Source organism: Ceratotherium simum, chromosome 9 (assembly GCF_057802395.1).
Source record: "Ceratotherium simum simum isolate JZ-2026a chromosome 9, ASM5780239v1, whole genome shotgun sequence".
In the NCBI taxonomy this organism is placed as follows: domain Eukaryota; kingdom Metazoa; phylum Chordata; class Mammalia; order Perissodactyla; family Rhinocerotidae; genus Ceratotherium; species Ceratotherium simum.
Genome location: NC_141908.1, coordinates 45,475,332 through 45,619,510, shown reverse-complemented (window position 1 = coordinate 45,619,510; position 144,179 = coordinate 45,475,332). Strand labels below are relative to the sequence as shown.

The window sequence follows — 144,179 nt, the reverse complement described above, 5'->3', positions numbered from 1 at the left end:
AGTTATACCCTGGCTCAAAGAGGACAGAAAATTCTCTCTCCCATAAGAGTCTAGAGTATGAAGGTGGGCTCTGCTTCATAAGGTCATTAGGGACCGATTCTATTGTTCTGTTCCCTCCTACAGCATTGTCCTCATCTTCATGTTTCAGGTTGGTTCACATTTATGTTCACATCCTGTCCCACGGGAAGAAGAGATGAAGTGGAGATCAAGCAATTTCCTTCTAAGCAAATAATGCAGAAATTGTACAGATATCCTCAGCTACAATCCGTTGGTGAGAACTCAATTGCATCACCATGCCTAATTTCAAGAGAAGACCTTGGGCGGCCATGTTCCCAGGCTAAACTCTACTACTATTGAAAAAGGTGAGAACATATTTTGGGGGAAAACTAGCAGTCTATCACATTGAATTAAAAACATTAAACAAGTTATTTCTTTACTGAAGGGATCTCAACATTCTTAAAGCACTAATACGTATTATGATTCTTTAACAGAGATTTTTATAAGAAGCATTTGCCATAATTCTGGACTACAGAACACTTTTTTCCTTGGAATATCTCTGGAGCTAGTATTCTATAGAACATACCATCAGAAACATTGTCCTATCAAGATCTTCTAGTTATACCATCTACCTCACTTGCTTCTGAAAGGATAAAAGGATCTCTGGAGGAGACCACTACCCCAATCCCCCAGCCTCACTTATAAAGTTTTATTGGAATAACCTAATGATGTGGAGCCTAATATAGCAGTTTCTACGGGTAGACTCCAAGAGGCAAACAACACAAACCAAAACAACTGTGGAAAACTTACCTCACTGCTCCCAAATTTGTGTATGTGCTTGGAAATAAGCATAAAAGGTTTTCTTCAATTGAACTTTTTGAAGGAGAAAAATGCTTTCCCACACATTTAAAAATTACCCACAGACTACAGTCTGTATTTTTAACACTTGTTAGTTTGGAGTCACCCAGTCTTATAAGTTTAGAACAGAGTACCAGCACAGAAGGTTTAAAATATAAGAGTGGGAGTTTTGCTGTTGGGACAAATTTAGTGGCAATTGTGGTTACAGCAGCAAAGCTCAGGTTTTCTGCCATGTGCCAATAATTCCAGGTCTCTCTCCTGGTTCTCCAGCTAGCGCTCTGATTGCTCTTTTGCCTTCCTTCTGCTATCATTTCGGTCTGATCAGACACAGTGTTCTAATTGTAAACGGTATCACATTTAATTTGTTAATAATGATAATGGGTTACTAGGTGCAAACGATCACTTTTTATATAATTTAAAGTGTATCTCAGATTATCCCTATAATAGCGTTAGTCCCACTCACTTTCATCCAGAGAGGCTCTCTTAAAATGGGAAGAAAGTTAGATTTATAGTTAGCACGTTGGTAATAGCACTTCAGCTTGGGTAGAACCATGGGATTGGATCTCAAGTGTGAACAGTATATATTTTGAAGCAGAAAAATATTGCATGCCTCTGTTCCAATCATTAGCAATTGTGCTTTCTGAACAATTTTTACTCAGCCCAGAACTAATCATAGCTTCCCCTGCTAGAAAACGTTTAATGGCTCACTACTGCCCAGGGATGAAGTTCCAGCCCCTTAGGATGGCAAGCAAGATGCTTTGTGATGTGATTTCTGCCTGCCTTACCTTTGCAGGTTTACCTCCATCCCCTCTCTGCCATGTACCATTAGCTTCTATAGCACTGATATTCCCAATCACAACATATATTTTTATGTCTCTGTTCCCTCCTTCATATTGTTATCTCCACTGAGAACCTTCTTTGTTTTCCATCATCTGCCTCGTAATCTAGTAATCTTGTAAACTTCAGGACCTGTGCCTACCTCTCCAATCATCTAAAGCAGATTCATCACTCCCTTCCCCCTTATCTTGGATATAGTATTATAGCTCTCTCTATCACCCAAATTCACAAGGTTGTTATGAGGTTCAATCAAGTGAAGTTATTTCTGAAAAAATAAACTGCTAGAAAATTATTTGGAAGTTATCAGTAGGCAGAGCTGGATAACAATCCCAAGAGACTCTTTGAGAGTCTTTGTTTTTCTCCCTTGGCATTGATGTAAGATGCCATAACACTGTAATACATTTATTTAATTTTGTCATTGTGGCCCCTCCTTCTTTTAGTCTGTCTCTGGGAACACAAAGAGCAGACTGCTAATCAGAAGAGACCCAGCTGGAATGAAACTGACAGTGTGGGTGCTGAACAAAGTGTTATTAACACTGTGGGCAGAAGCAAAGGATCAGAGAAATGCTTTCTTCCTAGAAATAGCTCCTGGGCTCTCCTCCACCTCCTTTGCACCTCTAGGTGTTAATCATGTGGACTTAAAAAGATGGGACAAAAAATGCAAAGCTGTTCTGTCTCTTTAAATAAAGGCAATCCCAAGTGTTTCTGCATATTTAGACCATTGTGTAGATCCATTTAATTGGATAAACATTTATTAGCAGGCCCTGTGTTAGGTGCTAGGGATTCAAAGATGAACAAAGCAAAAACCTCTGCTTTAAGTAGCTCACCTTCTAATAGAGGAGAAGGAAAATGAAACCAAGATTAGCACAGAGTAGGATACATTTCATAATACAGGCAAGTATAGCACATGATGGAGTTAACATATCTTCCGAGGTCGGAAGCAAGGAGGAGATCAAGAGAGGTTTCTCAGGGGCTGGCCCCATGGCATGGTGGTTGGGTTTAGCACACTCTGCTTCAGTGGCCTGGGTTCACAGGTTCGGATCCTGGGAGTGGACCTACACCACTCATCAGCCATGCTGTGGCGGCAACCCACATACAAAATAGAGGAAGATTGGCACAGATGTTAGCTCAGAGTGAATCTTCCTCAGCAAAAAAAAAAAAAAAAAAAGAAAGAAAGAAAGAAAGAAAAATAAAGAGAGTTTCTCAGGTGAAAAAATTATAAAAGTATATTTACCGGTGTACTTATACAACTTTCTACCAAAACTTATTTTGTTTTTTTGCCCACCCCTTCAGAGCATATGTTCTATGAAAATTTCACTCGGTCAAATATCTTCCAAATTTGGAAAAATGTTATAATCTTCATTTTGAATTAGCAGTTAAAGCACTTCCCTCTCTTGCCTTCCATGCAGTATAAATTTTAAATAAACTTGATGTTTATTTAAAAACGTAATCTGCTGTTATATTTAAACTATAACTCTGCATTTTTTTTCTTACCAAGGAATTTTTTCTGGTCAAATATTTTCAATTTTATGGCACTCAATGTCATAATCAATTATTGACAAGTTTAATTTCATTTTAAGCTGATATCAATTTTAAGTCACTTCCTATACTCTATTACTTTCATTTCTGAATTTATGAAACCATTAACACTTTTTAGTTCTTTGAACAGATTGGAGACCCATTTATGAACACGGAAGATCATATTAAGCCCCACTAACACATTCAGTAAGGCCGTTCCAGACAGAGGTCACAAGGTGAAAGCCAGAACTAAGCCAGCATCAGACCTTGAGCAAAAGGTGATTTTATGAACAACTCTGACTAGATTCTTATTCTTCTTATATATTTCAAGGAATCTTGAAGCATCCTTCTTTAGAAGTGATTCAATAAAAACAAATTATCTCCACTGAAATCTCACAGCAAATGCAACAGATAGAAATTTGGAAGTAAATCTGGTGCTTATAAAAATTTTTAGACGAAAGTGATTAGATAAAACGAAAGTGGGAACTAAACCCTCCTTGAAAAATCCTCAAAAAGGTGTAAGATGACCCTTGTATTGTTGCTCTCATTTGCGTAGTTGTCTTGTGGGCATGCATACGAGCTTGTCTGATGACAAATTTCATGATTAATTTCAATATTAGAACCCTGCTTTTGTTTGAGTCTGGTCATCAGTGAAACAGGCAAAAGCTCTTCTACAGCTGTGCACTGGCCCAGCTTCAAGTAGTAAGAAACAGGAGAAAACATAGTAAGGCACTGCTTTTAAAGAAGAAAGCAATGAGGCTAAAAACAGAATGAAAGCCAACAATCACAGTGTGTCTCCTAGGGGGAAGAGCTAAGTGAACGCTGCTCGTTCACAACACGTACAAGTAAATAGTTTTCATTCATGCTTTAATTAATTAGATTAATGTAAGCACTAGTTGGATGGAATAAATGTTTGTCTTTTCCATTCTTGTGTGTTATGATTTGCTTATTGGTATCTCAGCTCCATTTCAGATAGCTTAGAGGAAGAATTCTGCTTATTCAAGCATGGTGGCAGAGCTGGTTCCAACAAGAAATATCTCTGCATCTCAGAGTATGGCTCAAAGGTATCTGCAGAGAAAATACTATTTCTATTAAATCAGGCAAGAACATTTGTCCCAAAGAGATGAATCAAAAAAGCAATCTTTCATAAGGTCCAGACTAAGTGTTTTAAGAGACTATTTTCTTATGCCGTGCTCTTCCTTATGGCCGAACACCTCCATCATCTCTCTTACATCTTTTCTTTTCATCTTTTCTTCTCCATCATCCTCCTAAGGGTCAGCTAGAGAGTCGCCTCTTTCTGAACCTGCCCTGACTACCCCAGCCCACATTGCCTCTTTTCTCTAAACAAGGCATTTTTTTTGCATTGATTCTGACACGTAATAATAGAACAAGGATATGATTAATATTTTGATGTGTGCCTAGACTAGGAAAGAATGTGGGTTTTGGTGCAAGACAATCCTCCAGTGAAATCTCAGTTCAAATATTTACTTAACCTTTCTAGTACCATTTAACTCCTCTGTGACACTCATCTGTAACTATCTTGTAGAGTTGTGAGTATTAAGTAAAAAAAATGTAGTGTGCCTAGAACAGAGGAGATATTCCATAAATGTTATCATGGTATCTATACAAATGATATCATAGACTATGATGAAGAAGGTTTATTCATGTTAATTATATTTTTGGCTAAGAAAGAAATACATTTTTAGTTAATCAGGATTCAAAATCTATTTATTTCTATGAGTCTTCCAGCAAGACTATATCCTAAATATTCCCAAATAGGCCCTTCTGAAATATTAACAGGTTCATTTATTTATCTCTTATCTAAAAGACTATCTAGGGTGCCGGCCCCATGGCTTAGTGGTTAGGTGCGTGCGCTCCAATGCTGGCAGCCCGGGTTCGGATCCCGGGCACGCACCGATGCACCGCTTCTCCGGCCATGCTGAGGCTGCGTCCCGCATACAGCATCTAGAAGGATGTGCAACTATGACATACAACTATCTACTGGGGCTTTGGGGGAAAAATAAAATAAATAAAAATTAAAAAAAGTAAATAAATAAAAGACTATCTAATGCTTGAACCCAAGAACAAAATACAGGAAAATCCATGTTTGCCATCCCTCACTCTTCTTTGCTCCATACAGTTTCATTTTCATGTCTCAGCCTCTTTCTTTCCCTTTAATAGGATCATTTTCCTCATTTCAGGTACTCAGTCCTCTCCTCTTTATTTCAGGTACTCAGTCCTCTCCTCATTATTGACTTGCTTCCTGAAGAACAAATCAAAAAGATGGTTTCCTACATTCAAGTCTTTGATCCATTTTGAATTTATTTTTGTGTATGGTGTAAGATCTATACAGAAACTGAAATATAATAATGCATACCTGAAATTTACACAATGTTATAAGCCAATAGGACCTCAATAAAATAATTTTTTTAAAAAGGGGGGTTTCTAAGAATTCAGTCTCATAGTTTGTGAAGAACTGAAGAATTGCTCTTCACATCATTTTCCTTTTTAATATTTAAATCTTTACGGAATAAAGTTGTCTGTTTCATGAATAAGGAATTTAGACACCAGACAAAAAAAATAGTGATATGTATGGATGAGACTACACATACACATACAAACACACACACACTATACACATACACTACATAATATATAGAGTGTATATATAATATATATATATAATATACATATGTATATTTCTGAATCCTAATGAGAATAAGGTCCTAACTAAGGCAGAGGTAACAGAATGGAAAGAAGAATGGATAAGAGAGATATTAAAAAATTTTTAATGTATAGAATTTAAAAGTAAGTTAAGATAAGAATGCCAAGAAAATTCATTAGCCATTTCAACAAATGGCGCTGGGTCTATTGGATAGCCACATACAAAAGAACGAAGTTGGACCCCTTCCTGAAACCATTCAGAAAAATTAAGTCAAAATGGCTCATAAACCTAAATTTAAGAACTAAAATTATAAAACTCTTAGTAGAAAACATGGAAGTGAATTTCTATCACCTGAGGTTAGGCAATGATTTTTTATATATGACACAGAAATCACACATGACAAGAGAAAAATAAATTAGACTTCACTAAAATTAAAATCTTTTGTCCTTTAGAGAACACCACCAAAAAAATGAAAAGACAACCCACAAAATGAGAGAAAATATTTGAAAATCATACATCTGATAAGGAATTTCTATCCAGAATACATAAAGAACTTTTAGAACTCAATAATTAAAAAACAAATAACCCAATTTAAAAATGGGCAAAGGATTTAAATAGACATTTCTCCAAAGAAAATATACAAATGGACAATAAGTACAAGAAAAGATGCTCAACATCGTTAATCATTAGGGAAATGTAAATAGAAACCACAATGAGATACCACTTCATACCCACTAGATGGTTACAACAATAACAATCAGATAAAAAAGACAAGTGTTGGTGAGGATTATGGAGAAATTGGAACCTTCTACATGCTGATGGGAATGTAAAATAGTACAGCATTTTGGAAAACACTTTGGCTGTTCCTCAAAAAGTTAAGCATAGAGTTACCATATAATGCAGCAATTCCACTCTTAGATATATACCAAAGAGAATAAAAATAAAATACGTTCACAAAAAATCTTGTACACTAATGCTCATAGCAGAATTATTCCTAATAGCCAAAAAGTGGAAACAATACAAATGTCCATCAATTGATGAATGGCCAAATAAAATGTGGTATATCTCTACAACGGAATATTATTTGACAATTAAAATGAATGAAATACTTGGGCCAGCCCAGTGGCATAGTGGTTAAGTTTGTATGCTCTGCTTTGGCTGCCTGGGGTTGGCAGGTTAGGATCCTGGGCATGGACCTACACGCCGCTCATCAAGCCATGCTGTGGAGGCATCCCACATACAAAATAGAGGAAGACTGGCATGGATATTAGCTCAGGGACAATCTTCCTCACCAAAAACAAAAACAAACAAACAAAAAAGAATGAATTACTGATACATGCTGCATGATGGATGAATTTTGAAATCATTATGCTAAGTGAAAGAAGCCAGTCACAAAAGATCACATAACATATCACTCCATTATATAAAACATCCAGGATAGGTAAATTGATAGAGACAGAAAGTAGGTTAGTGGTTACCTAGGGCTGGGAATGCAGGGGTGGAGAGTTGGAGGAAATGAAAAGTGACTGTTAATGAATATGAGGTTTCTTGTTGGGGTGATAAAAATGTTCTAAAATTGATTGTGGTGATAGTTGCACAATTCTGAGAATATACTAAAAACCATTGCATTGTACACTTTAAATGAGTGAACTGTATGACATGCAAATTATTTCTCAATAAAGCTGTTTAAAAATCAAATTAAATGCATTTGAGGTAGGAATATACACGAGGGATAAGTTCAGCCTGACCCTCAGTTTCCAGCTTGGATGAAACCAAGGACTACGGAGGTAGGAGTAGAGTCATTGAGGAAAGACATCACCAAAGACAACAGCGACAGAATTAAATGGAGTGAGAAGTCAAGGGTGCAAAATAACACCGAAATATCAAGTAATGTAAGAATACAAATATGTCCTTGCATTTGGTAATTTTAGGACATTAGTAACCCCAGGGAAACTGGTTTCTGAGGAATAGCTGCTGTGGAGTCAAACCGCAGTAGTCAAGGCTAAAACAAGGAATTTATAACCTCTTTTACTGTCTCTGGTACTAGACTAAGAGAACACATGGGCCAAGCACAAGGTCTAGATGACATTTAATCTTCTTTCCTTCTTCCCCAAACTTCTTATCTTTGTTCCCCTTCCTCTGCTGCATTGTACCCAGGTGTAAAGAATTTAGAGGCCTTTCTTCCTATATCCTTTCCCAATTTGCACTCCTCATACTAACTTAGAACTGGATCATAAATCCTGGCTCTGAGAATTCTCAAGTGCATGTCACCCAAGTGTGGCATTGAGGATGTGTAGAAACTCTTGAATAGAGAGGACTACAGCAGAGAGTAAGAAAATCATTGAAGCTTCGTTAACTCCAAGCCATAGAAGATGGGGTGGGCAGAGAGGGAGAGGAGAATGTAGAGATTACAATGAGTCTATTAAATGAAAAACTAGACTTCTAAATATCTCAATATGCTGAAAAAATGAGTAAAAGCTTATAAAAACAAAAGAAAACAGAATGGTTAGTAGAGTTAAATATAAAGCTCTGGACTTGGATATAAAAATCTAACTTTAGGGTAAGGTGATCAGGTTTAATAAAATTGTATCTGAAAAAGGGAAATTCAGAGTTCTGGCTACTTAGAATAAATCTCAAACTAAAACATTGCAGAGATTATTCTCTTTGGCTCTCTATACATTCCTTTGGTATTTATGCAAAACGAATTTAGCTTAGCTAATGAAATGGAAAAGTCCTAGAGAATATTTCAGAAGAAATGATAAATGGGAAAAGCCCTTCAAAATTGCAAGTTCTCTTTACAAGTAATTTTTTATAGTTTTTAATCTGAGGTATAGCAAGACAGAGAAAGACATTGCCTAACAGGGAAAGCGTCTGTGAGAGAGCTTTAGCTAAAAATTTATCTGAATTTGGGCCAGGAAGGGCAGCTGTCCACTTATTTGGGTGTTCAACTTCCACAAACATGTTCCCTACAAGACAGCATCTTTCAAGGAACCATCTTCAAAAAATGCAATTTCAGTGGCCTTTAGATGTCACCACAAGACGCTCTCCTTTTGCTTCACCATCCTCTTCTGGGATTGACCAGCAGGAAAAATCTGTAGTGGATACTTGCAGTCAACTTGCAACTCTGCACCCAACCCCTCATCTCTCACGCCTGCACCCCAATTTTTCTCTAGAGTCTTTCCTGCGCAAACTCTTAGTGCTTGTAGTCCATGTGAGGCTGGCGCTGCCTTCGGCTTCTGGTACAGGTATGTAGCTTAGAATTGATCAAGACCCTATCTTCCTCCAGCCACCAAGCCTGGTTCAAGATCAGACGTGAGTATCAATTAGAGCCAATGGATTGAAATAACAAAGCTTTGGAACTGTTCAAAGAGTGGAACACTTCCTTTTCAACTGCACTAGAGTTGTGAAGACATAAACACGGAGTTCTGGAGGACAACTTAGCATACGAGAGGAGAGCCTATCCATGAATAAGGCCAATAATGAGGAAAGAAAAGGAGACAGCTGGAAGAGAGACGGAATCCAGACGATTTCATTTGATTCTCTGGGTGCAGGCTTGCCTGCAGCCATACTACCCTCTAGACTTTGCAATTCTATAACCCAATAAACTCTCTTTTTGCTTAAGCCAATTACAGGTGGGTCTTCTGTCACTTGAAGCCAAATAACCCTGACTGATTTTTACATCACTGCTTCTAAAATGCCTGCTTCTTGGCAGGCAAAAGAAAACTAGGCAGTCTCTTTCATAGCCAGCTAAGGCCGCTGCATAAGAGTAAATCATAAATTGAGGCTGGTGTAGCAAATATCTTTTCTTTCCAAATGATGTTGATTATTAATGTGATTGATCTAATGCTGTAAAATGCAGAAATGGAATGGCACTATAGTAAAGAAACCTTTTTATTTGCAAGTGCTCAGGGAAAACATTATCAGATATGTGATAGCTCTCAGAAAGCGGTTTTAGTTCTAGCACTTGAAATTCTTGTACTCAATTACAAATTTGGTTTATTAAATGGCAGTCTCGTTTTATTTGCTCTTACCAAGCATTGGGCTTTGCTTTTGCTAATGCTTAGGACACACCCTGTGAATTAAGCCCTTAGGAAAATGCCTTCAATGCTTCCTGCAATCGACATCCATATTTAAAAAGGCATGAAGATTGTCCAATACACATAATGTGTTACCTAAATTCAATGCCTTCCACTTGTGAAAAAGACATGGCAGACAACCTTGCTTTGTCACCTCACTTATTTCCCCTAAATTTATGACCTATAAAATGGAGTCCTTCAATGCTTTCTTCTTCAGCAGCTGGCTTGCTATTGTGCACTGTCACATAAAATTATAGGACCAAAGTTTCCAGAAGTTATTTAAATATTCCTCTCTAGTTATAAGTGTGCTTTTGTGTGTGTGTATTTGGCGATTGTCTACAACTTTAGTTGTAGTTTTAGTTATGTCAGACTCTAGATTCTGGGGGTGGTACTTTAGGAGATGAAAACTCAGGTTTATGATTATATGACTGTTTCTTACTCACCATGTTGTCTATCTTTTGTTTAAGGCTCTTTGCTATTCAATTACTAACAATAAGCAACTAATTTAGGAAGTAAAAACTACCTCCTTAATTTTTGTTTGTTGTTAAAGTTCCTACTAAAAGTTTGGGAATTTGTAAAACAAATTTCCAATTAGTGAAGAAAAACTGTTCACGCTACTCAATCTTCAAGAAAACAAACCGAACTGCACTATTGACAGGTATCATCATTTATATTACGCTGCCTGTCAGTGATGATATAAACAATGCTAGTCCAATTAATCTACAAGAACACTCTTCAAACAGAGAAACACGACAAGGACAAAATCGCTGAAGTGCTTGATCAATTTTGGTGGTAGAAAATTTGATAGATTAGAGGGATGTTGGAAAGTAAATAAATCAATGGGGCGTTATACAGAAGCAACAGCACACTACAAAGCATATGGAGAGATGAAATGAGTGTGGATTACACGGACTAGGTGAATCAGGATGTTTAAATTGGAAATTGCAACCAAAGAACCAAGAATTAATAAATGCAATGCTATATTTCAAAGAAAGTTCCAGACATCCATATCTGAATGAAGTTTCATGACTCTCACAACCCTGCATCCACCTCAAGGAAACAAAATTTGGTCTGTGGAAATTTTCAAAAAAAACTTTTTAAACTTCTATTGATTAGTCCCCAAAACACCCTCCACCAAGAGAGAAGGGTGGAGGTAGTCCCATTCTCACCTCAAGCATAGTGACAAGCGTTTCAGTGGGATCAATCATGGAGCTTGATACAAGTCCCCAGCATTTAAGCAAGCATAGGGCACAAGCAAATCTAAAATGCTGCTTTGCAAATGCTGCTTTTGCAAAACAAAAGAGAGGTGGTTTCTGCCCTGGGATTGGAGTCCATCTCCAGAAACTCTTAGGCAAAAAAATGCAAGAGTATCCACAAGGTAGAGAGAGTCAGTCTGGAGCCAGTTTTAAACCTTTTCAATTGTCCATCTGAAAAAGTAGTGAGACATGGACAGATAATCTGCATGAAGTGGGTCATCAGAAAGCCAGGAGCTGAGGGAGGAGCATTTTCCAGGGGGGAAGAAATGCATTGCCCTTGTGAAGGGAAGGGTAGTCAAATATCCTCGAATATTCCCTCCAAAGAATCAGTTTTGAAAGAATCATGTCTAGACATTTGTCAGTTCCTGAGATGTTGAGATGACACAGCCATTTTACAACCTTACCAGCCATGTAAGAACGTTCCTTCTTACACTTTGCATCTCCTCCTGTCTTTAATCCATGTCAAGAGTGGCATGCTGGAGGAGGAGAGGTGGAATCTTAAGAAGGGGAAAGAGAGGACTTCATTTCTATTTCCATCGGAGGGAGAGAAAATTTTAAGTTTAAACCAAGTTCAAATTTTTATTTTCTAAATGGGTCTAGATATAGTTAGTGAATCGAGAATATGTTTGTGACAAAATGAGAACATAAGACTTTGTATTATTTAAGAGTGACCAGAAAAACCACAGGACGTGTCCAAGATTTGGACCATGAGCAGCAGAAGAAATTCTTCCACTTTATACCTTTTTAAAAAATAGTGGAAATAAAAATAGAGTGGCCTTTGATATCATACTCTGTGAGCCCTGTCTGTTCAATGTATTATTTGGCTGGGAATATTCTGTAAACAAATTGATGGTCCAATATTTAAATTGTCACTATCTGTATAAAGCTACTTATTCCTCCGACTCCTGAATGGGAGTTGTTGCATTTAATTTGTTCAGGCATTTTAGTAGCCACCTAGCTACCAACAGAATGATTATCTTATTTCAAAGGCTTCCAAACAATAAAAAATAAGTATGGCTAACTTTTAGATGACTAACAAATAAGCAAAAAAATGCCATTGGAAAAGTCTAGAGGAATCCAGAGGAATATGAAAAATCCAAATCTTAATTTTCTTAAGAGGCTGAATTATCACATTAGACATTAATTTTTCTAATGTTTTCTATGTGTACATAAGAGGTAGAAACAATACAGTGGAAAGAAATCTTTATACAAAGTTGAGTAAAAATATGTGATTCAGAAATAAAGTTTGTGAAGAAATGCAGTTGTAGTTTACAATTTAAAACCCACATTGCCATTTAATTTATCTTGCAAACAATCCTGTGAGAAAGATAAGACCAGAAAAATTACTACATTTACAGATGAGAACACTGAGGCTGAGAAAGTTCAAATGATTTGCCTAATATCACACGGATTTTTAGTAGCTAAGCTAGAACTGGAACCTAGGGTTCTTTCCATATTCTGAAACAGAGATGTTGATTTCAAATACAAATTGGAAATTTCCTTTAATAACTTACTAAAACAGAAAGTTTTGAGAGAGTAGCTTAGGAACTTTGAGCAAATTAACATTATTTTTTTTTAAATCTGAGAAAACAATGTTTAACACTTAAAAACACTTGGGCCTACGATTATCTCAAAATAGAAAGTTCAATTAAAAAAGAAACCCATGGGAGGCTGGCCAAGTGGCGTGGTAGTTAAGCTTGGCGCACTCGACTTTGGTGGCCTGGGGTTTGTGGGGTTCAGATCCTGGGTGCAGACCTACACCACTCATCAAGCCATGCTATGGCGGCTTCCCACATACAAAATAGAGGAAGACCGGCACAGGTGTTAGCTCAGAGCCACTCTTCCTCAAGCAAAAAGAGGAGGACTGGCAACAGGTGTTAGCTCAGGGCCGCTCTTCCTCACAAAAAAAAAAGAAAGAAACTCATGAGATTTTGGCAGTTGGTTTGCCCAGCAACCATTCTCACTGCTAGTAAGAGCTCCTGAATTTTCCACAGGTAACTACCTCTCACCTGCTCTCAGTCCACCTGATTTGGGTGAGCTGATTCTATCCTCTACTCTAAAGGTGGCATGTTTGGTGACCCAGGTTTGGCCTTTTGGAACAACACATCCTCCTGGCCTGATTAGTCATGGTTGGGCACTTGACCCAATCAGAGGTCATCAGAGCTGACCCTGGGATTTTTGCTGGTGCACTTGGTAATGAAATGTACTCATTCTCTCTCTTCTTGAATCTGGTTGGATATAAGCCAAGACCTGCAAGAGTACACCACGTGCAGACAGCCTATCTAAGAAGGAAGGCGGCATAGAAGAAAACTGAGTCAAAGACGGAGGGAAAGTTTCCAGATGCCATCATTTCAGGAGTTGGACTCAGATATTCCCAAAGCACCTCCAGCTCCTATAATTTTTAGTTTGTGAGCCTATTATTGCCCCTTTTGTCTTGAGTCCTTTGGAATAGGGATTCTGTCACTTACAATCCACAGAGCTCTAAAATGCACATGGTGTCAAGATGGCCACATGATTTCCTTTGAAATAGTTTTCTAGAAGCAGCCATTAATACACTTCACAGAGAACGTTCTGTATAAGGTGATTGACTTCAGGACATTTACACATTTTAAAACCTACTATCCCATTTTTGAAGCTGTTTCTATTTCACATAAAAAAAGGAATGATTTTTCTCTGAAGGGCAGTCCCAGTCAGGTGTCCCGCAGCACCTGTGCCCACCTCCATCTTCATATGTGCACAGTGTTGAAACTGCTGTGTTCTCAGTCCCCCTCCTTCGTCTGCCAGCTCTTTGAGGTCAGGGACTGGGTTTTAGTCTAACTCATGTCCCACCACCTAGCAGAATAAGTGGCATATCTTAAGCTTTCAATAAATACTTGTTGAGCCTTGATATTTTCAAAACATTAAAATTACTGTCAGGGGCCGGCCCCATGGCATAGCGGTTAAGTGCGCGCACTCCACTACTGGGGGCCTGGTTTCGGATCCCAGGCGCGCACCGACGCACCACTGGTCTGGCCATGCTGAGGCCGCGTCCCACATACAGCAACTAAGAAGGATGTGCAGCTATGACATACAGCTATCTACTGGGGCTTTGGGGAGAAAAAGGGAAAAAAAAAAAGGAAGAGGATCGGCAATAGATGTTAGCTCAGGGCCGGTCTTCCTCAGCAAAAAGAGGAGGATTGGCATGGATGTTAGCTCAGGGCTGATCTTCCTCACAATAATAATAATAATCATCATCATTCTGAAAAAAAAAATTACTGTCACAAATTACTCCTTGAATTTTGAAGGTGAGGCTCCCTGTCTCAATATACCCTCTAACAGTGATATTACATGATTTTTCACATATATGACACTGAGCATATCTCTGATGTATCGTAATAATCAAACAGCACAGGTGAATGACACGATTCTTACCTTAAAACTTCCACCCTTAAGAGATAATCAGGCTGTACACTTTTACTTATGTTTACAAACCTACCCAGATCAACTGACCTGCAGCCTTGCTTTAACATGGCTCTACTTCCTCCGTTGTATTCTTAAAACTGAGTGAGTAAATAAATAAATAAATAAGGGGCTAGAAGGAGTAAATTAGTATTATCTACCTGAAGGCTGGGAAACTGACACTCTTAAAACAGTGAGAATAAATCAACAACTAATATTTATCCAAGTGCTTACAATTGGCCAGCAATTGGCCAGAGCACCTGCCTTGGTGTTAACCAGCATTTAACTACTGTGTGAGCGGCTGCCAGGTCCTACTTACTGCCAGGAATTATTTTAGAATCTAAAGTCTGTGTTTGCATTACCAGCCCTTCCATTTGGCTCCCTCCCGAGCCTCCCATAGCCTGCGCTCGCCCACCCACTCAGTGAGGCTGCCTGGCGCAGGAGCAAAGCACTGCGCTAAGTCCATTTATGTCCCGCAGGACAGCCCACCCTCCTCCCACCTGCTCCACTGGAGGCTGAACGATTGGGTCCAGGTATGCAGTGACCCATAGAAACAGGGACCAAAGCCAAGGCCACCTGTCTTGCTGGGTAGCAGAAGGAAAGATTTTTCTAGAAGACTACACACTGCCAATTTGGGACAAATTAATGTCTCTAGCTGGAGGAACATTTCGCAAGGGAAGTAAAGGTACTATTATTTTGCAGATATTGATTTAAGAAAAAACAACTTGTGTTGCTAGAGATAACCTACTGTAAGAAAAATAAATATGCAGAAGATTTTAAAAGAGACTTAGTGTTAGTTCTCAAGCAGGAGGCAAAGAAGTATTTGGGTCTATCCATACAATTGAGTAGCTCTATGGTAAATTATAGTTTTCCTCCACAGAACCAACTTTGTACGCTTGAAGTTCCCTCTCTGTTTTTCTGTTCCCCAGGCTTAAACACCATAACACAATTAACATTTCCTTTCGGGATTTGTACTCTCTTGACAATTGTGCCATTGCTACCCTTTTATTTGGGTCGATTTTGAGAATCATTATCCATAAACTCTGTACCCCCCATTTTTTAAATTGTCTCCACATTTAGCAATTAAAAATTTCTGATATGAGCACTCTTGCTGTCTGTGGTTTCATATTTCTTACCATATTATTTTTACCCTATTATTTTTCAAGTTGCTTAATTAGGTCTCAGACTAGAAATGCGGCAGTATTACAAAATGCATTACCTCTTTTGTTATCAAAGAAATAATCATTTCTCACAGAGACATTTTATTGTAATTTATTTTATGGTTTTGTCCCATTTGTTTCCATAATTATTTAAAACATAAACTGTTGTGTACAGAAGACTATCTTAGAAAATTTAGAGATTACAAGAATAAGTAAAATACTTATGCTTTCATGAAACTTACAACCTACTAGGTGATCTCAGATATTTAACAATTATAATACATGTCTGCACATAATAAACACTAAAAGCAAGCAAATCAGCTCTTCCGCCAAATCGCTCACTCTAAGAATGAAAGCTCGGTGACCACTGACATTCCTATCCCAAATCCACCTGCTGTGTGATCTTGGTCAGGTTATTTGACCTCTGGAAGCCTCAATTTCTACATCTTTAAAATGAAGACAAAATCAACACCTACCAAAGATTGAACCCTTCACCTCTACCTTCATGCTCGGTCCTACGCAACACTCTGGAACTTTGATACGACGGGTGGAGGTATCCTAGTAATTAATGAAGTTGAAATTACTATCAATCTACTATTTTTCAGATACCTGTATATAGAGTGAAATTCATATGTGCAATATAAACTCTACTATTTTTCAAATTCATATACTTTTTTTTTTTTTTTTAAAGATTTTATTTATTTATTTTTCCCCCCAAAGCCCCAGTAGATAGCTGTGTGTCATAGCTGCACATCCTTCTAGTTGCTGTATGTGGGACGCGGCCTCAGCATGGCCGGAGAAGCAGCGCGTCGGTGCGCGCCCGGGATCCGAACCCGGGTCGCCAGCAGTGGAGCGCGCTCACTTAACCACTAAGCCACGGGGCCGGCCCTCAAATCCATATACTTTTATCTTTTTCCACTTCCATCAACTTACCCATACCATCATCTTTCTTCCAGGTTTACAGCAGTAACATGCCATGTTTCTCCCTGCCTCTCCTCTTGGCCTCCTTCTAGTAGATGGAGTCCCTTAATAATGCAGTCCCCTGCTTCTTTTCCGGCTTTTTATTCATTAGCATCTCCCAGTTCTCCCCACGCTCCCCGATCTTCATACTTTTCTCAACAACCCTCCTCTCTGCCCACAGCACATTGGAAACTTGCATTAATCTATTTATTTTTGTATACTGAAACAGAGTAGTTGTTTTCTAAAATATAAACACATAATAATTTCAATTGTGATTAATCTGATTTAAAAATAATTCTTTTAATTTCTTTTCTCCGGTAATAAAGTGAACTTACAAACTGTGAGGGATTTTTTTTTTTTTTTTTTTGGCTAAATACATCTTTAAAATTGATCGGCTAAATAAAAATACATCTTACATAAAACAAGCTTTTCAAAGGGTTACACTCTCTAGACTTAGAAGACATATGTCTAAGCGTGGTTTCCTATCTTATCGTGTCAGCATTAAATAACGCTAAACAAACAGTAAAAATTTAATGTGAGTTCAAGCAAATACTTCAAAAAATAAAAGAGAGCATATTAAATTAAAAAGGTAATTCTTCTCATATTGACCTAATCAGGCATAGATTTGGCCATAGTTACTTGCACACACCAAATTTTAGAAGACAGAATGAGAGCTTGTATAAGTGAATTGTCTAAGTGCTTGCTTATAATTAGCAATAGATGTCAAGGGCTCATGGAAAAAACAGTGTCTTTTTCCCTTTAGCTTAGCTGATCTGACAATCTGACAGTGTCACACTAGTGAAGTTTGTGTAGGAAAAAAAAGGTCTGTTGCTTAGTCACAAAGCCCTAGAGTGGAGAGTGTGTGTGCATATGGGTAAACAGATTATTCAGGGATCTTTCCTGAGAGAAGCGGGGAAGTGTATCTCCAGTACCTGACCTTATCTGCTTCACATCTGTCTTTTTCTAATGAAACCCCATGGTAAATAATGGGCATTTACAAGCATCTAAGAATATTTAATCATTTGAATACACGGCACATTCTCACTTCCAACAATGCATATAGTAGCATGAAAGGTAGTATTGAAAGGTTATAGTTAACTTGACACTTTGAACTTAGGTATAGGTTCCCACAAGATGTTACACTATTGGTGAGGTAGAGTAAATTTGCCTACCTTTTAAAAGTTGAGTAAAATCTTCTAACTCTGGTATTAGATGGCAAGGCTTTTCTCATTACCAGCTTTCTAAATGGAAGAGGTAAATAACACACCAATACATACACAATAACCCAATACTATCCTACATATAACAGATACTTATTGAATACCTAGTATGTGCCAAACATTGTGTTAAGTAACAAAAAAGGATATAAAAAAGTATAGTACGTGCTCTCAAGAAACTCATAGTCTTGTGTAAGAGAGTGTTGAAGAGGATGGTTGGAAACAAATAAGTCAACATTTACTGTGTAGTATGAAAAATACTACCATACAACATGATATAATACAATGCTACCGGTATATTCTGGGGAATGCAGAGGAGCGTATCTAAGTCGTTTATGGGAAGAGCAGGACAGGATATCAAGTTCATTATCCTGAGTCTTCAAGAATGTTGGCCAGGTATTGGAGGGAAATGGGGATGAGAAGGGCAATAATGGAAAGTAATTTCAAACCGAGGGAATAGTAATTAAAAAGGCATAGCGGCCCAAGACACCTTCAGAAAATTGTAATTACTTAGCTGTATAGTGACAATATGGAGGGTAATCTATATTGGAAACTACATGGAAATAGAGTATTTTTTACTGCTTTATTCTTTTATAATAAAGGTAAAAAAGTTTAATATTACCAAACTGAAGCACACCTAATAAGTAATATTTTGACAGTTATTATACCTGGAATATTTGACTCCTTGATACAAAATCACGTTGTCTACTGAGTAGACTTTAAACTGACAATTATCCTGTTTTTTTAGACCAATTTTTAGCACCATGTAATTTCTGCTTTTCTTACCAATTTTTCTCAGCTGAAAAATGTGAAAAATATCTACACTTCTCAACTTTTAGAAATGTTGTAAAGCAAAAAGACGTAATAGATGTGAAAGTATTTCATTATCTTTTATTAGAAGAAGACCACTTATTCCTTCTTATAAATTACAGTACCTTATATATTAAGCACTGGGCAAAAGTGAGTTAGTGTCAGTGTTTACCAGCAGGAGATTCTGATCTAAGATGGACTATAAAGGTGTAAAGGTACAGAGAACATAATGTAAATTAATTTATGTTTACTTAATAATAACTAATAAAAATAAATATAAGCACAGGAACAGGCAACTTGGCTATCAAAGTGACTAAAGGCAGAAGTGTAGAAGCTGAGTATCAGCATGAATGAGGCCTTCTGGAGGAGGACAGATTTCAGAACCTCTTCAAATAGCAGAAAGGATCTATTCTAGACTCAACTTAAAAAGGAAACAACTGAGGGATAAATAAGTATAAATGGTATGAAGGTACATATTTAATGTATTTTTAATATCTTAAATGCACTTGTTAGTTACACTAATAATACACACACACATAACTGTACAGGGTTCAAACAGAACACAAGCATACAGAGCAAATCCTGAAATTTCCACAATTTCATCCTTCATTCCCTTCCTCCCTTGAGAAGTGACAGCTGCCAAACCCTTGATGTGTCTTTTTTTTTTAATTTCAGTATAACCCACATACAAAAAAGTGTCCCAAACACAAATGTTTGGCTCGATGAATTGTGATGAAGCAAATTCCTGTGTTACCTCCACCTAAGTCAAGAAATAGGACACTCCAGCCCCCAGAATGGTCCCTATCTCAACTAATTCTTGCCAAAGATTACCTTGTCTCAAGAGGATCCACTATTCTTACTTCTAATATTGGAGTTCATTTTACCTGTTTTTAAATGTAATAATAAGAATCAAAATGTTTTATTTATATGTGTCTACCTTCTTTCTGCTCAGGCTTATATTTGTGAAATTCATTATGTTCCAGGCAGTAGCTGTGGTTCCTTCATTTTCATCTCTGTACAATATTATACATCAAAAATATACCATAATTCTTTTATCCTGTTGATGGATGTTCGGGTTCTTTCTTGTTTAAACTATTTTCAATAATGTCGCTATGGACATTCTTGTATACGTGCACACATTTCTGTAAAGTATATACCTAATAGGAAAACTCACTGGCTTACAGGGTATGCTTATGTTCAGCTTTAGTTGATAAAGCCAAATTGGTTTTCAAAGTGGTTCTACTAATTTCTGTAGCTCCAGATCCTCACCAACACTTAGTACTACCAGCCTTTTAAATTTTAGCCGTTCTGGTGGGTGTATAGTGGTTCCTCATTAGTCCAGCAGGACAACAGTGTTGCTCAAAATACTGTTTTGGAGATAATGGTCTAAAAAACAGGAAAGTGAGGCTTGGGTCTGGGAATTTTATCACAAAGTTTATGGATGCTATGTAAAAGCATTATTTAGCTATGATGCTTATGAAATTGAAATAGAGCCAACTAGAGTTATAGCTCTACCCACAAAGTCTCTCTCAAGATCTCAAGGAACCAGGGGCTGAAGGAATAAAGAGACTAACTTAGAAGTCCTAAGTAGGGGTTATTAGCTCTACTCTACTCTGAATTTCTATGATTTATGCAGGATATGTTTAAAAAGTATGGTCAGATATCACCAAGGTTCCAGAAGCCCTATATTTGTAGCCAATGACTATTTCACCTAAACCTCAGGATTCACTTCCTGAAGACCTGAAAATCACCCGTCATTCCATCTGTAGAAGGAAACCACAAAAGCCACAACAAAGCTAGAATCATAGCAAATGATATCACCCTCTGGTCACTTTTCCTTTTTCTTTTTTGTATTTACAATGATAAATCCTGCCCACATAAAACGAATTTCTTTAGCAACAAAAAGTAAAGATCTCTTTGCTGACATCTGCTTATTTTTCTTTTTGCTATGAGGTATGTTGCCACAATAATTATCATTTGTTTTTCTTGCTTTATTCAAACCAGTTATTAAAACCTGGCCTAGATTGGTTCAACATTCAAAAATCAATTAATGCAATCCATCACATCAACAGGCTAACAAAAAGGAATTAGTCATCCCATTTATGTTTGATACTTACATCAGATTTCCTTTGTGGACGTCCTTTGTTTCCATATTACAATGTAGACTGATTGCATTTTCAGCCTCCACAAAAATGCTATCCTGGGATAGGACGTTACTCCTCAACTAGGCAGATTCATAGATGAATCTGGATGTTTTCTGGATGTCAGGTCTTTGTCTTCCTGGTTTCCTCCCTCCCTCCTTTCCTTCCTTTCCCTGGAGTATATGCTCAAATGACTTTTTTTAAAAAAAAGATAAAGAGGAGCTAAAATCTTACAGTTTAGATTATCTGAAATACTTTTGTTTGTTTCTCATATAAGATTTATTTGATTTTCCAGCATGGCTGGGAACAAAACTATAAAACAATGCTCCCACATCGTTTGATGGCCTTTCTTCCTTGTTTCCTACTATCAGTTACTGTTAATAATAAGTCTCATGGTGATCTGACTCTTGTTTGTTCTCTTATCTTTGATGTTTTGAAATCTTATGATGCATCTCAATGCCTGTTCTTTTTCATCAAGGGAACGCTTGGTGAGCCTTTTCATTTCTGGAAATTTTTCTTATAATACGTCTACTTGGTATTTTACTTTGGGGATTGATGCTCTTTTTTTGTTTCCTATCACATTTTCATATCCTTTTGTCTTGTTCAACTTTCTAAAAGATGTCTTTAATTTTTTCTTCCGAACTCTCTACTGATTTTTCTCCTGCTTTTTCTATGATATATATAATTTATGAAAGCTCTTTATTATATTTTATTATTCCCCAAGGTATCCCATTCTCACTTCACAGATGTAACATAGTCTTATTTCTCTAGGACATTAATTATAGTATTTATACACTTACCTTAGCTCCATACATTGTCTTGATTTTTCAGATTTACATTTACAACTATTTTTGTGTTTGGACTGGGCCTTGGGAAACACTGTTCCAAACTGTAAGGAGGAGAAGGCAATGAGAAGGAGATAGCCAGGAAAATTTAAAAGAGAATTGCTAAATTAAGTTTGGATATTTGGAATAATAATTGTTACTCATTGATAGATCTAGTGGAGCAATTAAAAATATTAGCAATGAACATGTGAATCACATGAGACTAATATTTCCATAATAACATGTTAATTCTGTGTGTTAAATTTGGTAGAATTTATATTTTTAATTTACATTAATATTTATTATAATTATATATTTAATTTACATTAATATTTATTATAATTATATAATTCTGTTGAATTTGTTATAACTGTCTGTTGAATTTGTTATAGAACTGCATTGTTTCATTGTGAGCAGGAATAATTCTGCTGTGACTGCACAAATAAGTAAAAGTTCCTGGGAAATCGAAATGTTTCACGACAGAAAAAGTATTCACTAAAACATCAAATGTCATGAATTTTCACTAAACGTGTGAGTAGCAGTGGTCTGAATTATTTATTTATTTTTTCCCCCAAAGCCCCAGTAGCTAGTTGTACATGTCATAGTTGCACAGCCTTCTAGTTGCTGTATGTGGGACGCGGCCTCAGCACGGCCGGAGAAGTGGTGCGTCGCTGCGCACCCGGAATCCGAACCCGGGCTGCCAGCAGCGGAGCGCGCGCACTTAACCGCTAAGCCATGGGGCGGGCCCAGCAGTGGTCTGAATTAGTGGACGCTCATTTCCTTTATGCTCCTCTAGCACTTGGTACATATTCATATCATAGCAGTTATCTTACTCAATTATAATTGCTTGTTTGGTGAGATGATATATGAAGTACTAGCTGATGTGTTTTTACTTCCCCTCATATTTCATTGTTTCATCTGTAAAATGTGTATTATAACATCTTCTATGGGTGAGGATTAAATGAATATAAGCAAAGTGCTTAGAACAGTGTCTGGCACATAGTACTGAATGAATATTGGTTTTTGTTATTATTATTGAATTTCTTCACTATCACCTGAGGCTCTTCCTCCAGCTACTCTCCCCAAATTCTAGTTTGATACCAAGGCTATTATTTCCTAAGTGGAATTGCCATGGGAAACAGACAAAAGAATCATCAGATTCTTGTGTTTTAAATTTAAAATGTTTCGGTCTAAGTGTTACGAGTTGAAGTGTTCTGCCCCCCCCCCCACAAAAAAAGATATGTCAGAGTCCTAATCCCCAGTACCTTGGAATATGCCCTTATTTGGAAATAGAGTCTTCACAGAGGTAATCAAGTTAAAATGAAGTCGTTAAGGTGGATCCTAATCCAAAATGACTGGTGTCCTTATAAAAAGGGGAAATTTGGGCACAGAGACAGGCATGTAAGAGGGAAGATGATGTAAGGAGATAGAGGGAGAACACTATGGAAAGATAGAGACAGAGACTGGAGTTATACTGTCACAGCCAAGGAATGTCTGAGCTACCGGAAGCTGAAAGAGACAAGGAAGGATCCTTCCTCTACAGGACTCAGAAGGAGCATGGCCCTGCTGACACCTTGATTTAGGACTTCTAATCTCCAGAACTGTGAGACAATACATTTCTGTTGATCTGAGCCACCCAGTGTGGTACTTTGCTACAGCAGCCCTGGCAAACTAATACATTGGGTATATAACAGAAAGATCTGACATGAAAACTTGTAGATCCAGTTTACTACTAGCACAGAAGGAAGAGATACAAGCAAAACGCTTTCGGGGCTGGAAAGGCTTGTGAGGAAGCAAGGGAGCCCAACCCAACTGGAGTCTCTGATAAGGGCCCCCTAGACAGCTTGCCTGCCTACAACTAGCTAAAAAGGTAGAAAGATGAGAAGTTGGAATATTCTAATGTAGCTGAGATTGTGCCTCACTTGTCTGAAGCCTGCAAGCACCTTACATTCCATGGGATGGAAACAGTAGAACAGAGACAGCGGTGCGAGGTGCCTGGGACATGAGATTTATGCCAGACAATAACAGCCCAGATAACCCTGGAAAGCTGCTACTTGTTTTCCTTCCCTCCTCCCCCAAGGACAGGAACCAGAGTTACCTGAGAGGAAGAGCTGACAAAACCTGAGGTAACTAATAGTCATGAAGAGGGGATGCTGCTGTGCAAAACCAGACGGATGGTGCTTCTGGGGCCAGACAGGAATGTGAATACATTTGTAGATGTTCGTGTGGAGGAACAATGATGCCCAAGGATTTTACAGGATTCTACACCTCACTGGATGCTCACATAGTAAAGTAGGAGGCTGGAGTCCATACCCTGCTTTCTCCTTATGTGTATGCATTCCTGGAATTAGTCACCATGAGAAGTGGAGATGGAAGAGAAAAATTGTGCATCGGTTTAGTGCAAACCTGAAATTATTGGGAAAAATCTCAAGTGACTCAGTCTACCTGGAAATAACTAGATTTATTTTTCTGCCACTAGGCAAAATAGGAGCTGGAATGAAAAACTAAGTAAATAACTCCTTGAGCACAAGACTTGAAAATATGGTATCTGCTATATTTGTCTCTCTTCATTATACATAAGCTCCTTGATGACAGGCCCTGTGTGTTTTTTATCTTTGTCTTTTCAAAGCTAATATAGTAGTGCCTGCCATATATTAAGGTGTTCCATCAGTATGAATGTATTTAATTAATTAATGATAAAGTAATAAAACCATAGTTGTTTGCTCTAAAGTAAATCTGAAAAGTCAAATGAAATGAATAGCACTTTGATTAGTTGAGAAATCTCTTTTAATAAACTCTTAAAAGCCATTTTCACTTTGCTTATGTGTTGTGTGCTTCTATGTCCTTATAAACAATATGTTTCCTTAAGTATTTTAAAGACATAGATATAGTATGTAATCATTGATTTGAATTATCTCACATAAGATGAATTTCAACTGCTTCTTGTGTTATATACCCACACCAAAATAATCCACAGATCTAAATTAGCTAGGCCTCACTGAAATTTAGAACACTTTTCCACACTCACATATTATTTCTTGTAAATGTTTTACCAAAAAGCAACACAAAAAGACTATCAGTAAGTGTGTATTACACTGGTCTTTAAGGAGTCAGACTACTCACTTGGGAAAGAATTCATCCCATGAGAAGAAAAAGTTTTCGTAAGACCAGAGCAGGCCACAAGAGAGATTTGGCAAAACTTTATACATAGAGTGTAAGGTAATCCAAAAACAATTTTCAAGTAGAAATTTGTAGGTTTTTTAAATTGTAGTAGTTTACGGGTGAATCAACGCTGTAAATTTAGAAAAAAATATTAGTGAGATGCAAATAATTGAGTATGCAAAAGAGTCTCTCTGTAGATACTCATATGCAGTGGTTAGGTTACGTTCTATCTGATGATGAAGAATGGGGATTTTTCCTTTTGTTCAATTTTGTGTGTGTGCCAGTAGATGGCAGTACCACGTTGAGTGCTGTCAGCGTTTTTTTTTTTTTTTTTCCTCAAAGCTGTTTTCTGATATATGTTGGGTACCATAGAGTGAATCTCAGAACAGGAAGCGGAGGCATAAGCAGAGAGGATTCTGGAAAGGTCTCTTTGTTTTCTTGTCCACAGAGAAAGCAAAGGAAAAAACATTGTAATTAATTTGTAAACCTCTGTGGCCAAAAATCTGAACAACTGCAGAGCAAGGCACGTTACACTCTGACCATCTTTGATGTGGGGCTTTGTTATGCTGTGATCCATAAGGCTCTGTTTTATCAGGTAAGCTGGCAAAACATTTAATTATCTGCACCATAGAATCTAGCCACCAGATCATTTTTCTTATTTTAAAATCATCTTCGTGCTGTTATTTTTAACCTAATGTTGTTTTAATGGAAATTACAGAAACCAAAGGCATCATTTGATGTGTGAACTGCTTACTATTCCTTTATCTCTCAAAGGAAATAGAGCCTCTGTCTAGAAATGGTGACTTATGGTACAGACTAGGCATTACTGATCTCATGTTTTTGAAACATGCAGATGGTTATGATTCATTGTATTCAGAGAAAATATTTTTTATTACACAAAACTAACCCAATGGATTTCATGGCTCTGCATCATCTGTTTAAATGTTCAATGTGTCTAGTATTTTTAAAATATAAATGTATAGTGAAATTGGAACTATCATTCTTGTGCTTTGGTCTTTTATTTAATAGCTCTGGAGAGGCCATGAGTATAGGGAGTGATAACAATATAGAGGGTGTTTGGCTGTTTGAAACACATTATCATTTTTCTCTAAAATAATCTGTTTTCATAGAGGAAAGAAGATCACCATTACTAACCATTAAAAAGACCCTTAACCTTGTAATAATAAAATGATCCCTATATACTCCATAATGTATTATTTCTTTTATATTTTAATATGTTCATTTTAATATTAAATATTTACCTTTTAATTTATTGATTTATAGGCTATTAGATCTTTTTAATGAATTGTCTCATAAGCTTGATACATTTTTGTTTATATTTTTCTGTGTAGATTTAAAAACTGGTTATTATTATTATTAATTACCAGGGAGAGCCACTTGAGCCAAAATGCAATTATTTACTTTATCTATAATCTATATTTTCTGTAGTTTTCTTTAAAATATTTTATAGCATAACCACAAATGCTTCATTCAATTAGCAATCACATACTTAGAACAAGAAATAAGAAATTATTGACAGAAAATCTATAGGTATTAATTGAAAGAAGGGTTTTAAATACCATAAAGGTTTTTTTTTTTTAATACAACAGGTGGTGTAATGTAGCATATGAGGACAAAGATAAAAGCATAAGCGCTTGTAGGAATTTGCATGGAAAAATTTCACCACAATCATTCCAAGTCGTGTGTGCCCTACGTGGAATAAAGACCTCCGATTTCAACCTGGGTTTCCAGTCAATACAGGTCAAAAGGGCCTAAATATAGAACGTGAAGCCTCCGCTCTAAAAGCAATTGTAATTTCTAACGATAGGGTAGAAATACTGATTTCTCACTTAACATTTTACATTGAGTAGCAATAATACTCCCCCTAAAAACATTACAAAATAGTGGTTGCCTCAGAGAAAAGCCTTGGGTCTTGTATATTTCAGAAGCCTTCCTACCATAGAATATAAAGAAAACTGTTTCTTTGAAAAGCGTTCCCAGAAATGGATGTTAATTGACTTGAGTGTATTGTACACTCCGTGCTTCTCTACAGGTGACTGACTTTGAGTAACTTTGTTCTGTGCAAACACAAGGGCTTGATTGAACTGTTTTACATTTATGAATGGATGTTTGTATTTTGGCCCTGAATGTTAGCTACTTTTTGGGGGGTATAGTTGCAATAATCTCTTAGTTATTCGTCTATATATGTAGTCACAATGTGAAAAGCAAATGTACACAGCATTCTTCACAAAACGTGCTCTTTGAAAATTTTCAAAAATCAAACCTGTTTTGATTAAATGATACATCAGATAAGTTCGAGTATCTTATTCTTCAGAAGAATCTAATAGTGACTTTATTTGTAAGGTCAAGAATAATACTGTAATTTACTAGTGTAGTTGATAAAGAGGTTGAGCAGTGAGCTGGAACTCTGGGTTTCTGGTTCAAGTTCTGCTACTAATGAGCCTTGTCACATCAGAAAAGACACCAAGTGTCACTGAAGTGCATTTTCCTTGCCTGTAAAAGATGGGAATTAGAATCAAAGATGTATAAGGACACTTTCACTTTTAAAATTCTATGATTCTAATTTCTCTGGATTTTCTCCAATTGATTTCTCAGTTTAACTGTAATCTGATACATCTTTGACTCTTACTGAGTTGTATATTACCACTAATGATGCGCTAAACATGAGGTTAGAGAAACAGAGGAATAGGGATGTTTTAAAGGTCCTTGGTCAGTTCCTTCTGTGGTGTAATGACTAGGAAGCAATATGGAAAAGTGGTTAAGAGAAAGGGCTGGCTCCACTATTACTTGACCAAGTATTTAAACTTTCTGAGCCTTTATTACATCATCTATAAAATAGGAATGATAATGCTTATGTTGCAGGATTGTGTAAATAAAATAAGCTCTGTTCAGTGTTTACTATACATCCTGAAACATGATTAAGTGCCCCCCCTCCCCTCCTCGTCTGCCCTCGAACACCCACCAAAGGAACAGGTATTATTGTTATTATTGGTGATGACGATATAATATCTTTCACGACAACAGGAAAAATAGAAAAAACTGCTAGGGAATTCTGTAGTTGAAAAGTGAATAATTCTCATCTTGGAAAGACTGCACTTGCTGAAAAAACAATAAAAAATGTGTTCCCTATGATAATGTCAATTAGTGCTAACATTCTGGGCATTTCCTGGAGACTTTATAGAACTCTCATAAAACCTTCTAGAAGACCGTTCTTTTGCCCACTGATAAATTATCATTGACTTCACTTCAAAGGCTTTCTTCTTTTTAACAAAATGGGGGTAAGCGGCTTTTTTTCACTTGTGCCTTAAGAGGATGTACCTATTAGGCAAAAGGCTTCTGTGAAGATTCACAAAGAAAGTCTAGGTTTCACCAAGAACCACATTTAAATATCAAATAATTTCTACTATGATCATCAAATTACAGAGCCTAAATCCCAAAAATGACTGCATGCGTTGGCTATGTGATCAACTTACAAACTCTCTACTGCTTAAATCTTATTAATGGTACAATAAAAGGTGGAAAGGCCAATCGTGCCTGATGAAATTGTTGACATACTGCAAAATACCTGCTTCCCTCCAAAGATTTTCTCTACATGCAGTGTTGTGCTCTTGACAGCTGTGTGCTACTGGGATCTTCGGGAGCTAGAACTGGGATGTCCTTTTAGCACCCCAGGCCTTCTAATCCTTCCCTTCAACCACCCTGGGCCTCTTTAAACTGACTCAAGTAACTGCACTGTCAGTTTCATCTTCCTGACAGCCAAGATGACTTAATGGGCTCATGATTAGACAGATCTGAGAGTTTGGGAGGCTTAAAGATATGAGGGTAAGGTTTCTCGATTAGACAATGCTCTGCTTGGAATTTGTGGCTAGTCTATCTCCCTTGACTCTAGGTCACTCCCAGCTCTTGTGATTCCTTATTTTTAGGGTTGAAGTTAACTGAAAGCACCAGTAAGGATAAGCACATAAAGACAAATGTTTTATTTTTCACCAAAGAATGAACACGTGACTAGATAGTGCAATTTCTTTGCATGGGTGGCTGTGCAGATTCCTTTTTTCTCATTATCATTCATATATAGGAACATTGTGAACTCAATGAAAGTTGGGAACTAATGTTTCACTTGTCATCTAAAAATACATTATTCATTCCACCTTAATATTGATGATTGTTTTACCAGTTTTCCAAAACTATGAGGATTAATTACCTACTACCCTTGAAATATAATTAAAGATGTTAACAGTATACTTCCGTACTTTTAGGATCTATTTTTAAATACTGATCAATTTCAATTCTAAATTATCTTTGCTTCCATTTGAATTTTACCCCATGAACAATTTTAATGGCAATTCAGTATAGAACCTGATATCTGAACTTCTACTTCTTGAGGTAGATTGTTCTTTGAGGCAGTTATAAAATTTGGGAAGAGTTAACGCCAATTGTATTGTTGGTTTGGGTTGCAAGTTCATACATTTATCTTCAACTTGGAAGCTATTTTTTTAGTTCAGCTTTACCCGATGACATTTTTCTCTCTGGAGTGAAGTTAACACATTCTTTGGATATATGTTAATGAGATATAACCAGTGTAGATACCCATTTCAGAGCAGAATAGCGTTAATTTTAGCTTACTCCATAACACAGTAATAAATAAAATCTTGCTCTCTGCTAAGCAAAGACATGCTTTGTTCTATGAACTGCCTGACAGGCACCAGCTCTGGGTATTTGAAATTTGAATCTATATCCAGACATATAATTAGCCACAGTAGAAGAATTCTTTAAAATTTATATAAATACCTACTCAACTGGATACCATAAGTTTTAAATGTGCTAAGTATTTATTGATTGATATTTTTTTAATACTCCACCCCTTTTCTCCAGGATTTCAAGTGATGAAAGACCTTACAGAAAGAATTTTAAAGAAGTTTCTGTCCAAGATATGTGAACAGAGAACAACTACAAAGTAACTTATTAGCAAGTTTACAATATTAAATATATAAATTATGCACAAATACAGTGCATATAAATATATGCTAGGTGGTGGCATATAAGGGAATTCTCAGGGGTTATTTTAGTTCAGAGAAACCTTTTAAAAGTCTGGAGTTATTTCTGTAATAATTGAATTAGGTTTTCATCCTTTTGGAGACCGCAGATAGGGAGCCCTCCATGTGATTAAGCTCTGTGCCGGAGCAAAGTGAAAGAAATGATAGTCCTTAAATTATTAAACAGTGGTTTAATATTGTTTTATTCAATGGTGAGTTCAAAGATGGGAAGTCACTCTTTAAATAACTTTGGCCATTTTCTGCCAAGAAGCTCACTTTGGGAATTTTAATCTCCTAAATTCAGAATATACTTTATTCTTACTTAGGTTGGACAGAACATCTTGTCCTTTTCCTTTCCCAAGAGCTTGAACTGGAAAAATTCACTAACTCCCAGCTCGTATTGCTAAGTGACATTGCAATTCTGACCTAGAACCCGAAATATTCTTGCATAGGGCTTCATAGGACATGTTTCACGGGCTTAAACCTCTATTTGAGAACTGGTCACCTGTTTGTTAGTTTCTCTGTCTCTCTGGTGTTTTTGCTTGTGACATTTATTTTTCTCTTTATAAGTTATTTTGTTCTTCCTACACAAAGTATTCAGAGCATTTTCTTTTCATGGAACTTATATCATGGTTGGAAATGACCTTAAGAATAAATTCTCGAGGCAACAAACCCAAACTCCTACATGAGTAAAGCAGGTAAGAAAAATGAGTGAAGCCAGTCAGGTTGGGACTAAGGAACTCGGCAACTCAGGCACTTTCTAAAGAGGGGAGGCTCCTCCTTAGGGCTAAGAGATTGTTCAATCCAACGATTTCTCCAAAGAAGCTGAAAATCCAGATTTTTATTAGAAACCTCCCTCTTGTTAAATGTTGTCATCTATTTTAAATTATTTACAATACTGAATAGATCCAACAAAACATACTTACAGGCAGGATGTGGCCAAGAGATTTTTGGCCAGGTTTTTTTCCTCTTGCCATTCCAACCAGTGTTTTTACCAGTAAGGGAAAATAAACCTCGTGGAGAGGAAATGGCTTGACTGAGTTAGAGGCACAGCCACGCTGGCCCTCAGATTTCTTATCTACTACTCCTGGCTCAACCAACTGCCCACCATTTTTCCATCTCTTTCATTTTAAATCCTTGAATATTCTATGAATTACCTCCCACATTTCTGTTTTTCCTGCTGATATTTACATCACCAAACTTTAATTATCATCATAGATCCTTTTGTCCCCCTTTTTTGTTGCTGTTAATGCTTCTCTTGCTGTGGATATCGTGTTACTGATATGCTAGTTGGTGCAGTATGTAATATATCCACTTCCTGTTCTGAAACTATTAAACTTTGTCTTTGAAGCTTAAAATTTAGGGCAAGCATATGTCCTACAGTTGTGAAACGGTAAAAACATTGTTAATAGGATATTTGCATGTCCTTAAGTCCCATATGGTCTCAAAGTTCTAAAATATCTTATTATCTTTAATCATAGCCAATAATGATTACAGTTCAAGTCAATCCATTCTTAATATTAGTTTTCAACAATTGTATTAGGCTCTAGTATCAATCTTTATATATTCATATCAAAAATTAAAGTATATTATATTAGCATTGGAAGAAAAGATAAAGTATAATTCACAATCATGTTGCATTCTCTTTCACTGACATAAAATCTTGGTGGTATTAGACAAGAATACAAATCAAATACATGTGCCTGGAATGAGAACTTCTGGCCAGTAAATGGAAAATCAGAAAGAAAAAGCAAAATGAGAAATGAAAAAGAAATAGATTTTTAAAACCTCACTAGGAGAAAAAAAAAAACAGTTGAAGGGAAATAAACATGCAAACATTCAGAGAGAAAATAGAAAAAGGTTACCCATGGTGAGCTTATTCAGAGAGTGGCCCACAACTCTGGCTGCACATTGGAGTCATCCGGGGAGCTTAAAAAAGAGCAATGCTTGGCTCCACCTTAGACCAATTCAATTAGATTCTCTGGGGCTTACCTGGGTATCAGTGTCTGTTTAAATGCTCTGCAAGTATAGTTCAAATAGCAGCCAGGTTTGAGAACCAATTGACCAGAGGAAGACAGAGAAAAATGAGAGAAGCTAATGAAAGCTTAACCAGACAAGTGAAAGATAGCTGGGAAGTGACTTTCAAAATAATTTCAAAATGCTAATGAGCGGGCGTGCATTAAGTAAAGAGACTATGCAAATACTTACGAAAATAACAAAAACTACATTTGTGTCCATTTCTCCCTTGGTTGAACAAGCTGGTATTTATTCTATATGTTTAAGCAGTTTTATATTTCAAATTGTTACTTTGCTACTCGTACTTCTATTTGAAAGTTGACTCAGCTGCTGGTTATGGTATATTTTGCAAGCTAACAATACAAACAATTGCACACACTGGGAAATAAGCATCCATGAACTTCAATTTGTACAACCAGCGATTCGCCCTCTTTTTATTCTGTACCTTAGAAATTGCTCCTTTGAAAATTAAGTCTTAAATAATCAAATAGGAGTATCTATTGAAAGATACTCTTTGAATGTCCAGGTCATCCAGCTGGAAACAAAACACTGATTTCTAATTTTTAAACTGAAATTGTGGCAGATTTACAGGAAAGGCAGATCTGCAAACCAACAAATTTTTTAAAGTCAAAATGCATTAAAAAATGTATTTTCAGAAAGTAGTATGTCTGAGAAAAAAATGAATTAACCTAATAGCTAAGCGGAATTAATAATGAATTGTATTTTTTAAAAGGAATTCCATTATTAAGGTGAGTCAGCTTTTTCAAGTCTTGAAGGAGACATTTGCTGGGTTAACACTCCAGTTGCTTTTCTGTGTTAGTGTCCTGCAGTCCTTTCCACAGCTGGGCAGAAGACTGCCGTAGCCTTTAATAAAGCAATCCTCTGTGTCCTTCAGAGCACATTATATCCTAAAGTCTCTCCTCTAGAGAAACATCTTTTTTTTTTTTTTTTTTTTGGTGAGGAAGATCAGCCCTGAGCTAACATCCATGCCAATCCTCCTCTTTTTGCTGAGGAAGACTGACCTTGAGCTAACATCTGTGCCTGTCTTCCTCCACTTTATGTGGGACGTCGCCTCAGCGTGGCCCGACAAGCGGTGTGTCAGTGCGCGCCCGGGATCCGAACCGGGGCCGCCAGCAGCAGAGTGGAGCGGAGGCACTTAACCGCCACGCCACGGGGCCGCCCCCGAAGAAACATCTTTTAATATCATTACTTAACTATGCTTTCTTCACGACATTTACTATTCTGCCAACTTGGTCAGTAAAGTTATCACCATGTAGAAAAGACCTGGTAAATGTCAGGATGAGAATATCGACATTTTGAAGCAGGAGGCCGGTGCTTCCTCGATAAACAGAAGAAGTACAACATTATGTTTGAGGCTAGATTTATGATGGATGTCTGTGAAACAGCGCTTGGGTTCTCTAAGTGGGATTGGATCATTTACTCAAAAAAAAATTACATCCTACTTTTATACACTATGTACTTGGGTAGTCTACAATGAAAATATAAATAACAAAGCAGTAAAATATCAATAAAAGTGAAAGCCTGAATCAGAGAAGAAATGTTTTTTGAAGAAGGGTCACCTTAAATTACTCAGAGAGTAAAATAATTATTGTTGATACAACCATTCCCTCCACCAACATGGTGAGAACTGTGAGAACTAACTTGATTCTTTGGGGAAAAGCATTCCAACTTGTTATTCAAAAGCATTCAGTACATTTTGAAATGGGAAAGTGTAATATATAGGAGTAAATAAAAAGTGGCAGAGCATATCCAGATCATGATTCAGATCTATGCAAATTAACACAAAAGAGTTAAGATACAACACCAAAGCCACAATAGTGAGCTCTCTCTTATACATTTGTTAGACACGTTGTTGACTCTGTGTCTTAAAATTATCCTGAGTTACTGTAAGACACATTTCTTTTAAATATCCATTAAATGCACTACAGTGGTGCCATGTTTCAGACCGATTCACGAGACCAATTTAATCATAAAATAATATATATTTTTTTCAACAATCCATATCCCTCAGGAAAGCTAAATCTGGGGAATTTTATGTATGACAAAATATTTTCTACTTATTTTCTTAATTTTTTCCCAAATAAAAAATTTGAAAACTAATTTTTTTGTGTGTGTGTGAGGAAGATTAGGCTTGAGCTAACATCTGTTGCCCATCCTCCTCTTTTTGCTGAGGAAGACTGGCCCTGGGCTAACATCTGTGCCCATCTTCCTCCAGTTTATATGGGATGCCACCACAGCATGACTTGACAAGCGGTGCGTCCGTGCGCACCCGGGATCTGAACCCCGGGCTGCCGCGATGGAGCGTGCACTTAACCGCTACGCCACTGGGCCAGCCCCTGAAAACTAAATATTTAAGGCATAAAAAGGCACATTCAATGTGGGAACTCTTCATACTTTCCAATCAACTTTTTTTTAAACCTACAACTGCTCTAAAAAAATAAAGTCTATTAATTTTTTAAAAGAGGGGACACGAAGAATGAGTGAATTCAATGCCCACTTTTGCATAGGCAATTTAATCAGAACCCTGAATTATCCACGACCTTGAGGATACAGGTCAGGTGTATCCTCAGATCTGGAACACTGTAGGAACGTCAAAAATGCCAGTTCTGTCCTTCCTGGCATCTTCTCCTGTCAGCTCTTCATACGTTTCTCCTCATGCTTGCTGCCCTCTCTAGCCAGGGTCTTAATTGCTAGATCCGCCATCAGGGGAAGGGCGAAGAGAACAGGCTATGCCAGTCTTGGCTCTCATCAGCAGTTTGGTTGCTGCAATCCCTGTCTGACATAAAATTTTGCATTACGTGTAGCTTTTCTCTTACCTGTGGCATTCCAGCTCTCCTTTAGCCTCAAAAGAATTGAGGACTGAACAGCATCCCTCCTGCTTTCACATGCAGAGACCTTCCACTGTGTGTTCCTGCTGCGGTAAGTGGCATCGTTTACACCTAAATCAGGGCAGTGCACACACAGGCCCTTGCTCTATTTTGGTGCCAATGATGTGCTCAATGGCTGAAGGAAAAACACAGACTCTCTGGGTCCTGAATTCAGATCCTAGGAAAGATATTTTTACCTTTACTTCAAAAGGCCCCTTTTTAGAGGGATTTAACCAAGTGACTTTTCATATTTCACTGAAAACTAGACAAAGTTTTGCTTTTTTTTTTTCCAAACTGCTATTTGTATAGAATTTCTCAGATGAGAAGACTGGATATAACCACTTCATGAAGAAATCACATATACAGAAGTGAATATCTAGAGTTAGAAAGGATTCGAAGAATAGTTCTTTTCCGCAACCAACCTTCCAGCTATGCTCTATTCAAGGCATTCATAGCACTGATTCAACAAAACACACAGTTTAAATTTAGCAAGTACCTAGTTCAATGAAGTATTCTGAATATAAAGTCAGCCTCTAATAAGTATAGCACAACCTAGCTCAGATACATGATCAGCCCAGTATTCAATGATCCTTGTTCACAGAAGAAGGCTATCGCTGTCCCCTCAGATCATCCTCCTCCGAAGGGGTGAACGCTGGAGTATACGGTACAGTACAGAGCCCCAGAGTCTGTACACTGGAACCAGAGTTTTAGAGATGAGAGGCACTGCAAATGAACTAGCCAATTTCCTTTCTCCCCCTTTTTTACAGATGTGGACACTGAACACCTAAGATGCTAAGTGTTCAATCCCTCATAGCAAATGACGACACAGACAACTCTGGAATACAGGTTACCTGAATTGCAGGCTTCATTGCCCTCCTGTTTTCCTTCCTCTCTTCCTTATTGTTTCATTTAATCTTGTTTCTAACAAGATGAGGCAGGGCCTGCTTTCCCATTATGTTACACGGTCTTCTGCAGCACCACCTCAGGGTGCTCAGATTCCAAAGCATCCAGTTGCTTGTGGGGCATGCTAGTGGAGAAGGCCTGTCACGTGGCCCGGTTCTGGCTGGTGCAGAATCACGTGACAGCCGAACTTCACCGCCGCCTACATCAACCTGGGCTCCAGTGGAGTTTACCACGAGCACTGATCTGAAGGCAGTGATTACAGCCTCTCTGCTCCAGGCTAGATAAATCGCAATCCTCTGTATGTTAAACCTCAAAAGAGCACAGGTAACACGTGGTGAAGTAAGCACCGCCATCTTGAAGCAACGCAAGTTGCACCCCAAGATCCCAGTTGTCGAGTTCCCTCAGGCTGCCAAGTGAAAAAGGCAATCGACTCTCAACACTCGGTTGTGAAAACAGTGCGCTGTCATTGTGATTACAGTCGGTAAACAGTCTGTGGTTGCCTGGAAAGAAACTGCCGAAAGCACACGGCACCAGCAAGCAGGAGGAGAAACGGGGCTGAGGGCAACGCAGAGGGCTCTCCATTATGGCTGAGCAAAACGGACGTTATGGTAGCAACATGGATCAAGGACCGGTTATTGGTCTGAGAATGCTGTTTGCTCTCCATTTACTTCAAAATAGAAAGCTTCCTTTAATTCTGTTATATTCGGATTTAATTGTGGCTTCTGCTCCAGAAACACATGTGCGTGCACACACGCACGCACACAGAATCTTTGCTTATGGACAAAGTAGCTTTTTCACTGCAGTATTTCTTGATCCAAAATCCTATGATTTAAGGACAAAAACAACAATCTGACCAAGTAAAATAGAAAAATTGTAGATCCAGAGATAGCCCTTCTCCCTTTTAGAGCATCTCAGGATAGGGGATTGCTCCCTTTTTAAATTCATGCATTTGTTTATGGGTTTGATCACTTGGAGGAGGGTGAAGGAGTAGAAAAAAGGTACATACTAGACTAGCACTATCCAGTAGAAATATAATGAGACCCATATATGTACTTTGAAATTTTCTAGAAGCTAACATAATAAAAATGATAAAAGAAACAAGTGAAATTAAAGTTATTAAAGCTATATTTTATTTAAGCCAATATGTGCAGAATATTATCATTTCAAAATCTAGCAGGAGCCACATTTCAAGTGCTCACCTCCTACACGTGGCCACATTGGACAGGGCATTTGTAGAATTTGTTTTAGGTAATTGTATGCAACAGATATCTAATAATGTCCTGCTTACTGTGTTAGGTAGTCATTAAAATCCTTCTCGTCAGAAAAATTCAATAGTAAATGTAGAAGCAATAAGGCACATCCTTAATAACAACAGAAAACAGGATATTATGCTTATTTTTTGAATTTTAAAGACAATACGTGTGTGCTGTGGTTGTTCAGAGGAAGGCAAAAGCACTTCTGACTCAGAATTTGGGTATAATGAGCCTTGGCGTGTAGACAGGACTTGAACAAGCAATCACTGGTGGCGAATGATAATTCAGGCAGAGGGAATGTTTTGGAAAGCCAGAGGCCAGAGGCTGAGGACTTTCAGGGAATGGCAAATAGAGCAGTTTGACTAGAGAAAAGCATACATGTAGAAGAGTATGTAAGACGAAGCTGGAGCAGCAGATTGGTCAAATATTTTGAGAGAGAGAGACTTCGACTACCTTTTCTAAAGAAACAAGACCCTGGATTTGGTGGCACCATTTACTAGCCATGTGACCTTGGACAAGTTACTTATTCTCTCTGAACTTTACAGTTTCTTTATCTGCAAAATAAGGACCATAATCGCATTTATCTCACAGGATTATTGGGAAGATTAAATAAACTCATCAGTGCCTGGCACATAGCAAGTTCCTAGTCAATGTTCTCTAGTATCATTATTATTACTTCTCTAAGATATTTTGGAGTGGAGAATTCTTTGAGTAAAGCATTCAGTTCTCAATTTGCTTTGTTTAAAACAGTCTGGTAAACTTAGTGTATGTGTACAATTATCTTCGAGGTAAACAGATTTTAATGTATGTATTTTGATCCAGATAAAAAGGACTACAAAATTAGGAAATATGGTACCTATAGAAAATTTGGCTTTTGTTGTTCTTTTCTGTTTTAGCATCCTAATGGTTGTATGACACAAAACTAAGTTACTTTATTTACTTAACTAATCCCTTATTAATGGACATTTCAGCTTTTGCTAGACTTTGCGATTATAAAATATACTGCCGTAAATAGGATATCAGACTTTCTGAAGAGTACTTGTAGGTTGAATTTCTAAATAGTAAATCCAAATAAACATTATTAAATTTTTTTGAGAAACCAAAATTAAATAATTCATTTATTCAGAAAATGTCTGTTGAGCACCTCCCATGTGCCAAGCACTCAGAATTCATTGGTGGACAAAACAGACCAAAAAGGCAAAAAGTCCAGCAACTGTGAGTCTTATGTTCTACCCAGGAGAGAGAGAAAATGAATAATAAACATTATGAATAAGTAAATTATGTCATATGTAATAAGGTGATAAGTGCTTTGGAAACAATACAGTGGGGCAAGGAGCTGGAGGGAAAGCACCATAGGTCTCTTTGAGAAGGTAAACTTTTGGCCAAGACTTGAAGGAAATGAGGGAGTTAGGCATTCAGCTATCCAGAGGAAGAGCATTCCTGCGAGAGGGAACAGTATACGGATGCTTGGAAGATGCACAGGACAGCCAGAAGCCAATTGGCTAGAGAGGAGTGAGGGCGGAGGAGAGCAGGAGGGGATGAGGTCAGCTAGGTACCTGGAAGGCCATATCATAAGGCCTTACAGGCAATTGAATCGTAAGGAGTTTGGCTTTCTCTCTCTGTAGCTCCTGGATGCTTCCAAGCAGAGGAATGACATGATTTGATTTTTGTTTTCTCCAAATCACTGACTGCTGGGTGAAAACAGGCGATATGGGAGTCAGGCTGGAAGCAGGGAGATAGTTAGGAAGCTATTGCAGGCTTCTGTGAAATAGAGCCATAAATCATTTCAAGTTTCCAGGTTCAGAGGTTTTACACCACAGGACACTAAAGGAATGAACAAATGAGACTGAAGAAGCTATGATTGTCATCTCTGAGAAATCATAAGAATGAGAACAATATGACTGGCACATATGTTTCTAACTTCAAAAAACCATAAAATTCTGGATTCTATAAGCTAGTCATTGTCAAAGTGTGATTCCTGGGCCAGGAGTATCAGCATCATCTGTGCGTTTGTTAGGAGTGAAGAATTTGGGACCTCGCCCATATCTATATCGAGTTAGCAGCTCTGGGGTGGGCCTGGCAATCTGTGTTTTAACAAAAAGCCCTCCAGGTGGTTCTGATAATAAATTTTAAGGACCACTGCTATAAACTCGAATGGTGAAACCAGATGGCCTGAAAGACCCATTTTAATTTTAGGATACTGGGCTTTCAAGTTCAATTTTTAACTTTTATTTTTGTTATAAAATTAAGTATAGTCCTTAAGAAAAATGGTTTATTTATCAGAAGCATGGACTCATGCTTAAGAACAAATGAATCTTTTAAATCAAGTATTTAGAAGAATTTGACTTTTATTTTATCCCACCTCTTTATAAAAACGTGATGTATAGTATATTATTATTTTTTTTAATCCACGCACAATAGGAAGTTGAGGACAAGGAAAACGAAGAAAACGTAGATGATAAAACTCTTAAAGACTATGGATTAATGAAGTTACTCTTTGAGAATGTGCATTTAGTTCTGAGCCTCTTGGGCTCAACATTTTTAGAGTAAAGGCAGGAATGAATTTTATATATCTTAAAGAAAAAAATTCCAGATTTTAAGTTAACATGGACCACCATAAAGGCTTCTGATGGTCAAATTTGATCCAGCAGAATCTCCAGAGCACCCAGAGGAGTGGATATATGGTTTGCTTCCTAGACACTTCCAGTATTTCACGTCATAATATCTTGGTAATTTGGTCCTTTGAAGTTATCTCCTTGATAAGGGGCTCACGTCTTAAAACCAAATGAGCAGCTGGTAGGGTAAGACTATTACAGATGCTGAAGAGCCAACCAGCGTTCTCATCCAGATGGAAGGTTGCCCTTTCTCAGTGGGGAAATGCTGCCAGGGACCTGCTGGCAAAGTCTGTGTGTTCCTCTGAGCAGCGTTGGATCTGCTTCAGCCCTTGCACAAAAAGCTAACTGAGTCCCCAGAGTTTTACAGCCTAATGCATGACTGAAATGGTTTTGATCTGGAAAATTCTGAAGTGGGTACATCATAATGTCAGCATAAAGGAGGATAAAATGGATTGAAAGGGAAGAAAATAGAATAAATGGCCAAAAATAGTTAAAAGATAAACTAAAGAGGCAAAATGATAGTTAAAAACAATGGAGCTGGAGTAAGACAAAATTTAAAATACGCTGGGGACTAGAAGATCTTAAAGGCTAAATAAATTGTTAGGATAAACTAAAATAACACAACAGAGAATATAAACAATTGTCTCTAGAAAATTCAATTGTTGATATTAGTATTACAATTAATAACATTAATAATAAAATAGAAACGGGTTAAGAAAAATAAAATTAAAGCAACTTTGTCCAAGGTTCCTCAGCTGGTGACACCTACCCTTTTCAGGGTAAAGCCTCTTCATGCTCTTTGAGCTACCACTTCCTTATTCATGGCATGAAGAACTTCTCCTTAATTTCCAAAATGCTGAAATTCTATTAAGATAATTTCAAAGGCAGGCTATCCATTTTTGGGTGCTCTCCATGTCCAATACTTATATTAAATAATCTGAAAGTCAAGTTTCTGAACCATCTTATCTCATCACCTTCTAAATGAAATTCACTGGATTTAACTAATTTTAGTCATTAGTAGAAAAGACTTATTTGATTAAACCTTGTATGGATCTTTTGTGAAATTAAATTCAAGACATCTGTTAAGCATGTTACTTAGTGTCTCTCCTGCTATGTCCTAAGCAAAATTTCTTCCCTCAGTTTAGTTCTTGAAGAAAGTTTGTCTTTTTATACACAGCTTTTAGAAATTTTTTTTGTTTTTTTTTCCCTAAAATAAAACAAAATCCATGTGATTCAGTGTGCTTCCACTGTTTCTTACCTATTGGGAACATGAGAGCTAAATTCCAGCCTTGACTGTATAAAGCACCCATCTCATATTCCTGGTAAGGTCTACTCTTCTCTAGAGCAGCCTTCTCAAATTGTAATCCATGTGCCACCTGCACCAAATTCATTTAGGGAGCTTGTTTGAAACGCCTTGCCACAGGCCAACTTGTTCAGAATCTCCAGAGATTGAAGACAGAAATTGCACCTTTAACAAGGAGCCCAAGGGATTCTTACACTCGCTGAAGTTCAGAACTATTTTAAAGAATCCTCATTCTCTTCCTAACTCAAGTACTCCAATTTTATATTATGGTTAATCTGTAAGCCATGTCTGCTTTTAAAGATGAGGGAGATAGAGATCCTATTAAGACATAATGCAGCTTGAAGTACGAGGCCTAAATTGGAGCATGGGGCCATATACAGAACTCGTGTACTTGGGATTGGAAACACGTGTCTCCTGCTTGGAGCCCAGGTCATGGGATGTATTTTCTCTGATTTGTGAATCAGTGATTTTCACAAGAGTAGGGAGAAGAGAGAGACTTCAAGCAAATCAGAACCTTCTGGGCCGCCTTCTCAGACTCCACTCTCCTGCTCCTCCTTAACTTCTGAGTTCCTTTTTGATATTCAGCCATCTCTACCTTATCCTCTCCATGTACCTGAGAAAAGACCACAAATATTTTGGAAATATATCTAACTTGACATTTTGGTTATTTAAGATCATGTTCATTACATGTCAGGCTGGAGACCAAGGTATTTAAAATCCAGTTACTAGTGTGCTGTGAAGAGAGGGGAAGTAGCATTTATTAAGCCATAAAGTAGAGGGAACTAACATTTATTGAAGAGCTATAAATTTATTTAACAATTTTAATGCTTCAAACTCTGATGCATGGATCTGATGGATATTATTAGCATTATTGCCATTTTACAGAAAAACAATAACTATAATACTGTTACTACTATTATTGCTACTTCTAATACTATTAAAACCTCCAGCTTTTATGGAAAATCTACTTTATACTAGCTATTGTACGAATGACTTTACATGCATGTATATGTTTGTATAAATATATAGACACACATATATATATAAAATCTCATTTAATTCTAACACCAACCCTGTTTTGCTGGGTATTATAATCTCCATTAACAGATAAGAAACTAAAAACTGGATTGGTTAGGTAACACATTCAGTGTCACATAGCTAGCGAATGGCAAAGGCAGGTCTGTATTACTGCCAAGTGAAAAGTAAGAGAGGAGAGGCAGAGACCAGATCATAAAGGTACCTGCACACTTGGCCAAAGTAACTGTAAGTCACGGAGAGCCACTGACAAATTTTAATAAGGGGAGGATATGTGTTTTAGAAAGACCACTCTGATGACAGATTAGAGATTGGTGGCTTATGAGTGCGTTCTCATCTGGAGACAAAGATTTATTTTATTTTATTTTTTTTTGTTTTTTGGTTTATTGCAGTAACATTGGTTTATAACATTGTATAAATTTCAGGTGTACATCATTATACTTCTGTTTCTGCATGGATTACATCATGTTCTCGTGTTCACCACCCAAATACTAATTACAATCCATCACCACACACATGTGCCTAATTATCCCTTTCGCCCTCCTTCCTCCCCACTTCCCCTCTGGTAACCACCAGTCCAATCTCTGTCTCTATGTGTTGTTTGTTGTTGTTATTATCTACTACTTAATGAGTGAGATCATACAGTATTTGACCTTCACCCTCTGACTTATTTCACTTTGCATAATACCCTCAATGTCCATCCACGTTGTCACAAATGGCTGGATTTCATTGTTTCTTATGGCTGAGTAGTATTCCATTGTGTATATGTACCACATCTTCTTTATCCATTCATCCCTTGATGGGCACTTGGGTTGCTTCCAAGTCTTAGCTATTGTGAATAACGCTGCAATGAACACAGGGGTGTATGTTTCTATATGCATTGGTGTTTTCACGTTCTTTGGATAAATACCCAGCAGTGGAATAGCTGGATCATATGGTAGTTCTATCCTTAATTTTTTGAGGAATCTCCATACTGTTTTCCATAGTGGCTGCACCATTTTGCACTCCCAACAGCAGTGTATGAGAGTTCCCTTCTCTCCACATCCTCTCCAACACTTGTTGTTTCCTGTCTTGTTAATTATAGCCATTCTGACGGGTGTGAGGTGATATCTCATTCTAGTTTCAATTTGCATTTCCCTGATAGTTAATGATGTTGAACACCTTTTCACGTGCCTGTTGGCCATCTGTATATCTTCTTTGGAGAAATATCTGTTCAGGTCTTTTGCCCATTTTTTAATTGGGTTGGTAGTTTTTTTGTTGTTGAGATGTATGAGTTCTTTACATATTTTGGAGATTAACTCCTTATCAGATGTATGGTTTGCGAATATCTTTTCCCAATTGTTAGGTTGTCTTTTGTTTTGTTGATGGTTTCCTTTGCTGTGCAGAAGCTTTTTAGTTTGATGTAGTCCCATTTGTTTATTTTTTCTATTGTTTCTCTTGCCCAGTCAGACATGGTGCTTGAAAATATGTTGCTAAGACCAATGTCGAAGAGCATACTGCCTATGTTTTCTTCTAGAAGTTTCATGGTTTCAGGTCTTACATTCAAGTCTTTAATCCGTTTTGAGTTAATTTTTGTGTATGGTGTAAGTTAACGGTCTGCTTTCAGTTCTTTGCATGTGGCTGTCCAGTTTTCCCAACACCATTTGTTGAAGAGACTTTCCTTTCTCCATTGTATGTTCTTGGCACCTTTGTCCAAGATTAGCTACCCATAGATGTGTGGGTTTATTTCTGGGCTTTCGATTCTATTCCATTGATCTGTGTGTCTGTTTTTGTGCCAGTACCATGCTGTTTTGGTTACTATAGCTTTGTAGTATATTTTGAAATCAGGGAGTGAGATATCTCCAGCTTTGTTCTTTTTTTCTCAGGATTCCTTTAGCTATTCAGGGTCTTTTGTTGTTCCATATAAATTTTAGGATTCTTTGTTCTATTTCTGTGAAAAATGTTGTTGGAACTTTGATAGGGATTGCATTGAATCTATAGATTGCTTTAGGAAGTATGGACATCTTAACTATGTTAATTCTTCCAATCCAAGAGCATGGAATATCTTTGCATTTCTTTGTGTCTTCTTCAATTTCTTTCAGCAATGTTTTATAGTTTTCAGTGTACATATCTTTCACCTCTTTGGTTAAGCTTATTCCTAGGTATTTTATTCTTTTTGTTGCAATTGTAAATGGGATGGTATTCTTAATTTCTCTTTCTGCTACTTTGTTGTTAGTGTATAGAAATGAAACTGATTTTTGTATGTTGATTTTCTATCCTGCAACTTTACCGTATTCGTTTATTACTTCTAAAAGTTTTTTGGTGGATTCTTTAAGGTTTTCTATATGTAAAATCATGTCTTCTGCAAATAGTGACAGTTTCACTTCTTCCTTTCTGATTTGGATCCCTTTTATTTCTTCCTCTTGCTGGAGACAAAGATTTTAAGACTATATATAAAATAAGAAGATGATATTTAATATCTTTTTTTGGTCATAGTACATTGTAAAAGAAGATTTACTGGTGAGAATTCATGGCCAGTTTGGCTTATGAGCATTGTATAAGTGAATTGAAATAAACATTGTTTTAAATATCAATTTCTGATTTTAAACTTACATATGCTGTCATTTGAAATAATTTTTGGTTTAACTAGGCTAAGCCATTGCTAATGATTATAGCTGAAAGGCACATAACATCAGATTGTTATATTTAGGTTAATATTACGCCATGGTTTAGCATGCTGGTTTTTCACCTCTGCTTGTCTAAAATTTACTCTTAGAAGCCATTGAATATGTTTATTGGTCTTATCTTAGTCAGGCAACCAAATGAGGTTTTAGGTGGAGAGGCGAAGGAGCTGAAAAGGAACTAGAATAATGACCCACAACACCAATGCAGACCACATCCTCCAGTGCTCTACCTCTTTGGTTTTTCTGGTATTTGAAGAAAAGAAACGAAGGAAAAGTAAAGAAGGTAGAGAAGGGAAGGAAGTAGGAGGTGAAGAACAGGAGGATGCTCTGGAATTCCAGCATGGCTTCAGAAACAGTAATTGAATCATGGCTGCCAGAGAAGGAAGGAGAGCCCCATCCACACCCCAAGATCCCGGCAGTGCTTCCCGGCCTCATCCTTCGTTGAGCACACCAAGGATGCTGCTTACAAGGCTCAAACAATCTGCTTTGCATCCATCCTGCTTTCTTGATCTAGGGGTAAAAGTAAACAAAGCGCGAAAACCCAGACCCAGAGCCAGAGTACCCACTTCAATCCACATGTCAAAGATGCTGGACCAACTTCACCTGTGTTCCCTTTCTACACAGATCATGGAGCAAGAAAGCTGACGCCAAGCCACATTAGAGTTCATCAGGGATATCTGTCAAGGCTTTGTGGCAGAGTGGCTCACTGGAATAAAAACACAGAATCTCTTCTAGGAATAGTATAAGAACAAATGAGATAATTCCAAGAAGTGGCCTGGAGCTTTTCTGGAAAAAGGTACTGTGACTATCTAAGGTACATAAACTACTGGTGGGTATAGATTTGTGTTTGTGGAAAGTAAACTAAAATCTCTATTAGCTAACAAGGGCAGCTGTATCAGGTCAAAAAGAAGGCAGAAGAATGATCTCCTCCCTCTTTGCTAGTTCGTTCCTCCAAAGAGGCAAACACTTAGAGACGTGGCAGAGACTATCTCGGGGAGTGGAATGATGCCAAAGGCTATTGATGTAGGAAAAAGAGATTAACCTAGCATTTTATTTCTTTTTCTTTTAAGAGAGACATTCATCCTGTGTACTTAGTAAATTACCCAGGATTGTATTTACTTGAATTTTATTATATTTATTTGGTAATTGAATCCATAGCTCACCTGTTTGCATAGGGTAAAGGACATCCAAATATGTGGTTAGTATTTGGTTGTAAGGTGGCTTCTGGACTGGCCAAGTTTTTGAACTGACCAAAGAGTATTTATTGGTTTGGTGTATCAGCTGCAACTAACTAGAAAAGCTGTCTAAAATTGTCTTAGTCAAGAACGATGTTCATTGAACATAACAAGCAGTGCAGAGGTTGTTTGGGTCCAAGAGCTGAGCGACCCATCAAGAGCCCAGGGGTAGATCTGTCTCTGTGATCTGCCACCCTCAGTGTGTCAGCTTTGCCCTCAGAGTGGCATCCCTTCTGGTTGTAAGTTGACTGAAGTAGTGCCGTGCATCATACCCAATGCAATAAGGTCCAGAAGACAGAGAATTCTGTCTCCTCCTCAGTCTCTTTCTTAGGAGTGAAGAAACCTCTTACAGACACCCGCTTGGCAGACTTCCTCTCACCTTTTATTGGCCAGAATTGGACAACATGCCTATTTCTTAACCAGTGATTGGCAAGGAGGTTGGAGGAGGTGTCTGGAGTGGAATGGACATTGGGGAGTTGAACACACAATTTATTTCAGTTTGCAAACATACAGTAGAAAAATTCAAGATCTAATAAAGCCAATATTGCTGACTTGCCTATTACAACGTTGGCCTAATTGTTGTTATTAGTTAGCAATTGTCTGTCTGAGCTGATAGCTGCCTGATAAGGACAAAGTCACAGGGAACATCCTCTCCTAGAAGCTAATTATTATTTCCAAGAAAAAACTTATTCTGAAGCCAGAAGTGAGTTTGTGCTTTCATACTCAGCTATTATCTTCAGAGGCATGACACTGAGTCCAAAAGAGAAAGGCAGCAATAGGTTTTCTTATCAAACAGTTAGCAAATCAATAAATAATCTTTATGTGTGGACAATCATATGTTAGCTAATGGGGGGGGAACAATGGTAGAGAAAGTCTAGATTTTATTTGTATTTGGCTATGGCATAGTGATATCCTTGCTATAGAGTTACTTTCTCGATAGGTTTATTCAGACCAATAGTAATGCTGAATTCCTTAATACTACACTGAGAACGAGAGGTACATGATATAGAAGAAACTAGCCTAGGCTTTTAATTTACCTTTAAATAACTTCAAAGGGCTTAACACGTCCGTTAACATGTGAACATGTCTCTATAAGATGTGAGTTTATGTTTGTTATTAATTCATTCCTGTTTGTTTTATCTTCTACATTAAAACAAAGGTGAGTACATTATCGCTGTATTTCTTAGGTTGTACCACCCCAATCTTAACACAGGGCTTGAGTCATAGTAACCTTCCAATAAGGTAGCTGACTTATCCTAATTCCGTTTCAGAAAACAGGAACTAAAAATCTTGTCATTTTTCAGGGTTGGGGCCTAGGCTATTTCCCAAACTATCTGGGTTCAAATCCTGGCTCCTTCACTTATTACTTTTGTAACTTGGGCAAATTATCCAACCCACCTGCAGCTAGGTTTTTGGATCTGTAAGGTGAGAATAATGATAGTACCAACCTCATAAGATTATAATGGTGATTAAATGAGTTAATATGCATAAATTACATGACAGAATATCTGAGACACAGTAATCATTCAGCAGTTTTATCTATTTTTATTATTTAATCCTCAAAGACAGCTGGTTAAGTAGGCACACCAACCAGGTATTATTCAAAACTCTTTTGAAATATGGAAAATAGCATTTAATTCTGCCTTGGAGAGTGTCTAGAGGTTATCATAATAATGTGCTGACTGCTCTGTGTATGCCTTTGATAAAATATTATGCTCTTGGTCACATATGCTACCTGAGAATATAGTCAATACTGGACAATCATTAATCGAAAATGAAAATTCCTTTGGGAAAAATTAATCTCTTTCTTTAATAGGAGGGTATATAATTGGTCCATCTTGTCTTTTAAATTATATACTTCCTATAATAGTCTCTTTAGTTGATACAAGGAAACACAGCATCCTTTCCTCAGTAACGGACCCAGTCTTTTCCTGACAACTTGCTCTCTCATCATCAAGGACATAAAAATACATCGTGGATTTTTTTTTTTTTGATCTCTCAAGTTGTAGGACACAGAGCAACTTTCCATCCTTGAAGGTGGCAAATTTACAGCCTCTGATATATTTCTGTTTCCATAGGAACAGACCACAACTAATCGATTTTGTCTGTAACATAATCATAAAAATCCCTACAGAGAGAGAGAGAGAGATTATTGATACTAACAGGTTATAGGCCAATATAGTTTGCCAAACTGTCAGCTGTTCTGGAAAATTAGGTAAGATGAGAACTCATGAGCTATATGACTAACGGAAAAAAATATGTTTGTCTTTGCCTCAGAATGCCACAACATATCCCAAATGTTTACTATGCCATTTTTCTCAGATCCTGATTCATTAACAAATATTAGTTTTGTACTCATTGTATTTGTTGGCTTTGTAAAGTTTCAGAAGCTTATATTAGTATCATAGCATACAGATTTGTGAGCCTGAAAATTGAATTGAACTATACAAATCTATTTTTCTATAGTTACTTATATATAGCTTAGATCTTTTAAAATCAAATCACACAATAGTAAGCTTTAAGATAAAAATGTCAACTACAATAGAAAAAGTCAGCCAAGAATAGAATGTGTGGAAAATGTTTTGCCTCAGAACAACAATTTGTGTTTGTCAGTGGACATTTCAGGGAAGATTAATTAGTTTCTGTGTGCCTTTTCTTCATTTATTTTAAAGGCAGGGAATTAGGACCAATTGTCAAATCCAATGTATGCCTTTTAATTAGCATCTTGAAAATTCCTTTTTTGGTATCCATGTAACTGTTCTGACTTCATTGTTTAGTATCCTCCAGGTTTCCTCTCCTTAAAAATTGGTAGTCACAGGAGTCCTGCCTCTTCATGTTTCCAATTTTTTCCTAATCAATGTAATGCATATTCTTAGCTTCAGTTTCAACCAGTGACTCCTTAATCAATATTTTACCAGCCCAGACAGCTTGCTTGAGTCTCAGACCTATATTTTAATTACACACCCAGTTGTCTTGCAGGCATCTCAAACTAAATAAATCCCAAACAGAACTTACTATGGTGCCCTATAAACCTTCTCCACTTCTCTGCTGGGTTAATGACAACTCATGGCTTCAGCCAGAAATCTGGGAATGAGCTTAACTCCATAACTTTTCTTCACCCTTCATATCAAGTCATCACAAAATCGCATTGATTTTCTTTCTCCTAATTGTGTCTTAAATACAGTCGTCTGACAGTGGTTTGTTTTCTCACTACTTGTCTACTATCTTCCGGACATGGGCCTCGCACTCTAGCTGCATTTTCTCATTTAAATGTCACATTAACTCTATGAAGTATGTGCTATCATTGCTTTCATTATCTTCATTATGCAGATAGGGAACTTGAAGATTATAAGGATTAGAAAAAAATATCTAAGGTCACACTGCTTGAACGTAGGAAAGCTAGGGCTTGAATACAGTTTTGATGGCCAGTGCCCTTAAATAGCAGCACTCCAGTCAAACTCTCTCCCTTAGACCACTGGTGTCCATCTACTTCCTCCTAGGGCAGCTGTTCTCCAAGGGTGGTTTGCAGACAACTGGGAGTTCCTGAGTCTTTTGGGGTGGGCTGTGAGATATAAACTATTTTCCTAATAATACCAAGATGTCATTTGCCTTTTTTCACTGTTTTGGCATTTGCACTGATAGCGCAAAAATCATAGGAATAAACTGCTAATGCCTTAGCAGGAATCAGGGCAACGACATCAAACTGTAAGAGTAGTCCTTGTTTTCTTCACCACCACACACTTTCAGTAAGAAAAAATGCCAGTTCACATAAGAACATCTTTGATGAAGCTGTAAATATTATTGATTTTATTAAATCTTGACCCTAAAGAATACGTATTTTTAATACTCTATATGCTGGAATGGGGAGAATACATAAAGCATTTCTGCTGCATAATGAAGCACCATGGTTGTCTCAGGGAAAAGCACTTGTGTGATTGTGAGTCAAGAGATGAATAAGCCACTGATTTTTTTCATGGAACACCATTTTCACTTGAAGGAAGAACTGACAAACTATGGTTATTCAGACTCTGGTATCTGGCAGATATTTTCTCAAAAATGAACAAAGGAATAACCTGTCACTTCAAGAAAAGCAAACGACAGCATTTGTTGTTAGTGCTAAAACTGGAGCTTTCAAGTGGAAATTGGAAGTTTGGAAAACTTTTACCTGCCACTGGGAGCTTGACAGCCTTCCTATACATTCTGACTTTTCTCATGAGATCAATGGTGATATAAAAAAAATGTGATTTTTGAATGTTATATAATGAAATTTGTCAAAATTTGGAAAATCTGCATAACAATGTGCCAATATTTTCCAAATGATCCATGCATGATGGTACAAAATCCATCCAAAGGGCAAAATCAATCAAAAGTTCATTGATTTGGTTTTAGATTCTACATTGAAACTAATTTAAGAAACTACCATTTGTAGAGTTTTGGTGTGTATCAAAAAAGGATATTCACAATTGCCTGAAAAGGCAATTAAAATACTCCTTACTTTTCTGGCTACATATATGTGTTTTCTTCATGTACTTCAATCAAAACAACATATCTCAACAGACTGAACTCAGAAGCAGATATGAGAATCTAGCTGTATTTCGTTAAGCCAGAGATTTGCCCAAATGTAAAACAAATTCATTCTTCTCACTCTATTTTCGTTTGGGATAATATAGTTATTTTCATTAAAAATGTGTTTTATATATAAACATACAAGAATTTATTATTAAGTTAATAAATTTTTTACATTTTCAACTTTAATTTTTAATATGGTGAATATGGATAGATAAGTCCCCCCATAAAGAAAAGTTCATTGAAGGTTCATCAATAATTTTAAGAGTAAAAAGGGATCCTGAAACTAAAATGTTTGAAAACCATTGCTGTAGGATCACTCCCTACCTGTCTACCCTTCATATTGCCACCACCTTTCTAATCTTCGAATTGATCATGTCCTTCCCCATCCATGACTTACCTTAGTGTGCTGTATCAGACCTTTGATGATCTATATCCTGCTTAACTTTCCAGTCCTTTCTCTTACCACTTCCTTTTGGGCAGATTGGTCTCCATCCATAATGAATTCCTTATAGTTCCTCCCAAATCCATGCTCTGTCTTATTTCCAGGTCCATGCACATGCTGTGTCTCAGCCTAGCATGTCTCTACTGATATGTCTTCCTATTAATCCTCCCTCAACTACCACCACCACAACTAGTTGTTCAAATCCCAACTAGTCTACAAAACCTACCCCAATATCATTTCCTCAGGGAAACATCCCTGAACCATACTCCTCCCCACCTGCTCTGGGAAGAATAAATTTCTACCTTTTATGGACCTCAGACAATAACTAGCTGTATATAATTGTATTGTAATTATTTGTATAAACATCTGTCTCTCCCCCTGGACTGTCAGCTCCTTAATGACGGGGACCATGGGTGCCAAGTTCAAGCACAGTGTTGATATATAGTAGTCCCCCAATAAATAGTTCCTGAATAAATGATTCTAAGGTCTCTTTCAGGTTTGAAATTCTGTGATCCATCCCTATAATAGGATATTTTGAATTATAGTCTTTTTATTGATTAACAAAGGGATGCATTTGCTTTACTCACACACATTCACACACACACAGACACTTTGGTTTTTAATCAAAGAGATCATCTCCTCAGATCTTTTTCGCATCATTTTGTCCTCACCAGGACAGTTCTGAAGAAAATTTGGAATATTAAATTTGATGTATTTTAATAAATTATATTGCACATATATTCAATAATATATATTCCACACCAAGGCATCGGTAGGAATTAATTTTTAAAAGTCTGCTCTAATAGGAATATAAAATTATGTAAGAGCTCTGTATAATAAGCTCACAAAGAACAAAAACGAAGAGGAAAAAATTAAAATAGAACTGCTAAAGAACTATGAGAGGTTTCTAAACAGCCAAGCTGCAGTTGAAGCCAGGAGAAACTCTGCTCACTGTAATTGTTAATGTTTCAGCCTATCCAAATATTGGGCAAAGCCCAACTGGCCTTGCAGAGGAAAAGCTGCAAGTGTGGAACCGGCCTGTCTTCTCAGCATTTACACACAATGCTATGGGAATTTCAGAGACTCCTTTACTTCCTTTTGACCAAGACTCAAATTCTTTTTTTTTTTTTTTTAAAGATTTTATTTATTCATTTTTTTCCCCCCAAAGCCCCAGTAGACAGTTGTATGTCATAGGTTCACATCCTTCTAGTTGCTGTACGTGGGACCCGGCCTCACGTTGGACGGAGAAGTGGTGCCTTGGGGCATACCCGGGATCCGAACCCGGGCCGCCAGCATCAGAGCGCGCGCACTCAACCACTAAGCCACGGAGCCGGCCCAAGACTCAAATTCTTAATTCTAGCTCTTGATAAGTGAACAAGAAGGTAAAAAGATTACTTATTTTTAAATAAATTTTCATGATTTTGTGATGGTACCTTGTTCCATGCCATCTCAGAGAAATCAGAGTCATCTGTAAAGATTATTGAAAGATTTCCACATTAAATACATTTAATTTTATTTTAAAATAAAATACATTCGATTTCATTTTAAAACTTAGGAACCAGGAGACTATAATTAAATGAGTATAATTAGCTATTTCTTTATGGAAAAATGTTGCACATATATGATAAGGCACTTTGATGACACTGAGGTTAAGGAAGGTTAAATGACACGGGGAAACTGTCAGTGACATACTCAGTACTAACCCAGACCTCTGATTCCAATCACTGCATGTTTTTCATTCCATTATGAATAAAGAAACCAAAACCAGTTCAACTAAATGCTCAAATACAAAAGTAACCTTTCTTGTCCCCTAAGAAAGCAACCATGTTTCACAGAAATTTCTTAAGATATGTTTGCCGTGCTGTTGCATTTTCATTTAGCACTTGGGAGAAAACTTATCCATTCAGTTCATAACAGGTGATAAGAGACAGGTGGATTACACACCTCTGAGTATTTAAGGCTTGCAGTTAATGGCAAACTCTCTCCACACTCAAACGTATAAAAGCTGTGAATATTCCACACAGCCATGGCATTGACAATGTGGCCATCGAAATCGACATAAAATGGCTGAAGACGTTAACTCTACTTTGTGCCATCTGCCGTGAATTTAGAAGGCACAATATAAATAGTTAATTGATTTTTGAGTACAATAGAATAACTGCTCTCAGATCTTCTAATTCACATACTATATGATATGTTACATAAAAGAAGAGCCCTGTCCCACCACAAATCAGAAATTCTTTTTCAGAACTAACAGGGAAAATGGCACAATTTTTTGACAAGTCTGATGTTTTATAACTTATTCAGAATATACCTTCGTAATAGCAGGAAATATAATAACAATGCTATATTATAAATATGAATTCAATGAAAAGACACAGCTATTAAAATACTTTTTGTCGTTGGAACAGAACAGGGAACCAGTAACTCAGATATAAACTCAAAAAACATGTAGTAACCTCTATTATTATTCCTATGTTACTATGAGATCTAGAATTTCTCATTGTCTGTAAGCTCAGTATATCCATGCAATGAACTGCTAAGAATTAGAAGGCCATTTAGGGATAAACTACTATGGAGACTAGAATAAATGCGGGGGCAGAGGTGGAGTGGGTGGTTGGGGATAGGGAAAATGTCACAGATGATTTTGATGATTACTTTGATGCTATGGTTGTAGACGGGTCTACAAGATGACTGATGTACTCATTGTATTTTGTTATTATTATTTCCATTTTCTATCTTGCTTTTTAAAATGTGATTTTTGGCACAATGCAAAATAAAATAACTGTTAACTTATGTTTCAAAATTTATGTAGCTAATTTGCTGTATTTTTGACAGTTCTGTCACATTTCCAGCAGATAGAATTTTTTTCCCTTCCCCGGGAAATTGAGCAGGGCCACTCCATATGTCTGCCTTCTCTCTTTTCCTGCCCCAGCCAGGTGGTAGGCATGTGTGAGTGTGCCCTGTACTCTGCACTTCTCAGCCCATTCCTGAAGCTCCATGGTCAGTTGTGGTTCCAGCAAGTCAAGACCTTCTTATTTTTTTTAGACGTTTTCAGACAAACATCTGCTGTCTTTGAACCCACATCACCACATCATGTTACTGTTGGCACTGCATTTTTTTCTCTTTTACACATGCCTTTCCATTTCATGAACTGATTTTCGTTCCCTAGGAATCTTGTATTGACTCTGAGTAACTCCTTTTCCCAGATCTCTTACAACACATATTAAATGAAACTGCCAGAAACATAAAAAAAAGGACTTAACCTTGTCAGAGCCCTTCTACAACTTTAGCCCTCCACAACTCTATTCTTTTTTAGGATTGAGGCCCAATTGATTTTCTATTGTTCACAGTGTCCTCTTATTTCTTATTATCGCTGTCCACATTTGTGCTCAAATGTTGTAGACAGGCCATTTTTCTGTCTCCCATCTCTGTTGCTCTTTTGGTTGATCCAGAACTCTTGATTTTGATTTTTTTCTTGATTCAGTGTTTTCGGTGTCCGGAAACGAGTATTGATTTTTAGCATCAGACTAACCTTTGTTTGAATCCCAACTCTGGCCTTGACTAGCTGTTTGATCTGTGTAATCCCTGAACAGTTAACTTTAACCCCTCTGAACCTCTGCTTCCCATTGGTGAGAATGTGGTGGAAGTACTTATATAGGTTTGTGGTGAGAATCAACTGAGACAGTGTATTAAATATGCCTGACATACTGTTAGCTTATCTCCCTTTCCCTCCCTAGCTGCTTAATTCAATATTTGGTTCCAACTGTTCTGAGAGGTAAATAAAATTTGTAAAGGTTAATTAAAATAGTAGCAGTTTAGAAGACACTAAAGAGTCATAAGTACAGGCAATCAAATGTAAACAGTGGATCCCACTGATTCATGCAAGCTAATGATAGTTGGTAGCCTAAAAAAAAAAATCAAAATGGTAATGGCACTGCCTGTTTCCTTCCTTATTTAAAGGAGAGTGGCTTGAATTGTGAGGATGCTTGAAACCACAGCAGAGGAAATGGCTGGAGGAACTGGAAATAATTAGATTATGATAGGTGGTGCTAATATAGTGCTTACTAATTCCAGAAACTATTCTAGACACTTAATGTAAATTAATTCATTTGTTCCTTACAATAACCTGGGAGTCAGTTCTCCTTTTGTCCCTACCTCATACATGAAGACTGAAGCACCGAGGGGTTACATTTTGCAAAGTCATGGGGTTCATAAGTGGCAGAGCCAGGGTTTAGAACAGAGGGAGTCTAGCTCCATAGTCCATGCTTTTAACCACTACACCAAATGAAAGATTCAGGAAGAATATGAAAATTGTCTTGGAACAGTTGAAGGGCAGCAGACTGGAAAAGGAAGTAAATATATTCTGCACTGCCTCGGAAGGCTCCAAGGTGAAACGCTAAAAGCAAACAGAGTTTTGATTTCCCTGTCACTGCTGATGGTCAGACCTTGTCTGGAGAACCAGTGGTCGATGATGCTGATAACGAGAACAGTGGTTGAGTTAAGCAAAACTTCTTTTCCTATCCTGCTATTTTATGAGTCAGGGATATACCATTGCCTTGGCATCAGTATTTCTTTATTTGGAGAGTTAGTAAGATGTGATAAAATGAGAAGGGAGAAAAATAACGGGTCCTTAGGTAATTTTATTGACAAGCATTAGTAGCATTACTCTTTTAACCAAAAGTCTACTACAATATATTTTGGTTCCAAGGTCTCAAGAACAGACTTTTTGATAAACTTATAAAGTTGGTTTATTGAACGTTACATTGAATGATGATGTTTCCAAGTTAAAATTTGTAGTGCAGCACTAAAAGCACTACTTGTAATGTTCATACTTTAAAAAATTCCTAGGAGAAACATTAAATGACATCTTGGTTGATTTTCTTAATCCTTTTCATTCACTTGCTTTCTTAACTTTCATGCATTTTTTTTTTTATTGTAGGCAATTCTTATGCAAGAAGCTAAACGTAATTAAATGTGCAGGATGAAAAGATGGCACAGGCACTGCTGGTACCCCCGGGACCTGAAAGCTTCCGCCTTTTTACTAGAGAATCTCTTGCTGCTATCGAAAAACGTGCTGCAGAAGAGAAAGCCAAGAAGCCCAAGAGGGAACAAGACAATGATGACGAGAACAAACCAAAGCCAAATAGTGACTTGGAAGCTGGAAAGAACCTTCCATTTATTTATGGAGACATCCCTCCAGAGATGGTGTCAGAGCCCCTGGAGGACCTGGACCCCTACTATATCAGTAAGAAAGTGAGTGGTAGATTTTATACTTCCAAAAGTAAAGTTAACACTTCCAAAGTTCAGTCTTTAATTAAACACTTTAATACACTTTTCTCTGGCTCGTATACATACTGCATCATAATTTTTCTACGGTTAAAGATTCTACACTTTTCATTTCCACTTATTTTTAAGTGCAGTATAATAAGCAGAAACATTTATAAGAAATGAAGTCAAGATTTGTCTACAGTGAAGAGATATGAAGAGATGAACAGTTTCTACAATTTCACAGTAATTGAGATAGTGAAAATTAAAATTGACATCAACAAAGCAAAATATCTGCTATTGCTGACAATATTTAAGCACATGGTAGAGAACAGAATAATGTTTATGCAAAAGAAGAGTTAGGGGTAGATGTACTTCTTATATTTTAGTTCTTATTTGGCTTGAGGTTTCTTCACAATAGATTTGTATTTTAGAGGATAATAAATAATCTTTTACTTAGCATCCTCCTATAGGAAGATAATACATTGAGAAGCATGTTCACCCAGAGATACATTTTTGGAGTTTTTTGGTCCACTATCCTGGAATATAATTGGGAGCTTCTCTTAACCTTACTTAATTTGTGACGGGCTAGATTCTGGAACACCTACATACTGTTATAACATCACTCTGAGAAAAAAATGTCAAGAACAGAAGAAAAAACCCTCAAATTTTCTCCATCTCTATATGATTTAAATCAACAGTTAGGACTCTGCCATCCTAATGCTAGAATAACCATAAAATTCTGTCAGAATTAGAATGTTTTTGAAGTTAAACCAGCTGTGCATTTCCTATTTAAATAGGAAATATTTAAAAAATGGATGATAAATTTTATGCCTTCTAATTGGATATTTTGGCATCTTATAACCACAATTTATATTTCACATTCATGAGCATAAAAACAGGTTTATGTAGAAACTAAAGATAAATTAATATCACCATGAATTGATGGCTTATGAATTAAAGAAGATATTGGATGCCTTTATTAGTCTAAGCCAGCCCTTTTAAAAGGAATGGCTAAAGAAATTGCATTCTTTTAAGCAGCATACAATTTAACTTTATAAGCTCAATGATGGCTAAAGGGAATGACAATTATTCAGACGTGGAACTAGCCCTATTGCACTAAAGGAGTGCTTCTCGAACTTGCGTGTCCATAGACATCACCTGAGGATCTTGTTAAAATACAGATTCTGATTTCATAGAGCTGAGGTGGGGCCAGACATCCTGCATTTCTAACAAGCCCTCAAGCGAGACTCATGCTGCTAGTACACGGGCCACACTTTGAGTAGCAAGCTTTAAAATGCTTTATTTAAAGTCACAAAACAAATTTAAATAGTTAAACGGGTCCTTTCTTTTTTCTTTTTGCTTTTTAACTAGTTTCATGAAAGGTGGCATTTAATATATATTCATATATTCCCAAAAGTAATTTATTCTAGTACTTCACTATAGAATTGATAAAGAAAATTTTGATAATAATACTGTATTATCACACACGGTGATGACAGTGCGATATCCCTCCCAAAAATGGAAGAAAATTCTCTTTTGAAAAGTATTGATTCAAAGTATATATTTGCAAAGATATCTTCAAGAAATAGGAGTATGACTTACTCTGATATGATTAAAAGTATTTGCTACTTAGAGAAAGTGTCTTTAAGAAAGGGAATTGGTAAGATTAAGGGGGGAAAAATAATAATAGAGACAAACATCAGCATTTTCCAAGGAAGACAAATCTTTAGTAGTAGCCTTGAAAGCATTTTCCTCCCCAAATCAAGGCCACTTATTGTAGAGGTGCCACACTGGGCTACCTAACAGAGATGTCATTAACCATCAGGCATCATTTGATTAAGTCGGCTTGTTTGGACTCCACCTTCAGCCAAGAACCTTCTTATTATAATTTGTCTTCCTGTAGATCTGCTTAAAAGGAAAGAATGTGCCAGTTATGCCACTGCAATTATTTCAGTCCATGTGACAATAATCTATCTCATCGTAAATAAACAGATTGGCATTCTGATTTTATATGTCAGGCTTTCAAGCTTGGTTAATGTGAGTCTGCCGCCAGGACATAGAATTGTTCTCTGGGTGCTAACAGTCAGTGTTTATTGCCTCCCTGTCTGAGAACCAGACTTGGACCCTGAATTAGTCATGGTGGCTGTGACTCATCTTGGGAAGCCTCTAGACAGCTTCTTCACTGTTGGCTGCACTGCTTTCCTTTATGAGGTATCTATATAAAGAGGAAGACAGAAGTAATATTATAAAAAGGTAGTTTGTGATTCTTAGGATAGGAGCTAACAGAAGAAGCTGATGGGGGAAGTTCTGAAATTTTCAAGTATGGTATGAAGCTTATGTTAATTACATGAACTAATATAGGTGAAAGGCATTTAAAAACTGCAAAGCATTATATAACTGTCTGCTGCCACTAATCAGTGCTACATTTTACATACCTAGTTTAATCAGATAAGCAACATCACAACGTATTTTAATCGCATTTAAGTTCACCAGGTAATAACTTAGGAATAGTGACAGTGATAATAATAGCTAACATTTTTTGTGCTCAGACTTTGTCAGGCACTGTTTGAGTGCTTTAACCGGCATAACTCACTTAATATTCAAAACACCAGTGAGGCAGCTACTATGTTAGCTTCATTTTACAGATGAAGTGAAGCCCAGAGAGGTTTAGTAACTTGCCCAAGGTCACACTTCATAAGCCGTGGATTTAGGATTTGAACCCAGGCAGTCAGGCTCCAGAGCCAGAGCTCTTAACCACTAAGCAAAACTATACATGGTGTCTATTAACCTAATAAAAGATAATGTCAAAAACTGGTTGTATAATTTTTTGAACTCTCTGATTCATGTGGTCCTACTCAGAGATGTAAAGCTTGTTCCTGCCTCAAGTAGTAAAAATTTTAGTGAACTTATAAGGTGTGATTTGCCCAGGAAAAAGAAGCAAGCAGCATTCCAGAGTGGACATTACCAGTTTAGTATACTTCTGGCTATAGCATTCATCACCTTAGTAGCAACACAGTGCTGTTTTTTTAAGTCACATCATTACTTATCATTACTTGAAAACCAGATTTCAGAATTGACACTATTTATCCCTCCCCCAATCATCTGTCATTCTCTCAAGTAATTTTCAGTTTAGGTACATCTCTCAACAACATCAGAGCCCCAAATTTCAAATGTCTTTCTTGTAATTCTTCACTATACAGGACATTAGTATTCTATTCCTCATTTCTCAGAACTCAGGGTTTTCTTTGTGTCGGGTGTTGGTCTCCAGAATAAACTGGGATTGTGTTCATAAGCCTGCTCTGTTCCAGAACCTGTAAATTCAATGAAGTTGCCCTTGGCACGTCATCTTTAATCTCATTAGTACCACGAAAGCTAATCTTGCAGGAAGAGCAGAGAATTCCTTTTTTAAGCAGACAGTTCATTCCTGTTCGCTTTGTTTTCAGAGATCTTTCAAAATAAAATCCTCTCCTAAACAAGTGGCAATTGCTTTTTCAGGGAAATTGTTTCAAAAGAAAGCAGGAGTAAATGCACCTTAAATTACAGTGAACTTTTACACGTTACTGCTGTCATTGAATGCCTAAAGGGATATAGATTGTTTATAATAAATGATCTAATCCTGTGAATTCAAAACAATCCTTTAATGCATTTGTGCTTCAAGGGCAGTCTTCCCAATGTCCACTGTCCCTTGTGGATAATCCGACTGCTAGTAAAGAACAGTTTACTTGCCCTCTTCATAGAAATGTTCAAATTTGTAGAGTGCAGATCATGGAAAATGGTTGGTTAGGTAATGGTTGGCTCCATGGTTTTGAATACAAAAGGGCAATATACAGAGAAATTGTTTTCTCTGTCCTTTATACTCACAATATCATATATTTCTGTCTACCTATTCAAACAGAGCATGGTGTCAGTGAACATGCATGTATGGGATATAGCCCTTAGTTCAAGGGTAAAAACATATTATTAAGTAAATGAATATACAGAATAGATGTCATAAATGTAAATGGCATCTTAAAAGTAAACCCATATTTAATTAAAACAAGTTTTATTTGCAAACCACGCTATTAAATATTGTGAAAAAAATGGAGAAAAAGTAATGGCTTAATGGTTTGTAACAACTTGTAACCTAGTCCTCAGTGGAATGAACCCTATGTGTAAATTGCTACTTGACTATCATTACAAGCAACATGCCAACATGTGCAGATTAATATACTAAGACTTACTGGTAAAGGGAAACAATTAGGGAGTGATCAGAAGGCAGCGTGATTTATCTGGAAAGATGTAATGGAGGAGATGATTTTGATAGCAGAGGACATTCCCAGAAAGTAGGGGTTTTCAACCTTGGCTGCATATTAAAATCACCTGGGAGAATTTTTTAAACTAGCCATGTCTGTGCCCATCCTCCAGAAATTCTGATTCAACTGGTCTGGAGTGGGATCCAATTACTGGTAATTTTAAAATCATCCCAGGAGATTCTGAAATGCAGATGGGACTAAGAATCTCTGATATAATAGTGGGTCATTGGAGGTGGGACCTTATTGCAGGTCTGTTATGGACCTGAGATGAGAGAGAGTTTGGGTGAGATGACCTCTCAGGTGCCTCCTTCCTCTAGGATTCTATTACATTCATTTTCAGAGTCAGAGGGAGAGGTTGACAGGTTGTGAGTGGGATCGATAAGTAGACTGAATTGGCTGGAGCAGAGATGCTTTGATGGGAAAAAATAAAAGATGATCTTAGAGAGACGTGATAGGTAATCGCTGGGCAGCGTAGCTTAAATGCTAAGTTGATGATTATAGGTTTCAGGTCATAGGATTTTAGCTATGGAATGCCCTTTGAAATGATGTATTTCAGCCTCATTCTCAATGCAGCTGCCCCTTCTCAACATTACCAGCAGATCTATAGAATCAGCAAAACCAGGTTATTCAGCCTGTTTGAACGTTTTAAAGTAGGACAACTTCTATAAGGAAAATAGAGAGCCATCATAAACGTTGGAGTTAAAAGACTTGAGGTAATTAAAATATTTATAAAAGATTACTTTGATATCAATGTGTACAGAATAATCTGAAAAGTTACCAAAGCTGGAGACAGATGGTAAGCTTTATATGGAATTGGAGTCTGTAAAGTTAACTTACAACTGGGTAAAAATTATGTGTAGGACCATCAGTTTGTATCACAAAGTTGGAACCTTAGAGACAGATTAGATAAGAGTAAGTCATATCTTTATTTGTAGTTATATGTTAATTTAGGGGAGAAACATCTAACATGCTTATAGTTACAGTATACCAACAGGTTTAAACAAACAAGTGTGAAGAAACAAATCAGGTAAAAAGTTCTTCATGTGTGTAAGCTCTTCAAATAAGCCACATGTCTAACCTAATAATTTTTTTCTCATATTTTCTTTTTCAGACTTTTATAGTATTGAATAAAGGGAAGGCAATTTTCCGATTCAGTGCCACCTCTGCCTTGTATATTTTAACTCCACTAAACCCTGTTAGGAAAATTGCTATCAAGATTTTAGTACATTCATATCCTTTTCATTTGAATTGTCTAAATGCTGTTTCTAGTAGTTGATTTTATAGAAAATGTCATATATTTTTTAATATATATATAAAATTTCTTTGAGATTAATAGTAACGTTTATTGTTCTCATTGATTTTCTGCTATTTATAACAAGATTATTATAGAATGACTATTATGACTCTAGAAGTAAAAATGCAACTAGGATAGTCAATGTGTAAATGAAATACATTGTGTAGTAGGAACAACAGCAACTCTCCTTTACATTTTTTTTTTTTAAAGATTTTTATTTATTTATTTTTTCCCCCCAAAGCCCCAGCAGATAGTTGTATGTCACAGCTGCACATCCTTCTAGCTGCTGTATGTGGGACGCAGCCTCAGCATGGCCGGAGAAGTGGTGCATCGGTGCGCGCCCGGGATCCGAACCTGGGCCACTAGCAGGGGAGCGCGAGCACTTAACCGCCAAGCCACGGGGCCGGCCCTCCTTTACATTTTTATTAACCTCAGTTAGACCATATATAACCATTGCTAAAGAAACATAGTCTACTGTGGTTAGTAGTATTATTTATGTTACTAAATGTTCAAAGTTTTGTGCCTTAATTGGTTCTTTATCTTCAACACCTGGGTCCATCCTTCCATCCTTCCTTCAGTAAATATTTATTAAACTACTATGTGCCTACGTATCTGATTGATAATATATATTTAAAAATTGTTGAACTTAAAACTATTTACAATGATAGTCAAAAAGTGTATGTAAAAGGACAGAATAGGTGTGGATTTCAAGAAAATTCTCGAATAAGTAATGATTAAATAAAAAGGTGATCTTCTGAGGCAGTGTTCAAGAATGGACATTTTATACAGGCAGATTCAAAACAGGCTTATATAAAAACTAAAAGGAGGACAAAATACTGGTTAACCTAGAGACAGGGCAAATAGGACTGATAACCTTCCTTTTGAGGTGCATTTGAATTCTCTCATTCTATGGTTTGATGTTGGAAAGTATTTATATTTTAATATAAAATATTTACCTCAAAATAATCATGAGCTTCCTTACAGTGAAGTCTGGATTGAGATTCCAAGACAAATTATTACCGCGAATTCTCAAGAAGGTTTCAAAATTGTGTTTATCTGTTTAGGTATGGGGTGGACTGGTACAGGAAGATAACCAAATGGCCTGTTAAGTTCTCCCACAGGCTAAAGTGAAAATAGAAAGTTAGAAAACGACATTAACTATCAGCAAAAAATCATCTCTCCCTTTATTCCTATTCTGTAAACTCTAAGGGAATAAGTTACATCACTATAAGACTACTAGAGTACCTAATGACAGTAGGAATCTCAATCAATGTAATTGAATATATTGGGCTATACATTCTTAGGCTTTTTATATTGCATTCATTAACTTTTTGTCAGTCAGTGGAGATTTTAAATTTTATCTGACATACAACTTTTACACTTACATTGTGCTGTAAACTTACTAAAGAATGGTCATTTCCCCTTGTAGTGCAATTTCACACAACTGATTAAAATGCAAAATTCTCTTTTGCTTCAAATAGAGATCTCATTCCATTGAATTCAGTTTTGTGAGGATGTGATGTGAAACAAAAAATGAGTGGACCAAGGATATATGACAGGCTTTGAAGTTTCTTATTATTTTTGCCATTGTTTTAAAACAAATAAGTAAGATTAATTTCACAGGTAACTTGTGTTGATGATTTTTTTTTATATTGGATCTTTTGTAAATGGCCATGATAACGTACTAGCATTTATTCCTTAACTATAATCTACTTTATTCAGCATGCTTATCATGTGCACTATTTTGACCAACTGTGTATTTATGACCTTGAGTAACCCTCCAGACTGGACAAAGAATGTAGAGTAAGTAGAAATGATTTATTGGAATGAGAAATGCACATTCAAATTCTCTAGCAATCTCCTTATGGTTATGGTCTGACTTACGGTTTCCACTTTTTGAAGTCAGGCTAAACACTTCTAAGAAAAAGTTATTTCCATAATATGAAAGAACATAAGGGAAGTTCTTTGGGGGAGTTTTTCTTCCATGAGGTAAGTATTCTTTATAATAAATTCATGATAGTATCTGTTTAAGAAAGATTATAAATAGCATACACTAGCTGGTAAACTAAACCTATCATTTAGCCTAAAAGTTAAGACTCAACTATTGTTGTGCATTTTAGATAAAATAAAATGACCATTTTGAATAATTTGATGAATAAAATTATTTATTCTATTATGTTACTATAATTGTTATATTCTGATACAGTAGACTTAGATATTCAACTGAATACTATTATATTAGGCTTTTAGTTATATGTTAAATTATTATGTTTAGGAAAAATACATTTAGGTATTTAAGTTATTTAGATGTTTAGGTTATATTTAGAGACATAGTTTATTTAGACATAGCATCTGTGCTAAAACACTCTAGATGTGCTCTGTAAAAGAAATAAAATGTCTTCTTCAAAACTATTCTCAAAAAATCGAATGTTTCCCTAAGGGGAAAACATGATTAGGGCAGATCACTCAAAACTTATGAAACTTTGCAGTTAGGACACTAATAAAAATAATAACAATCCCAATAAAAAGATACTGGCCCAGTTAAATCCCTGTGGACATTTATACCTAAAATCACAGCCAGCATGTCTTTTGTAGTCTCAGACCCTGGGCCTCATCCTTTCTCCCTTGAGTTGGAGGCCCTGGGGGCATTTGTATGATGTTATCAAAAAAACCATTTGATTCAATATTTTAATCCAGAGAGAAAGTAGTTCTTGGGCATGCTAAACTAGCCCCTGCTGGCACTAAAGAAGGCACTTCTGTCAATTTTCTGCATTATTATTAAGGTCTTCTTTTATTGCTAAGGATGTTGAGGGAAAAGATGCCCCTGATTCTTTCAAAACATCAATATACTGGGGAAAATTGTGCATTAACTAACACAATTTCTGCATTATAACAACATTATTCCCTAATTTGTTAGTCAATATATGAGGTTATTTATGACAAAGAAATATGCTTTTTAGTGAAACAGAAGGTGTTTAGGTTATATAGACTATTTATGTATACTATAATACAATGATCAGGTATTTGATTGGTTTAGTGAAAGAAAAAATTTAGTATGTTACTTTTATTGTTATGTTTTTAAAAGTAATGTCCAATAAGAGATAAATTATTATGATAAATACTGCCACTTTTATTTCTGTTTTTACATATTTCTGTGAGGATTTACAGCATCATTCTAAGCCATAATTTGTCAGTGATTTAACACATTAGTTAAAGATTTTTTTGACAGTAGCTTGAAAATGCTCCCTAGAAATCATTTTAGTAGAGAATCTAGTTCTTATGTTGAGGCAAGCTATTTCGCAGGATTGTCAGTTACCATTTATGATTTAGGGGTTAACAAATGGATATACCTATTTAAAACTATTCTGTATGTGCTCTTCCCAGCAGAAATTACTGAAGCATTTAAACATGTGTAAATTTTGTTTATTTGTATAACATTATTAAAAGATAGGTATAGGAGACACTTGAATATTATTCCTTGAATATGCAGATCTCTTTTTAAAGTCATTTTTAGAGATGACTATATCCATTATGAAAATAGTCCCAGCCTTACAAAAGTTTTTGACTTATATCTTTCGGTTGGAAAACTTTGCAAAGGTCTCCTGATCGATTATCTCTAGCCACTTGATAGCAAGGTGCAGGAAAACAAGCAAAATATTAGTTACTACAGACAAAAAAAAAAAAAAAAACAAGAGTCCAATGAAAAGAGAAGATAACTCAGTTCTGACCTGAAAAGAGAAGTCATTGGTCATTGATAGCAGAAACAGTCCCTGTAGAAAGAGGTGGCATACACAGAATGGCCTGAGGACTGTATTATATAGTGAGGGTGGTATTATGTAAGGCAAGGCACTTCCACAGACATCGTAATTACAGGAAAAAACCTGTGACATGGACACAATCAACAGCATGATTAGGAGCCTAGTGGGGGCACAGGCAAGAAAGATCAAGGTTCCCTTGATTCCCACTTACCTGTTCAATCTCGTTTGCTAAAAGGCCCTTCTGACCACCCATTCTGTGCAGAGCTCTGTCTCAGATGTTTAGCTCTAAGACTCTCTTCCTTGGAAAGCTGTCAATACTCACCATATACTCCAAATGTCCCTACGAATTTTCCAAAAACAGGAATAGGAGTAGAGACTTTTATCTTACTCCTAGTAATTCTGTACATAACTTAGAATTGCTTAACAGTAGACCATAAGGCACTAACCACTAATATGATAAACAGAATATACATGTGAGCTGTCTCACGGCCTTTTACAAGGCCAGCTATCACTCCAAACAGAATGTCATGGTGATTACGTATAATACACAAAGATCCAAACTAAAACAGAAGTCAACATAAGCTTGGCATTGTAAAATGTATCTCTTCCTAACAAAGTCAGCTACTTCACAAGTAAAGATATCAATTATACATATTCCTCATAAAATCAATCAAATTGTTAAAAAAAAGGAGGGGCAATATTCTTAGCAAAACTAGAGGTGAAGATTTCTGTATACATTTTCCTCTTATTTCTTTGTTACTTCATATGAGAGAAATTTCTACAGAAAATCATGCAAAAATAACTCTCAACTTTTTTCATATATAAAATATTAATAGACTGGAAAATACAATGAATTTTAATAAGAGTAAATCAAATCTTTGTGGCTTGGGTGAAATAATCTGAGGAATAAACTTAAATTGTACTTTTTAAAAGAAGACAATGTTGAAAAACAATCTCTCTCAACTATTTTTGGGAGACACAGAAATAACATATTGTCAACACTCAAAGAAGAGAGGGCTAGAAATACACTATATCAAACAGCAAATGGAAAAGGCTTTCACCATTTTGGATGCTGAAATTTGAATTTGAGCGTGTTTAAATGATTTGGCCCCATTGCATAGAGATAGTAGTGATTCAAGATTAAATTCAGGAATTTTATTATCCCTGAATTTTGGTAATTATGTAAATACACACACACAAAATAATAATGAATTGAAAAATTTCTTGTGATTATATATATATATAATATATATAATATATATATATATGAGAGAGAAAGAGAGATGCAGAGAGGGAGAGAGAAGCAGTTTTATAGCTCTATGTCTGACTTTTAAGGACAAAAAAAGGGAGGTATATTTTCTAGATTAGATATGTAAAATATCCCTAAAACTTATTCTAACCATTAAGAAATTTCTGAATGAAATTCATTCATTTCTGAATGAAATATTTTATTATAAATAAATGAATCTAATAAATGTTGCCTCTAGAGACGTACTGTCCCCTGAGAGAAACACTAGCCACATGTGGCTACTGAAACTTGAAATTTGGCTAGTCTTAATTGTTGAAATGATATTTTAGATATATTGGTTTGAATAAAATATAATATGAAAATTAAGTTCACTCGTTCCTTATTAATTTTTTATTTGGCTACTAGAAATTTGAAAACTACATGTCACTTGCATTATATTTCTACCAGACAGTGTTGCTCTAGAGGGCAGCTTGATGATTATCCGTAAGACACATGAATCTATTATTCTAAAACTGAAATAGCTAAACAAGATCAGATTCTTGTTTAGAAGACATCACCTCTTCAGTATAACCCTTTACTCAGGCTTGTAAGATTAATAGTAGATTCTTCAGTAAGTGGAAATAAGGAATATGATTTTAGTGAATTGAAAAACTGCAAAAAGGTAGGATTTGCTATATGTTAAAAAATCCATTTTAATAGTTCAAACAAAATTGTTAATTTTTGTTTGGCTATTTTTCCTAGGTACACATTCACTGGAATCTATACCTTTGAGTCACTTATAAAAATCTTGGCGAGAGGGTTTTGCTTAGAAGATTTTACATTCCTCCGCGATCCATGGAACTGGCTGGATTTCAGTGTCATTGTGATGGCGTGAGTATTTTTTAAAACTTGTTAAGCTCAAAGAAATGAAAATAATTGCAGCATAAACCAGGTTGTTGTGACATATTTTAAATGTAGAGTTTGCTTATTAGCCAAATAAACTATACGCCTCATATATTTTGAGAATATATATTAGACACATATTGCAAGGTAAATATATCTGGTAAATGAGCAATAAATGGAATTACTATCATATCATATAGTCTTCCACCTCATCAAAATGAAGTTATTCATTGACTATAATTTAATACCACCAACTGTACTTTGATAGTTTTGCAAACAAACTTGTTCATATCAGTGAAAATTACATTGAAATAAAGCAACAAAACGTTATTCCTTAAAAGCAGCTTTCAGCATATGGCGCCCTGAGGTCTACGGCAATTCTATTTGTTAATCTCAAGGGGCTCTATATGCCAAATCCAGCATTAATTCTTATTTAGTATAAACTTTGCCAAAACTATCAGTAACTCTGATTTAATTCTACAGGTATGTAACAGAATTTGTAAGCCTAGGCAATGTTTCAGCTCTTCGAACTTTCAGAGTCTTGAGAGCTCTGAAAACTATTTCTGTAATTCCAGGTAAGAAGAAACTGGTCTAAGGTGACAGGCCCCTTATATTTCCAACTTTTCTTGTGTGTTATTGTGTTTGTGTGTGAACTCCCTATTACAGATATGTGACAGAGTTTGTGGACCTGGGCAATGTCTCAGCATTGAGAACATTCAGAGTTCTCCGAGCATTGAAAACAATTTCTGTCATTCCAGGTGAGAGCTAGGTTAAACACCGAGGCTGACTTTAAATATACTATAATGCTATTGAGGTTGAAATCACACTTATAACATTAGCCTTGTTGCTTATTATTCTTGTTTGTCACAATCAAGATACCAAATGATGTTTCAATGCAGTTCAGTTGCTAACATTTTAGAAATGAAGTGCTTATTGGTAAAGTCAGCCTTTGAGTTTAACAGAGACTTGCATGAGATGTCTATAAAAAATACTAGTTTCTCTCTCTCTCTTTTTTTTGCATTTAGGATATCAAGTTTTCTCTTACATTCTGAAAAAGCTTTGCTACCATGGCTTTACTAACTGATTTGGATTTTACCATTCACTGCAGATCTATTTTGAAATGGATCTCCTTTTATAAAGGAGAAAAGACTATTATTGAACAGCATGCACATGGCATGGGATTTTTATTATTTTAAAATTCTTTTCTCCTCTAAATCATTGCTACTTGGAGGCTAGTATAAAGAATGGGTTGGAGGGAAATAGCCTCATGGATCACAAAATCTGAAATGAAAAATAGCTGCAGGTCTGTCTTTACATGTTTGTGGCAGCATGTAAAGCCACGCAAAAAAAAAAAAAACCTTCTTGCCTGGATATTTACAATTTCATTTTGAACCTCCAGAAAGCACACTGTTCATAAATAAAATCTGCTCTTCATCCATTTCCCAAACCATCTGGCTGTCCATATAGCTTTGGTGTCTAAACAGCCAAGCAATTGTTGGTGGGGAAAGAGAATGTGTGTCACTATTAAGAAGACGCTGTGGCTTATAGCACTCTTCCTCAGCTGACCTATCGTTCTCTCTCCTCAGGGTTAAAGACCATTGTGGGGGCCCTGATCCAGTCTGTGAAGAAGCTTTCTGACGTCATGATCTTGACTGTGTTCTGTCTGAGTGTGTTTGCTCTAATTGGTCTGCAGCTGTTCATGGGCAACCTGCGGAATAAATGCTTGCAATGGCCCCCAAGCAATTCTGCTTTTGAAACCAACACCACTTCCTACTTTAATGGCACAATAGATTCAAATGGGACATTTGTTAATGTAACAATGAGCACATTTAACTGGAAGGATTACATTGAAGAGGACAGTAAGAAATATTGCTACATTGTTAACCATAGTGTTGCTGAATGAGTTTTCAACTATAAATAGTTGAAGCTGTGGGTGTGAAGCCATCTTTGTAAAATACTTTATTGGTGTCCACTTTGGAAATAACTGAGATAGTCAAACTCTCATTTATTCCTAATGTCAGCAGGATTGATATGAAATAAAATAGTTTATTCTTTATATTAACAGGTCACTTTTATGTTTTGGATGGACAAAAAGACCCTTTACTGTGTGGAAATGGCTCAGATGCAGGGTAAGGAACAATTTTTTTTTTAAAAGATGTAGAGCACTTTGGAAAAAAAGAGGATAGGAAAAAAATATACAAGGGTAGCCTTATATTTATGTGATAAAGAGTGCTGCCTACCTAGGAAGTATCTTCTCTGTGTTACTGGGTTGCTATCAGTTCTAAACTCACAGCCATTAAGATCATCCCTTTGAATGAAGACCTTTGCTCCAGAATTTCACAGTTAAGATGTACCTGAATTATTGTTCCAAAGTGTGAAGGCCTATAATCTGTCTTTTCTGTAAACCCATCAGAGCCATTTAAGAAATACAGAGAAGGAAAATACAAGATGGACACATTATGACTGGTGTAGGTATGTGTTGATGGGATGAGTTTTGCTGTGGCTGGAAAAGATCCAGAATATAACATCATCTTCAGGGTCAAGCCCAACTGAGAAACTGCTTTGAGAGACTCAGGTATTTTTGAAATAGCATGAAATCCTGTGTGCAAAGAAGCCAAGGGGCAGATGTATGTCAAAGGCATGTCCAAATCTCAGTCTGCGTACTTAACACTTCTTTTTGGTCACATTCTACAATAAGAGATATTATAATATCTTTGTCATCCTGCTAGTCTCTCATACTTAACATATTTTCCCAAGAGTATCATAAATTAATTTTAAGTCAGAATAGAGAGTGAATTTTTTAGAAGCCAAGAGATAGCAATAGTAAGTGACTCTTAGAATGCAGAATCTACACAGAATGTATCTTGAGTCATCCTAGAAAATGGAAAACTGGTGTGGCCACAAAGATCTAAGAGAATTATTGAAAACATATACCAGTCATAAAGATGGAGCTTTGGGGAAATTTTATTTCCTGATAGTTTCCCCAACCTTTGTTAGGAGACTGTAGTGAATAAGAGCATATGTTCTAGACTTCATATATACCTGGGTTCAAATCCTCACTCCACCATTTACAAACTCTTTGACGTTAGAAAAGTGTCCTAAGCTCTCTGTATCTCAATTTATTTATTTCTAAAATGGAGAGAGTAATATTGTCTCTCTCTTAGGGTTGTTATGGTGATTAATTAATACGCAAAGCACTTGGACAGCACCTGATTCATCATAAGCATTTATTGCATGTTGGCTATTATTTTTTATTATTATGGTTAATGTAAAAGCCTAGATAAAATTTTGGATAAGGTTGATTAATGCATACCTTATCCTAATTAAACCATAATAATTACTTCCCTTTATTGAGTACCTACTATGGGTTAGGTAATTTACATGGTAAAATTGATAGCTACTCTATTGTTAAATGTCAAATAAAATTCTAAAGAAATCTACCCAATTTCAAGGCTTCCTATAAGGCTTCAGTAATCAAGACAGTATGGTATTGGGGAAAGAATAGATATATAGATCAATGAAACAGAACAGAAAGCCAAAAAATTAGACCCATACAAATATAGTCAACTAATGTAAATGTAAAATACACAACTATAAAACTTCTTTAAGAAAACATAAGATAAAATCTACATGATTTTGGATTTGGTTATGAGTTTTTAAATATAACACCAATAGCATAATCCATGAAAGAAAAAATTGATAAATTGAACTTTATTAAAATTAAAAACTTCTGCTCTGCAAAGACACTGTAAAAGGAATGAAAAGACAAGCCACAGATTTGGAGAAAATATTTGCAAAACACATATCTGATAAGGCACTTGTGTCCAAAATATACAAAGCACTCTTAAAACTCAACAATATGAAAACAAATAATTTAAAAATTATTTGCCAATTTAAAAATGGGCAACAATGTGAACAGACATCCTACAAAAGAATATATACAGATGGCTAATATGGATATATAAAGACACTAAACATCATTTGTCATTAGGGAAATGAAAATTTAAACAACAATGACTTATCACTATATACCTATTAGAATGGCTAAAATGCAAAAAAACTGACAAAAACCAACTGCTGGTGAGGATGCAAAACAACAAGAATTCTCATTCGTTGCTGGTGGGAATGCAAAATAGTACAGCCACTTTGGAAAACAATTTAGCAGTTTCTTACAAAATAAACACTGTCTTACCATACAATCCAGCAATTGCTCTACTAGGTACTTAGCCAATTAACTTGAAAATTTATGTCCACACAAAAACTTGCATATCAATGTTCATAGCAGCCAAATCACAAAAAACTAGAAGCAATCAAGATGTCCTTCAACAGGTGAAGGGATAAATAAACTGTGGTACACACATACAATGAAATATTATTTAGTGTTAAAAAGAAATGAGCTATCAAGCCATAAAAAGAATTGATGAACCTTAAAGACATATTAATATGTGAAAAAAAAGCCAATCTGAAAAAGCTACATTCTGTACAATCCAATTACATGACATTCTGGAAAAGATCCATAATAGACATGATAAAAAGATCAGTATTTTCCAGGGGTTCAGGGTACGGGGTTGACTAGGCGAAGCACAGGGTATTTTTTAAGGTGGAGAATCTATTCTGCATGATTCTGTGATGGTGAACATTAAGCATTTGTCCAAATCATAGAACTTTACAGCACAAAGAGTGAATAGTGTATGCAAATTTTTAAAAAACTATTTGTGAGGTTGGGGATGCCAGGTTAAAATATAGACTGTGACAAACGTATCTAAATATATTTAAAATGTATAAAATAACCTCACTGAAGGAGGTGGCGGAATAGGCGCTAATCTAAGTAACTTTGGAAATGAGTGGAGTCTGTAAGACTAAAGGCAAAAAGAACTGTGTTCTAGTTGATAAAGTTGTTTCCCATGGTAGTATAGGTTAACAATCCTGAAACAACTATGCCCTGTACTGGTACTGAGTAATTAAGTATATGGGTGACAGATGACAGAAGCCAGGTAACTCACTTTTGGAGTGAGGTGTAGATAAGCAAAGGGAGGAGTCTAGAATGATCCTGTGGTAATGAAATAGAGTCATAGACATGAGTATGACCTCATGTTTAGGTTAATCTAGGCACAGACAGTTATATGTAGAAACATACGTGTGCTATTAGAAACAGAGATCTGATATATGTGTACATATCTCAGCTCTGTCAGCTGAGAGCCTGGAAGCAATGACACCGCCTTAGCAACAAGCACAGTTAGCACCCAGATCTTGGTTTCTAATACCATTCTCCAGTAGAAGAACAAGGGCTCCTTGGAGAAATGGCTGACTCTAGGACTGGGGCAGGAAATATAAAAGATGAGCCTGGAGCATCTTGTAGTGCCAGAGAGTAAGAAAGTGCTAAACAAACAAACAAACAAACACAGCCACGGGGTTATGCCAAGAGCTACAAGAGTCAACTTAAAAAGCTTCCAGTGGCCAAAACTGGTACAATTTGAGCAAGAAAATAAATAAAATATAATTGGATTATAATTCAAATTACAAAATAAATATCCATGAGTACATACTCATATAAATAAATGATTAAATAGATAAATGAGAGATAATATACAAATCTCTCATGCAAAAGAATTGCAAATAATTTATGTACATACTCTGCTCTTAAGAAGGTGGATTATAACTCCCCACTTCTTATGTGTGGGCTGCACATAGTGACTTTATTCCAAAGAGTGCAGTATGGAAAAAGAGGGGGAAAAAAAGACTAAATTTACAGCGGAGACACCTGACAAACACTACCTCAAGTCAGGTGATGCAAGTTAACACCAAGAGTGATAAGCCATATTGAGAGTATGTACCCTTGGTAGGATGTGATGACAATGATACTTTACCTCTGTGGTCTTCCTCCCAAAAATCCACAACCCCAACCTAATCATGGGAAAAACATCAGACAAATCCCATTTAAAGGACATTCTTCAAAATACCTGAGCAGTACTGCTCAAAACTGTTAAGGTCATCAAAAACAAGGAAAGTCTGAGAAACTGTCACAGTCAAGAGGAGCCCAAGGATACATGATGACTAAATGTAATGTGGTATCCTGGATGGGATCCTGGAACAGAAAAAGGATATTGGGGGGAAAACTGAGGAAATCTGAATAAAGTATGGACTTTGGTTAATAATAATATATCAATATTGATTGAAATGTACCATACCAACATAAGATGTTAAGAATAGGGGAAACTGGGCATGGGATATATGAGAAGTCTCTGTACTCTCTTTGCAATTTTTCTGTAAGTCCAAAATTGTTCTAGAATATAAATTTTATTTTAGAAAATTCTACAGAAGTAGCTATTGAAGTAGCTCATTAAGCGGTTCCCTACCCTTTGGCTGTTTTCTGGCTTTTCCTTTTTAAATCACTGATTCTTGCCACTTTGTAAAGAGCAGGATATCAATGGTGTCAGATGCAAAAGTGTGTGGTTGCTGCCTCTTTGCCAGTCTAAATGTCTAGAAATCTGACTCCTTTGCACCTAAGTTTTCTGTTGGTTTTCCTAATAAGTTTCAGCAATAACAGTTTCACTGTGAGCAATTGCCTCAAGTGCTCTGGAATTGAAGGCAAGAAAATTCATCACAGACAGAAACTCTGGGTTTTGACAATTCCTATAAATCAACATTGACTGAAATAGCTGTAATTGCTATGCTGACCCTAGCTCCATTTCTCTCTCTTATAGCCAGTGTCCAGAAGGATACATTTGTGTGAAGGCTGGTCGAAACCCCAACTATGGCTACACAAGCTTTGACACTTTTAGCTGGGCTTTCTTGTCTCTATTTCGACTTATGACTCAAGACTACTGGGAGAACCTTTACCAGTTGGTAAGTGTCTAAGTCCATTTGATCTGCTATAACAAAATACCACAGACTGGGTAGCTTATAAATAACAGAAATTTATTGCTCACAGTTCTGGAGGCTGGGAAGTCCAAGATCAAGACACCAGCATGGTTGGATTCTGGCAAGAGCCCTCTCACTGGTTCATAAGCTAATGCCTTCTTGCTGTATCATCACCTGGTGAAAGGGGTTAGAGATCTCTCTGGAGGCTCTTTTTATAAGAGCCCAACCTGATGACCTAAGCATCTTCCAAAGGCCTAACCTTCTAATACCATCACACTGGGCATTAGAACTTCAACATATGAATTTTGGGAGGACACAAGCATTCAGACTGTAGCAGCAAGGTTCAAATTAACATGCATGGGATTTAATTTTATGAACATATATGAAATGAAGCAAGTATGGATACTTGCTTATGACAGTCTAGAATACAGAGGAGTCCAGTATAAAATAAGTGTGCCTAGGATCCCAATTGTTCATTCAGCCAGTACATGTATATTGAGAGCTTCTTACATGAAAGACATTTTGTTAGGGGCTATGGAGAATGCAAAGAATGTTCATGACTTTAAGTTTATAATCTAGTTGTGGATATAAAAAAAAAAGGGAAAATATTTTAAAAAATCAATTACATAAAAATTTCAAATTAAATTTACAGTTAATTGGGGCTAGAAGAGGAGGAAAAAAAGATGTTATCTCTAGATGGTTTGAAGAGTAGGCTGCCATAAAAGTGGAACTCCATTGAAGGATTTAAGGAGTGTTCTCATTTGTAATATTGCCATGCATTATGGACTTGAAGAAAAGCATTTTAGCAGTGTTCCAATATATACTAATTTGAAATGTGTGTTTATATCAAATGACACTACAGTCAAGCCTCAGATAATTTAATTATTATTTGTGTGTGTGCATGTGCGCGCGTGTGTGTGTGCATGTTAACACCAAAAAAATCTTGGTCAAAATACGTTGGATGCTAAAAAGCATTCATCTCCTGACTATCTAACTATGGTAATCAGATCTTTATTTGGGAACAATATATAAAATACTGATGAAATTATTCCTTTTTCCCCCAGACGTTACGTGCTGCTGGAAAAACATACATGATATTTTTTGTCCTGGTGATTTTCTTGGGCTCTTTTTATTTGGTGAATTTGATCCTGGCAGTAGTAGCCATGGCCTATGAGGAACAGAATCAGGCCACCCTGGAAGAGGCAGAACAGAAAGAGGCCGAATTTCAGCAGATGCTCGAACAGCTTAAAAAGCAACAGGAAGAAGCTCAGGTACTGAGTGAAAATAAGCAAAGCTTTATTATTATTACTGTTATTATTATTACTATTATTATTATCAATCCTCGTTTGAGGACATAGTTATATTACATATAAACAGTTTGATTCTTTTGCATCTTCAAATCTTGGAAGATTCATTAGGTAGAACGAGAGTGGCATTTAGTCTAAGGCCAATTATTCCCTACTACTGATTGAAGGTTCTTCTGAATATTGTATCCAATACTCCATTCATGCAGTGTCTTCAAAACCATTGTTACATGTATTTTGTCTGTTTCGTTGATTATTTGAGGAAGGAGAGCAAATCTGATCCCTGTTACTATATCTTGGCCAGAAGCAGAAGTCCAAACAATTTTCATACATTGTGACTTTTGATCCATAGTGAGTGTTTTTTTCTGATGGATGATTCCATATATTTGAAGCATTATTTGAATGATAGTATATCCTTAAAATTTGTAGGTTCAAAAGTTAAGTTTTTAATAATTCTGAAAGATGAGTTACTCTGAAGATGCACAACATATAGCATTAGCTCCTTTTTTGAGGCATTTTTTGGTGAGACAGGGATTTGACAATGAATTGCTTAGCTGGTTACCTAGCTGGCTATATAAGTATAACCATATACTTAGCATTAAACATGCTGGCTTTGCTATTTTCATTTTACCATTGGGTACAGAGTAAATAACGTGGTTGTATTTTATTGATTTTATAAGGAAAGCTATTAATAAATTTGGAGATACTTGAAAATCTTATAAAATATATGTTATGTTTGCCAGAAAGTTTTGCTATATTTCAAGTATTTAAGAGTTTATCTCAGGTAACCATAAATAAAACACATTTGTAAGATAATGAAATAAAATAGCTATTTATAGGGCAAAGAATTTCTTTATTTCAAAGTTTTAAGTAAATGTTATAGGAAATAATATTTATGGATTCTGTATAATTGTAATTTAAAGTATTGGATTATTTTATTATCATTTATAAAAATAGACAAAGCAATGGGATTGAAAATACTACACAGACACACAGTGCAGGAGTAAGAATGTGTTCTGAAATTCAGCCACTTTAGGGTAAAATATGGCATCAATTAAAAGAGTATAATCTATTTAATTTAGAAGTAAAAGTGCCGTATGTCTAATAGAAGTTTAAAGAACCTAATTATCTCTATCCTAATTAGGTCAGCTAAAAGATGTCAGTTTTTTTCACTTAAAGGTCAGTTATTGGATTCCAGCGATCAAATCATTATTTGATTCAACTTTATCCTCATACACACAAAAATTTAAACTGATCTCAGGGTAATGATCCCAGTGTTTTAATACCGACCGGGATGACACAGGACCAAACCAACTTTAGTTCCTTATTGACAACACAGGTAACAATGACCAGTAAATAGACAATGTTGAAGCAGAGGAGGGGATTGGAGGCAGAGAGGGAGAGGGAAACTTAGTCCACCTATGATGCTCCAGTGTAACTGGAGTCTTGCTAACCGCCTGTGACTCTTCAAAAGCAACTATCTAGTCAATGGCTTCATGAAGCCTAGCATCACTTCCATTTTTATTTAATATGTATTGAGGGACCTGCTAGTGCTAGCCATTGTTTAGATATGAAAAAAATGACACATGCAGCTCAATGGACTCACAAATCAAGTGCAACTTTAAAAGATAGAGAAAGACAAAACCTGACAAAGAAACAAATATTTTGTCCTAGATCATCATAACTGTGTTTGGCATTTAATTTGTGATCTTTAAATGTCCAATAGTGTCCAGCATAACATATCCCATAGCAGGGTATATTGGTCTGATACGAAGAATTTATGAGTAAGCTTTGGGAAAAATCAGAAATAGTGGCATTTCAGAGATCCGGTATAATTAGGAGTAGAATCAAAACAGGTATAGTTGATGTCTTGTGGTTTTGAACAGGATTTTGTAACTGGATTTTATGTTTAAAATGAAGGATAAACACATGTAGTCATATGGTTCTATTTTTAAAGGATATACAGATACAATGAGTTATAGAGCCTATTTTGAATCACACAGAAATATTATATGAAGAATAAAATGTTATTCCTTGTGTAAATATTAAGCACATATTTGTTATTTGTTACAAGAGGAATTCAGCAAGCTGGTTGTGAAAGTAACACAGTCTAAGTAAGCAGGACGTTGGCCATGTCACAGAGCCGGGTATAAACAGGTACACAGACATGGGAGGTGACAGGAAACATCTGCCTTTAAGGGAATCGGCAAATCACTGGAAGTGGAACAAGTGACAGATTTGAGTTGATGAGTGACACAGAAAATGTGTTGTGTCGGAGGTTACCATTGTTGTCTTAGAAATCTGTTTTGGTTTTGAGCTATTCGAACTGTTACCTAGAATAGGTAGGGAAATCGTGGCTTATGCAAAACAAATTCCGGAAGTGATTTAAATGAACACGAGTTTCAGTATTATGGCAAGGGAATACTACCACCGCTTCCTTTGTTTCTAACAAAGGAAACAAGTCAATACATGATTGGCACTGTGTGTTGCATGTTTCTGTCTATACAAAGTGGAGTGGAGAATTAAGGACTTTATTTGGATAAAAAGGAATATATGTATATTCGTTCTTTTAACAAGTGGTATCTCTTATGTATCAAGCACTATGCAACTATATTTAACTTGCTACAGATAAGTGCTTCATTTATTCACTTTTCTTTACACATATTTATATTATTAAACTTATTCATTTTATAAAGGGCTCTTAATATTTCTTATCTTTCATCATTAATGATATTAGGAGTGATATTGATGATCAAGAATTCAATTAAAAAATCTGGCTATCTGACTATATACAATTCTATAAATATCCAAATTCTGAATTAATGTTTCATTTAAATGCTGGGCATTGTCTTATATAGAGTCTTAGATCTGCGTTTCTTTAATGAATATAGTATTGTCGGGGGAAGAGGGAGAATCTCCCTCTGCCCTTTCCCTTAAGGTTCTTCTGGCTGGCCAAATAATCAACAAGACAGGTTAGCAGGAGAAAATAATACCAAGTTTAATAACATGTATACATGGGAGAAACTCAGAAATGAGCAACTCGTCCCTCTGTCTAAGCTGCTTGCTTAAGTATTGCAGCTAAAGGCGAGGAGCGTGTTGGGGGTGGGTAGTGGCCTGGGACTTCAGAGGGCAGGAGGACAATTCTTTTCAGGGTCGTCTATAGATAATGTGGTCAGGGAGAGATAGAGTTTTTTGGTAAAAGGGGCTTGGTGCCCCTCCCATTGTAACATCTATTTTACATTATCTTTATAGCCATCATGATAGAAGATCTGTTCCAGGAATGAGCCACCATGTCAGATTCTTTAGGCAGTTAGTGGGGGAGGTCAAATGTCCTTATTGTCTTCAGCTCGAAATAATCCGCATACCAGAGTGGTGCTTCCTGGGGCAGCTTGCCCTGAGCACCATCAGTATTCAATATAAACAAATATCTGTGTTACATTTTATGTGTTGCTTAGCCCAACACATATATTTAGTACTCTATGTAGTACTATGGTTCCCATCCCTGGGGTCAAATTAATCCTAGAGAATTTGTATCACAGCACCGTTAGGTCTAAATCTTTTTTTAAAATTTTAGTTAAGACGAGATTCAGAAATGGAAACTACTTAGGAGGGTTTGCTCCTTCTCAGGAAGGAAGAAACAGAAAGCACAACGTGCTGTCAAAGCGTTATAAATGGGTTTCATCTTCATTCTTTCCTAAAATACGTCTCTCTTATATAGACCATTCTGACACATAGTCTTTTATGAGATCTTGAAAATGCAAGTCTAACTATGTCTTGTTCTTCCCCCACTCCCAACCCAGTGTCTGAAATCACGGACAGCATGATGCCTTTTTTCATCTTTATTCACCAAACATTTACTGAAACCTTTTTATGTCAGTTGCATACGAGGGAATGTGCACAAAAACATATTCCTATCTAGCTTATAGCATAGTGGAGAAAATAGAATAAAATGGTAGATAAGTTAGAGTTGTTTGCATTCAGAAATAACATATGTAAAGAGTTGAGCCAACATCCTCATAATTCAATCATTTCCATTTCTGTGATATGTTTAAAAACAGGAATATACATGAGAACTCAGCTTTGATATGCACTATATTGTTGTTTCATATCCTCTCTAGTCGTAGTTAGATAATTTCCAGTCTAAAAATACTCTTCATATTAATGAAAATACAAAACATTTGCCATGTTTCACCTCAGAGCTGGCTGTGTTTCTGTAGTAGGTACAGAAATTCAAAATGCTTATGTATACTTAGTGCTGAAATATGGATAGAAAATATTTGAAAAAGTTCTCACAATCCCTTGAATGATTATTTTAGGTACTTATTGATTGATATGTTAATCATTTGTTATTATTTATAATAATAATAAATAATTTATAAGCATTTAAAAATTTAAAACTAAAAGTGCTGTGTAATAAATTAATCATGTTAATATCTGGGATTAACGTGACCCCAGGGATGTGAACTATAGTACTAAATGTAATTCAAATGAAAGAGGGGGATAAACTAGCCAATATATTCCCACTACTTCTATCCAAAGGTAAAGTAGTAGAAACTTAAAATGCTTTGAATTCACAGAAAAAGAAAAGAAAAAGTCTTTTGTCCTAGATTTAGAGGGAAAAAGTACCACTCAGTTGTTCACAATCATATATGGGAGGAACAAGCCTATGGATGGAATTGGGATAGTAATCACACCAGCAACCACTACCAAGAGAACATTTGCTTTCAAAGTGTAGAATATACTTTAAGAGAGCAATTGGCTTCTGAAATGAAGCTAATCTCAACAGTTTAATTAAAAAAAACACTCTCTGGGAGATGTGCCAAACCAGACTCTTCTTGCCTTAATGCATAGGCTAGCATATTGCTCTCTACTGTTTAAAATTATGTCATTATTAGGTAAACTGTCTTGTAGTAAAACACAATGCCATGATCAGAAGCCAGAATTTTCGTATATAGTTACTAGTCTTAGAGGACAACGTTTGCACCATAGTCAACTGTTTTCAAAGTTCCGTGTTCTAAATCGTGCCTGGCTTTGTTTTAAACAGGCAGTTGCAGCAGCATCAGCCGCTTCAAGAGATTTCAGTGGAATAGGTGGGTTAGGAGAGCTTTTGGAAAGTTCTTCCGAAGCATCAAAGTTAAGCTCCAAAAGTGCTAAGGAGTGGAGGAACCGAAGGAAGAAAAGAAGACAGAGGGAGCATCTTGAAGGAAACAAAGGAGAGGGAGACAGGTTTCCCAAATCTGAATCTGAAGACAGCGTCAAAAGAAGAAGCTTCCTTTTCTCCATGGATGGAAACCGACTGACCAGTGACAAGAAATTCTACTCCCCCCATCAGGTATGGTTTTCTACTAAGTGCTCCAGTTTGTCTTGTCACTGCTATTGCTTTGTAACTGCTGTATTTTGTTTGATATATTTTTTGTAACATCTGATTTAAATGAGGGACAGGGAACTAATGCTTAATATAGTTATTTAAATTTGTATTATAAATTTGTGCCTTTAAAAGGGACTTTTATTAAACCATTAATAACTTTTAATTTAAGGTCATCAGCTTTAAACATTGCACTATTGTGAGAAGACATTTCTTAATCTGCCTTTTTTTTGGTAGGGGGAAGGTGAAACCCATCAGACTTTTCTTTTCAGTGAGACGGTTTTGCAATCTCTTGTTTACATTTTCCATTTTGAGACCTCAAATGAATTTATCTTCTTTGCATATGGGTTTCTGCCTTTATTGTCTGAGGTTGTGATTGCAACATCCATATGAATTTTGAAAAGAAATGTCTGGATTTTGCCTTTATCTTTTGATGTGAGAACTCTACTGTTGTGAGTCTCCATATGCTGATATGGTGTCATGCTATGATACATTAGAATGAAATTATGACCTAAATGCTCTTGAAGAGAACTAAACTGAAATAATCTGTATCTTCTCTGATTTAAGGCCAACTACCCAATTCTTCAGCATATTTTCAAGTCAAAGAGGGAAAATAGTTTCAACTCTTTGTTAAGTTTTATTGGTTGCATAATATAAAGAGTAAATAGTTATGAAATCTGGGATAAGTACAGTATGGCTTTGAACACTATTTGGTTCCATTAGAATTTCATGTGCTGTGAATTATTAACTCTTCTAATCATATTAATCTGAGTCAGAATTATACTCTGAAGATAACGCTTTGAGAGACACTCTATAAAATTAAGCTAAAGCAAAAAACTGTACATCAACCAAGATGCCTGATAGCCTTCTTATAAAGAACAAAAACTTAAAAAAAAAATTAGAGTGATAAACACAAAATTAAGTACAGTATTAGCTCTTGATTGGGAGGAAAGGGCATATGTAAGTTATCAATGGGTGTTTATTTTATAATTTATATTGAATATGTAAACAAAATGTTTTAAAAGAAACAAACTCTATATTAATAACCTAAAACTTGAATTCTCATATTAAGACAAAATAGATATGCACACACAAAAAGTTGTAAGATAAAAACCATTTTCCTACAGATAATGCCAGTGTCAAGAGATCCAATTACTATCTTGCATTATACAGACATAAAGTATGGTATTAAATCAGTATAACACATTTGGGATTAACTTGAAGCTCTGTAAAGCAAGTTAGTTTCTCGGACCAGATTTTTTTGGCTTAAACTGTCACTCTTGATATTTTAGCATTATTAAGACTATTTGGAGTCATGAGGATTAGGAGGATTTGACATGATAGCATAATGATTGATGTCACAAAAGCTTGTGTTCCTATCTCAACTCCAAATTAGTTCTGTGACTTTGGTCGAGTCACTTGTACTTTGTAAGATTTCTGTAAAATGGGGTAATAATGTCTACCTTAAAGAGTTGTGGGAAATTAAGCAATATATAGAAAACTTATGTGACAAATAGTAAAGCTCTTCTTAAGTTCAAGTGGGTGAATGAATTCCAAATGAGGGAAACTAAAAACTTTTGAGTAGTTTCAATTACTCACAAATGTATATGCATAGTAGCAATATTTACATGAACATATTTGTGTGTTTTTGAAAATAGTATTATTTCCGTCATTGTTTCATCACTGTGCTCAAATAAAAACTTGTGGATTAATTAGTAAATCAACAAGTATTTATTGATCACCTACTATGTGGCAGAAATAGTTCTAGATGCTGAAAATTCCTCAAGGAACAAAAAAGATACAGTTCACTGACCTTAGGAAACTTTATACTACAGGAGGAGACAGACAATAAACAAAATAAATAAGTTATGGACTATGTTAGAAGGTGCTAAGTGCTATGGGAAAAAACAAATAAAGCAGGAAAAGGGGATCAGGAACACCAACGGGAGGTAAAAATTTTAGTTTGGGAAGGCCTCACCATAAAGGAGATATTTCAGCAAAGATTTAGAGGCAGTGAGGCCAGAGGCTATCTCGGAGAAGAGCACTGCAGGCTCAGGGAAGAGCGAGTGTAAGGCGCTGATGTGACAGTGTGCCTGGAATGCTCCAGGAGCAGCTGGGAGGCCTGCGTTGAGTGAACCATGGAGAACCAATAGCAGAGGAAAGTGAGTTGACGGCCAGAGTTTAAATACTAAAAACAGAATCAGTATACACATATTATATGCAGTTCATTCTATATTTGTAGATAGAGAGATAGCAAGATAGGTAAATAAGTGGGTGGGTAGATGGATAGATAGACGGTAGATCCTTCAAAAGTAAAAGAAATAGCCCATTAACATTGATATTTACATATCCCAGTAAAAACAGGCAGAAAGCATTAACACAACTGACAAGCAAAAATATACCAGAAGTTGGGGGCTGGCCTAGTAGTTAAGTTCGCGTACTCTGCTTCAGCGGCCTGGGGTTCGCTGGTTCAGATCCCAGGTGTGGACCTACACACCACTCATCAAGCCATGCTGTGGCGGTGTCCCACATACAAAATAGAGGAAGACTGGCACAGATATTAGCTCAGGGACAATCTTCCTCAAGCAAAAATAGGAAGATTGGCAACAGATGTTAGCTCAGGCCAATCTTCCTCACCAAAAAAAAAAAAACAGAAGAAATTTACAATTTCTGGCTGTGTGAACAAACAAGGACTCTGATAGGAAAAGAGAACCAGTGAAGGTAGTGGGGACAGGAAGCAAAAGATGGACAGGACATACTGTTCAAAACAAATGTATCTTCTGAAAATATCAAGGCAGAGAAACCATAAATTATGGGTAACCTGCTCTCTACTAACATAAATTTTAAATGTTATTTTACATTTATTGCATTATTTTATTTTTAAATAAATAATACATGTACATAGTACAAAATGAAAAAGTATTTAAAGGTGTACAATGGAAAGTGAATCCTCCCAGAGATTTTATCTGTCTTGTTTGGACACACTGGGACAATTTATTTTAAAGTAGAAGCTTTGTAGCTAGAACCACGTGTAGTTGTTGACTTATTGAAGACATCGATAAGGTATATACATTTAACTCACTTTACGTGTTTCAGCTAGAAATCTTCAAATTCCTTGCATCATCATCCATCTGGACTTTGCCCAATCCACTTCGAGTTCAATCCCTATATGCAGGATTCTGTCTTACAGACCTAATTTTGTCTATTTTCCCTTTTGTTATTGAAAATTAAGAAAAAGAATTCATATTTACCTTCTTGGAACAAGAAGGCAAAAAAAAAAGGCAAAAAGAAAAAAAAAGATACCTGGGATTTGTGTTTTGGCATGACTGAGACAGAGAAAAATGGGCTTTTGGTCCCTAAAGCATAAAAGCTTGTTTTCCCTAGAGAAAAGGCTACCACAGCTGTGGGTATTCCCTCCACTCTGCTGCATCTTCTAGTGTGTTATTTTTGGTTTCTTTTCCCTGAATACTATTTTTGTTATCTTCTTTTTCAGTCTCTGTTGCCTTGAAAGCTGTGCTCACACCCATTATTATACTTTCCAAAGAGTGAATAGAAGTTTCAAACAAACTCAAAGATCTGGAACGCCTTTGAAAACACCCAGACATAAAACCATGCAAATTAAAGGCATGTACCAGATACATTATGGACGTACACACATACCACATACTCCCAACAAATATCATGTAGACAGATTTCAGTTTCCAAAGACAGTCTCTGAACATAGGTGTATTAAGATGATTACATTGAACCATCCTAGGGATTAACGTAAAACACAGTATTCCTCTGAGTGTAGGCTGAAGTCCATCTGTATTAGTATCACCTGGAATGCGTGCTGAATATTCAGATTCCAGAGTCCTACCCTCTACTTACTGAATCCCAATTCCAAAAAGCTGAGACCTAAAAATACACACTAAAGTTTCAAAACACAAGTCTGGACGTAACCAATATCATATTGATAAATTAAGTCTGAGGAGATTAAAAACATTAACATTATTACTTGGGGCTGAATTAATGTCTTCACAAAGTCTCATTTCTTGATCACGTTGATGGGTGGAAAACCAGTCTAACTGCTGTCTGACATTGGGTAGCCAGACCTGCTGCACGAACTGAGTGTCACCTAGACAGTCTCAGGTTGGACAAGCTGGATAGCCAGTAGCTCCTGTGACTATTCTAACCAAATCCAAAGCAACAGCACTTTCCTTAATGAATAACGTCTTTCCAGAACATCACTGAGACAGAGGGCAACAAAGATTATTCTTGTGCTTTGCAGTGTGGGAAAAGCCAGAAAAATAAAGCTAAAAATGGGGCCTAAGAAAATCAGCATGACCTAATTAGGCAGAGGGACCAAAAATAAATTTGATAGAGTCTGTCTTTCTTATTTTTTTCCCACTAAAATTAGTTTATTTGGTTTAGACTGAAGCTTGGAGGAAGAAAGGGAAGGTCCAGGTGTGTTGACTGTTGGCATATGGTTATGTATGCATATGCATGTGTATGTATGTATGTATGTATGTATTACCCTTCTACGAAGAAACGTAGGAGAGGTCATGAGAGATGAAGCAGGGAAGCAACGAGAAATGTCATTGTTAATGACGAGGGGAGTAAACAGAGATTCTGCAGACTCAATACAGATGTTTTTTAAAACTATCACCAAGGCTAGAATAAACACAGAATGATTTGGTGCCGCTGGTTTAAAATCCATCCAAAAAGTGAAAGAAGGGACTTCATGCTAAATCCTCATTTGCCAGTATCAGAAACTGTTTACTTGATTTATTTGTGAATATATATAATAAAAAAAGTTCTTGAATCATCCAGTTCTTTTTAATAAAATTAAAGTGCGATCAGAAGGATAAGCTGCCTTCTATATCACCCTCTTTGGTAAAGTCATGTATATATGTCTTGCTATTTTAAGCTAGTGTTAAATTTTAATTAAATTTTTTTTTTCTTTTTTTTTGTGAGAAAGATCAGCCCTGAGCTAACATGCATGCTAATCCTCCCCTTTTTGCTGAGGAAGACCGTCTCTGAGCTAACATCTATTGCCTATCCTCCTCCTTTTTTTTTTTCCCCCAAAGCCCCAGCAGATAGTTGTATGTCATAGTTGCAGATCCTTCTAGTTGCTGTATGTGGGACTCAGCCTCAGCATGGCCAGAGAAGCCGTGTGTCGGTGCGCGCCAGGGATCCGAACCGGGCAGCCAGTAGCGGAGCGCGCACGCACTTAACCGCTAAGCCACGGGGCCGGCCCTAAGCTAGTGTTAAATTTTAAATAAGAATAGTAATTTATATAGCAGTTTAAGAATTCTCTGTTGTGTTTGTTATGATACACATTCTCTCAAATAAGGTGAATCATTTGTAGCCATTTGGAAAATTGTTAGCAAATTTGGAAAGACGGCATCATAGGTAAGTTTCGTGACTTTTATTCCCACGTGGATAGAGACAAACAAGTCCAGAAAAAGAGTAAACTAATTTTGTTTTAGAATCTAAAAGAAGAGAACAGAGAGATAACGGTTTTGTTTCTAAATCATTATCGAGAAGTAAAATATTTGGTTAAAATATTTTAAATGTGAGGGAACAGTCTCACTTGAGCCAGAACTTATTTTCCAACTTGCCTGCCCTTCAGATCATGGCGTTTAGTGGTGAAAACCACCTACCAGTTGTTTAACCACCACTTCCACCAAAAAGAATAATTTATCCTCTCCAGCATCAGGTTCCGCACCTATAACAAAATTATGATAACCAAATCCACTTCACAATACTAGAGTGAAGGTTAAATGAAGTGGTTGTGCACTTAGTAAATTGCAAAGCAGGTTTATTAATCAGAAAAACACTCTTTATATTTTAATTTGCATTGTGGTCTTTAATAAAAATACCAAAATATATTTATTCTCTTTAAATTTTGTTACCTGTGTTTAAGATCAAAACTATTCTAACCCAAAAGCAAATAGATTCTGCTGTATTAAGACTTTTATTAAATAATTGTCCAATTCCTTTCTCCCTTGCTCTCTCCTCAGTCTCTGTTAAGTATCCGTGGCTCCCTGTTTTCCCCACGACGCAATAGCAAAACGAGCATTTTCAGCTTCAGAGGTCGGGCAAAGGACGTTGGTTCTGAAAATGACTTTGCTGATGATGAGCACAGCACATTTGAAGACAGCGAGAGCAGGAGAGATTCACTGTTTGTGCCACACAGACATGGAGAGCGACGCAACAGTAACGTTAGTCAGGCCAGTATGTCATCCAGGATGGTGCCAGGGCTTCCAGCAAATGGGAAGATGCACAGCACTGTGGATTGCAATGGTGTGGTTTCCTTGGTGGGTGGACCATCAGCTCTAACCTCACTTTCTGGACTTCTGCCAGAGGTGATAATAGATAATCAGTTAGCTACTGCTGACATTTTACACCAATTTGAAATAATCAAGGCCTGGGCAATTTAGCCTGTTAGACCATCCTGCTTCCCCAAAATGAAAGTCCTTAAAAATAATATATGATTTATTAATGGGAAACAATAGAATCTTTAGAACCCATTGAATTGTATGGGACCATTAGTTTTCAGATGCTTTAGGTTAAAAGAGCTCAGTTTTTAGAGTCTGGGATGAAACACACACCTGCAAATTCTGTAGAGATATCAACACAAAATAATGGGCACTTTGGTGGCCAAATCATTATTATAGATATATGTTCACCCAGAATTGTATAGTTATCTATTCGTATCCTGGAAATTTCATATACTTAAAATTAAACATTGAAATGACCAATATATTGATAATAGGCAGTTTTCTGCCTATTATTATAACTGTCAATATTACAGAGACTCTAAAATGTTTGGATGTCTATTAAAATGACTCTAAATTATTTTGATTTCTTATAGGATAGCATATAGAAGTAATTAAAGAAGTCTCAGGAAAGCACACACATTTCATTGTACATCTGTGTTTGTGCATGAGAAAAATTGGCCCATATATGTCAATATCGTCAATGTAGCCTCAAAGAAAATAATTCAACGTTGGAACTATATAATCCTATTATTTGTTTTGGGGGATGATTGATCTGATTATTAATCATTGAGATAAGCTGAAAAATAATTTGCATTTGATTGAAATGAAAAAATTTTTGACTTTAGCATGCTTATGAAAATTTTCCTGGAAAATTCCAACAGGTTAATTAAAATATTTCTGCAACATAATTGCCCTATACGATTGTATCCCACTGGTGAATTCTTGTTAAAGGGTATCACCTGCAATAATTTTTTAAATGTTTATAGCTTAACAATAAACTCAATATTTTATTATTACTTAAAAATTGTTACCTGGAAAAATTGCATGTAGCATGATTTGCCAAATAAATGCTATGTGGTGTTGTATTATTCATTGAAAAGGGTGGTTTGAGCCATCAGTATTTGGTTTGCAGGGCACCACCACTGAAACGGAAGTCAGAAAGAGAAGGCTAAGTTCTTACCAGATTTCAATGGAGATGCTAGAGGATTCCTCTGGAAGGCAAAGAGCCGTGAGCATAGCCAGTATCCTGACCAACACAATGGAGGGTAAGAAGTAGACCATGGGATAGTCAGCTTTCTATGGTCATATGCTTTGTGGAACTATTCCTTCTTCCCATAAAATTTCAAAGTCAATTACCCAAGATCAGAACTGTATAATAGACCTAAGTAGATGACATGTGTAATACATTATTATCACATTAATTACAAAAACTAATATTGTCTTTATCTCTTTTTGCCTTGGGTCCTTATCTTATTTGCAGTGTGATATTTTACCACTTGATATTTGATATCAGTGAGGATTTATCCTTATGTTATATTATCCTTAAGCAATTAAAGTAGATACTTCCCTTTTTAAGTCTTGGTATGTAGAAGAATAAGGAAACATCTCTTTCAAGCTTTGGTGTGTTCTCCAGGCATGGAAGTGGTGATGGGGTTGGGTGAGGCATATGAATGAGTTGAACAAATCAAAACCTGTGCTCCACTTCAACAGGGACCCTGAAAAAGATCTCTCCTCCATCTTCCACACATACAGAAACCAATACACTCCTCCAAAGGACAGCTGACACAAATGTTTGTTGATTTTGACACACAGGAATGGGCAGCAACTATTACTCCTTTGTTCATTCATTAAATAAGTCCCCACTGCCTGAAGTTTGGTACTGCAATTAGTATTGCATCAGTACTTCAATTTTATAAGTCAATTATATAAGTCATATCTAACATATGTTCTTTGTGATACATCAATCACAATTTGTCTCTTGTCCTATTGGTGTATGGGAGATCTGAACAGTCAGATAATAATTATTTTGTAATAGGTTTCATTAAAATTTCTAGTAACTTTTTTATATAATAGGCTAAAATTCTGAAAGATATGAGTAAATATGAATAACAGAAGATTCTATACTAAATCTGAATCTATACTAAAAAGAAGGACATACTACATTCTCATGGTGTGCAATATCAATGCTGATGTAGAGACAATCAGAGGAGAGAATGGGTCACACATATTAATAAGGATCACAGCTTTAGACAGTGTTCTTAAGGTACTTTCAAAAGAAACAATAATTGTTTGACACATTTAATATTTCTGTAAAGCTTATTTTAAAATTCTGTTTGGATAAAGAGAATATAGAGATTTAATCAACCATTATCTAGTTATTAGATAATGAAGTTAGTTCAAAGCAAAATATTAAATTCAAAGTGTTTATTTTGTGCATTTAATTAAAGGAGAAAGTCTATTTACATGACCTTTTTAATGAACATTTTGTGAAACTATTTAATGAGATTGTCCTCTCAAGTTTAAGCTAAGTAATATGAACTTCCATCCTCAAGTAGAAGCATCGATTTTATCAAATAATATATAATCTATAGCAATAATAATTCATTTTTATTGTTATTTACCACTCTTCCTCTTTATTGTTCCCCCAGAACTTGAAGAATCTAGACAGAAGTGTCCACCATGCTGGTATAGATTTGCCAATATGTTCTTGATCTGGGACTGCTGTGATGCATGGTTGAAAGTAAAACATCTTGTGAATTTAATTGTTATGGATCCATTTGTTGATCTTGCCATCACTATTTGCATTGTCTTAAATACCCTCTTTATGGCCATGGAACACTACCCAATGACTGGTCAGTTTAGCAGTGTGTTGACTGTAGGAAACCTGGTAAGTTCATTTGAAGTTTGCTTATTTCCTTTGGCAGGGATGGGGAAGACAGACCAAAGAGGAAATCCATCTGTGCTATGTTGAACCCTAAAATTATATCCTCTTTCTTCATAGGAAGAAACATCTAAAAGAATATTACAGGGAATCTCAATAATAAGGTCTAAAATTCAACTGGTATGGTTGCTGACTGTTTAGACCAACGTCCATGCTGATTGATCATGGTGTTTTACCAGTTGTAAATGCGTTAAAATCTTTGTCATTCTTACTGGAAATATAGTCTACAGAAACCACGAGATCTAATTCTGGCTCCACAAATATGCAGTTTTATTACACCCAGCCTCTGAAGAAATCATGACCATTGAAGGAAATACACAAAGATTGATTTCTGTACAAAAGAGGGCATAGTTGTTTCAAAGCAAATTACCTAATAAAATGCTTCAGCAATATTCACACAAGAGAAGAAATAGTTGGTAAAAATGCATTTGTAATTTAGCCATACTTTTGGTTCAAATTACTAGAGCAGGAATCTGTGTGTGTGCTGACATGTACATTGCTTCCTAAATCCACGTGAAGAAATTGAAATGAATGAAGAAGTAAGAAAAGGATTTACATAGTTTATTAATCATTCCTTCCTTTTGGGCACAAGACAGAAACAAACTCAAACTAGTTTAAGGGTTAAAAAAAAGACTGACTCGTGGAATGGAAAGAAAAGATGAACTACCAAACCATGTAAAGGGTAATTTTGTAGTTGAGCTTCAGGAAATGCTTTAACCAAGGGTTTGGATGTAACCTAAACATTCACTGCATCTTTTGTCTCTAGGTCAGGAAACACGCTCAGCCATAGCTCACTGGTTTTACGTCTTCTAACCTCTGCACTGGAGAAGGACTGGATCTCTTTTTCAGTTCCAGTTCAAAGACTCTCATGATAGGACTCTGCTTGGTACAGCCAGAGTCAGATTCTCACCTCTGGTTTAATCGGCCATGGCAGAGGGTAGAATCATGTGAAAACATGGCAGTCCTGAGGAATCATGCAGGTGGCGGAGCATGAAGGAGGAACAGGAATACTGGGCAGAGAGTTGCACACAGGTGCACCCCAATAAATGACCTCAACTTCACCCCATTACTTGACTCAGTAACACACCCAACAGATTCTTGAGATTTTCTTCATCTTTGGCACCTGTGATATTGATTTTTTTTTTCCTGATTGTTCCTTGGTCTTTCCAATCACTCCATCTCTGCCTCCTTTTCTCGACTTCTCTTCTTATGCCTCGTAAGGCTATGTTTTTCACTCAATGTTTTTATATACTCAGCAACTCTAGAACTTATCTATTTTTGTGCTATAAGCTATGCTCCAGTCCTATATTTCCAACTGTTATAGATCATTGATCAAAGATAATTTTAAACACAATATGTGACAGCTGAAAGATCATCTTTCCTAGCTTATTGAAAGTCCTAACAATCTCACTTCAGTCTTGTCTTACCTCTAATGGTGGCATTCCAGCTCCAAAGATAGAAATCTTAAGCTATTTTTACTTACTTTTCCTTTATTCCTTATATGCAATTGGATACGAAGACCCATTATTTCTTCTTTCAAGGTATCTCTTTTTTAATCCTCTAGCTACTATTAAAATATTTCCAGTACTCTGCACTCAGTATGCTTTCACCTTGCTAAAGTATCTGTTGTCTGTATTTGTGGTTCACCACTCTTAACTGGTTTTCAAGACTCCCCATATGATGCCATTCTTCCTATACATCTTGTTGTCCATTATTTCCTAGTCAGCCACTGTCAGCCCCACCAGAACTGCCTTGTCACTGTACCACACAAAGGTTTACATGTTTACATATGGGGGAAAAATTCACTGTTTTCCACATTACAGAGTGTTCTGACTCAAATCACCTCATTTTAATTCTTTATATTCTTCAAGGTCCAATTCTAGCCCTGTCTTCCCTAATATGACACTCAGCCCATATTAAACACTCTTTTCTTAACTCCTAATGCGTTTGTGAACAAAACATGATTTAATATTAAACATTTTCTTGTATCATAATTCTGGGTTTTCAAATCCATTATAAATTACCTGATGACAGAGGTCATGTCCCATTTTCTATTGTATCTTCCACAGCTGTCACTCAGTGAATAACCAACTGGTTGTTTCCTATCCAAAGGGGCTGCTTTAGGTAGCATGTTTTTATGAGAGAACACGAGCTATGAAGTCAGGTGGAACTAGGTTTGACCTCATTGCCAATGCTTACTAATAATGGAGCATCTGGACAAGTCTGATAAAAAATCTGAGTCTTTGTTTTCTATTATTGAAACGGATATAATAATATCGATCTTCCAGAGTTGTTGTGACGGTCGAATGAGGTAATGTGAAAACACTTAGCACTGTGCCTGGCATCTAGTGTGGGCTCAATAAACAATCTCCTTCCTCTTATATATGCTATTAACCTTTCTTTGAAATATTGATGGAAAATAGTTCTGCTCTAGCTCTTTTATTTTTCCCAGAATACTGGACAGTTAGGGAAGTTGAACAAGTGAAGGAAGAAATTTTGGAAATTTGCCAGAGTTAAGCAGGAAATTGAGGTTTTATAGAATTCCAATGTTGAGGTAACTGAGCATGGAATAGAGGATAAGAGAGGTCAGATTATAGGATGATCAAAGGGAAAAGCACTAGACTAAAGTGCCAAACCTGGGTCCAAGTCTAAGTGCCCATGCTATATATCTGGGTGGTCTTGAAAAAGTCACTTAGATCTTTGGGTCTGTTTTCTCATGAGTAAAATGCATTGGACTAGATGACTTTTCCTGTCCCTCCCACTTCTAAAATTCTATAACTTTATGAGTAGTGATGGAGATAGTGAGGTAGGGAAGTGGGGTGGAAGACTGATGACTGGTAGGTTGTTTGTGGTAGAACCATTGGTAAGTTGAAGTTAGTGCTGAGGAAACAAGGCTCATCAAGATTGAGTGTAGACGACAGGCAACAGACTTGAGTTCAACTATTTCTAACCATAAGAATAAGAGAATGTGTAAAGTGACTTTTGTTTCAATTGGCTGAAACCTCCTAATTATTAAGAATAATAATATATCTATAAAGCATTTCATAGTTTAATTTCTCATGGCTTATTTGATACTCATAACAACCTTTATAATAAAATTTATATATATGAAAAATAATATATTATACAGTCATGCATCTCTTAACGACAGGATATGTTCCGAGAAATGTGTCATTAGGTGATTTTGTGATTGTGCAAACATCATAGAGTGTACTTAGACAAACCTAGATGGTATAACCTACTACACAGCTAGACTACATGGTACTAATCTTATGGGACCACCATTGTATATGTGGTGTGTCATTGACCAAAACATCATGTGGTGCATAACTGTATATATCTGTGTGTGTGTGTGTGTGTGTGTGTGTATAGTATATATATATATAGAGAGAGAGAGAGAGAGAGAGAGAGAGAGAAACCAGAGAGAGAGAAAGAGAGAATATTCCTTATATCATGGGTACTTGGCTGACTTTGGAGTATAGTATACACCTTGGATGGTTGCATTGCATATTTTCTGAGGATTTTATGGTTTGCTCATTAAATAAATTTAGAATTTCTATGGACTAGTTTACTACTGCTCATGTGATTGCATGCTGCCTTATAAATAAGGACATAGAGGTTTTGGTTGAATTGCTAACAAAATAATATCCCATAAAACAGTTGTGAGATTTTCAGTCTTTATTTACATCAATGTGCCCCTTTTGCTTCCTGCTTCTGGAGCATACAAAAATTACATCACTTCTCTGTTAATTAGATTGATCAAATTTGAGTATCCAGAGATCTCAAATCTCTATTGAGTTTCTCTAAGATGCTCTGTTTGGTTTTTGTTTTTGATTTTGTTTAACCATTATAAAATCCATGCACCCACCTTAGGGATTCTATAAGCAAGAAATCTTCCATCAGTCGTAGTAGGTTAGACAACCTCTTCATCATGCAAACATCTCCAATTAACCCGTAACTCTTTATTCAGGGAATAGAGACAGATATTTGTAGGTCCTACACTGGTTACATTTCTTACTATAACTCTCATTGTAACCAGTGATTAAGGGTCCAAGATATCCCCTTATTCTGCTAGACTCAGAAGGGAACTTAGAACATGGTACCTGTTCTAAGGATCTGACAGGCTATTTGCAAATAAAAGTCTAAAGAAACACAATTAGCAAAATGACTTTAATTAAATGGTGTGGCATAGGATATTAATTTAAAATCTCAGGAAAGGGACATGATAACTCTTTAAAGGAAAAAAATGGCTCTTGTTTATTGAAAGATAAAGCACTAGGGAGTCAAATCCTAGAATTCACCTGGGAGGCCTCTTGCATCAATGGAGTGCTATTTTGCCATCTAACTCCTTTCCTAGTGTGATATGATAATGCTTTGTTGTCTCCAAATGAACAACTTCTAATGAGGCTCTTGTGCAACGATAATTGTGTGTACAGCAATTTCTGAATAAAGTTTGCTAAGCAATACAATATAGATAAAAGTCCAAAAATTTTAGACACCAACTCGATAAATCCTCTCAGTAAATATTCTCATTTGACAGATGAGGAAAATGACAATCACAAATGTCAAATGATTTCCCACAACTTTTAAGTATATTTCAATTTCATCCAAAAAAAAAAAGAATCAGGGCCGGCCCCGTGGCTTAGCGGTTGAGTGCGTGCGCTCTGATGCAGGCAGCCCGGGTTCGGATCCCGGGCGCGCACAGACGCACTGCTTCTCCGGCCATGCTGAGGCCGCGTCCCACATACAGCAACTAGAAGAATGTGCAACTATGACATACAACTATCTACTGGGGCTTTGGGGGAAAAATAAATAAATAAAATTAAAAAAAAACAACAACAAAAAAAAAAAAACAAAAAAAAATAATCAACAACAACAACAAATATTTAAAGATGCATATCCAAAAGACACAGGAATAATAAAACTAAAACAATAAAACAAGAGGCTAGTAGTAGTATTGCAAGAGAAGGCTACGGTTACATCAAGTTCACTACAAAGGAATGGAACGCCAGTTTGGGCAAGTAGAGGTTCTGTAGAGCATACTGATCAATATGCGAACTTCAGCCTTTATAATGAACCTTTCTATCTTTGTAATCTATATCAATGGAACTTTCCTCTCTAAGTAAATATTCAATAGGGAAACCTTCCCATCCCTGAATCGAGACCTTAACTCCAACGTTTGATCATCCCAATCCCTGTGCCCCCCAAAACTCCAAATGCTCCAAATTTCTTTACTCTTTGTCCAGACTCCTTAGACTGATTCTCATCTCCATCCTTAACACTTACACTTTTACTAATTATCATGTGTCATCCACATAGAACAGATTAGGAACTTTTCACCAAACTTATCTCCTCATTAAAGAAGCTGGCTTAGGAAGCCTATAAATTCACTGTCCATAGAAATTTATGAGGAGCCAGTCTGGTGGCTGTAGAGGTTAAGTTCCCATGTTCCCCTTCGGCGGCCCAGGGTTCACCGGTTCAGATCCTGGGTGCAGACCTACTCACCGCTAGTCAAGCCGTGCTGAGGCGTCCCACATAGAAGAACTAGAAGGACCTACAACTAGGATATACAACTATGTACTGAGGCTTTGGGAAAAAAAAATTTATGAGTCTAAATGCAATGGTTTATGCAATGTCAGGTTTGTATATCTTAATTACTATTTTATTTTCAAAGCGTAGCACAATGTCTCTGTTGAAGTAGATGCTCAGCAATATTTTAGGAATGCATGAATGAATGGCTACAGAAGCCAATAATCCAAAATTTCAAAAGACAATAAGCTTCTATAGAACACAAGATATAATTAGGCTAAGTCTAAACAATAAACATTCAATATGTTTATAAACTATACATTGGAATTATATGTATAATCTTGTACATATCCAGAGGTTGCCAGTTCTTTCTGTTCTTAGCATTTTTTGGTGAAGCGTTAAAATTATGTAAACATAGGCATCATAATCAGTATGCTTGGTTGACCTTAGCTAGAATGAGAAAGACTTTCTAAAAATTCTTAATCATTGACCATGCTAAACCTACACTAAAATGTGCCAAAAACAATCGTAGTGATTTTTAGGGCCTAAATTGAAAAATTTAAAGAGATATATGAAAAAAATCGTTTTTCAATGTGCATTCCACCATATATCTGGATTTTCATGTACTAGGCTTGCTTGAAATGCGTTTTATTTCTATTTGAGTGAATGAATGAATGAATGAATGATGAATTGCAGTTAAGCTATTTTTTCTGGGATGGATATTTCCTTAGGTCTTTCTGTGATTGGGAAAATGAGATGTTAGCTGCATTTACACATTTGTAAGAGAAAATCAAGATTTCTTTTAATTGATATGATGCTTTAGAAAAACAAATAATTTTGATACTGTTACTTTGATAGAGTTCCTTCAAGGTAAAGACTGATTTACCCTGGTAAATGGTAAGCTTGACTTTAAATGCATAAAGTCATAAAATTCAGCTTTTACCTACAGTTAATTAAAAGAATTGCTTTAAAAGATTTTTTGCAAGAGTAATTTCATAACACTTCATGTCCTTGGGTCCCTTAGCCTGTGATTTTGAGTTAAAAAACAAATTTTGAGTTTGTTTCATTGTTTTTCTTTCTATTGTCAAAGAGACATTCATCCAACTACTCAAATAATTTGTTAATCTTAATTATGGGTGTATGCACACTGAGAATGTTCTCCTGCTGCTTCCAATTAAATCTGCAGTTCCTTGCTCTATTAATCCATTAACCTTAATTCTGAGGCATGCATACAGGAATCATTATTATAAAACATTTGTGGCAAACTCACTCTTGTTTCAGGAATGTCTATAAAATTATAGAAATAAGATGGTGTCCATTAAAAAAGACCCAAAAATCAAGAACAAAATATAGTTTTTACCAAAGTTAAAATAATTTTTTAGTGGGGCCGGCCCAGTGGTGTAGCGGTTAAGTGCGCGCACTCCGCTTCAGTGGCCCAGGGTTCGCCGGTTCGGATCCCAGGTGCACACCAATGCACCGCTTGTCAAGCCATGCTGTGGCAGCGTCCCATATAAAGTAGAGGAAGATGGGCACGGATGTTAGAGCAGGGCCAATCTTCCTCATCCAAAAAGAGGAGGATTGGCATCAGATGTTAGCTCAGGGCTAATCTTCCTCACAAATAATAATAATAATTTTTTAGTAAATTCCAATACTATACAGATTTGTTTCTAATGAAATAATACTAAAAAAAAATTGGTTGTGATTATGGTAAAAGCAGTGTCCAAAAAGGGCAGTAGCTATTATTTAGTATCAGATTTAAAATGTGGATGATGAAATGTTTTAAAATCTGCACATTTTCCTGGAAATCTAGCAGATTTGTTAAAAAAAAAAAACAAATCCACTTAAAATATTCCCCTGGAAAAAAAATGCTAAACTTGTATCAATTTGTCATATTTCTTCACTTGAAATTTTAGCTATTTCCTTTACAGATTTTTGCAGTGTCAATATTTTTTCAATGTTTGTGACGTACTGACTTCTACTTTACATTAGGTCTTCACTGGGATCTTCACAGCAGAAATGGTTCTCAAGATCATTGCCATGGACCCATATTATTATTTCCAAGAGGGCTGGAATATCTTTGATGGAATTATTGTCAGCCTCAGTTTGATGGAGCTTGGCCTGGCAAATGTGGAGGGGTTGTCTGTACTGAGATCATTCAGACTGGTATCTGCATAGACTATGTTTATATGCTGTCTTTCATGGCATAACATTTATTTTGAAAGTGAATCAATGTGTATTTATATAGTTATTTACTTTTAATGATATTTGAAATTTATACCAATATATGTGATATTCTAAGAAAATATATAAATATTCTCTTTAAAGCTGTGTGACTATTTTCTAAAAATGATAAAAATGGTTGGATAATTTCATAATGATTACTATGTAGGGCACATTTAAAAACACACATGTGCTTCTAAAATTATGTTTTAAATTCATTAAAAAATTTTTTTGCTTTAAAGTCTGTAAAGAAATGCTAATAAAATCTTTAGGCCCCAATTAATCTTAGCTTTTTATCAACCTTACTTATATTAGTGGGGATTATTTTGAAGAAATTTGTGGGAAAATGTTTGATACCATTAGCACTTTAAACAATGGTATAGCAAACGTTTTTGATATTATAGCAAAAAATTTTATTGAAAAATATGTAAAATTCTATTGGAAATTAAGTAAAATGTGTGTTGTTTTAAAATTGAAAGGAAGCCTTTCTTTAAGTTTTTTATTAAATTAGTTTATTTTACTTTTATGTGTCTATTAAAAATATATGTCATAATTTTAATATTTCTTTTTACTCTAAAATATAGTCTAGGGGTGACATTAGTTTGCTAAATTCACAAATGTCACTAATGAAAATACTAATTTGTTTTCATGGACGTATCTGTTGGTGAATCAGAAATGTCTTAATCACTTCTGAAATATTTTACCTTTCTTACTTTTTCATTTAAATGATATGATTTTATTTACAGTTCCAATATTATTACCTTTTTTTTCTGGATTTGAATTTGTTTAGTATGGTTTGAGATTTTATATTCCTCAGAGGTGGGTCTACAATAACACATACTAATGAAACCATGTCTAACTAACTTCCAAATTATATTGTGATTACTACTAAGAGTATCTTTTCATTTGATTACAGCTTCGAGTTTTCAAGTTGGCAAAATCCTGGCCTACCCTGAATATGCTAATTAAGATCATTGGCAATTCTGTGGGGGCTCTGGGTAACCTCACCTTGGTGTTGGCCATCATTGTCTTCATCTTTGCTGTGGTTGGCATGCAGCTGTTTGGTAAGAGCTACAAAGAATGTGTCTGCAAGATCTCCAGTGACTGTCAACTTCCACGCTGGCACATGAATGACTTCTTTCACTCCTTCCTGATTGTGTTCCGCGTGCTGTGTGGAGAGTGGATAGAGACCATGTGGGACTGTATGGAGGTTGCCGGCCAAGCCATGTGCCTTATTGTTTTCATGTTGGTCATGGTCATTGGAAACCTTGTGGTATGTATGTATTACAAATGCTCATAATTAAGAATAAGATCAGACAGTAGCTAGGAAGGTGGCCTGATGCAGTGGACACATCTCTGGTTTTATCATCAGTAGTCTAGACTCAAAACCCAGTACTAGCACAAGTTACTTAACTTCTCTGAGGCTCAAGTTCCCCAACTATGAAACTGGAATGACAAAACTGAAATCTTATGGTTGATGTGAGGATTAAATGAGGTATATCTGTGAAAGTTTGGGCGCATATATTCCTTTTTTTCTTTGTTTTTCTTCTGCAAAGAAATGTTTTTATCAAGACTAACTTTATCCTAATATTATTTTTATGGCCTGAATTATTTTTTTATCCTAATATTATTTTGATAAGATAAAGATCTCCAGTAAATCTAAAAATACAACTATCTCTTCTATATTGAAATTGCTCTCTACACATTCATAGTTCATATTGTTTGCTTACTCAGAGGCATAAATTGCATATTACCAAATTTTAAAGACAAATTTCAATGAAATAGAGCATTATATTTTAGCTATGTGTTGTAATTATCCAAATGACTTGGAAGGGGACTAAATAAATTCTTCCCTGAATTTGCTTTATTAAAGGAAAATAAATTATTGCAGTTTAAGTTATTCATATGTACGGACATTGAGCAAAGTTAAAAGACTTATTTTTAGCTCTGACTTAAAAACGCTAATGTAAAAGCATAATTTGCATATTTATGCATTTTATTGCTTAAATTTCTCAATCATGTGTGGACAAAGCATTTATTTATGCTATCATACTGGACCTTTCCTTTGAGAGATAAAATTCAAATGCGATTGTTAAAATGAATGTTTGTGGGATACCTGTAGACATGCAATTTTTTTCAGAATAGTAAATTAGGAAGCTCTAGATTCTGAACAAAATCTGATACAGAAATAAGGAAACAAACTGGGGTACTTGGTCTTCCTACCAAGTAACATTTTTTAAACTCAGTGACTCCATTTCAAGTTTAAAATATTCCTATAAATAAATTTCCTTTTTCATCAGCTATAATGATTTATTCCTGTATTAATCACATTTTATCAGTTAATTAGGTAATTTTTTCCCCTTGTATTCCAATGATACTCTGAGATTTAAGATTGCCTCATATTTTCTGCACAAAAAAAGGGAAGAGAAAAATCATTTACATTATATGGGTCTAGCCTAAACCTTGGAATAATTTTAGATTTTTCTCCATCTGTTGAACTATTTGGACACATAAATTTCAGAGCACATTGATGGGAAATGTGTTCAACCTTGTATAATTTGCATTTAGAAATTTCTGCTGTTATAAAAGTGGCCATTAGACAAAGAAACTTGTATTTCAAGTATATTGTTTTCATACATATCACCAGGCTACTAATTAAATAAATTCATTATTTACACACATGAAGCTAGACATTCCCTAGGCAAACTGGTAAAATGACTAATGTGAAAATATCTCTTTTTTTCTCATTGGCCAAAACCATAAAAATGGGATTTTGTCTTTTCACTGGCAACCCTGAGGAGATACAGTTTAAATCTTAGAAGCTCTGGTTTCCTGTTGTCCTTCTTAGGAGGAAAGAAAAGGCTCTGCTTTGCCATTTTGTCCGTAAAGCAGGTAGAAGATAGTAGGTCCTTTAAATAGTGTGTGATTAAGACTTGGTGTCTGAGGGCCAGCCCCGCGGCTTAGCGGTTAAGTGCGTGCACTCCGCTGCTGGTGGTCCGGGTTCGGATCCTGGGCGCGCACTGACGCACCGCTTCTCTGGTCATGCTGAGGCCGCGTCCCACATACAGCAACTAGAAGGATGTGCAGCTATGACATACAACAATCTACTGGGGCTTTGGGGGGAAAATAAATAAATAAATAAAATCGTAAAAAAAATAAATAAAAAGACTTGGTGTCTGAAATATAGTAAGCATTCAAGAAGTATCTATTGAATTAATTTTAGCAAAGATCTGTAAGTTCCTTGTTTAAGCTACTATTTCTATGCATACTTGACTATTTGTGTATGTATTTTCTTTTCTTCTTACAGGTTCTGAACCTCTTTCTGGCCTTATTGTTGAGTTCATTTAGCTCAGACAATCTTGCTGCTACTGACGATGATAATGAAATGAACAATCTCCAGATTGCAGTAGGAAGGATGCAAAAAGGAATTGATTATGTTAAAAATAAGATACGGGAGTGTTTCCGAAAAACCTTTTTAAGAAAGCCAAAAGTTATAGAAATCCATGAAGGCAACAAAATAGACAGCTGCATGTCCAATAATACTGGAATTGAAATAAGCAAAGAGCTTAATTATCTTAAAGATGGGAATGGAACCACCAGTGGTGTAGGTACTGGAAGCAGTGTTGAAAAATATGTAATTGATGAAAATGATTATATGTCATTCATAAACAACCCCAGCCTCACTGTAACAGTGCCAATTGCTGTTGGAGAGTCTGACTTTGAAAACTTAAATACTGAAGAGTTCAGCAGTGAGTCAGAACTAGAAGAAAGCAAAGAGGTAAGAATGCTTTTAAAGTTTTTGTTGCATTTCCTATGGTAACCATGCACTATGATTATTTAGTATTTTTATTGTTTATATTATTAAAAAGTATATTGAAATTCATATATACGGTAATGTGGGGAAATTATGAGATATTCTTTACTGGGAAATCTATTTATAGGAATTCCAAATTTTATAAGAAATCATTATTCTGAAAAATGAGTATATTCATCTTCTTGATAATTTGAAAGTCTGGTTAAAAAATATGGCCTTCCAAAAAGATACGTTATTTAACACATTCTATTCTACACTATATTATGCTCTTTAGAAAAATCAATGAACCTTATTTTATCGATCATTGTGAAAGTGTCATCTCCTTACTTTCTGTAATATATTAGGTTTTGCTATGATTCTTTTAATGTGAAAGTTTTGTGTAGTTTTTGTTCACCTCTGAGAGCTTTATTGACTATGATAGAGTGTTATTCATTTATGAAGGTGTTATACATATCAGGGAAGTGCAAGTAGCACTGATTACATTTTGCTCAGTCAAAGAGAAGCAAAGCTATAAGGTCTCACAGATTAACTTGAAAATACTAAGAATTACTTAGAAAAGCTCCACTTTAGGATTATAGTTAACCTGTAGAGTGAAAAGCTGCTCTTACTGTCATGTTACTTCCCATTTAAAAGAAAAGAAAGAAGAAAGGAAATTGTTCCTACTGTATGATTAGAATTCACAGGATCACATAATAGTAGCTTAATAGTATTAATTCTGCAATTCTGTGTTGTGGAGAACAGGATTAAAATTTTTTACTATTATTTACTTACGGACTTCTAATGTACCAGTAAGAAGTCAGTCTAGCATGGAGTTATAAGAGACACGTTTTAGCTTGAGGGTATAATATTGACACCATATGAATCAAACCAATGATATCTGATTTTATGAGCATATTTTGGAAATTTCTTTATTTTAATAACAATATCGACAGAATTTGTACAAGTAACAGGTAGCTGACAGTGTCACAACTCAGTCTCCTGATCCTTTTTTCAGGCATTTCAGAGCTGCTGAGATATATTATAATAGTAAATTTGAAAATATTTTGAAAAAGGTCAAAATACGTACAATATGAGGTATAATATTCTTTCTCAGAATTCCACCCAAAGTCTGCTTAATGAATTCAATTCTAATTTATCTGTTGCTCATTCTGGTAAAATAAGAAATCAGTTCTAATTTTATTTCCCATCACCTGATGTAGATTTATTTAAGGAAAAACATTAGTTAATTAACTAGCATTTATTGAGCACTTTTTGTGAACTCAGCACTCTGCTGTATACGAAGAGTAAAGAAGCGTTAAAGGAGAGCTCTGTAACAGAACCCTTCAGGGAAATCTCAACATCTTTGAGGAAGCAAACACTAACTCACAAAATCATTAACGACCTATTAAAAAGTTTAATCCTGTAGGACTGAATATAAGGTTATAGGTATTGAGAACAGCAAGAACATAACTAGTTGCTAAATGGAAGAGATAAAATTGAAATAGGCCTCAAAGCTTGGGTCAAAATATATGAACAGAAAGCCAAAGCAGAAACCTATGAAAGGAAAGCCAGAGTTGAGAATGAGCCTGGTATTAAGACACTGCAGTGAAACAATCAGCATGAATAAGGTATTGGTTGAGAAGACAGTAGGAAAATGCATTTGGGTGTGTAAGGTAGTTTCAGATTATAAAGTCTCTGCAGTAAGTCAAAGAGTTTGGAATTGGCTGCATAGTCAATAAGGAGCTATTTGTCTCTGACATAGGGGAAAGGAGACAGAAAAGTGAGGTTTTAGGAAAATTTATTTGATATCATGAGTAAAACAGTTTAGAGTGAAGGATAAAGGGGGTTATCATGGAGAATGTGGTAACAATCACTTGACAGCAATGAGGTGAGGGAATTCTGGGCTGGGGCAACAAGTATGGGAACCGAGAGTAACTGGCAATTTGACAAATCTGGTAAAGAATCTGGGAAATTAGATCAACGGTAATTGCACTACCTGAACTGGCCTTTTTAGGAAGGTTACCAGGTTTGTGTGGGAAGAGGAGGAGTCCAGTTGAGATATACTGAATTAGAAGTGACAGCGTTGGGAACCACAGGCTGGGTGAGAGGTCAGGGTTTAAAAGTAGCTTTGATAATGCAGACTTCATAATTATCTGATCCCTTGAAAATAGTGAAGCTCACCAAAGAAGGAATTATAAAGAAAAAATAGGGGAAGACTAGGGACAAGACTAACTTGTGGTCAAGAAGAGGTAGAAAAGTCAAAGAGGCAGAGAAACTTTTGCTACATTAAAATCATAGGTTTTATCACACTGGATCTATGGAAATTATACATCTTAATTTCTTTTTACCAAGCAGTTGGTTTCCAGAATACTTCAAAAACTCTATAATGTCCACAGATACTTCTAATGACTGCTTAGAAGGATACTACCTTTTTATAACATTTTTTAATGGCTAAATAATCATAAATTTGTAATGAGATACAATGTCTTCCTCATTATGAAGTCCCTGAAAACATTTTGTTATCTGAACAAAAATTCTTTATTGGGTGACTTTTTTAATAACCATTCTATCCTCTTCAGAGCTAATTCTGGATATGTGGAATCCAATGACAGAATGTAATGAAATTGTTTAAAACGTACAAATATATTAGTGGGAAAATACGTCAAAGTAAATATAACATTAAATACTTTTATAAAGCTAGGATAAAATTTCAAATTATTTTGCACAGTAAAATTAAATTCAGTAATAAATTTTATGCAGACGATTTTCAAAATTAGTACCAAAAGAACTCTAAAAAAGTAATAGGGTTGGAATACTACTCAGCCATAAAAAAGACAAAATCATCCCATTTGCAACAACATGGATGGGCCTGGAGAGTATTATGTTAAGTGAAATAAGCCAGAAAGAGAAAGACAAACACTGTATGATCTCACTCATATGTGGAATATAAACCAACACATGGACAGAGAAAACTGTATTGTGGTTGCCAGGGGCAATGGGGGCAGGGGTGGGCACAAGGGGTGAAGGGAGACATATATATGGTGATGGACAAAGAAAAATATACAACCCAAAATTTCACAATGTAATAAACTATTAAAACATCAATAAAAAAAATAGGGCGATTCTCATATGCACTCACACAAAGATTAAAAGTACACTGTTTTTAAAAATAAAAGCAAAAATCAGCATGTTCTAACATTATAGAGCAGCAAACATTTATTCCAGCAAAATTCAGTTTTGATCTGAAATTTCTTGAAACTACTTACTGCTTGGAACACAGGTCACATTTCAAATGTACACTTATGTTGGCTGAGTTAATCGTTTTTAATAGCTATTGCACACACACATACGTACATACACAAATTAAAAATAACATATCCATAAAGTGACATTTTGGTTCATGCTTGTTAGTTTTTTGACCACAAGTAGAAAAAGAACATTGAGTGGCGCTTTGGAGAGCACAGAATATTCTTTCTCTTTGCTGACAAAGCGAGAAATCAGACGCACTGAACCAAAAAGAGTGATACATTTCTCACTAAAAAAAAAGGGGGCCCGGCCCGGCGGTGTAGTGGTTAAGTTCGCGCGCTCCACTTCGGCAGCCCGAGGTTCGCAGGTTCAGATCCCGGCGCGGACCTACGCACCACTCATCAAGCCAGGCTGTGGCGGCATCCCACATAAAAAATAGAGGAAGATGGGCACGGATGTTAGCTCAGAGCTAATCTTCCTCAGCAAAAAGAGGAGGATTGGCAATGGATGTTAGCTCAGAGCCAGTCTTCCTCACAAAAATACGAAGAAGCAGTAAATTAATCATTAATTTAGATGGTATTTGAAAACTTTCGTTACTCTACTCCTTCCATTTATTTTCATGATAAAGTATATCTGGCATGGTTGGGGAGAAATGACCCTTAGAAGTTTTTAGAGATAAAAATATGAATCGTTGTTATATGTATTATACAATGTACATATTTTATATATAAATAACTATTATATCCATATATATGGACCACTAACATAAACAGGCTGGTATGGAAACAAATATAAAGCTTTGCATGAAAAAGTGTAAGAGAATTGAAGGTATAGGTTTCAAAACAGTGATTGTTTTATTTTGAAAAAACTTGGAATTATACAAATCTTGTGACAAGATATAATGTAGAATTTTGTTTCTCCTTGTGTTCTTAAAGTTCACATAATCATGATTTCTTTAAATTTTTATATAACTATGGATTTTCACCAATAAGTTCTTAAAAGATTTCAATGTCTTCCTAGGTGAAGGAAATAGAATAAATGCTCTTGCGAATCATATTTGAAGTTGAATTCCAAAGCACAGTCTAGCAATATCATACTGTAACCTTCACTGCTTACCATTCTTACTTCTCACAGGAGTAAAATCCAGCTGGAGCCATCAAGATGCAGCTCTGGTGTTTTTTAACCAGCCAGAGGCTCGGGCCACCAATTTACCCAGGTTACCCAAGCAAGTTGTACATGTACAATCACTTTCTAAGTGAATTTTGACTGGCCTGCATGCTACTCAGCTATGTTCCTTCCCCTGCCATGGCAAGGAAGTGCTAGACGTGCCCAGCTGCTCTCTGCTGAATCGTGTGACACATCACAGCATGGTCAGGCGAGGCAGGCAGTCCCAACATCACAGTTGATTCTGCTAATGAGTTTTCCAGTTTAGTCTTTTAGACTTTTAAAAGCAAAAGTTGCATGCTCTATAGGATTTATATCAATTTTAGAACATGATAGGAATGTTTAAAATTCAATATAAGAATTTGAGAGCATGCGTCTTTTTTATTTCTCTGTTTTTATTTCATTAAAATAAAACCACAACTTTTGTTGTTGATTCAGCCCTTATAAGTAAACTGTATTACCAAAAGGACCCTCACAGGGTTTTTTTTGATAGTGCTGCCATTTTCAGATCATTATATTCAGATCTGTGAATATAATTTTCAACCCGTCCAATTCATGTGCTACAGATGTTGAAAGTTTGCTTTCATTTTTGGGGGGAAAGGGTCTGTTAAAAAAAAGAGTAGAGTGATCATGAGTCTTTGGATATGAAGGGCCATAGTCTGTATGCATTTGGGCACCACATATCTTGGATTTTCATGTAGTTTAGGAAAGTTAAGTCATGTGTCTGCAAAACCATAAGTGATCACTGTAAAGTAATTAAAAGAAGGAAAGCATCATGATATGGGGTAGGAAAAGTTCATTGCATCTTGTCATTAGGTTATTGGCCCATTTTTTTTATTTCCCTTATCTACATTAATTTCTCCCTAAATGTTCCCAAAACAGAGCAGGCAAAAAAGAGACTTGGGAATTTTCCTGCTTTTAATTATTAATTATAAATTATAGTTTTATGAGGAGTAAAGGGCGTCTCCCAAAATTATTATTGTAGATTTGTGGATTAACTAAAATCTTTAGTTTATTCTCTTGACTCAGCTTTCTCCTGTTGATACCATTGCTTACTGAAATCTCAGCTGGAGTGAGGGTTCTGGGAGGGAAATTATAAAGCAAAAAGTTCATGAGTATTGGCAGTTTTCAAGGCTTTTGGTGAAAAAGAATATCTAATTAGAGTTTGAGGTTGTCTCTAGGTTTAATTTATACATACTCTCTTCTTCTTTAGGGATAACCGAGAATTAGTTGTAGAAGGCAACAAATTCAAAAATAAAATTAATGAAAAATAGAAAAAAAATAGTTCCTGGTGATTTATATAATTTTTACTTAGCAATGACTTTTTAGTTTTAGGAGTATAATAACCTTATTAGTCATTGAGAAAATCTGATTTTTTTCCTTCACAAGCAGAATAGAATTAAAAGGTACTGGCAAATTATCTTTCACAGCCTGTTTATAACAGGATTCCCTCCTTTTCAAAGCCTTTACGGACACTTTGAAAATAGATGCTTGACTAAGGTCCCAAGTACATGCTCTTCTGGAAAAGACACTGTTTTTCCAGTGTTTTCACAATCTGGAGAGCAGTGGGAGAATATACCTCTAGCTTCCGATTTCTGTTATGCTTTCAGTGTCTTCCAAATGCTCTTTGTGAAACAGAATGTCAGGCAATTCTTCCAGAGGCTCAGATGGGTGTGTGAATAGCCATTTTAAACCCATCTTGACCCTTAGAGAACCGTTTTGGTGCTTTAACATACTTCTGCTGAAATAAAACTCAATTAAGGCTAGTTTAGATGGAAACTTTTGTACTTCTCAAGATAAACCAGCTTTTTCTTTTGCCTTCTTGATGCCCCTTTACCTTACTCTTCAACTACCATGTAGTTATTTTCAGTTTCGTATATATGTTCTTATTAAGCCTATTTTAAAATAAAAGGAGCACCAGGGGTATTGCACATTTAAAATATGTCAAGGCAAAACCAAATAGAGGTGGTTTATATTTCTAACTATTCAATAATTGGTCCAGTAAAAAGAGCTATTGGTTTTAGTCTTGTTCTTCCTGCCTTGGACAAGCAGCCCAATGGCTTTATGGGCTGTTCTTCAAGTGAAATGTCATAAGTCAAGATATGGATATGCATATCCAAGGGATCAGACTAAGGCCCTGATAGTGTATGTGACCAAAATATTTTCTTCTTGTATTTGCAAGACAAAACTCAGAAGTTTTGAGAAAAATGGCTAGATTTTAAAGGCAATCTGTAATGGCTGAATCTTTTATTTTTGCCTCTTGAATCACACAGTAATTTGTGAGAGTCAAACATGATAGCTGATTGAAAATAAGTGAAATGTGAGCGCATTTCAGTGGAAGTAGGCCAGTTACTAACATTCTCTTCTACCTCTGAAAGTTAAATTTCATTATTTAATTGGATAAAAATCAAGAGCAATATTCATCATAAGGGGGAATTTCTATATAAGTTCATGTTATTAAGGGGAAAAAATGGTCTCATGGCCTTAATGAGTGCTGATTCTGTCATTTCTAATGAGTGGTATTTGCGATTTACCTTGAAAACTTCATATTCAGGTACCATGTCTTTGAGCACATGGTTCTTGGATCAGTGTGCGGCTTCCACAGCACTGCGCCAGGCTTCCGCTACAGCCAGGCATGTTTTCTGTGGCTGAATTAGGCCTGGAGAATGTTGCATCTTAAAACTTGCTTTCCAGTGTGCATTTGTAGAGCATAAGCCATCATCCCTCTGTAGACTCAGTAGTTTCTACAAGGGATGGGAGAATCTAATGTTAAGTGCCATAAAATACTGGAGGGTTAGGGAGAAAAATAGTACAAGAAAACAAGTTTGAACTTGTACTATATGGTTTCATACAGAAGCTTTCTATTGTTATGTCTATATACCTAATTATATTTTTCTAACTACTTCTCAACAAGTATTAATTTTAGTTATTTAGTATAGTCATCAAGTTCCTTAATATGGAAAATTTCATTTCAGGTTTCTTTGCTTTTTTTATATCATTGTAGTATCACAGCTATGGCAATATAAAGTAAGTTATTCCTTGTATTTACCATCAGTCACTTGCTTTTAAATCAGTTATACACTTTTAAATATATTTGGAAGTCATTTTGGTATGGCTTTGATAAAATGTATCACAAACTACCCTCTACCAGAGTATGAATACCAAAGTATTGAACTTAATTAGAAAATGTTTAGATTCTATAGATAGTATTATATCAATGTATAGAATTTTAAATGCTTAAGTAGTTTTCTAGGATATAAATTAATGATTTAAAATTTCAGCAGTAAAATTCTTTATGTATCCAGTGACTAAAGCATGTTAGGCAGTATATCATAATTGGTAAGTTGTTGTAACTTATTAAGAACACAGTCTAAGCTTTAATATATAAATGTAGGTAAATTCACAACTTTTGAAATTTTTTGTAGTTGATATAATATTTTTATAACTTCATAGAATAAAATTATATACTTTTCTATGACAAAACTGTGGCCTATGGGGGCCGGCCCTGTGGCGCAAGCGGTTAAGTGCGTGCGCTCCGCTGCGGCGGCCCGGGGTTCGCTGGTTCAGATCCCCGGCGCGCACGGATGCGCTGCTTGGCAAGCCATGCTGTGGCGGCGCCCCATATAACGTGGAGGAAGATGGGCACGGATGTTAGCCCAGGGACAGTCTTCCTCAGCAAAAAAAGAAGGGGATTGGCAAATGTTAGCACAGGGCTGATCTCCTCACAAAAAAAAAAAAAAAAAATGTGGCCAATGAAGATTACAATATGAATAAACCTGATTCTCCAACTTAGGAAGAATTAACTTTATGTCAACCTCCATAGGGAAAGGAGCCTCCCACAAAACATTTTTTAGTGAAATGAACACTAGTCTACCAACTACTTTTTAAGCTTTGGTGCATGAGGGTCTGTAAGTCTCTGTCTGAACATTCCGTAAGGAGCTTTCCAGAGTGTAAGTTTAAAGAGTTTATCCTTATAATCAGAAAAACTCCTGGATAATGGTGAAGCAATTCTCCATGTGAAATAGGTTCTGCTTGTTTGAGAAGAGCAGAATACATGCAGAGTTTTTCCCTTGTCTGTTTTCAAAAGACATGTTATACCTTATAATGCCAGGCAGATAAAGCCAAACTAACTCACTACTGACCCTCTCTATTTTATGATGTATGAATGCATAACCTCCATAGCCATTTAGAAAACTGAAATTATTTGTATCCAAACATGTTAACCACATTCACAAATGTTTATAATCTAAAGACAGTACCAATAACAAAAATATATCCAGAGGTCAATACTTGGTAAACAGTAGATTCAATTATCATTCAGATTAGCAGCTGTTACTTGTGCTGTGAAGGGTTTGCTTTAAATAAGTATTTGTATTTAAATATAAGATACTTGTAGGATATATGGCAGACAATTATAATGTGCAAAACTGAACATCTTACAATTATATTAACAGTGGTAAATGAGAAGTAAAGGATGAGTATATTTTCTCAAGTTTCAAATGGAAAAGTATACAGTCATGTGTTGCTTAACGACGGGGATAAGTTCTGAGAAATGCATCATTAGGTGATTTTGTCACTATGCAAACATCATCAAGTGTACTTACACAAACCTAGATGGAATAGCCTACTACACACACAGGCTATATGGTACTAATCTTAAGGGACCGCTGTCGTATATGTGGTCCATCCTTTACTGAAATGTTGTTGTGCAGTGCATGACTGTACCTATATTGATGTGTATATACATATATACTTTTTACTTTCTTCCCTCAGATTTCTTTATTGAATGTCTGCCAATATTTTAGAGAAACACTTTGGAAATGTCATATGTTTTTATCACTAAAATATTATTAATTAAATAATTCCTACTCATTAAGAAAATACATTTTCTTATACAATTAAATAGACTTCTGTCAAGGCCATGACTGAGTTATATATCAAAATGGAGAGACGAAATTATTTAAATACTACAATTCTTTCTATAAGAGTAATACAAAAATGCATTTAATCATTCATTTATTCACTCTTCATAAACTCATTGTAATTATACAGCATCTATTCTATACTTGGACCTTTTGGTGTATATATATAATATATCTGTGTGTATGTACATTTTTGGTATATATGTATATGTACATAAATATATAATTTGTACATATATAATTTTATGTACATATATAGTTTGTATATATATTTATGAAAATATTTGATCAAAGCAAACAAGTATAATGCCCTAAACCTTCTATAAAATTTAGTGTGGAGAAATCATGCAAGAGAAAAAGGCCTCTTGGAGGAGGTGGACCAGGACCAGGCTCAGAAGAAATTATTGAGCTTGAATTGGTCAAGAGGAAGAAGAAGAAGAAACATGAAACTTTTTATAAATAACTTCAAAATAATTTGGTTTCTCATTGGTTTTATTTATGCAGTGGATATTATTGCTGCCACTCATTAAATATCATAGTGCTCAACCCATAAACCACCAATGAAATGGGAAAAGAAGAGTTAGTTTCTGAGTTCAAACAATTATCCAGTATTTTCTTCATTATACCAGAACCTGCTGCAGTTCAATCCACCAATAGCTTTCCTGAGATTTTCTTAAAAGAATAAAGAAATCCTGGCTGTAAGAAGCAGAAAACTCCTGGGAGAAAAAAATGTGTCTTAGCCTTCCACCTCTCCAAAAAGTAGAGGAATTTAATGGTAAAAATTCTTGTACTAAAATGATCATAAGAACCATCAAAATGATGGCCTAGTTTCTCTCTTTCGCATACTCCCGACTAGGAGGTATTTTATTATAGAATTATGTTTTGACTTAAAGTAATTTTCATAATATATTTATTTGGACCTGGTTAGTCTCACCTTCAAAGTAACACTGCAGAAAGTATCATCTGGATACTACTCTTTAATTAGTTCACATAATAAAATATTAAACTACATTTGCATTATGATTTCAATAAATCAAGAATTTTGAGCCAATTTCCTCCAGTATGACCTATGTTCAGGGAGTCATTTAGGCATTTTTCAACAACGTATTAACTCTTTCAGAAGGCTAGAGCAGAGTGACCCTACCACTTAGCTACTAAAGTTAATGGGGGCTTTGAAATCATTACCATGTCCATGTGCTGTTTTTTCATTCTAAAAGCTTTACATCGCCTAGGTTGTGCTGTAGGTCATGTCTTTGCATCAGTTTTCATAAAACATTGCACATCCATAATATCTTCCCAAGTGATTTCAGAGTACTTATTAGATATTTATTCTTGTAACGATAAAGTGGCTCTTCCTAGCCATGTGGCATGTCACAGTAATTTACTATTTAAAGGAAAAATTCACGGTCTGATCACATGTTGAATTCAGAATGTGCTCCTAATGAAAGTCTATAAAGATTCTGGACAATGCTATTTATGAAGAAATTTCTATTTCATTTAGAATTTTTTGGCAAGTGTTGAATTCATTTGAACAGTTCAAAAAAGGGAGAGAGAGAGAGATCCATCATTTTTCTGCTAGTAAAGTAAGAAGACAATTATGTAAGCCAGAGAAAAATATAGCTCAAAGTTGAAATATAATGACTGTGACTAATGTTAATGTGCCGCTCTTCCTTTCTAAAATTACAGAAACATGGACAGTAGTTAGAGACAACTGGTAATGTTCTTTGCCCTCTGAAAATTTCCATCGAAGAGGTGGAAATTACCATTTGATTTGATGCATTTTATTAATACAATCAGTAGTGGATGTCAGCATACCCAACTTTTATCAGACTATTCTTGATTTGGGCTGAGTATTACTGTATTAAATTATTTTCATATGGCATCCATATACAAATGGAGATCATAAAACAAGTTAATCAGTATAATCCATCCTTTCCAAATCACCCACGTTTAAATCTGTCTAACCTTTTTTTGTCTGAATCAGGTCAGTAGTTACATTGTTTTGAATTGTAGGACTTTAATTATGTTAAATTATTAGTAAATAATTATCAGTAATGTTAATGGAGTCAAATGCTATCACTGCCGTTTTTTCACACTATGATAAAGCGTTTTCAAATTAGCTGAATAAAAGGAGAGAAAAATCACATCTTTGCAATGGGGTTTTGTTTCCAGAAATTAAATGCAACCAGCTCATCTGAAGGAAGCACAGTTGATGTTGCTCCACCCCGGGAAGGTGAACAAGCCGAAATTGAACCCGAGGAAGACCTTAAACCAGAAGCTTGTTTCACTGAAGGTAAATAAGCTCTAATACGATTAAATGCAACCTCCCCTCTTTCCTTACAGAGACTGAACATACCTCACTTGAAGGAAATATTTCAAAGAAATGGTGAAGGCATATTTATCTTTGTTTTCCTTTTTCTTCCAAAAAGTTAATTTATCTGTATTTCTGAATTATTCTATAGCAGTGTCTGTGCCTGGACAATTAAGATGATTTGACGTGTCTTTTTTATTTTCATCATCTAGAATGTGGAGATAAATGGCACGCTGGAATGTCACCTCACTGATGTAGCAATCTCTTTAGACCTCATTGGCAATGTTGTGATTTGATTTATAGATGCTGCAATAATTACACCCCATCCCTAACAGTTTCAAATGTGGTTAATTTGTGCTGTGGCCAGAGCTGTTTGGGGATGAAGATGTTCTGTAGAGCCTTGGCAGGGAGAACAGGAGTTGTTCTCGGTGACCAGTACAGTGTCTTTCATATAAATCAATAAAGATTTGCTGATTCATGGTGATTGGATTTAATCCGATGAGTAGCAGCTCAGAGAGTTAGAACAGGAGAGTAGATGGAAGTTAGAAATAACATGAAAGCTAAGAGGGGGAGAACAAGATGAGTCATAGGTGTGACTAAGAAAAGCACTGAGGCTGAAAATAAATGAGCTTGGGAAAACTGACAGTGGCTGATACCTAGGAAGACAGGGGGATTTTCTGTGCATGAAAAGAAGGGAGTAAAAATCCAAGATCACATCACAAAATGAATAAACAATTTGAACATGTAGTTTTTCCACAAACCTGAGAGGTGTTCTTGGACCCTATTTCCATCAATGGCCTTGAGGCAAAGAGAGATCCTAACTAGTGTTAAAGAATGAAACCATTTATACTCAAGCAACTCTTGGTAAAGTAATTCCTTGAATTCTAGGCAGCTGGCTGAATATATAAGTCTGAGAATGATTCATTATACAGGAGGGATGCTGAAAATAACTAGGGAATGAAGTAGTCAGTTACCCTGTAAAATGATGATCTGGGACTGGGATGGGGAGGGAGCAAAAAAGTTTATTTTTTCCTATTTAGGACTTAAATATATTTTTCTGATTTATTATATTTTATGTTATCTTTCAGGATGTATTAAAAAGTTTCCCTTCTGTCAAGTAAGTATAGAAGAAGGCAAAGGAAAGATCTGGTGGAATCTTCGGAAAACCTGCTACAGCATTGTTGAACACAACTGGTTTGAGACTTTCATTGTGTTCATGATTCTTCTCAGTAGTGGTGCTTTGGTAAGTGAAATGCATACTGGCAAGAATCAGGTTCTAGTGAAATAGCTTATTCTCCTAAAGAAGCATTAACTGAGTTTAAGAAGCAAAGGAGGAGGTATATCTGTGCCTTGCAGAGCTTGGCACCCAGGGCTGAACTATGCAAAATTCAGTACAGAGTAAATCAGAACCATGAACAGCCAGATGGCATTTCTCATCTGGTGTTTATCTAACAGATGTTTTCCTCACTGAGACAGCCATTTACAGACATTCTGTAACTATGTCAAATACCATCCAGTTCTCCCTAATAATCATATTAACATTTATGGACTAAAAGTATATTTCGTTTTCTTTATGTCTAATCAATTTATTCTTCCAAAATAAGCCAGATCATTCAGGGAAGTAATGCTGGAATAGGCCAAGCCTATCCGTCATTAACAGAACTTTTAGTTATTTTCTGAGTTCCTATTACTTCTCTAAAAGCATGTCTTTGTAGCAGTAACTGAGATAGAGACTTTGAGGTGAGAGGGCAGAGAAGAAAGCATATACCAAGTCAGTAAAGATATTGACATTTCCTTGCCAACATTTTCTGTTAGTTTTAGTCTTTAGATTTTGTCTGATGTTCGATGTTTGTCTGATATTAGCCTATATTTATCAAATTATTGCTTTGTGCCTAGTATTATACTAAGCAATTTAATCAAGTATTTGGTGGAGGCAAGCCATTCAAGTAAAATAAATGTATTCTTGATTCACAGGCTTTTGAAGATATATACATTGAACAGCGAAAGACTATCAAAACCATGCTAGAATATGCTGACAAGGTCTTCACTTATATATTCATTCTGGAAATGCTTCTCAAATGGGTAGCTTATGGATTTCAAACATATTTCACTAATGCCTGGTGCTGGCTAGACTTCTTGATTGTTGATGTAAGTATTCTGAGTGACTTTTATGAAACTATTTTTAAAGAGGCAAGTTTGACATTTCAGGTATTTGTATGATTAAAACCTTGACTTTTGAGAACTTAGTTTTACTAAGCTGACATACTTATGAAATTATCTTTTTAAAAATTACAATAAATGCAAAAAATGAGGAAAGTCTCATGGAAAACATGAGGTCCTAAAAATGTGGACAGTGGTAAGAGAAAACACAGACAGAGTTGTTCTATGCCACAAGCAGACAGCTCTTCTTTTTCTGAAAGTTAAGGAATTCAAGGTAAGGAATAGCTAAAAATACGTTAATTGACAGATCTAAGCACTCAGCTTATTAACAGTTCAATTAAAAAAACATCTCCAGGAGATAAAATCAAGACAAATTTGGGGCCAGGAATTGTGAGAATTGCACTTTAATCCCTTACTAGAGTACATGTTACTAAATAATGTTAAAATAACCTTTACTGTATTCATTCAGCCACATACCCACAGAGACAATAAAATGCATTTCCATTCTTAAATCAGTGGTTAGAGATCTCAGTAGCTAATCAGATATTTATCAGGCGAAGAGTTAGGTGTAGGAAGCCTGCTCTGAATCTGATTACCCTGGGGTGAGTAGTCATAGGAACGTTGCCAATAATGAGGTCTGTCTCACTGGCAGCCTACTTTTTTATTCCAAGCCATGGAGAGGCACTAGGGCAAAATGACAGTCATCTGGTTCTTTGTAGTCTGTGATATTCCCTTGCACAAGGCTTCACAGCCTCCCAGCAAAACCAGGTACTTTAAGCACTATCTCTACTGTTTCCTAGCAATCATAAAGCACTTTATTTTTAGCTCTAACACTTGCCACTAGGAATCAATGATTGCCCTATGTGTGCATTCATTCTTTTTATCATTTTTCACAAGTGTGGGCCTAAATTCTACTCCCCTTTCTCCCACACATACATTCTCATAATTCTATAACCAAAGCGCGTTTAACCCTTTGAGTTGAGAAGAAATCGGCTGCCAGGTGGCTTTTAATAGACAAGAAATGACTTCCAATTTCCATGGCTGGTCTTGAATGAATAATAGAGATGAATGTCAATATTGTCCTAAAAAGCTATCCATAAAGGGAAATTTAATATTCCCATGTTCTGCAACTGGAATGGATCTTGAAGAATATCTAGCCTTTATTCTAGACAGTTTTCTGAACAGTTTATTCTAAACTGAAGCCTCAGTTTACAGAATTGTCATAAGATAGCACAACTACTTAGTACCAAAGCTGAGATTAGTGTCCAAATTCCCCAATTCTAAATTCAGTGCTCTTTTACCCCAAAGATTTCCTGTCTAACTGGTACCAATGTAATATTGTATTTTCAGACTTGCTTTGGGATTTAGCATTTATAATCTCCAGCTCCTCCTTGAAATGATGGAACACTAAATACAGTTAAGAATCTTCTCTGGTTCAAAAAGATTTTTGTCATGTATGAAGATCATTTACAAATGTGATAGAACTTCTCCAGAAAATTCTGAAATTCACTGAAATATTTACGTTTACTGAAGAATTGACATTCACTGAAATACTTACTACATTGTACTTTAAGTATTTCCATTTATTACCCCCATATAGAAGATATGAATATGATGCAAAAATCTCTCAAGAGCTGGGGTTTTGTATCATGTCTGTGTCCTAAGATACCTAACATAGACACTTAGGTAACTACTGGATAAATGAATGAATTAATGAATAACAAAATGAATAAATTAATGACAAAGAATGGTGCCCAAAAAATTACTTCCCTTTTACTGAGTCTATATTAGTAGATTAGAACTGGGTACTTAAAGCCTTCTACCTTTGGGCAAGTTATGTTATTTTAAATGGGTCTGTTTTCTTCTTTTTCAAAGCAGGGACTGAAATATGTAAATTAATGTAACCTCAGAAAACAACTTGTTCTCAGACCCCTGGGTCCCATAAGCTAAAGTAAACATAGAGTTAAAACAGTTTTTGAAAGTACAAGTAAAACATACTTAAAAGGGCTTCACATTCCATAAGGTATATTGCTGTAACAAAACTAAACAGCCACAGAAAGCTTAAAAAAAAAACAATTGAGATATAAATGAAGTACTTCAAACTAGAAGAAGTATGCTTTCAAACCCTGAGAAATTTATCTATATAAAAAATTTAATCTTTTCAATTCCCTACCTAAAAGTAAAAGTAGATTGTAGTGGGCTATCTGTCCAACCTCCTAAAATTCATTCATTTATTCAATAAATATTTTGAGCACCTAATAAGGGCCACATGCTATTTTAGCCAAAGGAGATATGAACAAGACAGATCAAGCCCTGTTATTAGAGTTTATACTCTATGGAAGATTGGAAGAGACAGTAAAGATGTAAACAATTAAATCTGAAAGTAAAATAAAGGCAGTTGGTGATTACCGCTATGAAATAAAACAGCATGATGGGATAGAGAATGACTGCAGGGTGGGGAACAGGAAGAGAGTACTAACTAGAGGGTAGGGAAGGTGTCTTTGGGGAGGTAAATGATGAGAAAGGGTGTCTTAGTCCATTTGGGCTGCTGTAACAGAATACCATAGACTAAGTGACTTATAAACAACAGAAATTTATTTCCCACAGTTCTGGAAGCTGGGAAGTTCCAGACCAAGATGCCGGCAGATTCGGTGTCTGGTGAGAGCCACCTTCCTGGCTCGTAGATGGCCTTCTCACTGTGTCCTCACGTGGAGGAAGGAACCAGTGAGTTCTTGTTATAAAGGCACTAATCACATTCATGAGGGCAGAGCCCTCATGACCTAATCACCTCCCACAGGCCCCACCTCCAAATACTATCACATTGGGGATTAGGTTTCAACATATGAATTATAGGGGGACATAAACATTCAATCTATAACAATGGGCCAGTCATTCAAAGACCTGAGGGAATAGACAAGAATAATCTGAAGGCCTTGAAGTGAGCATGAGCTGAGGACACTCAAGAGGCAGAAAGAAAACTGTTGTGCATGTGTGTGATAAAACATGGGTGAGAGTGATAGAAACTGAATTCAGACAGGTGCCTAGTGGCCTGGTAAGAAGTTCATGTTTTATCGTAATGTATTATATATCGTATATATCATGTAATTTATTGCATACTGGTTATAGATACAATTAGAAGCTTGAGGCAGGTGGTGAACAGGGATCTGATCTACTGTTTTAAAATGATCACATCTGGCTTGGAGAAAGAACGGCAAAGAGTGGAAGCAGGAAGATCAATTAGCGAGCTGTGTTAATAACCTAGGAAAGAGAAGACTGTGTCTTAGACTAACGTGATGAGACTTACTGATGGACTGGATGTGTGGTGTGAAGAAAAGGGGGGATTCGACAAATAGATTTTCTTTCACCATGAACAAATGGATAGAGGATGAAGCCGTTAACTGGAATGGGGAAAATAAGAAGAAAAGGTTTGACAGGGCAAGCAGATGGTAGGTGGGAGAGGGATGTACTAAGTTTGAGATGCCTATTGGACATTCAAGAGTAGTTGTTGAATTTTATCTAAGTCTTGAGCTCTGGGGAGAAGCCAGGACCTGATTATGAATTTAGGAGTCATCAGGATATAGATGGCATTTGAAGCCATGAACCTCATGGCTCATGAGTGGATTAGCTCACCTAGGCAGAGAATGCAAGCTGACAAAGGAGCCCAGACCAAACTCTGGGGACATGGTTAGAAGTTGGGCAGAAGAGAAGGAGCCAGTAAATTAGATTGAGAAGTAGCAGTTAGAAGAAAAAGGAAAACAGAATATGCATGGTGTCACAGAAGCCCAGAGACGATAGTTGGGTTTTTCCAAAGGAGAGGTAATCAATTTTGTGAAAGGCTGCAAGGAGGTCAAGTGACATGATTACTTGGAAAAGACACATATTTTTTAAAAATGAGGTCATTTGTATCATGAATAAGAGATGTCTCATAAAAGTGATGGGGATAAAGTACTGGAAATATTGGAAAGTTTGAGGAAAGAATGAAGATGAAGAGAGAGACAACTAATGATAATTCAGGTTGGAATCAAGTAGGACAACTTAATCCATGCCTTTGTCTGCCAGAATACTACACTAAATGGACCACTTTTTCTGATTCTGTATGGTAATTATTTTTTCCTATCCAAAGGTCAAAAAGATACTATCTTCATATAAAAACCAAACTATCCTACACTATAACTATACGAGCTACATTATAGATGCCGTTATTGGCCACGCAATGAACTAAATACATAAACATATTTATTAAAAATAATTCAAATTTCTTGTCCTTATTAATTTTTGCATATATGTCATCCCCAAGAAAATTAACCTGAGAATCTATCATGACAACTTCAAATTTGGTTCTAAATTATCCTAAGGTGCTGATGTGTTCAAAACACACTCTGAGTAAAAGATTCAACCATTGTGAAATATTTATTGCCCACAAGGGATTCCCATTTCACAGATGGCACAAGTTGCTGATGCGGTTGAAGTGAGATGCTTGATGTTTGCTGATCAGAAACGTTTCCTGTTTGTTCAAGGGCCCCTTAGAATCCTCATCAGCTGTTCTGTTGAAGTGAACAAATGCAGAATAGGGAAACTTTCTGATTCTTATATGTATTTCCAATTGCCAGCAGCCTCTAGAATCTAGTGGTTCCCGCCTTAGTTCTTGACGTTTATTCTTGACATATTGGCGTCCTCAGTAATGAAGCTAGAATTGTTATTAGTATTAGTAATAGCACAATAAGATGCCTAGCACTTCCTAAGCACTTACTGTGGGAATGGCACTAATTAAAAGCCTTAATAATAATAATGAAAATTGATAACCCTGATTTAATGCTTACTCTGTACAGTTGCTACTAAAAGCACTTTATATATGTTAACTCATTTAATCTTCAAAACTCTATGAGTTAGAAGCCATAATTATTCTCATTTTGCAGATGGGGAAACTAAGGCAAAGAAAGGTTAAGTTACTTGTCCAAGTTAACATTGCTAAGTGGCTGTAAGTTGGATTTTGTACCCAAGTAGTCTGGCTCTAATAACTATGCTCTTAACCCCTGCTTTACAAACCTCATTATCAATATCTCTTTTTAATTATAAATTATTTATTAATCCTCTTAAGCCTCCTGTGATGTCTTATTATCTCTATTTTGCTACTGACAAAATGAGGTTTAGAGATGTCATACAGCTAGAAGGTAGCAGAGCTACCTCTGTCTAACACTCTGTTCTTTGTCCCATATTTTGCAACAGTGCACAGACCTATTTGAAATATTGTGCTGATCACACACAAAGAGTCAAAGAGTTCCCACATTACAGTCCAAAGGTGGTCACCTTCAGTGGTGGTGAATGAATACAGTGAGATGCCTCGCTAATATGTACACCCCTGCTTGAATTTCACTTGGAGCTCTTGTGGAGAGAATCAGATTAAATTAAAAGAACTTTGGGACAAAGGAACTGAATAACTATAAACTATTTGTCATTTCATATCAATTTCTGATCTCTTTCCAGACATACTTCCGTGTAAACAGTGTAGTATGTGCTTTGGCTTTTCCTGTAAATGTCTCCTAATAGGAATGATTCACTTTGTTCCTTTTTTCAAAAAAAAATGATTTAATTCTCTTCTAGCATTATCAATTTATTAATAAGAAAAATTTCTCACTGGCCAGATTTAAAAAGATAATCCTAATAATTTAACAGCATAAAATCCTATTTTCCGTTCTTTCAAAGATTATGGCTTTTAGCACAAAGACACTTTTAGTTTTTAATTCTGATCTTTCCTTACCCCTCAACCCACATTTCTAATTGCTTCCTAGATAATACCTACTGAAACTCCTCTGACTACATTCATTATCTTTCCCCTCCAGTCCTGCATTTCTTCCTGAATTCCCTATTTAGTCTGGTGGTGCTATATCTATGAAGCTAAGCCAGATGTCACCTTCAGCCTTTCCTTCTCTTTCACCCCTCACAACCAATCAATCGCGGATTCTCCTCCATGTTATCAACTAATAAATGAATTGGGGGTCTGGACCCTCCTCTTCAACACCACACCAACAGCACTATGACTAACTGGACCAAGCAATGGCTTAAGAAATGTTCTCCTTGCCTCCAGGGAGATCTCATCAAATACCTTCCTTAGGAAGATCCACATGGCTCTTTCTCTTCTTAAATGCCTTCCCATGGGATACCATACCAACTCAACAGCCAGAATTCCAAAGAGTGACTATGAAGGCAGATAAGGGTTCTCATGTGTGATATTAATAGAAACTAACTTGTGTCTTAATACATTTAATCTTCACAACAACCCCTGAGGCACCTATCGTTATGATCCCAATTTTGTAGATGAGGAAATAGAGGCACAGAATAGTTACTTAGCTGTTAAGTGACTGTATAACACACGTTCATTACGTAAAATGTCAAAAATAATTCCTACCTTTCCAGAAAAAAATAATTAAACCTGAGGATAGATTCATAATTATGTACCCCATAAGCAGAAGTAATCATGCTCACTATCAATCAGCCCAGCATTTCAAGTATTTTTCCAGTAGTGTGCTTGATTAAAGATGATGCATCCGTTAAGAAAAATACTGTGATTTGTCTTTTCAGCATGAATAACATATAGTGTTATTTTGCTTTAATCATCTTGAAATTACTGAATTATAGAATTCCAGACAAGGAAACAAACTTGGAAATCACCTGATTCAAAGTCCTCATTTTTTAAAAACACTGATGTTTGGAATATTTACATGAAATTCCTGTGGAACCCATTGCCTCTATGTGCCACATAGCAGTCCACAGAGATGCACCACCAGAATTTACTCATCTGTTCCCCAGGGATAAACGCTTAGATTATCTCCAGCTTCCCACTGCCATGAACATTACCATAATGACCAAGATGTTTGCTTTTATACAACTTGTGAGCATGGTGAATTTTCTAATCTCGTACAAAGTTAAAGACAAATAAATAAGCTGTAAATGCCTAAGATAGAAGTAGAAGGAATGTCAAAGGCCAAGAGGCAGCCTTGAGTTACAAATTCCCCTTACATAAAAAATGGATTCTTTTTTTGTTTGTTTGTTTTGTTTTTGTTTTTTGTGTTTTTTTGTGTGTGAGGAAGATCAGCCCTGAGCTAACATTCATGCCAATCCTCCTCTTTTTGCTGAGGAAGACTGGCCCTGGGCTAACATCTGTGCTCATCCTCCTCCACTTTATATGGGACGCCGCCAAAGCATGGCCTGACAAGCGGTGCATCGGTGCGTGGCCAGGATCTGAACCCGGGCCGCCAACGGGGGAGCGCACACACACAACCGCTAAGCCACGGGGCCGGCCCCTAAAAAATGGATTCTCATTCCTGACTGGCATTGCATAGGAACTGCTCTTTACTTCTCACAGACACTGGATATCCTCCACTCCTTTCCTGCCGTAAACCTTACCCATCCCAGCTGACCAAATCCCGCCATCTCCAGTATCCCCAACCTTCCATCTTCACCAAGAGCCCTTTGCCACCACTTCCATGGCAGCTCTGTACCTGGCCCTCACCACTACTTGAGCCCCTTTTTAGATGCTGCCTAACAGATAGGAAATAGGACTGTCCGGGGGTAGAAGCGAGGAGGTGTGCATCTAGCAATCTGAAGTTCCAGGTGCTGATGCTCCAAGAAATACTGAATTAGTCCACATACTTTTTAAACCCTATGGTACTATTATTGGAAAACCCTCAATTGCATGATGCATTGTATAGGCTTCTGTGGTCTCACAAGGAAACCCAACCATAATATGATTATTATTTCTATGTTCTGACCTCTATAGCAGATATAGATTTTACTCTATAAGCTGTGAAAGTGTATTACTCCATTCTGCTCTCCTGCAAGGCTGCAGAGGGGTGGATGAAGAGACTCCAGCTTTCCTGTATAGAGACTTTCAATCAATTCTGTTTTCAGTGCTATCTGTTACCACCCCTGTTTTAGAGGAACCTGGTGATTCCAGGTCCAGTGCCTTTTGAGAGGTCATTGGAACAATTTACTTGCTTCTGCAGACACTTGGATTTCTGCTGCTTCTGCTCTGCTGAGAAAGTAATCTTTCCTGTGCTCTCCATAGTCCAGGATTCTTTTTAACTCTCCTCCTGTTGTCTCTTCTTGTATCCTCTTTGTTTGTGTTCCTTTCCTTTCCTTCTATTTTCAATAGGGAGAGTATATGAATCTTATGTTCAAACAGATAGATTAAATGAAAGTTTAGAGAGAATCCGTATGATGTTTATTTGATTAATGACCTTTTTGTTACTGATTTGTAGCAGCTCTTTTTATATTAAGGCAATTAACTATTTTGTCACATGTGGTATGACTATTTTTCCTATTTGGGCTTGAGTCTCTTGAATTTGTTTTTTTGTCATGTAGCAATTTTTCATATTGATTTAGTCAAATTTATCAGTCTTTTTTTTTTTTCCTTCCTGGTTTTTCTCATGCTTCTGAAGACCATTTCACTTCAAGATTATTAAAACATTTTCTCATGTTCTTTTCCAATTTTATGGTTTGTTTTGTTTCTTCATTTTTATTTTATGTTTTAATTTTTGATCAATCTGGAACTTATTTTGGTGTAAGTTGTGAGGTGAGGCTCCAATGTTATTTTCCTTAAAATGGTTTCTCATTTAGGTTGGTTTCTTCATCTCTCATTTAAAATGCTATGCTTGTCTACATGCTAAATCTCACTATGTCTTGGGTCTAATTTGGACTTTATTTTGTTTCATTCGTTTCTTTCTCTACTAATATGCCAGCTTTAATTATTGCAGATTTATAAATGGTTTTAATATCAAGTGGGATTTGTCCTCTGTGATTGTTCTTCTTCTTAAAATGATAATATTTTAGATTATTCTCATACTTTTATTTTTTCCATGTTAATATTTTAAAGTTTGTGTAGTTCCAAAAGACTCTTACACAAACTTTTAAAAAATTTAATATGAAAAAATATATTAGCAACTAAAATAATTATGCTATTATTTATAATAGTTTTTCACTTTATTCCCTTTTTTTTTTTTGAGGTCAACAATAGCAAATAATGACTTCTTCCACTTTTCTAATTCTTATAGCTTTTGTTTCTTTTTCCAGAAAGTGTTAAATAATAATTTTGGTAGTGGGCATATTCTTTTATTTCTGGTTATAATAGGAATGCCTCTAGATTTCGCCATCAAAAGTTATGCAAGCTTTTGAGTTGAAATGTATCATCTGAATGTATGGAGGTGACTGTACGGTTTTTATCTTTTAAACTATTTATATTAAACTCAAAAAATTATCTTTAGCCATTTTAAGGGACATGAACTCATATCACTTGGTTCATTAACCAGTCACAGGACTTCCAGGGTCTTCTTCAGAATCATCAATTTCCTCCTGCATTATTCCTTTCCTTCTTGGTCTTAGCTGCAATAGGAATGTGGAAAGGTGTGGGTGGCAACCGAACCATCTAAACCTCTAGCACAGACGGTTCCTATATTTGCTGTGTAGTCAGGTACCTAGAGTCACGTAAATTTGTACTAAAAATTCAGTTTTTGGCAAAGTGTGTCTGTTAAACTTTGCACATATTAGCAAGAGTGCCTTTTGTGTTTAGCACAAAAGAGATGAAGATTAAAACACTGTGTACTAAAAGGCTGGGTACAAATTTGCTGAAGCAGAATATACTGGACTAGAAAAAAGAAGACCTAAATTCCAGTTATGTGCTTGCCCCTTGCTACCTTTTCTTGGATTAGTCATTTGACCACTCTGGGACAGAGACAATGAGTGAAAAATATCATTATGAATTGTACAGCACCCTACCAATGTAGAACATTATCTTCAAACTTTAAGTATATTGCATAATCTTTAAAATTATTTATTTCAAAGTCATCTTTAAAGCACATTAAGTTTTTCATATTAGTTAACTCAATAAAATGGGTTTTGCCCTACACAAAATGACACGAGGTCCATTAAAAGAAGGGCAGTTCACTAATAATGCCCAGCTTCCTTAGCAACACACAGAGCCACCCAAGCGTGGGGTGGTTATATGCAAGGGGTGCCTCCCTCCCTTAAACCCACAACTTCCTATCCTTCCAGTACCCCCTGGCTGTGGCCATTACCTTTCTTTTACTTTCAAAGCATTAGCTTCCTTACTTCAGGGTCTTGAGAAATTTGCATCCACTTCCCTTTAAATGCCCATATCTCAAGTAAAGGACTGGTTGGGAGGATGAAGGAAATCTTTCTTCAGAAAGCAGCTCCAGAAACATAAAGAAGCTGTTAATGCCTCCTGAGGCAAAGGAGCCCAGAACACAGAAGCTTGCACATTCTCTAATAACCTTTCCCATCTCTCCAGCCTTCTGTCGCAGCGAACACTAGACAGAAATGAATAGCTCAATAAATTAACCTTGACAAGAGTCAAGTTTCAATTTAAGTCATTTATTTTTCTGTCCAATTCTGTGAGATGTATGCTAAATTAAACAATGAGGGGACAGTGGCTCCATTTGCCTTTAAAGCCTAGGCTCTGGTTTTCGTGTCACCCTTTATACCATGTGTTCTTGGGCAGATCATTGTTTTCATCCCACCTCACATGACTGTTGGGAGGATTCATTTTGATCCATTTTCAATAGCCCTTTTCACAAGAAATTAAGCCCTAAAGCCCTTAAGCCACCCAGTGGATGTAATGAACAAACTCTCCTATGCATCAAGGAAAGCACTGTAGGCTTGCCAGAACTGAGAAGATAGTCACTCAAATCATTTTCTGCGTTTTGTGGTTCAGATGGGGAATGAATTTTTGATAATGAATGCAAAATATTAGGATATGATTTTGAAGTCAGATCACTCGGGTTCAAGCTCCAACTCCACCTGTTATGAACTGTGCATCTTTTTTTTTTTGGAAGTGGGGGAGTGGACTCAACTTCCTCACCAGAGAAAAGGCAATAGTAATAGTACCTACTTTTTAAGATTTATACATGTAAGTCACTTAGAACAGAACTAACATATAGTAGAGTTTCAATAAATATTATTATATTAAAAGAAAATCAAAGCAAATAAAGTGTCTTTCTCCCTAAAAAGGACGTCGTCTGTAATCTTTCATATGTTTACGTAAAATTTAGCATATGTGTAAATATCAGAAAGATGTATTATCACTCTAAATGAGAGGTACTGTATTATAAATCATAAGTCCGATAGTTTGGATAAAAATTTCTTTATTACTATGAAATCACAACATGGTCTGATAAAATATTTTTCCAGGTAAAATTTTCCCCTTATTTATTTATCCAAAACATATTGACTAAAGCATACTCAACCAGACAGTATTAGGCACAGTAAGAGAAGAATGTTTTGGGCCGGCCCGGTGGCGTAGTGGTTAAGTTCACGTGCTCTGCTTCGTCCAGGGTTTGCAGGTTCGGATCTCATGCACGGACCCATGCACCGTTCATCAAGCCACGCTGTGGTGGCATCCCACATAAAAAATAGAGGAAGATGGGCACAGATGTTAGCTGAGGGACGATCTTCCTCACAAAAAAAGAAAAAAGAGAGAGAGAAGAATGTTTCATCCCAATCCATAAAAAGCTTATGTGACCCAGAAAGGGACAGAAGATATTTAGCCAATTGACTCTATTACATGGTAAATGTCTCCAGTACACATAACCAAGATACTACATAAATTCAAGAGAGAAACATGATTTCTAATGAAATGAAAGATGGCTTTTGAACCAAATCCTGAACCATCAGTGGCATATGCACAGGTTGAAAAGCGCTTCATGGGGTGAAAGATCTACCTGGAGGCGCTTACAAATGTTCATTAAAAATTGGCAAGGACTCCAGCTTCACTGGGAGGAAAAACAACAGTATGAGATGAGGCTGGCAATGTGAGATGATCCCACTATGTGGAAGATGGAAGCTGCCAAGCTATGTCCAAAGTTTTATTTGGTTGGCACTAAAGAACAGACACCATATCCTATGCCTTTAGTCAACAGTTTATTTCTTGGTGGATTGATTAATATTTTTTCCTTTTGCAGGTTTCTTTGGTTAGCTTGGTAGCCAATGCTCTTGGTTACTCAGAACTTGGTGCCATCAAATCCCTACGGACACTAAGAGCTTTAAGACCTCTAAGAGCTTTATCCCGGTTTGAAGGCATGAGGGTAAGAAGAATAAAAGTTCTCTGATGATTTATGTCAAAATTAAACGTAGGTGATGATTTAGATACAGACGAGTGCCATACTCTTCTGATATTTATTTCATAGAATTATAGAATTACAGAGCAGGAATCTTAGAGATCACTAAGTCTAGTATCTTGAAACTGAGGTTTATTTAAACAGGCCCTCAGAAATTGTGGCAGAACTAGGATTAGAATCCAGATCGTCTGATGATAGTTCAAGGATGTTTCCACAACATCCAAAAACCATGTGCTGCCATTTATTTCTTTTCATTGCTTATACACTTTAAAGTGACTATCTACTACTAACATTTATCCTAGGAGGGGTTTTTCTTCCTCTCTACAGGTAGTTTGATTCCTCAGAAAATACTGACAATGAATGAAAGTTGAAATAGTTTTTGTGTGCTTTACTTTTTCAATTAATATCAGTAATAAAAACAGTTGTACAAGAAAACAGCACTAAATTGTAGCCTCTGACAAAATCTATATTTGGTAAGCAACCAAAGTAGGAGGTGAGGATAATTAACTAAGCATTGCAGGCAACCTCTGGGTTTGTTTTATAGACTCCCTTTTAAGTGAGCATTCTGAATAAGGTTCACTTTTTCCATAGCCCTTATATTTTCCTCTCCAGCTCTCTTCCTAAGTGTGTATTTTATGCGTCTAAACATAAAGTACACACTTATATGGATACACACCCCCTTGCCACACCCCTCAAAATACTATTTAGCACAAAGGCCAGCTTTGTTTAATCCAGCTTGCAAATGCACATGGATATTGAATTTCTTCTAGGCTATAAGGCTTTTACGTCAGGAGGTGGTTTGTTTGGGCAATAAAAACACTTCAGCCTTGACTTCGAGATTCACTCAACAGGAAGAATGAAACCACCCTCCAGACTTTTCAGAAGCATCATAAGCAAAGAAATACTTGGTTTTACATTGTAATTTTATTTCATTGCTACTTGATAAAGAAAGTCACAAGATAAGGTAAAATTCATAAAAATTATTATACAATTTCAAGTTCTTTTCACACCAATCTTTTACTATTACTGACATTACTGACCATTTCTAAAAGAAAATTCAAGTAGCATACGAAATTTTTACTATTTTGGATTTCAGGTTTGATATCAATTTAAAATTCTTTGCTATTGATTTCTAAAATAATGTTTACAATATTTTTAAATAAAACAATAGTTTCATTTAATATAAATGCTTAACAAAATAGTCCAATATGAACCAGATTAAATTAGGTTAAAAAAGATACTGTTGGTCTCTCTAGAGATTTCAAAATACATCTTAATCTCTTCTGCATTTAATTAGAGGAAAGGTGACTGAATTTCTCCTTCATGAAAAAGGTCAGCCTGGGTTGGTGAAGTAACATGTGCCCCAAAGTGAACATTTAAGAGATCTGGAATAAAATAATGGGGACATATTCAGTATTTCCACGTCCAGAGATAAATTCCATCTCATTTCCTAATTTAACATACTTTTTTTTTATTGAGTTTTACCAATAGGGAATAAAAGGACCTTGTAAATTTGTAATCCTGTTCTTTGCAGTCATAAAAAGTTAACTTCATCTGAGGATACAGGTTTAAGGCATTATTAATACTTTATTTGTAAAGGGTTTGTTTAACCATGTTTTCAAATGATCAATCATTCATTAATACTCTTGAAAATTAAAATGTATTGCTAAATCATGAATTTGTTCAGTTGGTATTTAATGCATCTTTTTTTTTCTTTTTTCCCTAGCTTACATTTTCTGACTCCATCTTACTATATCAGGTTTTTGTTTATTTCTTTTCATGCTTTGGCACATTTTGCTTTCCTTAAATCCTTTAGCTCTTCAGTTGTGTCACTCTTTGTTTTCCCTTATCAAATATGTCCTAGAAAATATGAGAAGAAACAACCAGTCCACCTAGATTTTTATTTATCTCTTTTCACACCCATTTTAGAATTGAATAAATGAAAAGAATGGTATCCAGTTTAACGATTTGTAAGCTACCTTATCCTTATTTCCTCTTCTAGGTGGTTGTGAACGCTCTTGTTGGAGCAATTCCCTCTATCATGAACGTGTTGTTGGTTTGTCTCATCTTCTGGCTGATCTTTAGCATAATGGGTGTGAATTTGTTTGCTGGCAAGTTCTACCACTGTGTTAACACAACAACAGGTAACATGTTTGAAGCTAAAGAAGTCAACAATTTTAGCGATTGTCAGGCTCTTGGCAAGCAAGCTCGGTGGAAAAATGTGAAAGTAAACTTTGATAATGTTGGCGCTGGCTATCTCGCATTGCTTCAAGTGGTAAGTGGCTACTGTATGAGTTTTGAATACGTTTTCAAAATGTTTCAAGTAAGATCATTTCTCTGATGTTCTTTGAATGATTAGTATCTGACAGTATAAAAGTAGTTGATGATAACACCTATACTATTATCTTGACTTGACTGTTAAGATGTTTTGCAGTTATTTTATAATGTATTTTCCGCAGTGTTCAGTTTTTAGTATATTTTAAGTGATTTTATATTTCTGCTTCCTGTTTTTTCTTGATATATCATTGAGTGCTATTGCACTGTTTTACCATTTTCAGTTTTTTGTAGCAATCGTTGCCAAGGGAGCAATTTTATGTATTAAAATAACAATGTATATATTGTAGTGATGAATTAAATGTATGATTATTAGCCAGATAAGTAATGGTACCAACATCTAAGGAGTACAGTTCTACTATGTGTGGAAACACAAATTTTATGGAGTGGATTTCAAAATGGGTGATGTTTAATAATTTTGACTTAATTGACAGTATATTAACTAATCAATAATTAGTTAATGAAAATGATGGAGTTGTGTTTAAACACACCATGGGTTTGAATCATAGAGCTCACCTTTTGGTATGAAAGGGATTTGAGACTGAGATGAGTTTCATGAATCAAGAATCTAGTTAAATCTTACTATAGAAAAAAATAGAATACCTTCCAAGAGAAACAAAGAAAACAAGTCCCAGACTCTAAATAAAATTTAGCTCTATTTCAGTTTCATTTCTTCTTTCAATTCATTTCAGTCTCTTTATGAAATTTTGAAATTTTCTAATTTCATAATAGGGTACAAAAAGTTATTTGTAAATAACACTATCAGATTTTCATGTGGTAAAATGCGTATTCTCGGATTAGGCTTTTATGCAGAATTCAAATATATGTTGTTTACAGGCCACATTTAAAGGCTGGATGGATATTATGTATGCAGCTGTTGATTCACGAGATGTAAGTATCATTCAACTACTATTTATAGCTACTAGATTTTCCACATTGAACATTTGTGATAATTTAACTGAAAGGCTCAGAATTTTATATTAGATGCAATCAGAACATTTATTATAATTGCACATAGAAATGATCTTTTTAAGCCAATACACTTTGATATAAATGATACTTTGGTTAATATATGCCTATTATAAAATATGTATCTAATATGAAAGGATATTCAACTGCATGGATCAGAAGACATCAGATTGGTCCAGTAAATGAGACTCTTAAGACTGGGAAAATTGCTCAGTGGGCAAGTGACTTGTCTCTCCCGATCCCTGGAGAGTATGATAAACCAGAGTCTGTGAAGCAGCTTCCAAAAATACCACGATAAAAGCAAGCAAGTTTTAGAGAAACTCAATTTTGAAAATAGAAATAAAAATCATTCCTCAGAACATATCTGTTCATGCTGAATTTTCCTCTTAGAAGTTGATGTTCTGTTATTAAAGCCATATCTCCAAGAGCCAGCATTTCCAAACCCAAATTGAAAATATTGCAAAAAAATTTATAATAAGACTAATAATAAGTTCAAAATGTTTTTCTTGTTTATACCGCTGTTATTTACTCTAAAGAATATGTACAGGAAAACCACAATTGGAAAACAGATTCAAGAATGATCATAAAAATGGCAAACTTTCATTATACTAGATGATAGTAATTTGAAAAAAAGAATTGTTTTTGCAGAACAATATCTCAGGGCAAGGCAGAAATAGCTCTATATTAACTAATAACACTCACAAAATTGTTCATTTATTTTTAAGTATTTATTCTGTTTTTAAATATTATTTAATATTTTCAATATTATTTAGGTTAAACTTCAGCCTGTATATGAAGAAAATCTGTATATGTATTTATACTTTGTCATCTTTATCATCTTTGGGTCATTCTTCACTCTGAATCTATTCATTGGTGTCATCATAGATAACTTCAACCAACAGAAAAAGAAGATAAGTATTCCTCACCTCTCACCTTTCTCCATTCTGAGGTTCTGTCTGTTATACATCCAAATAACCAGGAAACTCATAGTCGTGACACACTTAGATCATTTTTATATTTTCCATTCGCTGTGGTCAATTCAGCTCAGAGGATTCCAGCCTCTAGTCGGTGGCTCCTCTCCAGGTTCATCCTCTGCAGATCTGCTCTAGTGTCCTTCTGACCCCAAAATGTGACCATTGCTTCAAAACATCCAGTGGGCCTCCAATGTTTCATCCTTGTTTACAGAGCCGTTCAGGAATTATCTCCACTCGGTTTTCCAGCTTCATCTTCTCTCACACCACATTTTCTATATCTACTTCCCTACTCCTCAGTCACCACCCACCCACCATCAACACCATCACTTGCCACACACACAGCTACATGGATCTTCTGCTCTTTTCTGAAAAAACCATGCTCTCATACCTCTATGACTTTACATAGGATATTTTCTCTTCCTGGAATGCTTTACCTAGAAAACCGTTAATCATCCTTTAAGGTCTAGTTTAAGGGTACTCTTCTATACAAAGGCCATTGCTGAGACTTGGAGTCTATTGTTATCTCTGCAGTGCATTTCTGTATGTGTGTGCCTATAGACACTGTCTTATATATCTATGTAATTCTGATACCAGGTACATTGTCTAGCACACAGGAGGTGCTCAAAAATTGTTGAATAAGGAAGTAAAACTGTCAACAATGAAATGGATTAAGAAAACATCTTTTCTTTCACGAAAATATATTTGAGACCCCTGAGCCTCCTTCTAAACATAATATAATCAAATTAGGATCCTGCGCTAAGCAGAGTTTTATGTGATTATGGGTTTTACATGATATTAAAGTACTCAGAGTTTCACATAAATGGGAAAAGCAGAATAAATCTATATGAAGCAGGATAATATCCATTTAAAAATTAAGAAAGGATTAAAGGAAAGCCTCAAATATTTTTGTACAAGTGCTGTCGTAACATATGTTGGGATTGTAACCAGTTTTATCCTATGTCTTTACTTTGGAGGTCAAGACATCTTTATGACAGAGGAACAGAAAAAATATTACAACGCAATGAAGAAACTTGGGTCCAAGAAACCTCAGAAACCCATACCTCGACCAGCAGTAAGAATTCCTTATCTTCTTTAACATTCCAAAGTCCTATTTCCATATAATGAAATTGGGCAGTGCTCTGGATCAGAACATATTGGGTGATATCACCAAGATATAATACGCCCTAATTGTAAGGTTCGTATTGTGTAACACAATTCACCACTGCTACGCTCAATGAGAATTACTAAATTCTTAAAAAAGAGACAATGTTCTTTACGGTTTGTCAGTTGAAAACCTCCAACTCAGGATTCCCAATAACTGCCTCCAAAGCAACATCGTGCTCCTGCTGCCACCTGCTGCTGCCAACAATGCATCTGGTGCCTGCTCCTCTGATCTTGCTAAATGGTACCCTCTTGTCCTTTTAAAGAGATGGAGTTTTCCAGACTTCCCATCCCACCCCCACGGCCTCCCTCTATGCTGTTTGTTCTCGCCATTCTTATGACTAGAAAATATTCCTAACCTTTTTAGAAAGGAAAAAGGTGTCATCAAAATAGTTTGTTTCACCAAATACACAAAAAAGAAAAAGGCTTATTCAAAATGCATACTCTGTAGAGCATCATTATAATGGAAAGACATAATAATGGTAGATTATGTTCACCGAGCTGTACTCCAAATCATCAATCCTCTTACATGGGTAAGGCATATGGAAACTGAGGCCAAAAGAAGGTAAATAATCATACCCAAAGTTACAAAGCCTGTAATTCCCAGAACTGGGACTTGACAAGGTCTCATGAATCCTATAAATGACTTCACTTTACCACATTTTTAAGAGTAGCTGAAGTTGGGTAGCGGGTGGGAGGGAGGAGGTAAAGCAGGATATGCAAAAGGGCATAAACTTGTTTTACTGAAGGTCTTTTAAATAGTGTAGTTAGAAGAGGTAGAATTAAATAGAAAACGACTCACATATTTTGAGGGAGGGAGAGATGGAAATAAGATATAAATCAAAATTCCTAAAGTGTTGGTAAATGAATTGGGGAATTCATCCATCTAAAAGTCTGTCTGTATTAACCTACTTTGTACATCTTCATTATTAGTTGCCATTATTTTTTGTAAAAATTATCATAGTTATTAAAATCAAGCAAAGTCCATGCATATTATCAGCCAGTTGCCACCAATTTATGTCTTCTTCAGTTTTATCTTCCCATGGGACCTAAATAAACCAATTAGGTTTCGTTCTTGTCATATGACATTTTTCATTTCTTTCTCTTTAACATGAAGAGAAATGGAGCACACAGAATTGGTTGGGATAATGTGAGAAGAGTGCAAATCTCATGGCCATATGTAGAAGGACTTCATCTGTAATTTTACTAGATATTATTTATGAAATACGCATATTAATGTCCTTTCTCCTCTCTGTCTTTCTAGAACAAATTCCAAGGAATGGTCTTTGATTTTGTAACCAGACAAGTCTTTGATATCAGCATCATGATCCTCATCTGCCTTAACATGGTCACCATGATGGTGGAAACTGATGACCAGAGCAAATATATGACTCTAGTTTTGTCCCGGATCAACCTTGTGTTCATTATCCTGTTCACTGGAGAATTTGTACTGAAGCTTATCTCCCTCAGATACTACTACTTCACCATAGGCTGGAACATCTTTGATTTTGTGGTGGTGATTCTCTCCATAGTAGGTAAGAATGGTTTAATCACAGAAAAGTGCAGTTGTAGGAAAAGTTCCCTAAGGTCTGACAGCTGTGTAACATGAAAATTAGATCTGAGAATCATAATGTGTGTATATCTAAAGTTTAACATTCTTATTCATTTTCCTCTAACTGAAGAATGTCGGTATTCGAACACAGAAAGCAATGTATTTGGAGATTTCAGAAATAATCTTTGTTTGTAATTGGCACATTTCATATGTGATGATAACTATTCATAATAATTGGGTATATATAATCTTAAATTGTCATACCGCTATGTGAGATTATTTAGTTTGTTGGATTTTGCAAAAATCCATATTGGTTTATGACATTACAGAATCATTAAATAAAACTCTGTAATCTTTAATTGCTAATATCAGGGAGTAGATCCAAATATTTAGTAAAGGTTTATACTCATAACAAATTTGTTGTTTTCATAGACCTTGCAAAGATAAAGTATTCATATAAGCAAAAAATATTCACTGTTTAGCTGTTTTCTGTATTTTTCCATAGGTATGTTTCTGGCTGAGCTGATAGAGAAATATTTTGTGTCCCCTACCCTGTTCCGAGTGATCCGTCTTGCCAGGATTGGCCGAATCCTACGTCTGATCAAAGGGGCTAAGGGGATCCGCACGCTGCTCTTTGCTCTGATGATGTCCCTTCCTGCGTTGTTTAACATCGGCCTCCTGCTCTTCCTGGTCATGTTCATCTACGCCATCTTTGGAATGTCCAACTTTGCCTATGTTAAAAAGGAAGCTGGAATTGATGACATGTTCAATTTTGAAACCTTTGGCAACAGCATGATCTGCCTGTTCCAAATTACCACCTCTGCTGGCTGGGACGGATTGCTAGCACCTATTCTCAACAGTGCACCACCTGATTGTGACCCTGACACAATTCACCCTGGAAGCTCAGTTAAGGGAGACTGTGGGAACCCATCTGTTGGGATTTTCTTTTTTGTCAGTTACATCATCATATCATTTCTAGTTGTGGTGAACATGTACATCGCTGTCATCCTGGAGAACTTCAGTGTTGCTACTGAAGAAAGTGCAGAGCCCCTAAGTGAGGATGACTTTGAGATGTTCTACGAGGTTTGGGAGAAGTTTGATCCTGATGCCACCCAGTTTATAGAGTTCTCCAAACTCTCTGATTTTGCAGCTGCCCTGGATCCTCCTCTTCTCATAGCAAAACCAAACAAAGTCCAGCTCATTGCCATGGATCTGCCCATGGTCAGTGGGGACCGGATCCACTGCCTTGACATCTTATTTGCCTTTACAAAGCGTGTTTTGGGTGAAAGTGGAGAGATGGATGCCCTTCGAATACAGATGGAAGATCGGTTCATGGCATCGAACCCCTCCAAAGTCTCCTATGAGCCCATTACAACCACTTTGAAACGCAAACAAGAGGAGGTGTCTGCTGCTATCATTCAGCGTAATTTCAGATGTTATCTTTTAAGGCAAAGGTTAAAAAAAGTATTAAATAAATATCAGAAAGAGGAAATCAAAGGGAGGATTGACTTACCTATAAAAGAAGACATGATTATTGACAAATTAAACGGGAACTCCACCCCAGAAAAAACAGACGGAAGTTCCTCTACCACCTCTCCTCCTTCCTATGATAGTGTAACAAAACCAGACAAAGAAAAGTTTGAGAAAGACAAACCAGAAAAAGAAAGCAAAGGGAAAGAGGTCAGGGAAAATCAAAAGTAAAAAGAAACAAAGAATTATCTTTGTGATCAATTGTTTACAGCCTACGAAGGTAAAGTCTGTGTGTCAACTGGACTCCCAGAGGAGTCCAAACTGACTGTTTTAACAAATACTCATGGTCAGTGCCTATAACAAGACAGTGACCTCTCCGTCACTACAACTCTGTGAGTCAGGGTATCAACACTGACAAGAGGTTGCTGTTTTCATTACCAGCTGACACTGCTGAGGAGAAACTCAATGGTTACCTAAACAGTAGGGATAGTTGTGCAAAGTGATCGTTGTAACTACACCAAACACCTTTAGTACAGTACTTGCATCCACTCTATTTTTAACTTCCATATCTGCCATATTTTTACAAAATTTGTTCTAGTGGATTTCCCTGGTCTCTAATTCATAATTTATTCATAATACTATGTCACTATTTTTGTAAATGAGGCTTAAGTTGAGAAAAAAGTATATAAGAGCCCTGTGTTCCTACTCTACAAGTCTCTCAAATAATCAGACAAATGTGTTTTGCCCAAGACATGAAATTCTTGCTCAAAACCAGAAAAAAAATTCTAATGTCAACAATTTCAGGTACTTCCATTTTCTAGACTGCTTTAATTTTCAAAGTGTTTTAGTCTGTTATGTTTGTTTATATCTGAACAGTTATGTGCCTGTAAAGTCTCCTCTAATTTTTAAAGGATTATTTTTATGCAAAGTATTCTGTTTCAGCAAGTGCAAATTTTATTCTAAGTTCCAGAGGACTATATTTAATTTTGGTTAAATGCTTTCCAAAAAAAGTAATCTAATAAATCTGTTCTAGAAAAGTATATCTAAAATATCACTTTAGAATAGTTGTTCCACTTTCTGCTGCAGTATTGCTTTGCCATCTTCTGCTCTCAGCAAAGCTAACATTTTACGTCAATTAAACACCCTCTGTTATGTAAATAGTTATTTTATCCTGTGGTGCGTGTTTGGGCAAACATATATATATATATACATATACATACAAATATACATATATATGTACATATATATATGGCCTGATAAACAACTTCTATTAAATCAAATATGTACCACAGTGTATGTGTCTTTTGCGAGCTTCCAACAGGGATGTATCCTGTACCTTTCATTAAACATAAATAGTTTGAAGACTATTGCTAATGCATGTTACTATTGCCTATGCTGCTCTATTTTACTCAATCCATTCTTCACATGTCTTGGTTAGAAGAAGTCATATGTTGGTAGTAGAGTGAATTCAACCAGCTCTGTCTAGTATGTCAAGCAGAATAGCTTGTAGTTATTTAAAAGCACCTTTACTTTTGCATTTTTAATTCAACTTGAGTGTCATATGGTGTCTTTCTAGATTTCAAGGAAACACGCTACATACTGCCTATCGTCAAAACCTATACTCCATATTTTGCTGAAAATATGTCCAAAACTTGTTTAAATATAAATAATGTAAAAACATAATCAATTTTATTTGTTGCATTTTGTACATAAGAAAATTATTTTCAGGTTGATGACATGGCAATTTATTTTACTTTATGCTTTTGCTTTTTATTTTTAATCACAACTCCAAACTTTTGAATCCATAAGACTTTTCAATGGATAATTTCCTAAAATAAAAGTTAGACAATGGGTTTTGTGGATTTCTTTGTTATAACACATTTTCTACCATTCCAACAGGAGATACATTGGTCAAAAATTCAAACCTACATCATTTTCTACCAACTATGGTTGCCTCTATATAACCCTTTATTCATGGAAGATTTTTTTTAACTCAACTTTTGTAGTATTTGCTTATGCAGACTAGTCTTATTTTTTTAATTCCTGCTGCACTAAAGCTATCAGAGATAAAACATGGGCTTTGTCCTTTTCAGCCATGAACAAAGTGGCAAAGTTGTGCAATTACCTAACATGATATAAATTCTTGTTTTTTGCACAAACCAAAAGTTTAATGTTAATTCCTTTTACAAAACTATCTACTTGTAGTGTATTGATGAACTGCATGCAGGGAATTGTTATTACTAAAAAGAATGGTGAGCTACGTCATTATTGAGCCAAAAGAATAAACATTTCATTTTTTATTGCATTTAATTTCTTGGCTTCTGGTTTTTTTTCATTGTTGGAAGTTTAAAATATATATAATTAATGAAACCTGTACTTGGTCTGACATTTGTATACATAAAAGTTCACATGGATTTTATAACACGATATACCAACAGTACTAGAGAATAAAGGCTACTAACAGATTTTGTGAACTTTTGTGTGTGGAAAGGATCAAGTCCACATATTCCAACCTGCAGGTACAATAACAATAATAGTAGCCATCTACAATGGTTGTCAATTTCAATTAATTCCCTTGGCTGTAAACATTTTAATCTCAACTCCTCTCAATGTAATTAATGCCATCTCCAAATTTCTTGGTAGTTAATAAATGTTACATACTTTGTTACTTAAATGCATTTTATGAACTCTTATTTACACATAAAGTATTAATGATGCAGTGATTGAGAATTTATATTAACATTTTTTTGTTTGTGTGTGAGGAAGATCGGCCCTGAGCTAACATCTGCCAATCCTCCTCTTTTTGCTAAAGAAGACTGGCCCTGGGCTAACATCCATGCCATCTTCCTCTACTTTATATGGGACACCGCCACAGCATGGCTTGACAAGTGGTGCATCTGTGCACGCCCTGGATCCGAACCAGTGAACCCCGGGCTGCCGCAGCGGAGTGCACGCCCTTAACCGCTTGCGCCACCGGGCCGGCCCCAAGAATTTATATTAACATTTTTTTCAGGGTCTCTTGGATTTATGTCAGGTCAAAACCAAACATTTACTCTCAGTGGAAAACTCCAGTTGTAATGCATATTTTTTTGAAGATGAATTGGGTCTAAATATGCATTTCATAATTTCCCCAACATAAACAATATAAGGTGACCTCATTGGAATTCATTGGCTTCTTTCTGCTCAAGTCAATTTTCAGATCTCAACAACACCACAGAGAAGTCAAGTATTACTTTGCAAAATCCTCAGCCTTTTCATGCATTTTATTATATAATCATTAGCCAAGCAATTTATTAATTGATAAGCATTATATTTGAATGATCATCTTCTAAAATAGTCAGAAGATCTTCCATTGCCAAAAACAATACTTTAAAAAACATACCTAGGTAAAGGATATTCTGAAAATAACGTACAGACTATAGAGCTGCTAATGTAATTTGATAAATTTTTGAAATAACTACTTCCACAAGAAAAATACTTCTATTATTAAACTTAATGATAGAATTCTATTCTAAAAAGTGGTAGAATTAATCAAGTTGGACATAGAAATAACAATACTATGAAATTAAAGAAACTTAAGTTCACCAATAAGTGATACAAAATGGCTGCCCTTCAGTAAAGAAAAATCATTCATATGGAGAGAAAAATGGGCATTCTGGTTTTCAAATAATGTAGCAAAAAGATAATGGCCATATAAATTTATATGTTTCACTAATTTTCAAATAACCAGGATACAATAAAATAACATGAAAATCATTCTTATGCATTTCAAACTACTCAGTAACAATCATAAAGAAAGTTCTTGCTGACCATTTTTGTGGAAATGGAAAATGGAAAATAGAACTGGACCGAGAGTTCTAACACTTGTCTTTTATTTTCAGTTCGGGTATCAAATCAGCAATGTAATTCAGGCAAATCAAATTCTGGCCCTCAGATTCCTCCTCTACTGAATCGGGATGTTGTCTCTAGTAGGACTTGAATTCTAAAATTTTATGTTAAAATCAAATTGCCTAGTCAAAATGCGTAATTTCCTCTATACGGGTAATACTTAATAAGAAAAATGTATATTGTCAATATACCTTTTAAAACATTACTCAGACAATTTTCAATAGACAGAAACACAGCATTTGGCCCTGACTTTAGCCACATTAAGAAAAAAATCTTCTTGCCCTCAAAGATTTTATAGCATAAAGGTATAAAGGATTGAAGGATGCCTTAAAAAATCAAAAGGATGGCTATTATTTCTTTGTTATGATGTTACAGATTTCTAAAAAACAACACCTGATATATAACAGAAGAGATTAAAACAAAGAAACCATTAGTCATTTGTGAAATTGTCTGGAACCACAAGTGTACTTACTTTTTGTCATTAATTAACATTTGCCACAAAACTTCAACGAGTTGGGCTTAAGTCTTGTATTCCCTAGAATACTATTTTTATTACAAAAGAATAAAAGATGCACATCATTTTCTTACAACAACATCTAAAACATTTTATTATTTTCACAGAGAAAGGAATTAATGACTTGATGCCTCCAAATTTTTGTTGTTACTGACACCTATGTGTCCTTTTGTCAGCAGTATTTCTCCTCTCCTCTTCTGTAGAGACTCTCTCTGTCCTCCGTAATTCTGCCAGGTGACATACTGAAGTACACATTTGAAACCTTCTAAACCTGACAGCACCCCATTGCTCAGAGAACAAATTTCCCTTCCTTATTATAGAGTAAAACCCCTGCATAATCTGCCCTCACATATCCCACTGCTATCATCTGTCATTTGCCATGACTCCATAACTCATGGCTCCTCCCCACGGAATCACATAATCTCCAATTACACAATTTTTTGACATCTTTCCTGTCTTGGCACGTGCTACAGTCTTTACCTGAAACGTCCTTCCCTCTCTTTTTTCCTCTGGCAAATTGTTGCCCATCTTTCAAAAACTGGATCTAATGTCATCATCTTTTAGGAAGTTTCCTCAGATCTCCCCAAATAGCATAAAGCTTTTCTCCTCAGACTTCCTAATGTGCATCTAAGATGGTGTGTTAATACTTTGCTGTATTACTTCTTTTGCATTTCTCTTCTAATAGATTGTAGTACATTCAAGGTACGGGATGCATCTTATTAATTTCCACCCTTCTTTCTTTCATCAGCAATGACTAGCAGAGTATGTGAGTATCAGTTTTCAGATATATCGCTAGTAGAATTGATTCTCGTGTGAACATACAAAAATATTTAAGCGCCAAACAACAATACCAGTAAATTTTTTCCAAACAACAATACCAGTAAATTTTTTCCAGTTCTTAATGAGGATAACTCTCAAACTTATTAGCATCTAAATTCAGATAATCCACCGTTACAATCAGTTGAACAACATACAAATATCTTGGAAATACTGCATAGCTTGTAACTGTGGTTTACAAGTAATGTCTATTACGTAACAGAAACTACCAAAACAAAAAACTTCATTTCATTAATTCTTTCAGTGAAAGAATAGTTTTACTCAGTTGTCCTCACTTAGAAATAGGTTACATGGATAAAACACAGTCAGGTTTTATTTCACTACCTTAATTAAGTACATATTCTTCACTTTAATAATTCATGGGTACACAGGTAATGTACTGATTACTTTAGGATTTTGCTATGAATGTACATTTCCAGCATATAATGGGACAACTATCCAAAAAGCTTCCTATCATAAAATAGCTAAAAACAGAGAATAAAATATGTTTAAAAGACCATTTTAATACATGGTTGGCTTTGCAAGAAAGCAAGGGAAATTCCCTGCAGCTGACAGTGAGAGGTAAGCAAAGCACCGAAGTCGGAGACTATTCTGTGGCTGCTATTGATCCCAGTGACCTCCAGCTCGGTTTTAATTGCCTGCATACAGGAAACAGAAGACAAAAATTTGGATTCAATAGGGGTTAGAGATCCTAAATAAATTCAAGACCCACAAAAAGTAACACACTTAAAGAAGGCATTTTTTAAAATCGACCTCGCAAAAGCAGATAGAATGGAAACTTGGCAAGGAAACTTTTCTGTCTTGTCTTATTTCTAGGTTTGCGGAAAAAAGTCTCTCAAGATTCATAGTCATAGGCCTGAATTTATGGCCCAGATTTATACTATCCGCTTAGTACAAAATACCACAAGCCAAAAATTCAATTTAAAGTAGAAACAAGTTGCTAGTGGTTCTAGGATCCTGGTAGAAACTAACAGAAATCTTTTCAAGACCACACCTCAGCCAAGCCTCAAAGATTTCCCACAAATCAAGTCCAAGCAAAATGAACTCACAATGAGAGATATAACAAAACAAACAAAGAGAAAACAAAGCTGTAGAGTGAGAGAGGGAGAACATAGCCACAGTCTTCAGATATAAGACACAAGTATGTTTAAGAGTGTTAAAAAAAACAAAAGAGGGATTAAAATATTAATAATGATTTATTAAATAAATTTATGAATAAATACTAAGGGATATTAAGGCAGATCTAAATCAAAGAGAGATACCATGGATGATAAAATTCAATATTATTAAGAAGTCATATACAAACTGAGATATATGTATCTCAGATAAATATGTGATGTAAATGAATGTGTGCATACATATATGTATGTATATATATAATGTATTTTCATTGCAATTCCAACAAAAATCTCAAATCCAAGCAGGCTTTTTGTTTTATAGGAATTGACAACCTGATTCTGAAATTTATATTGAAAAACAAAGGACTGAGTAAGGCCAAGACAATTTTGACCTAAAAGAACATAGTTGGAGAACTTATACTACCCAGAAATAAACAGAACAATGAGTGAGAGATAAAAAATTATGAAACATCCTTGAAAGACAATATCACGCCATTTCTAGAAATAAAGAATATAATATCTGAAATTAAAACAAAATAGAAGACTTAAATAGCAGGTTATAAGAAACTGAAGAGAGAAATAGTGAATTAGAATCTGAAAAACTTACAAGCAAAACAGCAAAGGCAAAAATATGAAATACACAAAACACTTTAAGAGAATTTAAGCAAGTGTGAGAAGGTGTAACATAATTGAAATTCAAAAGGAGAATTAAAATATGAGGGGATCAAATATATGATCACATAATGACAGAATTTTCCATTGTTGATAATGGACACAAATTCTAACATTCAGGAATGACAAAAAATCCTAATCAAGATAAACAAAAGACAACCATACCCTGGCACATCTTAATAAAATTTCAGAACAATGAAGCCCAAGGGAAAATGTTAAAAGTAAACAGAAAAGAAAGACAAACTAAACAGAACAATTAGACTATAACAGCAATAACAAAAATGTTGTAAGAAATTGTCTGTTAAACTAGGTCTGGGTATTTTATATTCAGAAAAACTATCTTTAAGAATAAAGGAGAAATGAAAACATTTCCAGATGAACAAAAAAGGGAGATAGTTTATTACCAATATATTCGCACAAAAGAAATGTCTGAAAGATATACTTCAAGAAGAAAAATTATTTCATCAGAAAGTTTTAAGATGCAGAAAGGGATGTTGAGACCAAAAAACAAAACTGTAAACCTGTGATTAACATGATAATGCAAACAAGGACTGATGGCAAAAAGCAATAATAATTCTTACTTGTGTTGTTAAAACTAAAAGATAGAGCTAAAAGAGTAAAATATTTTCATGTAAGCTGGGTGGGATGTTGATAGGGTTCAAGAATTCTAAGGTCTCTGCATTGTTCAAAAGGATAGCAAAAATATTAACTTTAAACTTTGCTGAAAATGTTTACTAAAATTTCAAGGATATCTGTGGAAACACAAGAAATGGAATAAAAAATGTTAAAACTAGTATAGGAGGAGAATGGAATAACTGGATATTTAATAAATTCAAAAG

General features: G+C 35.9%; 1 protein-coding gene across 7 annotated transcripts; it reads left to right on the top strand.

Annotated features, from left to right (window-relative positions):
* Window positions 1-55,887: 55,887 nt before the first annotated feature.
* LOC101388071 (sodium channel protein type 3 subunit alpha) lies at window positions 55,888-136,664 on the top strand. 7 transcript variants are annotated; one of them, XM_087435313.1, is made up of 26 exons: window positions 55,888-56,151; window positions 61,570-61,688; window positions 63,466-63,555; window positions 67,501-67,629; window positions 68,308-68,399; window positions 69,228-69,500; window positions 69,707-69,770; window positions 74,346-74,487; window positions 75,567-75,773; window positions 80,851-81,138; window positions 87,177-87,377; window positions 88,570-88,702; window positions 90,086-90,324; window positions 97,897-98,070; window positions 99,044-99,400; window positions 101,435-101,905; window positions 113,425-113,545; window positions 114,652-114,806; window positions 115,538-115,711; window positions 127,696-127,818; window positions 129,854-130,126; window positions 131,023-131,076; window positions 131,928-132,065; window positions 133,096-133,200; window positions 134,554-134,824; window positions 135,347-136,664. In XM_087435313.1, exons 1-26 carry the CDS (start codon window positions 55,888-55,890, stop codon window positions 136,540-136,542), a joined length of 5,853 nt encoding a protein of 1,950 aa, XP_087291439.1. In that variant the 3' UTR covers window positions 136,543-136,664. The 7 variants fall into 7 exon arrangements, with proteins under 7 accessions (XP_087291439.1, XP_087291438.1, XP_087291436.1 ...); XM_087435312.1 differs by having other exon boundaries at window positions 87,177-87,473; XM_087435310.1 differs by having other exon boundaries at window positions 87,177-87,521.
* The last annotated feature ends 7,515 nt before the right edge of the window (window positions 136,665-144,179 follow it).

What these genes read in the sequence shown, in the direction of transcription:
- LOC101388071 (XM_087435308.1), top strand. Translation starts at nt 55,888, where the DNA reads ATGGCACAGGCACTGCTGGTACCCCCGGGACCTGAAAGCTTCCGCCTT. An exon ending in CAGCTGTTGATTCACGAGAT is followed by an intron (nt 131,077 to 131,927) that starts GTAAGTATCATT and finishes AATATTATTTAG; the next exon opens with GTTAAACTTCAGCCTGTATA. An exon ending in TCAACCAACAGAAAAAGAAG is followed by an intron (nt 132,066 to 133,095) that starts ATAAGTATTCCT and finishes CTATGTCTTTAC; the next exon opens with TTTGGAGGTCAAGACATCTT.